At 43.4% G+C, this 144,179-nt stretch overlaps 1 protein-coding gene and 1 pseudogene across 1 annotated transcript; both read right to left on the bottom strand.

Annotated features, from left to right (window-relative positions):
* Nucleotides 1–33,537: 33,537 nt before the first annotated feature.
* On the bottom strand, nt 33,538–110,711 carry DMBT1 (deleted in malignant brain tumors 1). Its single transcript, XM_039914355.1, has 42 exons — nt 110,387–110,711; nt 109,930–109,959; nt 109,164–109,193; nt 108,296–108,328; nt 105,697–105,717; nt 104,792–105,103; nt 103,870–103,899; nt 101,577–101,609; nt 99,684–99,707; nt 97,034–97,054; nt 93,956–94,267; nt 93,491–93,520; nt 91,535–91,564; nt 90,913–90,942; nt 90,114–90,134; nt 85,467–85,778; nt 82,127–82,153; nt 81,331–81,384; nt 80,607–80,636; nt 77,646–77,957; nt 75,272–75,289; nt 74,677–74,715; nt 71,910–71,939; nt 71,177–71,197; nt 68,559–68,870; nt 64,874–64,900; nt 62,624–62,653; nt 61,052–61,072; nt 59,954–60,265; nt 56,843–56,872; nt 53,548–53,595; nt 51,178–51,331; nt 50,401–50,603; nt 48,810–49,121; nt 45,956–45,973; nt 45,222–45,266; nt 44,299–44,446; nt 43,143–43,351; nt 41,926–42,098; nt 39,238–39,623; nt 36,557–36,828; nt 33,538–34,094 (listed from the first exon to the last, which is right to left on the bottom strand). The coding sequence occupies exons 1-42, from the start codon at nt 110,709–110,711 to the stop codon at nt 33,928–33,930; spliced, it is 4,992 nt and encodes a 1,663-aa protein (XP_039770289.1). The 3' UTR covers nt 33,538–33,927.
* A 16,698-nt stretch (nt 110,712–127,409) lies between these two features.
* LOC100087764 lies at nt 127,410–128,054 on the bottom strand (annotated as a pseudogene).
* Between the last annotated feature and the right edge of the window lie 16,125 nt (nt 128,055–144,179).

Raw genomic sequence — 144,179 nt, 5'->3', positions numbered from 1 at the left:
TCAGACACAGTCCTTGTCCCTCACTGGGTTCACAGTCTTAAACAGGAGGGAGAAGAGGGAATGAATCTATCCACTATACCATGCTACTTCTGTATGACCACCCCCCTTCCAATATTTTGCAATGTTAAACTTCGCAGCTACAAGTTGCTATGCAACTTGAAGAGTTTTCATTCTGTATGCAGTTTAAGAAGACAAAATATTACATAGCTTGAGAGGAAGAGATGTTAAAATAAAATATACAGAACTCACTAGAGTCTGTGTCTCATCTGACTGGCCTCCTGCCCAACAAGAAAGAGTGGGTTAGAATTGACTATTGTTCAATTTATGGTTCCTCATTCCAATTTCAACCCTTGATAAAGCAAAACAAAAGCAATATATGCAGAGAATTACCAATTTTGAGTTAAACTGGGTTTCCTGAGTCAAAAAGGCAAAAGAAATTAGTCTAAAAGACAACGTCCTTGTCCCTCATGAGACTCACAGTCTTAACTTCCTATTTTACAGTGAGGGAACTGAGGCACAGAGAAGTTAAATGACTTGTCCAAGGTCACACAGTAGACAAGTGGTGGAGCTGGGTTTAGAAACCAGAACCTCTGATTCCCAGGCCTGTGCACTTTTCATTAGGCCATGCTGCTTGTCTTGGTTGATAAGTACACCAGGTTATATTGTGCTCCTGCAAAAGATCATGTTTTCTGTTCAGTACATTTCTGTTCAGTACACAGAGACCTTGAAAATACTGCAGAAAAGTTTCTGAAACTGGAGGAGAGCTGTAGACAGATTTCTAATCCATGAAAAATCAGAAGTGCATCCTGCATGTTTGCTACAGAATTCTTGTAGGAAGAAAGTTATCATTATGCTTTCTCAAGTATCTGCTGTTCATAGAAGACAATTGGAAAGAATACATATAAAGAAAATTAATCATGACCTCGGCATTTGTCATAATAAGATTTGGCTAAAAGGGACCATACTGATGTCTGCACATTTTATTGCACTTTTAACATTAGGATCAAAAACTGTCACAGAGAAAAAACCACAATTTTAAGTTGCTATCTAATAGTGTAACTCACAAACTACTCAACATGTTTTTTTAGCATTCTAAGAAAAATTGACCACAATCAAAATTTTGCTCTTTTATTAAATTAAATTAGTTGTACAGCTTGTACATTAAAGACTACTTCAGGGAATTTTCAAATAGTGCAAAGCAGCATGATGCCCTCTCTTCTGCTGTTTGGGGAGATTAAATTAACAAACTCATGTGACATGTTTTCATAAAAATGAATGTTTTCTGCCTAAACATTTCTCTAGCCATTTTTTCTGCTAACTTTAGACAAAAGGTGTTGGATTTATAGATTTTTCAATCTTCTTCTGAAACAAATCAAGCAGCATGTCTAACGGATAGAGAGCATGGGCCTCTCCACATTGAAAAGAAACTCCTTACCATGGGCTTTAAAGCACTCAATCCTCTTGCCCCCTCCTACCTCACCTCTCTACTCTCCTATTACAACCCAGCCCACACACTTCACTCCTCTGATGGTAACCTACTCAGTGTACCTCACTTTCTTCTATCTCGCCTCCAAACTCTCAACCACTTCTGCCTCTGGCCTGGAAAACTCTCCCTCTTCGTATCCGACAGAAAATTACTCTCCCCACCTTTGAAGCCTTATGGAAGGCACATCTCCTCCAAGAGGTCTTACCTGACTAAGCCCTCATTTCTTTATCTTCCAATCCCTTCTGCATCTCCCTGACTCACTCTGTTTATTCACACCCCCACCAGCCCCACAACACTTATGTAGATATACATAATTTACTTATTTATAATAACGTGTCTCCCTTTCTAGACTTTAGCTCATTCTGGACATTGAGTGTGTCTGTTTTATCATTATATGGTACTTTCCCAAGTGTGGAGTACAGTGCTCTGCATGCAATAAGCTTTCAATAAATAGGATTGATTGACTGACTGATTGATAGATTGATGGCCCCAGAAGTCAGAAGGTCCTGGGTTTTCATCCTGCCTTCACCAGTTGTCTTCTCTGTGACCTTGGGCAAGTCACTTATCTTCTCGGTATCTCAGTAACCTCATCTGTAAAATGGGGATTTAGATCGGGAGCCCCATGTGGGACATGGCCTATGTCCAACTTGGTTAGCTTGTATCCACTCCTGCCTGGCACATAGTAAGAGCTGAACAAATAACATAAAACAAACAAACAAAACCCTCTCAAAATCCTTAAGAGCCTTTCATCCTCGAAAGACCTATATTGCTAGCATTGTTTATAAGGAGGCCACACTCCAGAAATCACACAAAACTAGAAGCTACTTTTTCCGTTCACCCTCAAGCACCAATTGAAAGCAGGATTCTAATCCCGGTTTTGCCACTTGACTCCTGTGCGATGATGGGCAAGTCACAACTTCCCTGGGCCTCAATTTCCTCATCTGTAAAATGGGGATTAAATCCTATGCCCTCCTACTTAGACTGTGAGCCCCACGTGGGACAGAGACTGTATCCAACTTGATTATCTGTTTCTACCCCAGAGTCTGTTACAGTGTTTAACACACAGTGAGTACTTAACAAATACTACAATTAATCTTTTACATTTGGTTTTCTTCTAAAGACTAAGCAACATGCTCTGTACACAGTAGATGCTCAGGAAAGACTAAGGATCAATTCAGTGACTGCCACTCAATTTCAAGCCATATAAAAGTGATTAAAAAAACACATGGTCAGAAACTGTGTCTAGGAGCAGAAAAGTGGGAGACAGAAGAGTTTGATAGTTAGGGGGCTGTGGGTAAATGGAGGTAAATGAGACACTGCTTAACTAGAACCAAGATTGAAGAGAGCCACGTGCTCCAAAGAGCAAACCCAAGTGTGTGATAAGAGCAGTATTTGAGTACACACTGTACAGAGTTGATTGGCCATGAACAAATACAAGGATAAGATCTTATCACCGGTAGAGTGCTATAAAGTTATATTAGTGTGTGTTGAGGTGTTTTGAGTATGTGTACTCACACAAATGGACGTTAACCACAAGTTTGTACCCCAGGTCCTGCAATCAAACAAAAATAATTCAGTATATAGAGGATTGCAATTTGTTGAGTTCATTGGGAGAGTTGGTGTCCGTGAGAAAAAAAAAAGGTCAAAGAATAAAATTGGTCTTATCCAAGGAATACAAATTAACGTTTTTCATCTTGTGTAAAGGTTGCTGATGATGGGATTTCATCAGAGAAGCAGCATGGCTTAGTGGCAGGAGCATGGACTTGGGAGTCAGAGGTTGTGGGTTCTAATCTGGGCTCTGCCACTTATCATATGTGTGACCTTGGGCAAGTCAGTTAACTTCTCTATGCCTCAGTTGCCTCATCTGTAAAATGGGGATTAAGACTGTGAGCCCCACGTGGGACAACCTGATTACCTTGTATCTACCCTAGCGCTTAGAACAGTGCCTGGCACATAGTACATGCTTAGCAAATAACGTCATCATCATCATCATTTGCTGCAGTTGCCCAAGAGCAGGACTTTTGGCCCTGGGAGAAGACAGATGTGAGGAGAGAAAATTGAAGGTGGATACCTGGAGACTTCCATATGGGTGAAATTTTTTTGCATCTTATCAGAATGCTTCAATATCCGGGAACCTAGTCAGCATGGGATCAACATAAGCCCCAAACCGTGATGGGGCAGTTTTAAAGATATTTCCATGAGTTGATTCTATAGAGAGGACAGGAAATTGCAAGAATTCTCTAGTGGCCCTGGGAGGGAACATCTCAAGAAGAATCTTACTCCTAACACTACATGATTCTTCCCAGGCAATGCCATAACTCCTTCTCCAATATCACCAGCTGTTTAAACTAGGTTGTCCATGAAAGTTGGAAGCAGCATGGAGTGGTGGATAGAGCAAGAGCCTAGGTGTCAGTCTAATCCCAGCTCTGACACTAGCCTGCTGTGTGACTTCGGCTAAGTCATTTCACTTCTCTGTGCCTCAGTTACCTCATCTGTAAAATAGATATTGAGACTGTGAGCTCAGTGTGGGACATGGACTGTGCCCAACCCAATTTGCTTGTATCCACCCCGGTGCTTAGTACAGTGCCTGGCACTCAATAAGTGCTTAACAAATACCACAATTATTATTAGTATTATTATTACTCTGGAGAAAACAGTCCTGTTCCCATGCCATGAGTAGACTTCTTTTAGCCAAGATAACACCTGGGTTCAGAAAGAGGTGGGAGTTGCAATCAATGAATGGCATTTATTGTGTGTTCACTGTGTGCACATGAATTGCCCGTTGTTCACGTAGGAATCCAGAGGGACAAGGGACTCGTGATATTATTGCTCATGTTTATTAAATGATTGAAAGAGCAAGAGAATATCAAAAGGAACTCAGCATGTATTTTATTGATCATAGTAAGGATTTGACTGTATGGATCATGAGAAACTCTGGAGCACATTAAGGAAAATGGGCATGCCGGACCATTTAATTGCATTAATACGGAACACGCTGTATGCCAGTCAGGAGGCTACAGTAAGAACAGAATATGGAGAAAATAATTAGTTTCCCATTAGTAAGGGAATAAGACCAGGATGTGCCTTATCGCCTATCTGTTCATCCTTTATGCTGGATACGTAATGAGAGAAGCCAGATTAGAAGAAGACAAGCAGGTAGTTAAGATTGGAGGAAGGAATATAAGCAACCTATATTAGGCTGATGCTTACTAATCTGCTAGCAGAAAGTGAAGAAGATTTGAAGGGCTTATCATTAAAAGTTAAGGAGCAGAGCACAAAGATGGGCCTATATTTGAATGCCAAGAAAACAGAGATCATGAAGACTTGGAGGTTTTAACACATTATAGCTGATGGAGAGAAGATTGAAATGGTTGACAAATCTTCTGTTCTGGGTTCGATAACCAATAATAAAGGATCTAATAGACAAGAAATATGCCAAAAATTAATGTTAGGAAGATTGGCTATGAAGAGCCTGGAAAAAATCATGAAATGGGCTGATGTAACAATCACCACAAAAATACAAATTGTTCTCTCAGAGGTGTTTCCAGTGACAGTGTATGGATCCCAAAAGCTGGACAGTGAAAAAACAGGATAGAAAGAACACTGATTCTTTTGAAATGTGGTGTTAGAGGAGGCTTTTGCGAAGACCATGGACTGTCCGAAAAACAAATAAATGGGTTTTGGAACAAATTAAGCCAAATAGGTCTTTGGAAGGCCAAATGACTCAACTTAGGTTAGCATATTTTGGGCACATCATCAGGACCCCTAATTCTCTGGAGAAGACACTTATGCTAAGAAAAGTCCAGGGAAAATGTGGAAGTGGCAGACCAATAGCTAGATGGATAGAAACCATAGCAGTAATGATGGAAGAACTGTTCACAAGGATATGGATGATGGCAGAGGATAGGGCATTCTGGAGAAAATATATCAGAGTTGCCATGAATCAGAAACAACTGGACGACATCCGATAATGATAATAATCAACACTATGTATAGACCACTGTACTAAACGTCTGGGTGAGTACAAGTCAACAGAATTAGCCAACATATTCCCTCCCCACAACAAGCTTACAGTCAAGAGGGGGAGTCAGGCATTAATGTAAATAAATAATTTATAATATATAACAAAGATATGTACGTAAATGCTGTGGGATTGAGGGTTGGGTGAATATCAAATGCTCAAAGATCACAGATCCAAGTGTAAAGATGATGCAGAAAGGAGTGGGAACCAGGGGAAAGAGGGCTTAGTTGAGGAAGACCTTTTGGAGGACATTTAACTGTAACAATGTTTTGAAGGCAGGGAGAGTGGTGCTCTGGCATCTATGGACAGAGAGGGTGTTCTAGGCTAGGGGGAGGATGTAGGAAAGGGGTCAGTGGTGAGATACACTAGAACAGGGCATAGTGAGTAAGCTGGTGCTAGAGGAGTGAAGTGTGTGGGCTGGGCTGTGGTAGGAGATAACTAAGGTAAGATAGAATGGGGAGAGCTAATTGAGTGATTTAAAGCTGATGGAAAGGAGTTTCTGTTTGATGCAGTGGTGGATGGGCAGTAATTGGAGGTTCTTGAGGAGTGGGGAGACGTGGACGAAACATTTTTGCTGAAAAATGATCTGTGCAGCAGAGTGAAGGAAGGACTGCAGTGGGAAGAGAAGGGAGGCAGGGAGGTCAGCGAGGAGGCAGATAATAATAACAATTATTGTATTTGTTAAGGGCTTACTATGTACCAAGCACTGTTCTAAGCTCTGAGGTAGATAAAAGGTAATCAGGTTGTCCCACATAGGGCTCACAGTCTTCATCCCCATTTTACAGATGAGGTAACTGAGGCACAGAGAAGTTAAGTGCTTGCCTAAGGTCACACAGCTGACAAGGGGCAGAGCCAGAATTAGAACCCACGTTCTCTGACTGCCAAGCCTGTGCTCTTTCCACTAAGCCATGATGCAGTCATCAGGAGGGGATAGGATAAGTGCATGGATCATCATGGTAGCAGTTTGGATGGAGAGGAAATGGTGGATTTTAGCAACGTTCTGAAGCTAGAACCAATGTATTTTCCATGCCAGCATCCAGACCCTCGCCTACCGTGGGCTCTGAACTAAACTGCTCTCCCTGGTTGGGTGCCATGATCTGAGAATCACAGAGCGGATATGCAGACTTCCTCGGTGATTTGATTGAACCTTATCTCACTGTGAGGCAACTACTGTCCCACTGTAAGAAAGACTATATGAGCCTAAAACAGATGCCCTAAATATTGCCTGCCTCATCTAACTCAAACCTGGCTCATCAGCTGTCCATGTCTGGTGAGCCTTGAACTCACCATATGGAAAGGATCTGAAAGTCTGTGAATTCTTCAAAACTAAAGAAGACTACATACACAAGCATCCACGTATAGTATTTATTAAGCACCTGTAACATAACAAGCACTGTTCTAAGCCTGAATCATCAGAAGATATCAAGTGATTCTGCACAGCCTCCTGGATTTATATTTGCAGAGGGTTGAGAACATTTTGATACCAACAATTTCGTGTCTGACAGTCACATTATGACCAAATGTTTCTGGGGAACCCTTTGAAGGCCATCCTCCATTTCATGGTGACATCCTATGGGCTGTATTCTTGGTCTCCTACCTGTTTTGCTCCAGGGAGACTTCTTACAGAAGATTGCTTTGATTCAGCCAGTTTTTCTTGCTCCAATTGCCAACTTGGGGATTGGTTTCTGTGACACGGGCACTACTTCCTGGGAGTTAAGCTCACTTTCTGGCCCATGGCTCCGGCTGTGATATTCCTGCAGATAATTCCATCATAACATGATGTACCCAAAGGTAACCTACACCTAATTATTCCCAATACATGGAGTAATAAATCAAGAGTAATTTTCAGGGTGAATATCCATTATTCATTCCAAATCCACAGATTAAGACAGAGGTGATTATCAGGGAGCCTAGGCACAATCCAGGAAGGTAAGGTCTGGGCCTCAACAGGTGTTAAATTATGCAGGTGAGTTGTTGTTTCTGGAAAATAAAAAAAGGATGAAAGGTAGGATTAGTTTCACTGAGGGACATAGACTTGATTGATGTCTCTCATCTTGAGAGGACTCTTCTGACAGTCGATTTTTTTTTTGGCTGGACATTTGACCTGCAGCAGGACTTTGGGATAGAACAGAGGAGAAAGAAGTGCAAGTGGACACCTTGGACCCCTAACTCACCTCAGAGGAGGTGAGTGATCTCAGTTTTGATCAGAAATCTTAGTTTAGTCCAGTTTCAGGTTAGGAATGGAATGCCGTATCAGTGTAATCAGGTTTACTACTCTAAGTCTCTGGAAAAAATTGTCAGGATAATGTCCCATAAATAACATTTGAAATGAGCTCTGTTTCCCAAACGGAAATTCCAGACGTACAAGCTCTTCACTCAGAAGACATAAGATGCTGGTCAAAGAGGATTAGAGTAAAGATTATATTTCCTATCATATTCATTGCAAGGGAGTGACTAAGGGATAATCTGTAATTTATGTTGTCCAAACTCCCCTCCCCAATCACTGAAGCTACTATGCAACTAGTAAGAGTCCTCATGTAATAGGTAGTTCCAGAAGATAAAATAGGTAATGTGAGAAAAAGGTATGGTTGTTAAAAATATGTGACTCACCAAATATTGCCACCTTCCTAACCTGTAGCAAGACAAGAAAATTAACTTAGAGTTTATCATATTTTAATCATGCTACTGTTTTGATCAATATTGTACAAAATGCAGACATCCTAAAAGTTGAAAAAAAAAGCATGTTTCTTCATTTTTGTGGACCATTATGTACTGGGACAATTCAAAGCCTGATGCTCAGTTATTATGATAAGAACTTCCTCCACCCTTCCCTGGACAAGTAGGTACAAGTCTTGGGGTAGAACCCTCAGAATTTTCTCCAATTTTCTGGATTTTCTTCAACTATTCACTCTCTCTCTCCCTCTCATTCATTTAATCTTATTTAATGAGCGCTTACTGTGTGCAAAGCGCTATTCTAAGCACATGGGAGAGTACAATACAACAACAGACACATTCCCTGGCCACAACAAGCTCACAGTCTAGAGAGGGAAGCAGCCATTAATAAACATAAATAAATAATATAAATAAATAAATGAACTACAGAGATGTACATATGTTCTGTGTGGATGGGAGGTGGGATGAATGAAGGGATCAAGTCAGTATGATGCAGAAGGGAGTGCGAGAAGAGGAGAGGAGAGGAGGGCTTAGTCAGGGAAGGCTCCTTGGAAGAGATGTGCCTTCAATATGCCTTAATGCAGAAGCACTGTGCTCTAAGTGAAAGCACCCAGAGGTCAGATAAGCCTAGAGTTTGGTGGGAAAAGCCACAGAGAAGAAGAGACATGCAGAACCAATAGAGATGAAGGGAAAGAGGGGCTAGTGGACCAGATCTCCAACATAATCCCCACTTTCAGGATTTTCTCCAATTATTCACTATTTATGTTCAGCCAGCAGCTCTGCACTAGTTGGTAATTTAAGAGCAAAAGTGCTGGTGAAATCAATGAACAGTGGGACTCTAAGTTCCCTCGAAACTGCAAACCCTTCTCAGAAATGAGCTCCTTAAGACCATAAGCTACTTGAGACTGTAAGTCCTTCTCTACTGATAATTATGGTACTTTTTCAGTGCTTACTATGTACCAAACACTGTTCTAGTGCTGGGGTAGATACAAGTTAGTCGGGTTGGACACGGTCCCTGTCCCACATGGGGCTCAAGCTCCTATCCCCGTTTTTACAGATGAGGTAACTAAGACACAGAGAAGTTAAATGATTTGCCCGAGGTCACACAGCAGATGTGTGATGGAGCCAGGATTAGAATTAGAAGTCAGGTCTTTCTGACTCGAGACCCGTGATCTATCCACTAAGCTGTGCTGCTTCTCTAAGAAACACTGAGCTTGTCAAGTCCTTATGAGCAGGGGACGTATATACCAACTCTGAGGACTACATTCCCTCAAGTGCTTAGTACAGTTCTCTGCACTCAATAAGGGTTTAATAAATACTATTGATTGATTAATAGCTGAAACCTAGGGCCTAATAGCAGAATTACTAATGAGTAGTTCCCGAGGACGAACATACAAATGGAGATGATCAGAAAGGGAGGCTACCTGAGCAGATCGCTCCAGCATCTTCACCATGACCACAGTTATGGTGATTTAACCCTTGATGAGGGCAGCTCCACAGGGTATCCTCCTGTCCTGAACAACGTACATCATCCAAGAGGATGATGCCAGAGCCTTGACCAAACTGGGCACTTCCTGGAGCGGAAACGGCAGATCCACAGCCCAGCTGCCTGCACACGACTTTGGCATCATCGACGTCCCAGTAGTCATCACAAACCGTGCTCCAGGCCCCACGGTACAGGATTTCAACACGACCTTGGCATCTGTTCGGTCCATTCACCAGTCTCAGGACTGAACCTGCGAATGACATCAAGAAGGTAAATGGTGTCTGTGAAAGAACAGGATGATCTTGGACAGAACTGTGATGAATCCTGGCCAAATTGCATGGAGAAAAATAAGCAAAGTTTTAGTTTTTTGGGGGGGTGTCTAAATGGTGAGAGTTGGGGAAAGGAGATTTCATTTGAAAGAATAACAAATTGATGAAATATCAAAAAGACTGAATTTTGGGCAAAAGCACTGATCTAACAACATTATTTCAGGTTTTTCCTGGAAGCAGAAGCTTCTGCTGACACTGAAGCTATGATGGAAAAGTGGGAGGCTGATTTTTCCTGTATAGAATTTAACTACATGAGAAGTCCGCTTTTCCTAGTCCCTTTGCTAATATATTTGCCTTTAAGAAAACAAATTCAGTGTTGGTGAAGAAATCAGCTCAACATCAACAACAAAAATAAAAATAATAATAATGCTTTTTGCTAATTACTTACTATAATAATGTTGGCATTTAAGTGCTTACTATGTGCAGAGCACTGTTCTAAGCACTGGGGGAGATATGGGCTCACCAGGTTGTCCCACGTGAGGCTCATGCTTAATCCCCATTATACAGAGGAGGGAACTGAGGCACAGAGAAGTTAAGTGACTTGCCCACAGTCACACAGCTGACAAGTGGCAGAACAGGGATTCGAACCCATGACGGCTGACTCCCCAGCCCGGGCTCTTGCCACTGAGCCACGCTGCTTCTTTGAGCCACGCTGCTTTGTGCCAAACATGCTACTAAGTTAGATACAATAGATAATTGGGGTAGACATTGGAGTCAGATACACTCCTTGTTCCACCTGGGGCTCACAGTCTAAGGAGGAGGGAGAACAGGTATCAAATCCCGCTTTTATAAATGAGGGATATGAGACACAGTTTTGGAGATAAACCTTCACCTCATCTCTAAACTCTGCTCTTTCCTTCCATCAAAACTTCTACCATGCTGACCCAAGCATAACTACTGCAACATCCTCCTCACTGACTTCCTTCCCTGTCTTTTTATCTCTTAGTTAATCACTCATATTTATTGAGCGGTTACTTTGCACAGAACACTGTACTAAGCATTTGGGAGAGTAGACTATAACAGGATAACTGACACATTCTCTGCCCACAATGAGCCTACAGTCTCACCAGATTGTCTAGCTTGCAAAGAACAAAAATGAAGTTAGGATTCACCAGAATTGTTTTAACTAATATTGCAGGAACCCAGCTCCTTCAAGAGATGACAAAGGTATTTATGTGAACAGTCAAGATGTAGCAATTCTTTGGCCAACACAAGCTCTACAATATAGGCTGGCTCTCAGTTATAAACACAAGTCCCCCCGACGTGGAAAAGTATGGATTTTTTTTGGGGGGGGTGGTTTAAGAAGCAGGAAGAACTAATGATATTATTTTCATTTTCAGGGTTTTCCCTAGTCAATTACTCTTCCTGTTGAGCAAAGGGGAATGCCCTAGTGAGACCAAAAATGCTCATGAAAAGGCCAAAGTGCCAAATGAATCATTCTGGCAAGAAACACAAAAATGGGACCATGGAGATGATCAAAAAGGGAGATTACCTGAGCAGATCACTCCGGCATCTTCACCGTGACCACAGTTATGGCTGTTCCATCCTCGATGAGGGCAGCTCCACAGGGTATTCTCCTGTCCTGAACAACGAACATCATCCAAGCGGATGCTGCCAGAGCCTTGACCAAACTCGGCATTTCCTGGAGCGGAAACAGCAGATCCACAGCCCAGCTGCCTGCACACAACATTGGCATTATTGATGTCCCAGTCGTCATCACACACGGTGCCCCAGGTCCCACGGTACAGGACTTCAACACGACCTTGACACCTGTCTCGTCCGTTCACCAGTCGCAAGGATGAATCTGTGAGTAACACCAAAGTAAGTAAAAAAACCTTTCAATTTCCTTCATTGTCCTTTTCCGGTGAAACATAAATGGGACTGATCAAACTCTGGTTTGAATAATAATTATGGCATTTGTTAAGCGCTTATTATGTGCCAAGCACTGTTCTAAGTGCTGGGGTAGATACAGGGTAGGCGGGTTGTCCCATCTGGGGCTCACAGTCTTAATCCCTGTTTTACAGATAAGGTAACTGAGGCCCAGAGAAGAGAAATGACTTACCCAAGGTCACACAGCAGACAAGTAGCGGAGCTGGGATAAGATTCACAGAAACTGACAAACAGTTCCTTATCTGTTCCTTGACTGCGAGCCCCATGTGGACAGGGACTGTGTCCAACCTGATTATCTTGTATCCATCCCAGCACTTAAAAAAGTGTATGGCATTTAGTGTGTAACAAATACTACAATTGTTATTATTTTTATTATTATTAGTTCCTTTATGAGGTATGCCAATTGTTAGCAGTTGGATGGGAATGCCTGCCTCATATCTGGGTGATGTGAACAGATTGAAGTTATCAGAGGGTACAGAGAATACTTGAAATGTTTCTGCATACTGGAAAAGAATTTCAAAGACACGTGTAACTGAATGGAAGGTCTTGGGGGGCATCCTTTTTTATGATATTTGTTAAGTGCTTACTATGTGCCAGGCACTGTACTAAAAGCTGGGATAGATATGAGCTAATCAGGTTGGACACAGCTTCACCTCCATTTTACAGGTGAGGGAACTGAGGCACAGAGAAGTTTAGTGCTTGCCCAAGGTCACACAGCAGACAACTGGCAGAGCTGCGATTAGAACCCAGGTCTTTCTGGCTCCCAGGCCTGTGTTCTGTCTACTAGGCCATGCTGCTTCTCTGCTGGACAATCTCGCTCCTTTGACCCTTGTAAATACAAACTCCCCCATCTTCCGTCCCTTCACCAGGCAGGACCCACCCCTCACCTGGTCTTCAGACACATTCAGTAGAACAGAAATAAATATCTGGGTGATGTACACAAAATGCTGTGGGGAAAAGAAAAACGGGTCAATGTCTGGACTAATTACAGATAAAAGACAATAATGAATGATTATTAGGTAATAGACAATTAAGAGTCATATAATATCTGTGTCCCTTGATCAAAAGAAACCACTGGAATCTGTATGTAGCAGAAAGGAATGAGAATGTTGATTAAAGATTTAGGCATTTGTTTAGTTGGGATGGAAATTGAAACCTCATTTGACAGGAGGGATTATGTGTATGAGTGTTTGTAGAAAGAGTTACATTTAAATGAACTGGCCAGTGTGGTGAAATTGTGTATTGTGCACTGTGGGGAGAAATTCCTAACTGAATTTGGGGAGCTCCACAGGTTGAGAGACATCTTATGGGTCTGATGTTTCTAATCTGTTAACCATCTCTCAGCAATTCTAGAAATCGCCTGATTAGTTGCAGGAAATCTGCAACTGAGGAATGAGGACATAGAACCTAACCAACTGTTTTTTGGGGGCTTTACTGAATAAGAAAACCCCAAGGGACTAGTGTTATCAGTTTAGAAAATCAAAGAGAAAATTTATTTGAAGGGAAGGTTCTTCTCTCAAACAAATGGTTAACTAGCTTTATTGTGAGGTATGGATCTTATTGTTGGAGAAGGTAGTTCTCAACTGATTGAGTGTGAAAACACAAAGGAGGAGATAATTTGCACTTGCTCTTTCAGGCTAGGAATGCCTGGAGGGATGATGATTCAATTATTGTGTTTGAGATTCTAATGTGCTAATTGTAGACTTTACTAATTTTGTAAAAGGAGTTCATTCATTCATTCAATTGTATTTATTAAGTGCTTACTGAGTGCAATTGGGAGAGTAGAATATAACAATAAGCAGACATGTTCCCAGCCTATAATGAGCTTCCAGTCTAGGGGGACAGACAGACATTGATATAAATAAATATATTTAAGATATGTACACAAAGTCTGTGGGCCTGGGAGAGGGAAGAAATAAAGGGAGCAAGTCAGGGTGTTGCTGAAGGGATTGGGGGAAGAGGAAAGGAGGGCTTAGTCACCCACGTCCTACCTCTGTCCTGGAATGCCCTCCCTCCTAACATCTGAGAAACTAACTCTCTTCCCCTCTTCAAAGCCCTAACTGAGGGCTCACCTCCTCCAAGAGGCCTTCCCAGACTGAGCCCTCCCTTTCCCTCTGCTCTCCCTCCCCTCCTCTCCTGCTCCTCCCCCTCCCTTTTCCCCTCCCCTCAGCACTGTGTTCATTTGTATATATTATTTATTACCCTATTTATTTTGTTAATGAGGTGTACTTCCCCTTGATTTTGTTTATCTTGATGTTGTCTTGTTTTTGTTAGGTTCTGTTTTGCTTTGCTGTTTGACTCCCCCATTTAGACTGTGAGCCCGTCATTGGGCAGGGATTGTCTCTATTGCCGAATTGTACATTCCAAGTGCTTAGTACAATGCTCTGCACATAGTAAGCACTCAAAAAATACTATTGAATGAATGAATGAATGGAAGGCTTCTGGGAAGAGGTGTGCTTCAATAAGGCTTTGAAGGGGGAGAGAGTAATCATCTGTCTGATATGAGGAGGGAGGGCTTTCCAGTCCAGAGAAAAGATGCAGGTGAGAAGTTAATGGCAAGATAGACAAAATTGGGCTACAGGGAGAAGATTGGCATTAGAGGAGTGAAGTGTGAGGGCTGAGCTGAGGTACAAGAGTGGTGAGGTGAGGTAAGGGGGCCAAGGTGATTAAGTGCTGTAACTCCAACGGTGAGGAGTTGTTTTTTTATTTGATGTGGTGGTGGATGGGCAACCACTGGAGTTTCCTGAGGAGTGGGAAAACACGAACTGAATGTTTTTGTAGAAAAATGATCTGGTCAACAGAGTGAAGTATTGACTTGGGTGGGGAGAGACAGGATGCTGGAAGGTAAGCAAGGGGGCTGAGACAGTAATCAAGGTGAGATAGGATAAGTGATTGGATTAATGTGGTAGTGGTTTGAATGGAGAGGGAAGGGTGGATTTTAGTAAATTTGTGAAGGTGGAACTGACAGGATTTTTTAATGGATTGAACATGTGGGTTGAATGAGAGAGAGGAGTCAAGGATAAAACCAAGGCTATGGGCTTATGAGACAGGAAGGATGGTGGTGCCATCTTCGGTGATGGGAAAGTCAGTGGGAGGACAGGGTTTGGGTTGGAAGATGAGATGTTTTACACATATGTTTTACACATATGTTTTACACATATTAAGTTTGACAGGAAGGGAGGTCATTCAGGTGGAGATATCTTGAAGGCAGGAGGAAATGAGAGACTGCAGAGAGGAAGACAGACAAAGGCTGGAGATGTGGATTTGGGTAGAGAAGCAGCGTGGCTCAGTGGAAAGAGCCTGGGCTTGGGAGTCAGAGGTCATGGGTTTGAATCCCGCCTCCACCACTTGTCAGCTGTGTGATTTTGGGCAAGTCACCTAACTTCTCTGTGCCTCAGTTACCTCATCTGTAAAATAGGGATGAAAACTGTTGCCCCACGTGGGACAACCTGATCACCTTGTATCCCCCAAGTGCTTAGAACAGGGCTTTGCACATAGTAAGCGCTTAACAAATACCACCATTATTATTATTATTTTCATCTGCATTGAGGAAGTAGTTGAAGCCATGGAAGCAAATGAGTTCTCCAAAGGAGTGAGTGTAGATGGAGAATAGAAGGGGATGCAGAACTGAACCTTGAGGGACACCCACAGTTAGGAGGTGGGAGGCGGAGAAGGAGCCCGGAAAAGAAACTGAGAAACTGAGAATGAGTGGCCAGAGAGAGATGAGGAGAACCAGGAGAGGACAGTGTCAGTGAAGCCTAGGTTGAGTAACATTTCCAGGAGAAGGGGGTGGTCGACAGTGTTGACAGCAGCTGAGAGGTCAGGAGGATTAAGATGGAGAAGAGGCCATTGAATTTGGCAAGACAGAGATCATTGATGACTTTTGAGGGCAGTTTCTGTGGAGTGAAGGGGACAGAAACCAGATTTGAGGGTGTCAAGGAGAGAATTGGAGGAGAGGGTATAATAAATACCACTGGTGATGACCATGACTCTGAATTTAAAAGCAATAACCAGAATTATTGTTTTGATTTTAAGTTAACTGAAAAAATACAATAATAATAATTTGTCGTGGTGGTAGCCAAGATTTGAAATAGTTTCTGTGGAAAAATTCCTGACTCACTGAATCACACACCTGGTCTCTACTTTCCAAGTGAAGTGGAGACCTGAGGCAGCCTTATAAATAGGAAGTCAGGGCATGAGTTCAGACCCCATAGCTGATCCAGCCAAGTCACCTACATGCAGAAAATCAACAAGTTATCTGTACAAGCATCCACTTCCCCTGACAAGTGTAGACCAAGCCATGGACAAAATGTGCACAAAATAGAGAATAAATAATTGGTTCCAAGTCACAAAGCAAGAGCGATAAGCAGAGGCAAAATGGGAGCTCAGAATATTTAGTTCTAAACCTCTTATTACAGACGTTAAACTACATTTGAGGCACCTCATTCTGTGAAACCAACATTTTTGCAAGCTGAATTCAGGTAAACCTTTGAGGAGATGTTCAGTACCCAACTCCAGAATAATAAACTGTAGGTATCACCCAATGGTGGAATTAAGTTGGGAAGATCAGGAACAGGGCTCCGTCAAGAACATGAGAACCCAAACGGTTGTTCCTACTTCTACTTTCTATGTGGAGGCTGGACCACTGAGGGCATGGTGTGTTTTGTTTTGTTTTTTTCTATCATGGCACTTAAGTACTATGTGCCAAACACTATGCTAGGCACTAGAATAGATACGAGCAGGGAAGCAGCATGGTGGAGTGGCTAGAACATGGGCCTGGAAGTAAGAAGGTCGTGAGTTCTAATTCTGGCTCTGCCACATCTGCTATGTGACCTTGGGTAAGTCACTTCACTTCTCTGGGCTTCAGTTCCCTCTTCTGTAAAATGGGGATTGAGGCTGTGAGCCCCATGTGGGACAGGGACTGTATCTAATCTGATTTGCTTGCATCTACCCCAGTGCCTAGCACAGTACATGGCACATAGAAAGTGCTTAACAAATGCCATTACACCAGATAATCAGATTGGACAGAGCCATTGTTCCACATTGGGCTCACAGTCTAAATGGGAGGAAAGGGGATTTAACTCCTAATTTACAGATGAGGTGATTAAGGCACAGGGAATAATAATTGCAACAATAATAATAATAATAATTGTGGTATTTGTTAAGCACTTACTTTGGGCCAGGCACTGGACTGAGTCCTGGGGTGGAAACAAGCAAATCATGTTGGAAACTCTGTCCTTGTCCTATATGGTGCTCACAGTCTTCATCCCCATTTTTACAGATAACTGAGGCACAGAGAAGTTAAGTGATTTGTCCGTGGTCCCGTAGCAGACACGTGATGGAGTCAGGATTAGAACCCAGGTCCTTCTAACTCCCAGGCCCATGTTCTTCACACTAGGCCATGGAGGCAATTGGACAAGTTGGGGGAGGAGGAGAGAGAAGCTGGGTCAGCCCTACAGCTCTTGCAAGACTGAAATTGCAGGCTTCTGCACCCCCTGTGTTAGAGGAGAGTCACTCCAAGAAAGAGACATAGAGGAAAAGGAAGGGTGGGGACCCTGATTTGGGTGTTTCTCTTCCCCACCTAGTAGGCAGAGTCCAGGGAGTCACTAAGGGTCCAGCCTCCAGCCCAGCCTGCGATTTCATCGCGCTACACATTGTGATGCATAAAAAATGTGGCATCAGGGCAACGCAAGCTACAGTTTTTAAAATTTCCACCACCGACACTGTCTCAGTGAAACAACAGCCCATTCCTTCTTAATCCAAACGCAGATGGAAAAGGCATTACATCATTTATTTGCAAAGTCATCTTTTTAAATTGCAGCATATTTTATCCCATTCACAAATCATAATTTCAATCCTCCAATTATTTATTGAAAAGATTACGTGCACTCCAGTGGTATTATTTTCTAACCAAAAAAGCTGAAATCATGAAATAGTTATGAAATAATGATCATTCCTTATTCTTTATTCTCCTCAACTTTTCTGAAACATTCAACCTGAAATGAATGGTAACTCTCTGCAGAGAAATACGATACCAGAGCTAGAATTTGCCAGTACACATTTTTGAGAGAAAAACCCACATAATCACTTTAGACACAGTACCTGAGGCATGTATGTTTGGGAAATTTACCAGGAACATCCAAATGAGGAACATGGTAACTTCCATTTTCTTAGGTCCCAGTCAATCTGAATACTGGCAAGACAGCTCTGACATTTATATGCTCAGATTGGAGGAGGCGTGTTCTTTGATGTGGAATATCATCAGTTACTGCAATAAATCAATAGAAAAATAAATATTGAAAAGACTGTTTATAGTCAGGAACAATCCAGGTGTGTTTGATTACCACGCTAATTACTTGATTATTTCTCAAATGTGTAAGCTCTTTGAAATTCAAAGACAACTGCTCTCTTCCCTGCATGGGATCCCAAAGAGATTGTGTGAATTCTTGGGTTTATGAAGTTATCCCTGAAACGGTTCTCCAAGAAGCTTCTCATAGAACAGAATATGGGCTGTTTGGCAAATATTGGTCAATGAGTAACAGGAACAAAACTCTCTGGAGGATGGTTTTCCTTGGCAACTCCTTCTTCTAAGCTCCCACCTCCCTGGCATTATCTTCCAAGTCTGGACCCAGCACCAGGCATGAAAGCAAGAGTTCACGGGTCAATGTAGGTAACCCATGGAGTTGGCCACTTTGGGAAGCGAAAGCAGCTATCAGCAGCCGGTTGGTCTATATGGTTTCAAAGCCTCATTCTGAGCTGTGCAGCTGTGGAACATCAGGCCGGACGCGGGCTCTGTGGCTCCAGCCTGGTGGAGTTTGGCTGCTGCAATCACTGCCCCCGACCTCTTACCAGGTTCACCTCTAGTTTCAGCAGCTCTTCAACACATAAAAATAATCATGATTATGGTACTTGTTAAGCGCTTACTATGTGCCATGCACTGTTCTAAGCTTGGGAATGATGGTATCTGTTAAGCACTTACTACGTGCCAAGCACTATTCTAAGTGCTGGGATAGATACAAAGTAATCAGGTTGTCCCACGCGGGGCTCATAGTCTTCATACCCATTTTACAGATAAGTTAAGTGGCTTGCCCAAGGTCACACAGCAGACAAGTAGCAGAGGGGAATTAGAACCCACGTCCTCTGACTCTCAAGCCCGGGCTTTTGCCACTAAGCTACGCTACTTCTCACCAGCTTACCCTAAACAAACTTTCAGTTTACAGCCAAGCTTGTGTTTTGATGTTAACTCATTATGGCACTTACACTGAACCATACCATTCAGTGCTTTGCATTTTGATGCCATCCCTTCTCATTATCTGAGTTAACCAAAGAGATTCTATGAAGCAGAGGAAATTTTGGTTTTGATTAAAGTCAGGTGGATGTAGCTCCTTCCTTTGATATACACTTCCAGCTCCATGCTGGGGGTACAAGCTCAACCTGGCTTCACCTGAAGTGAAATTTGCCACGCTGTCACATACCCACCTGATGCCCTGGGATCTGCAGGCCAGCTCTGCTGCAGTAAGGCTTCATCCTAAGTTTGGAATAATTTTGCTTCAGAAATCCCTCTCTCTACTCCTACTCTCCAGACTTAAAGATGGCATTAATTAAGTACTTCCAGGTGCCAAGCATTGGGTTAAGAACTGGGGTTGTTACAAAATAATCAGATTGGACATAATCCATACACTCACAGGTAGGGCGAACAGGCATCTTATCTTTTTATAGATGGGGAAACTAAGACTCAGAAAGGCAAAGTGACTAGTCTAAGGTCACATGGCAGGCTGGTGACCAAACTGGCTTTAGGACCTGGGTCTCTTTGGCTCCCAGTCCAGTCCTCTTTTCACTAAGCCATGCAGACTTGTCTGTCAGCTGCAGTGGTCTCCCAGCTGCATACTGTTAAACCAGTAATGATAATTGAGGCTTTTGTTAAGTACTCAGTCTGTGTCAAGGATTAAGTGCTGAGGTGGAGACAAGATCATCAGGTCCCATATGGGGCTCACAGTCTAAATAAGAGGGAGAATGGGTAGTGTATCATCATTTTGCAGAGGAGAGGTGAGACAGAGAGAAGTTAAGTGACTTGCCCAAGTTCACCCAGCACGTGAGTGGCAGAGGTAGGTTTCAAACCCAGAACTTGTGACTCACAAGCCCATGCTCTTTCCACTAGGTTATGATGCTTCCTGTCATATTGATTGACACTCTGATTCAGCACATCATTTGAACATTTTTCTGCCCGAGGTGGCCCAGGCCCCTTTTCAGTTCACCATACTATGTGGCTCTCCTGCTGTTATCCATTTTCTTCTAATATCCGACCCAGTGGAGTCTACGCTGCTTTGGACCTTGCTTCTGACCGGGCTTTATTGTTGGTATCTGTGTCATGCTGATTATTTGCTACTGAATCTATTTTTTATCTGGTACTGATGAAGCAGCTGCAGGAGCTGGTCTTCCATGGTGGGTCCAGGTCTTGTATCTCCACCAAGAAGCCTCTCTGACTAAGCACTCTTCTCCTCTTCTCCCACTCCCTTTTGTGATGCCCAGATTTGCTCCCTTCATTCATTCCTCCCTTCCATCCCCCCAGCCCATATGTATATATGAATATATCTGTTATTTATTTATGTAAATTAATGTCTTTTCCCCTTCTAGATTTGAGCTCTTTGTGGGTAGGGAATGTGTCTGTTGTTCTATTGTACTCTCCCAAGAACACTGTCCAAAGTTTTGCACACAGTAAGAGCTCAATAAATAAGATTGAATATGAATATGAAACAAGTCTCACAGCTCTAATGAAGGCTAAACCCAAGAGTCTTGTAGACTAAATAGAACTTGATGCCCCATTGTTCCCACACTTGGTCTTAACAGTCTGCAAAAGGTCACATGGACCTTTTTTATTTGTTTTCCATGTCTTACCTTTTCTTCAGACTTGTTGTCAGACTGTTTCTGCTGAGCTGCATCTTCAAAGCTATTCCTAACTGTTCGTGTGAGTAGGACATGTAATTCTCGAGGTTTTATGAATGCACCCTCAAAACTGACAGCATAAAATAGTTTAAATGGGGCTGAATCAGTGAGCCCTGATACACTCTTATAGTGATGGAGGAAGGGGTAAGGTCCTTCAATTCTAGTTCGGCCAATTATTTTATCATGGAGTAGATTCAGCATTTCTCAAGATATCCTCATTTGCTCAGCAATTTCCTGAAGCCTGACCTGTTGATGGTATGAAATGCTTTTGAGAGATCAATTAATACAGTAGAACAATTTAGGCCTGAGTCTGATGGCCTTCATACAGTTGCTTTTCCATTTTTCTGGTTGTGTCTGTTCTCATCCTCTTGTATTTACCCCAACGATGTCAGTATTGTTTGGCATAGAGTATTGAACAAATTCTGTAACTAACTTTGAGGAGGTTACTGCCTCTAAAATAGGGGCTAAGATCATTTATCCACATTCTAGACAATTTGTCCACGTTCTGGGAAGCAGGATAGGCCTGGGAGTCAGAAGGACCTGGGTTCTAATCCCAGTTCCACCTCAGGTCTGCTACATAACGTTAGGCAAATCACTTCTTTGTTCCTCAGCTACCTCATCCGTATAGATGGGGATTAAGCCTGCGAGCCTTATGCAGGCCAGGGACTGTGTCCAACCTGACAACCTTGTATCTCCCGCAGAACTTAATACTGTGCCTGGCACATAGTAAGTGCCTAAAATACCATTAAAAAAATTCCATGGTTTGGTGGGTCTCCCCCTTGATGGTGAATGGTGTGTTCGGGAGTCCATTTAACACTGTTAGCATTTGTGTGGGATGCCCCTCTTTGGGGTTTGAGTAGTTCAACTGTCCTCATTAGGGCAAGTGAACTGTGTCAGAGGTTTGAGGGGGACGATGGTGAGAGTGCATTGCTAGATTGCTAAGTGTATTGTGAACATAATTGAAGTTGAAGACAAATTATTTACAAATTGTGAGAGCAAGAGGAAGGAAAAAGGTAAAATGATAATGAGAGTTTGGGAAAGTGCAAAGAGGAATAAATAAAGGGAGCATAATCAGTTCTCCTAAAATACAGCAGTTCTGTTTTTAAAGACCATATATTCAGGAGAAATAATGTGGGAATACACTGTCTTGTGCATGAGTGTAACTATTTCTTCCAATAATAGATTGTATTTTATCTGGTCAGATCTGTGTTGTGGAAAAAGAAAACATTCCCCAACTCTTCAATAGTGCTTTCTCTGAATTGTCCTGAAAATATGTATTGGGGCAGATTGCTTATCTAGACGTGTGCTGAGTGTGATTGTTGGGAACACATGAGTGTTGGAAATTAAACCAGAATCCCCTTCACGGAGGCTGAGGAAGGCTTTCATGGTAACTGCCACCTTCCCTGCAACTGGAAAGCCATCCTTGCCCTCCTCCTCCTCTTCCTCTGTGCTCCCGAGGAGAATCTATCCCTTCCTATCTTCCACTACCCTGGAGGTAGATAGAGAACACACAGCATGAGGCCTCCACAAAACCACTGGAAGACTGGTGGCTCTTCTAACAGTTGCTGTGATTACAAGGGTGTCTTAAACTCTGACTCCCAAGAAGCCTGAAATTCTGTCCTTTAGCCACACCACCCTACTGATTTTGGTTTTATAGTACATATTTGTGTGTGCTGTGTGTTTCAGCCTTTCCTCATTCCTCAGGTGTCTTGTCTCCAGTCCCTTCTCCCTACTTATACTCTTACTGAGTGTCAAGGAATGTTGTCTAATTCCCACCTGTGGATTCTCTCCTAGTACTTAGTTATATGTCCTGCATGCTGCAAGTAATAAATACTATTTATATATATATAAGTAATATAAATAAAGTAATAAATACTACAGCTATTAGAAGTCTTTTGCAGGAGACTAACTTTGGGAGCGCTTTGAAGCCGGGGAGAGCTGGGATCTGACTGATTTGATTTGGAGAAGTTTCCAGGCAAGAAAGGGAGTCAGTCAAGCTTTTTGATGTGCCTTATGGGACACCTAGAATTAGTCAAGCCTTTTGAGGTGTGATGTAAATATGTACAGGTAATTAAATATTGTGAAGCTAAACAATTAAATATTTACTTCAGGAGTGCATGCACTACTTTTTGTCTTTTCTATCCATTCCGATGGTGATGTCACCAACCACTATGTCACCGGGACTGACCTCATCCCCTGAATCAGGGTCCTCAGAAGCTCTTGCAGTTGAAGTTTTCGTAGTGATAAAATACATGGCAGATGCAGGTCTTGATGTACATTTTAGTAGAAACACGTCAAGCTTCATTTGCTACTTGGATATTTTCTATACAGTAGGTGGCTGTTGGAGCAGTAAACCGCACTGTGCAAAGCCCTGAAGACCATGGAGTCTGGGGTAGGCTTAGATCATTTTCTGCAGAAATGGAATACCCTTCCTCCAGAAGTTCAGATGAATGTCGAAGCTTCTCTGTTTTTGAGGTCCGGGATAGTAATCTTCTAAATTGGCCCCTGGCATGATCTTCCTCCAGGGTTCTCTGCTGATCCATGCTAATTGACTCTGGAGTTAACAGTTCTTCCTATTCTTCTAATCTCTGTGGGTGTTAATATGTCCATGCCAAGTTCTTTTCCAAGAGTGATGATTTTCTCTTTGATATCCCGCATAGACTTGGCAAAGTCTTCAAAGTCTGGTGTGATATCATTCTGCAACTTGGCTCAGATTAGAGACAAGAGTAAAGCCACCTGCAGAGAGATAGAGTGCTATGCATCTTACTGACAATGAAAAATAATTGCTTGATCATGAAAGAGCTCTAAATGAAGAGTCTTATAGTGAGGTGTTCTTTTAAATATTTAAACTAAGGAGCATTTCTAAGAAATTTGTTTTCATTCTTATCACCATCTTGAATATTAACTCAGAGCCTGCTATGTGGAGTGTGCTTTGCTGAGCTCTCTCGGGTGTGGAGGGTGCTATACTGAGACCCTCTATCCAGCGTGGCTCAGTGGAAAGAGCCCGGGCTTGGGAGTCAGAAGTCATGGGTTTGAATCCCGGTTCTGCCACTTAGCTGTGTGACTGTGGGCAAGTCACTTAACTTCTCTGTGCCTCAGTTACCTCATCTGTAAAATGGGAATGAAGACCATGAGCCTCACGTGGGACAACCTGATTACTCTGTATCTACTACCCCAGCGCTTAGAACAGTGCTTTGCACATAGTAAGCCCTTAACAAATACCAACATTATTATTATGTCAGAGTATTGCACTAGGCAGATAGGGACACAGAAGTAGAAAAGAGATCTTAGGACACTCTAATTCCACACTCTGGATGCCAGGGGAAACATGAGAGAAACAGCGTGGCTCAGTGGAAAGAGCATGGGCTTAGGAGTCAGAGGTCATGGGTTTTAATCCTAGCTCCACCACCTGTCAGCTGTGTGACTTTGGGCAAGTCACTTAACTTCTCGGTGCCTCAGTTACCTCACCTGTAAAATGGGGATTAAGACTGTGAGCCTCACGTGGGACAACCTGATTACCCTGTATCTACCCCAGTGCTTAGAACAGTGCTTGGCAAGTAGTAAGCGCTTAACAAATACCAACATTATTATTATTGGACAAACCATTAGTACAATAATCAATTCTAAGGACTGAAGCTCATCTATCATTCCCACTGTGTACCAGTTTTCACTGGGAAGTATTTTTCCATGACCATAAAATGAATATCAGATCACTGAAAGATAATAGTCTAGAAAGAAAAATATAAATGTTAAATGGAGTTTCCTTGCATGTGGAAAAGAAGGTAACGCTGAGGGTGTAGGGGTCAGGTAAAAAAAACTACCAGTCACTGAAAACTCCCTTGGGTCCAAAGGCCATTGCAACTCAATGGGAAGTCTCCATATAGGGAATTAATATTGACTCAGTGGCCAAACCTAGTGGAGAAACAGAGCTATGAATGCAAATATAGCCCCCTAAAGGCAAGAATGACCCTCAAGCAGAGCTTCCTGCTTCAAATACAACCAAGTTTGCTGAGGACGGAGTCCACTGGGGAGTTGTCCTATAATAAAGCTCATCTCCCATCCCCACAGCACATATGTATATAACTGTATATATATGTAATTTATTTATCTATTGATTTATACTAATGTCTGTCTCCCCTTCTGGACTGTGAGCTCATTGTGGGCAGGAATGTGTCTCTGTTATTATAGTGTACTCTCCCAAGTGCTTAGTACAGTGCTTTGTACACAATAAGTGCTCAATGAATGCAGCTGAATGAACGAATGAAACTGGAGTGTTCTGTCTTCCCTAGAATCCTCTTGTTGACATAACACATAAAATCCTGGGTCCCCATCACATCCCCACCGAATGTGAGGAGTCACTGACCTCTAGCTCTGCGAGAGGGGATAGACATGTGACAGTGTATATCCTGTGACTGGAACATCACTTGTCACCCATCTCTCCAACCCACAAAAACATTAAATGGCTTCTCATTGAAAAAGATTAAAAAAACACTGTATTCTGTCCACCATAATTCTCAGATTCACTCACACTGAATTAAGCTTTCTCCATTTACTTATGATCATTACAGCGATCTCCTCTGGGGTTGCTCTTCTCCAACTTCTCTCTCCTCTTTGTGCTATACTCTGAATAGAATATCTTTCAAAAATACAATTTGGAGCATGTCCCTCTCTATTCATTAAAAGCCTCCGGTGCCTATCCATTTCCATATAAATCAAGCAAAATCACTTCACCATTGGATTCAAAGCTTTCAGACAGCCTTCTGCCTCTGATATATTTGCTCTTTTTACCACCTCCTCCCCAGCCCACACTTTTCTTTCTTTCAGGTTAACCTATTCACAGTACATCATTCATGATGCTCCACCTTTCATCCCTTTTTTCACTCCTTTCCCCTACCTTAAATTCCCTCTGGCTTCAAATCTGCCAGATTATTTTCTCCTCCTTCATGGTCATCTTGAAATCCCACCTCCTCCCCCATTATATTTCAGCACTCCACCCAGGTCAAGTAATACCAACAGCCACCCTCAGTATATATGTATTTTTCCAGCGCTTATGTGTCTAGTTAAAATGTACATTTCCATTTTTTTTCAATTATTTATTACACTACTGTTTTTTAAAGACTTTAATTATTTTTCTGACTAGCTATGTGTCTTCTCCCTAATCCCATAATCCACAAATAACTTACATTTGCCTGTCTTCCCATTAGATTGTATGGAAAGGGATCGTATGAGGGCAGGGATCATTTATATTCCTTCTAATACACTCTTAAATGTGGTACAGTGCTCAACATATACTGGGGGATAAAATACCTACTTTCCCTAACTCTTAGAGAATGGTCCATATTAAAGGTAGTGACTGAGACTCATCTGATTATCTGTATCCAGGGTTTAGAACAGTTCTCAGTGTATATTAAGTATTTTAATAGGTACTATATTATAGTAGGTGTGCAATTATTATTATCGATTTCTAGACTTGTTTTTAATCAAAAATCGCAAGCTATTGATAAGGAATTCCAACTATGGTGTATCATGACAATTATTATGACCACCCTTTTCAAATGCTCACTTTCAAGTGGCTTTTTCTTACTGCTTTCAAACATGTTCATATGTCCCCTACCCCCAAAAACCCTCCCTTGACCATAGGCTCCCTCCAGCTTTTGCCGCTTACCCAACCTACCATTCCTCTCCAAGCTCACTGAATGAGTTGTCTACTCCTACTCCCTCCACTTCCTCTCCTAATTCTTTCTTTGTCCCCCTCCAATCTGGCTTCCACCCCCTTCACTCCACAGTAATTCCCCTGTCAAAGTTTGCCAATAACCTTCTTGCCAAATCCAGTGATCTCTATTCCATCCTAATCCTCCTCAATTTTTCAGCTGCCTTCAACACTATGAACCACCTGGAATCTTGGAAACATTATCCAACTTTAGCTTCACTGAAGCTGTCCTCTTTTGGTTTTCCTCCTATCTCTCAGGCTGCTCATTCTCAGCCTTTTTTGCAGGCTTCTCCTCTCCCTCCCACCCTCTAACTGCAGGAATCCCTCAGGGCTCAGTTTTGGGTCCCCTTCTATTCTTAATCTATATCCACTCCCTTGGATACCCAATTTGCTCTCACAGCTTCAACTACCATCTCTGCATAGATTATTCACAAATCTACATCTCCAAGTCTGATCTTTCTCCTTCTCTGAAGTCTTGTATTTCTTCCTGCTTTCAGGATTCCTCATTGATCCCTTTTGCACATTCCTTAACTCTTTCTCCATCCCAGTGACTGTCTCTCAACCTCTGTATCAAGCAAAAACTCCTCACTATTGGCTTCAAAGCTCTCCATCACCTTGTCCCTTCCTACCTCACCCCCCTTCTCTCCTCTACAGTCCAGGCCGTGCAATCTACTCCTCTGCCGCTAACCTTCTCACTGTGCCTCATTCTCACCTCTCCTGCCATTGACCCCTGGCCCACATCCTACTTCTGGCCTGGAATACCCTCCCTCCTCAAATCTACGAAACAATCACACTTCCCCCCTTCAAAGCCCTCCTGAAGGCTCTCCCCCTCCTCCCCCTCAGCCTTCCCAAACTAAGCCCCCCTTTTCCTCAGCTCCTCCTCCATCTCCCTCTCTCCCTTTTCTCTATCCCCTCCCAGCCCCTCAGCACAGGTGTATATATGTACATATCTATAATTCTCTTTCTTTTTATTAATGCCCGTTTACTTGTTTGGATGTGTATCTATAATCCTATTTATATTGATGATAATATAAGCCATAAGCCATTTTCACTCTTTATTGTTGAATTGTACTTTCGAATCACTTGGTACAGTGTTCTGCACACAGTAAGTGCTCAATAAATAAGATTGAATGAATGAATTATAGTACTGGTGTGTGCAGTTTGGGTAATAGTAGGCAATCAGCTAGACAGGGTAGGAGGGAGCAAGTTGATTGAGTGCCTTAAAGGAGCTTCTGTTTGATAATGAAGTGGTTGGGCAATGATTGGAGGTTTTTGAGGAATAGGGAGAAACAGACTGAATGGTTGTTCAGAAAAATTATTGGGCAGAAGCATGAAATGTGGACTGGAGATGGAAGAGACATGATGCAGAAGAGACTGATGCAGTATTCAAAGAGGGAAATGTTGAGTTCTTGGAATCGCCACAGTGTCAGTTTGGAAGAAGAGGAAAGGGTGGACTCTAGAGGTATTGTGGCAATAAGAACCCATAGGATTTCATAGACTGAATGTGTGGATTGAATGGGAAAGATGAGTTGAGGATCGATCAGTAGATCAATTGTATTTAGTATTTATGTGTGCAGAGCTCTGTACCAAGCAGTTGGGAGAGTACAGTATAACAGAGGCTAATGCCAAAGTTACAGGCTTGTGAGTCAGGGAGGATGGTGGTGGGGACCGTGGTGATAGGAAAGTCAAGGGATGGACAGGGTTTGGATGGGAAGATGAGGAGTTTCTGATTTAGACATGTTAAGTTCTAACTACTGTTAGTACTAACTAATGTGAGCATTAAAACATCTTCCGTGAAAGGGGCAGTAATTATGGGATCTTTTTAAAACAGCTTCTTGAGAAGCATCATGGCCTAGTGGAAAGTGTACAGGCCTTGAAGTCTGGGGTTGTGGATTCTAATCCTAGCTCCTTTGTTTACCTGCTGTGTGGCCTTGAGAAAGTCACTTAACTTCTCTGTTCTTCAGTTTCCTCATGGGTAACATCAATCAGTCAATGCTATTTATTGAGCACTTACTGAGTGCAGAGCACTGTACTAAGTGGTTGGGAGAGTACAATACAACAATAAATGGACACATTCCCTGCCCATAACGAGCTTACAGTTTAGAGGGGGAAAGGCAAATGGGGTCCCAGATACACACACGTTCCCTGACCAAGGGGAGCTTACAGTCTAGAGGGGGACACAGACATCAATATAAACAATTTACAGATGTGTTCATAAGTACCGTGAGCCTGATGGGTTGAATACCAAGTATTTGAATGTCTGCTCTCCCTACCTGTCAGTCAGTCAATCATACTTACTGAGCTCTGACTTTGACTGTACAAAGTGCTTGGACAAGTACACTATAACAGGCACAATTCCCTGCCTACAACAAGCTTACAGTCTACCTCTTAGATTATGGATCCCATGCTGGAGGGAAACTGTGTCCAGCCTATCTTATAACTTCCCCATCACTCGGTACAGAACTTGTCACAGAGTATGTGCTTAAAAATTTTAATTATTCTTTTTGCAGCCTAGGTGTTTCTTCCAAAGAGCAAACATTTTTAATAAACCCAGTACTGCTGTACCTACACCTTTCAGATTATAGCTTTGCTTCTAGTCTCTCTTCCTCAGGCCTTCTTTGACACTATGTTCACACTATCAGCCCCCACACCCCCCCCAACCCTCTGTGATGTCACAATCGCTTCACTGTCCTCACCGTTCTGGTCCCCTCTAATTCTGCATTCACGTCGTTGCCCCCAACCCCCGTGATGTTGTACTACAAATCCCCCCTCAGACCATCCATTCTTGCCGTGGCCTTTGCAATCTGGGCTGATGCTTCTTCTAGACACATGGTGACTAGAGAGGCAGCGTGGCTCAGTGGAAAGAGCACGGGCTTGGGAGTCAGAGGTCATGGGTTAGATTCCTGGCTCTGCCACTTGTCCGCTGTGTGACTGTGAGCAAGTCACTTAACTTCTCTGTGCCTCAGTTACCTCATCTGTAAAATGGGGAAGACTGTGAGCCTCACATGGGACAACCTGATTATCCTGTATCTCCCCCAGCACTTAGAACGGTGCTCTGCACATAGTAAGCGCTTAACAAATACCAACATTATTATTATTACTTCATCTTGTTCCCATGCCATCTGGAGCTGACCCTGCTACAGAGCCCTACAGCAGAATGGATAGGGAGCACGGGCCTGGGAGTCAGAGGGCCTTGGGTTCTGATCCCGGATCTGCCGCTGGTCTGCTGTGTGACCTTGAGCAAGTCACTTAACTTTCCTGGGCCTCAGCTATCTCGTCTGTAAAATGGGGATCAATTCTGTGAGCCCCACGTGGAACAGGGACTGTGTCAATCCGGTTTGCTTGTATCCATCCCAGCAGTAAGTGCTTAACAAATACCATTATTATAATTAGTATAGGTTTCCAATGCATTCAGTGAGGAGGCTAGGGTGTGAGAAGGAAAAAGTTTGACAGGCACTGGAAGAAAGATGGAAATGAACCAAGGAGCAAAACACGAAAAAGGAGACATGAGCAATGATAAAATCAAGAAGAGTGAATGTACATTATGAATAATGGAGCTGCTTTCAGATTTCTCAGCTCCGTGGCAGGTCAGTCCTTGCACCTGTCCTGTCCAGTAGCATCCATGTTGCTTCAATCCTGATGAGATCACTGTGTTCCAGGACCTCCTCCTTAGTAGTTGTGTCTTGCTTTTAGATGCTGAGGGTGGGTTGCTGGTGCATCTGCTCCTAGAGCTGGATGGGCCTTCCAGAATCTGTCTTGACACACCACCTCTCTCTTTATGTCCGTTATTCATTTTACTAGCCTTTGCCTTCCACTGCTCTGCCCAGGGAAGGGGATTTTTAGGGATGTTCCTCTGTCTCAGCCTCGAGGGTTTTCGGAGAAAAGCATGAAGTGTACCATTTCATATTATTATTATTTGTTAAATGTTTACTATATGCCAAGTACAGCACTAAGCACTGAGGTAGACACAAGATAATCAAGTCCTATATGAGGCTCGCAGTCTAAATAGGAGGGAGAGCAGGTATTGAATCTACAGATGAAGGAACTGAGGCACAGAAAAGTTGTGACTTGTCCAAGGTCATAAGTGGCAGAATCAGAATTAGAACCCAGGTCCTCTGACTGCCAGGTCGCTTTCCAATATGCTACATTGCTTCCCTAGAACTTCTCCCAATTCTGAACCACACCTAAATGCCATTTTTTTTCTACCTCAGTAGTGACTCAACAACAGTGTAGAAATTCAATCCAGGCACAGGAGGGCACTAAGCAGCGTGAGCCACTTCTCTTTTTGTGTGTGTGTTCTAATGGTCTGATCCAGAAAAGGAGACTTCCAGAGCTGTGTAGTTCCCCAGTCTTGGCTTCCAGGGTGGAGTGATGTAGGGGGTGGCCTTGTATCTTTTTCAGTTACCTTTTCCTCTCCCACTCTCTCATTATGGTACGACGGACAACTCTGCATGGTCCACTTTCCCATCAGAGTCCTGGGTGACAGTCATCACCTGGAAGTGATGGCAGCAGATGGGCCAGTGGGTTGGGAAATGGATGGCAGAACCCTGGCCCAGGACAATGGCTCGGGGATGGGTCCCAGAAGCTCAGTGGAAAGAGCCTGGGCTTGGGAGTCAGAGGTCATGGGTTCTAATCCTGGATCTGCCTCTTGTCAGCTGTGTGACTGTGGGCAAGTCACTTAACTTCTCTGTGCCTCAGTTACCTCATCTGTAAAATGGGGATTGTGAGCCTCATGGGGGACAACCTGATTACCCATATCTACCCCAGCACTTAGAACAGTGCTCTGCACATAGTAAGCACTTAACACCAACATTATTATTAGTATTATTATGACTGTCGGGGGCGATTTCCTCCTAATCAGACACTTGCTGGGCTCAGACCTTCCAAATTTGCCCAGACTTTACAACAAAATGAAAGAATTATTCTTGGCCTGCCCTGCTCTCCTGCCTTCCTTTGCTCTAACTGGTCTAGTTGTGCAAGGAACAACTGAATAGTATTTGTACTGATCTTTGTTTCATAGTTTATTTTTGATTTTCCCTTAGCTCTGGCAAGACAAGAGGCAGAACCCCCTCACCCTCTAAGTATCAGTCAGTCAATCAGTGGTATTCATTAAGTGCTTACTGTGTGCAGAGGACAGTACTAAACCCTTGGAACAGAGTCGGTAGAAGTGATCCCTACCCACAAGAAGCTTATGATCTAAAGACAGTAGCTTATGAAATGGTGTCTGCTGCTAACAAAATCTTGGATATAATAATAATAATAATAATGTTGGTATTTGTTAAGCGCTTACTTTGGTCTGAGCACTGTTCTAAGCGCTGGATATGGCTAACAAGATATATATACTAAGCTGACAAGATCTCTGAAATATATTCTGTTCCAGAGCCACAGACTATTCTCCGTCCCAGCTAACCTGCAATGTGTGCTGCAGACCGGGCTAGAAAAGGAGACTGGCTCAATAATGAGTGATAAATTTGGTATATGTAAAATACCACGTGCCAGGGACTGTACTAAGCACTGGGACATACAGGCCAGATGCAGTGCAAACCATTCCCACTACTGCAAAAACAACCAACCCATGGCCTGAAGATTGAGTGCCTAGTCCCTCTTAACGATGAAGAAATTATGATCCTGAATGGCAAAGATCTTTCTGATCTTTCAGGTGTACTAACTGAACTGTCCTGGAAAGTTTACAAATGTGGGTGAGATTCTCAGCATGACAGTGATCTCCGTGGGTATAACCTCACTGCCAGTACCGCTGTCTTTGACTCAAAAGACAACTCTGTATAAAAGTACACAGTGGAGCTAGTACCTGTGAGAGTGGTAGAGGGAAGATGGAAAGAACCTGATCTTTAATTTTACTTAACTCTTTTCATAAAATTTGAAAGGTCAAGTGCTGTGTCTAGATTTTTCACCCAAGAGCTTTTCTGATCAGATGATCGGCTTTATTCGAGCACCAGACCAATATTGAAATTTCTCCAGAAACTGGCATTTTCTCGCATATGATCCCATGCTCAAGGTTCTTAGGATGGATGACATGAGCTATCGAGAGGAATATAGTGATCTGAATGAAATAAAATTCTCAACTGAAACACTACTCCAAACTATACCTTTCTTTGGTTCATTTCTGTATTACTCTGCATTTGCTGAGTTGGGAGTAGAAGTTGGAAACGAAGAAGTTCTGAAGTTGCACTGGAAAGGACAATCCTCTTAGGACTGCTTCTGGGGCAGAGCTCTTCCCACTTTTCCAGACTCCCCAGAGACGGAGTCCTGGGACCTGCAATGGAAGCAGTGCGACTTAGCAGAAAGAGCCCAGGCTTGGGAGTGAGAGGATGTGGGTTCTAATCCTGGCTTTGCCTCTTCTCTGCTGTGTGATCCTGGGCAAGTCACTTAACTTCTCTGTACCTCAGTTACCTCATCTGTAAAATGCGGATTAAAACTGTGAGCCCCATGTGGGAAAACCCAATTACCTTGTACCTACTCCAGTGCTTAGAACAGTGCTTGGTTCATATTATTACACTTAGAGTGCCTCCTTCTCGCTCTTCCCCAAATTGGTCTCTTTTCTCACCCCAAGCCTTTCCCCTAATAATCCTGATGACACGAAACAGTCTCTCTTTGCCCTTCACCAACTCAATCCCTTTCTTTCCTCCCGTTAAAGCACAGTTCTCGGCTGTGTTTCCGGGAGATTTCCTGCTTATTCCCACCTATTCTCAATTTACCAACACTCTCCCCTAATAGTTGTGTTTATTGTACATGAAATGTGGATTTATCACATTTCCCCAGGATATAGTTGTATTTATCCTGTAATAGTTGCGTTTATTGTACATTCGATGTGGATTTGTCATGTTTGCAGATGTCTGCAGTTTGCCACACCCAATATATGCAACTTTATTGCCAATTTCTATCCTTTTTGACTGCACTTTTAAATTGCATTCAGACAACTGGAAAGCAAATCCTAATATTAACTTGCTACTTTAGGAAACAAACCCCCACAAGAAAAGATTTGCAATGACAAAAATAGTTTTATTTAGCCTTTAAAATGACTGACAGGGAGTTTCTTGATACACCTAGATAAAAATTCTGCATAATGAAAATTCACTTTTAATTTAATAGCTTAGATATAAAACAGTTTTTCTTTGTTTTGGGTTTTTGTTTTTTTTTAAAACCTGGAAAAGACATAGCAGAGATCTGGGGCCAAGATTTAAAGAAAGACGTAGACTCCTCCTCCACCCATACATTTATACCATTGTAAATTTAGTCAAGATGGAATTCTACAGTATATTTTGAGGCTATTTTCTTGAGTTTGAACTTTCTTTCCTAAGAATGAAAAAAACTTAAGCCTGTAGAGTTGGAGCTTGGAAAAGGCTGCTGCTTCCATCAAGATCTTGTATTTCACATCTTGTAGTAAATAGATCCCCCGTTGTTTGGCTGTTTGCGTTTTCTGAGCAGGAAAGCTGAAACAAGCAAGACTGTGATGACGAAAACCCCAGCAGATACAGCAAGGAGGTGAGATGCTCCCTGGGGTTTGTTTTCTTCCTTAACTTCAGCCGTATCCAGGTCTAGAGAGAAAGGAGAGGAAGATTGTTGGCTTTCTCTTACTCTGTTTCATTGATTGCAGGGAACATTAGGCTCCAGCTGAGCATTTGAAATTAGAAGGAAACCAAAATTTGCTTTACTCTGTTTACATTAAATTATTTATATTAATATCTGTCTCCTCTTCTAGGCTGTAAACTCAGTGGGGGCAGGAAACATGTCTACCAAGTCTGTTGCACTTTAATAACAATAATAATAATGATGGCATATATTAAGTGCTTACTATGTGCCAAGGACAGAAACAATGTGGTTCAGTGGAAAAGAGCCTGGGCTTCGGAGTCAGAGGTCATGAGTTCGACTCCCGGCTCTGCCACTTGTCAGCTGTGTGACTGTGGGCAAGTCACTTAACTTCTCTGTGCCTCAGTTACCTCATCTGTAAAATGGGGATTAACTGTGAGCCTCACGTGGGACAACCTGATTACCCTGTATCTCCCCCAGCGCTTAGAACAGTGCTCTGCACATAGTAAGCGCTTAACAAATACCAACATTATTATTATTAAGGACTGTTTTAAGTGCTGGGGTGGGGGGGGATACAAAGTAATCAGGTTGTTCCACATGGGGCTCACAGTCTTAATCCCCATTATACAGATGAGGTAACTGAGGAATGGAGAAGTAAAGTGACTTGCTCAGAGTCACAGAGCTGACAAGTGGCAGAACCAGGATTAGAACCCATGACCTCTGATTCCCAAGCCTGAGCTCTTTCCACTGAGCCACGCTGCTACTCTCTCAAGCGCTTAGTAGGGTGCTCTGCACACAGCACTAAATAAATACCAGTAACTGATTCTCTGGGCAGCACCCGGCTCCTTCAGAGTGAAAGCTATTGAAAGATGGTCTATTCCAAGGAATCAGATTGTGCTGTTCTTACTTGTAGTGTTTTCTATATGCAACCATCCATCATTCTACTTCCCCCTCCGCCCTGCCGCCTGCCATCATGGCTCTTGGCCCGAGCTGAAGAGACTCTAATCCACCAGCCCTTACATCTGTACTTCTTGGGGAAGGCCAGGAGAGTTGGGGCCAGGATGGCTCTTCCAGGATCAGGGAGGAGACCAAGGATTGTTTCCCCTCAGCATGGATGGACTGCTATCGTATTGCTCTTGTTGAATCATTAGTTATTTAGTGATTTATCCTGTTACACTCTCTCCCCACATGCCTGACCTTCCTTCTTTTCGGCCCTGGAAAATCTGGGTCTCTTGTGGAACAGGGAGTGCTTATAAGTTCATTGTCCTAGTTTTTCAAGGCACTCTAGGGAGTCCTCTGCACATTGTAAATGATAAGCCCAACCAGGAGAACTGCACTGACCTTAATAATAATAATAATAATAATAATGTTGGTATTTGTTAAGCGCTTACTATGTGCAGAGCACTGTTCTAAGCGCTGGGGTAGACACAGGGGAATCAGGTTGTCCCACGTGGGGCTCACAGTCTTCATCCCTATTTTACAGATGAGGTAACTGAGGCCCAGAGAAGTTAAGTGACTTGCCCACAGTCACACAGCTGACAAGTGGCAGAGCCGGGATTCGAACTCATGACCTCTGACTCCCAAGCCCATGCTCTTTCCACTGAGCCACACTGCTTCTCTGACCTTCACACTCTTCCAGTTGTCTGACAAGTGGAAAAAAAAAATCCTAATATTAACTTGCTACTTTAGGAAATAAATCTCCACAAGAAAATATTTGCAAGAACAAAAGTTGTTGTTTTTTTTTAAATTTAGCCTTTAAAATTCATGACTGATGGTGAGTTTCTTGATATATCTGGATAATAGTTCTGCATAATGAAAACTCAATTCTAATTGTTTTTAACAGCTCATATTTTTTTTAAAAAAAGTTTTTTGTTGGTTTTTTTTGTGGGTTTTTTTTTTAAACTGGAAAAGATGTAGCCAAGATCTGCATCCACATTCTGGCAATTGTCTGACAGAATGGACTAGTCAGAAGTCACATCAGGAATCTTTGTAGAGCAACATCAGAATCACCTTTCATTTTCCATAAATACAGGATGTTCATCAGCCTGTGGCTTTTCCTAGCCTTAGGGACATTTAGCGATACTGTTTATGCTCCCAGAAGTCTTTTGAGGCTGTCCCTGAAGGCACTAAAAAGAAAATTTATGGATAAACCAATGATTCCAATGGAAAACAGCTTGGCCTAGTAGATGAAATTCAGGCCTGGAGGCAGAAGACCCGAGTTCTATTCCTGGTTCCACCACTTGCCTGAGCAAGTCACTTAACCTCTCTGTGCCTCAGTTTCCTCAATTTCCAAATGGGAATTCAGCACGTGTTCTCCCTCCTACTTCGACCATGAGCTTCACGTGAGTCACAGATTGTGTCTGACTTAACTTGTATCCAGCACAGGTAACATTCCTTGACACGTAGTAAGTGCTTAACAGATCCCATAATATAAAACAACAAAAAAGAGCAGGAAGCTGTTTCAACTTACCCAGATTCCTCTTCTCCAGGTGGTGCTCCTGAAGTTGAATTGGCCCCAGTACCACATCTACATGTTCCTCAAATGGATCTGTTTCTCGTTTGGACCTCACTAGACAGCCTTTATAGCACCGAGAAGAATAATCATACGCCCTGCACACTGCAATTTTACACTTCAGGTAGACCAAAGGGTAACTATGATGGAAGTGGAAGGCACTGAATTTGAACCGTGCAGTATCTTGGGATGGTGGCCTGTAGGTTACGTAAGTACTGTCTTTCACACATCTAAAAGAAAGAAAAAGTGTCCAGTTAGTTTTAGCCAAAAAAAACCCTAACATACAGGTAAAAGAGGGGCCCGGTTGTATTTATCAATCAATTGTAGTTATTGAATGCTTACTGTGTGCAAAGCAGTGTTCTCAGAGCTTGGATAGTGAAATTAGTCAATCATATTTTTTGAATGCTTACTCTGTGATGGGCACTGTACTAAGTGCTTGAAAGAGTGTATTGTACTTTCCCAAGCATTTAGTACAGTGATCTACACAGAGTAAGAGCTCGATAAATACGACTGAATGAATCACAGTGAGCTTACAGTAAAACAGAGTTACTAGGCAGGTTCCTTGCCCATAAGGAGTTTATATTTAGAACCCCACCAATTATGTTCTTCAAAAAAGTGGACACATATGAGCTATCAGTGGCTTTTGGGCATTTAGGGTTCACCTAAGGTCAGAATTAATAATAATGATAGTATCTGTTAAGCACTTGCTAAGTGTCAAGCACTGTTCTAAGCACTGGGATAGATACAAGCTAATCAGGTTGGACACAATCCCTGTCCCACATGGGTCAGCTCACAGTCCTAATCCCCATTTTACAGAGGAGGTAACTGAGGCACAGAGAAGTTAATGGTTTGCCCAAAGTCACACAACAGACAAGCGGCAGAGCTGGGATTAGAACCCAGGTCCTTCTCATTCCCAAGCCAGTGTTCTGTCCACTAGGCCATGCTGCTTGCCCCTAGGTTGGGCTCCATTTGCAATCTTAATGCTTTTCAAATTCAAAGAGCACCTCGGAACAGAGCCTCTGGCCTGAGAGAACTCTGCCAACTCGCCTGTTCACAAGGCGAGCCTGGTGTGGAATTAGAGGCTGAACTGTCACAGTGATAATAAATAGTTCCAGCAGAGGGGCCGACTCCATGGAGGCCATAGCCTCATTGATCCCAGGTATTTGACAAGACCTGATACTTTCCAATCAAGGCTGAAACCAATCAATGAGTGCTTACTGTGTGCAGGGCACTTTACTAAACATTTGGGAGAATACAATAGACTCATTCTCCGCCTACAGCAAGCTATTGCAGTAGGTTGTGGAGTTTAGTCTCGGGGAGAAGCTTAAAATTCTTTCCATTATATTCCAGATCACTTCAACTTCCAGAGGTAAGGAAACAGTATTAAGGTGTCAGGGAAGTAACGTGGCCTAGCTGAAAAAGTACAGGTTTGGGAGTCAGAGGACGTGGGTTCTAATCTTAGCTCTGCTACTTACCTGCCATGAGACCTTGAGCTAGTCACTTAAATTCTCAGTGACCTCCTTCTCGGTGCCTCAGTGGCCTCATCTGGAAATTGGGGATTCAACATCTATTCTCCTTCCTTCCTTCCTTAGACCCGGAGCCCAGTGTGGGCCAGGGAGTGTCCCACCTGATTACTTTGTCCCTACCCCAGTGCTTAGCACAGTGCATGACACATAGTAAGTGCTTACAAAATATCTTTATTTGACATTTAGGTCATAGTTCCTACCCATGAGGGTTGTTTTTGAGCAGTTCCAAAGTATCTTGACCAAGCATGTCTCATTTTTCCGATAATGTCAAGGAAAATACTTGGCATTCATTCATTCATTTGTATTTACTGAGCACTTAGTATGTGCTTACTTACAACTATAAACAGGCACATTCCCTGCCCACAAAGAGCTTAGAGCCTTGAGGGGAAGATAGACAATATATACAATCTATAAATAAATTACAGATATGTACAGAAGTGATGTGAGGCTGGGGAGGGGGGATAAATAAAGGCAGCAAGACAAGGAGATGCAGAAGGGAGTGGGAGAAGAGGAAAGGAGGGCTTAATTGGGGAAGGCCTCTTGGAGGAGATATCCCTTCAAAAAGGCTTTGAATTGGTGGGGGAGTAATTGTCAGATATGAGGAGGGAGGGCATTAAAGGTCAGAGGCAGTACATGGACAAGCGGTCAAGATAAACGAGATCTAGGTACAATGAGTAGGTTGGCATTAGAGGAGCAAAGTGTGTGGGATGGGTGGATAGGATGCCAGCATGGTGAGTTAGGAGGGGGCAAAGCGACTCAGCGCTTTAAAGGTAATGATAGTTTCTGTTTGATGTAGAGGTGGTTGGGCAACCCCTGGAGGTTCTTGAAGAGGGGGGAAACGAGGACTGAAAGTTTTTGTAGAAAAGTGTTCCGGACAGCAGAGTGAAGTATGGACTGGAGTTGGGAGAGACAGGAGGCAGGGAGGTCAGCAAGGAGGCTGATATGGTAATCAAGGCGAGTTAGGATAGCTGTTTGGATGGAGAGGAAAGGGCAGACTTTGGCGTTGTTATGAATCTGCATACCTAGGTATACAAAGAAAGAGAGCCACAATCTTTCAAGCACAAAATAACCAGAGGATGTTAAATTTCAGTTAGAGTACAGAGAAGCTCTTACCCACTCTTGATTAATTCATACTTCAGGGATGCAAAATTAGAATCTGGTGATGTTACACAGGTGTCCACAAACAATGCCAAATTCCTATCTGTGTGGCGGATTTTAGCTTGAAGATATAAATCCTGGTTCAGCCTAGCATAGTAGGGTGAACTATGCACTGGTCGTGAGAATGATGATGATTCATAAAATGAAAAGTTCACAGCGTAACTGCTGTATTGGATTTCATTGACTTCAATGGAATCATTAGTAATGTACATGGTTTCTATCCAGGAATTCTTAAGCATTTTGCAGCTGACTTTCAAATGAAGATCCTTCTCCCTTCTGATTATGTCTCCAGAAGGGGATGCTCTGAGCAGGTTGCTATAGGTTATAGTATCATTGTTTATCTGTGGAAAATTTTAAGTAAAATGCAAAATTAGTCAGGTGCTATTTGCTAACTATTGCTCATCCATTCCCGCAAGGTTGTGAAGCAGACTGGGATGTCCTTGCTTTACCAGGTGGATGAAACTTTCTCAAATTCTACCCCTGTGTCATGGACCTAGCTGGCATGGTTATTATGGTTACTACAAGATTCAAGATTTAAGTTTGAAGAACAGAGTCCAAAGCACAGGATTTGGAGTCAGAGGTCATGGGTTCGAATCCCTGCTCTGCCACTTCTCAGCTGTGTAACTGTGGGCAAGTCACTTAACTTCTCTGTGCCTCAGTTACCTCATCTGTAAAATGGGGATTAAGACTGTGAGCCCCACATGGGACAACCTGATTCCCCTGTGTCTACCCCAGCACTTAGAACAGTGCTCTGCACATAGTAAGCACTTAACAAATACCAACATTATATATATCTAATTTCATGGACAGATCAACTAAGGCAATCTGTGCTAAGTTGTTTGTTTATATGAAGCAGTGTAGCCTAGTGGAAAGAGCACAGGCCTGGGAGTCAGACCACCTGGGTTCTAATCCTGGCTCCACCATCTGCCTGCTGTGTGACCCTAAACAAATCACTTCTCTGTATGTCAGTTCCCTCATCTGTAAAATGAGAAGTAAGACTGTGAGCCCCATGTGGGACATAGACTGTGTTCAACCTGATTATTTTGTTTCTACCCCAGCACTTAGTACAGTGTCTGGAACATAGTAAGCACTTAATGCATACCATTTAAGAAAAACCACATACACAAAAAAACTGGGCTACTGGGGGTTAAAGAGAAGGATAGGTGGACAGGAGTTAGATAGAATGCACAGAAATAAGTGGTTAATCAGAGCAACAAGAACCTTCTCATTCAGGCAGCCCAGACTGAAATGGGTAATATAAAAATTTTCATAAGCATAATTATTGTGAGATTTTTAAGCACTTACTAAATGTCAAGCATTGGGATAGATGCAAAATAACAGGGTCAGTCACGGTCCTTGTCCCATAAGCGGTTCACAGTGTAATTATGAGGAAAGGACGGTATTTTGGGTATTGGGTATACACCCATTTTACAACTGAGGAATCTGAAGCATAGAGAAGTGTGAAGTTTCTTGCCGCAGGTCATGCAGCAGGCAAGCGATAGAGTTGGCATTTGAACCCAGGTCCTCTGACTCCCAGGCCCATGCCCTTTCCATGCTCTGTTTCCCAAATTTCCAAATTATTCACAGGTTCTCAAAGGGAGAATTAGGAGACCCACAAGAAAAATTCAAGATAGGAGATAGTTTGGCTTGAAACTGGACTGTGTCTCCCCTTAAATAGTACCCCTCCTGCCCCTGCCCCACCCCACCCCACAACTTGGTACATTGCATACTTTTAAATGAAATGGGTTAACAAGCCATATCTCCTTCTGATTATGTTTGTGGAGGAGCATATTTTGTTCCATTTAAAAACCTCTCCCACCTTGAACATTTCTACTGAATTTCTTGACTGTTGAATTACTGCTGGTATTGATTTAATTTTAAATGTAATAATAATAATAATAATGATGGCATTTGTTAAGTGCTTACTTTGTGCCAGGCACTGTACTGGGGTGGACAGAAACAAACTGGGTTGGGTGCAGTCCCTGTCCCACACAGGACCCACAGTCTCAATCCCCACTTTACAGATGAGGTAACTGAGGCCCAGGAGACTGGAGTGGCTTGCCCAAGGTCACACAGGAGATGTGGTAGAGTTTGGGATTAGAACTCATTACCTTCTGACTCCCAGGCCCATGCTCTCTCCACTACACCATGCTATAATAATAATAGTGTTATTTGTTAAGTGCTTATTATGAGCCAGGGACTGTACTAAGCCTGGGGTAGATAAAAAACAATTGGGTTGGACACTGTTCCTGCCCCACATGAGGCTCACAGTCTCATTTTTTTTTTCAGATGAGGAAACTGAAGCCCAGAGAAGTGAAGTGACTTGCCCTAGGTCACACAGCAGGCAAGTGACAAACCCAGGATTAGGATCTAGTTCCTCTGACTCCCAGGTCCTCGCTTTGACCAGTAAGTCATGCTCCTTTTCATAATGTAAAGATTTTACATATGATTCATCTTGCAAAATCTCAATCGTGAATGAAAATAACATTTGGGATTATTACAAATTTTGCCAACTCTTTTTTTTATGATTAAGAGGTCAACATGCAACACATCCTAATTAATGGTAACCTCTCTCATCTTTATCTACACCATAAATGGGTAAAAAATGATAATCATTGTGGTATTTACCATAGTAGTACTTACCTCTTTTCTTGTGTCACATCTATCATATGGTATTGTGAATATCACATCACTGGGAGTAATCTCTGGTTTGCAGGATGAATTGGCCAAGAGAATGTCCCATGCAGAGAATCCCAATGACTTGAGGTAGCTTCTACTGATAGTGGCTTGCATGTATTCAGGCAAGCACAGAAGCCCTGGAGGGAAAGAGAAAAGATGAAATTGTTAGCCATTCAGACAAGTGGAAACACAACCATGGGCTCTATTTTTCCTCAAAGCCATTTGGGAATGAAGAACCCAGTAACTAAAACTGATTCTCTTTCCCTCTTCAAAACCTTACTTAAAAATCACCTCCTCCAAGAGGCATTCCCAGACTGAGCTCTTCTTCCCCCTCTACTCCCTCTGCCATCCCCCCTTTACCTCTCCGCAGCTAAAGCCTCATTTTCCCCTTTTCCCTCTGCTCCTCCACCTCTCCCTTCCCATCCCCACAGCACTGTACTCGTCCACTCAACTGTATATATTTTCGTTACCCTATTTATTTTGTTAATGAATTGTACATCGCCTTGATTCTATTTAGTTGCCATTGTTTTTACGAGATGTTCTTCCCCTTGACGCTGTTTAGTGCCATTGTTCTTGTCTGTCCGTCTCCCCCGATTAGACTGTAAGCCCGTCAAACGGCAGGGACTGTCTCTATCTGTTGCCGACTTGTTCATCCCAAGCGCTTAGTACAGTGCTCTGCACATAGTAAGCGCTCAATAAATACTATTGAATGAATAAAACGGTACTGGAATTGGATGGCTAGTTCAACTCACGGACTTTCCATCATCTAACAAAATGGTCCCCTCCACTGAACTCGCAGTGCTTTCTAAGAAATAGTTCTTCAATTCCCCCAGTATTATAAACCCTGTTTTACAGACGACACAACTAGAGTAATACATAGAGGGCAATGACAATTTATTATGAGGAAGATTTGCTGTTTTAATGAGATGTTCATCCCCTTGATTCTATTTATTGCAGTTGTTCTTGTCTGTCCGTCTCCCCCGATTAGACTGTAAGCCCATCAAAGGGCAGGGACTGTCTCTGTTACCGATTTGTACAGTCCAAGTTCTTAGTACAGTGCTCTGCACATAGTAAGCGCTCAATAAATACTATTGAATGAATGAATAAATATTTAGAAGAGACTGACGCAGTACTGAGAAACTGAAGAGTGAGAAACTAAACCATGATGTGACTAATCTTACTGGTGTTGTCATTCGCTGGGCTGGAGTAGTACTGAGCATGAAATCCCTGGTAGGCAATGCTTCCGTCGCTAATAAAACGAACGGTCATGAAGTTCGAAGTTGATGTGAAAGAACCGCCACCTCCATTGCAAAGTCGCGAAATTAAAGGAGACGTGTGCCAAGGCCCATCATAGATTTCAATGTAATCTGTGCCGCAGCCACCTTCAATCCTAGGGAGGAAAAAGAATGTTGGGCTATCTAAATGTGAAAACAATGTCATCCTTATGATTAGGAGCTGAATTCTAGTGTGTGAAGGAGAGAAATGTGTCTATACATTTTTTAATCAGCTAATCAAACATTGATATTTACTGAGTACTTGCTATATGTAGAGCTCTGTACTAAGTGCTTGGGAGGGTAAGATAGAGTAAATAGGCAAGATCCCAACCTTCAAAGAGTTTATAATCCAGCGATTGACAAATATGATCCCACTGGGCCTGGAGCTCCCAGAAGGGATGAGACATTTCATCGGAACAACTCTTAGAAGACCTCAAATATTTATTTGCCACCAAAATTGATCTCAATTGGACCCATTGAACCCACATAGGAAAATAGAGATGGCAGCATGACCTAATGGAAAGAGCATGGGCCCGGGAGTCAGAGGATGGGTGTTCTAATTCCAGGTCTGTCAGTTGCCTGCTGTGTGACCTGGGGCAAGTCACTTAACTTCTCTATGCCTCAGTTATCCTATCAGTAAAATGGGGTTTATATCCTCCTCCTTCCAACTTAGACTGTGAGCCCCTTATGGGACAGGGACTGCATCCAACCTGATAAACTTGAAACTACCCCAGCACTTAGACCAGTGCTTGACACACAGTGAGTGTTTAAAAGATATCATAAAAAGGGTTCAGTAAATGTGTTTATTAATTCCTCTGAATGAACAGGACATTGTAAAGGGAGGTAGAATCAATTAATCAATGGTATTTATTGGGCTTTAACTGTGTGGAGAGCTCAGCACTTGGGAGACCACAACAGAGTTGATAAATATGTTCCCTGCTGACAAGGAGCTTACGGTCTAGAATAATGAAGTTGGCTGATATTCCTTGCCAATCTAAACTCTTATTCATCCTCCCACAAAAAAAAAAAATGCTTAGAATTAGGTTCCTGAATCTTTACTCACGCCACATCTCTAAATACAATGGTCACACGGTAATTGTTGCGGACTTCAATTTCCCAGACGCAGTTTGCATGATGTGGATAGTTCCAGGGGTAGTTTGGACTGGAAATTTCCCCGGAGGAGTATGAAAGATAACTGCCACAAGAATCTGCTGCAGAAAATGAACATAAGTGAAGACAAAAAGCAACATGCAAGATGAGTGTCGCTTCTACAGCCGATCATGAGAGTTCAGGGTAATCTGTATCTAACACTGCTCTTGGAAGAAGCAGAAGCGTCTATTGAGCCTTTGGGTTCCTGATCACGTTCCAACAAGGGGAAGAAAACATCCCCTCTGCTCTGGTCTTTCCAGCCTGCCTTTGACACCACTGCCTCACTCCCACCCTCTGCCAACTTCCCAGAGGGGCCAGGAGGTTTGGGAGCAGCAGGTCAGGTCAGTGTTCTCAGGGCATTCCAGGATCCATAACCAAGGGCCAGTGGAGACCAAGGACCAGGTACTCTCGCCCCTGCCTGATTTCATGGAGGCAAAAAGGCCAGGCCCCAGAAGGACAGATTAATGGATAAGCCAGGCTAGGCAAAATCTTGACAGTCTCTGAACCAAGACATCATTAAACCAAAACACAGATTATCCAATTATCCTCAGACAATGCCAGGACTCTTCAAGGGGAATCACTCAGAATGGACTTTTCATTCATTCAATCATATTTGTTGAGCACTTACTGTGTGTAAAGCACTGTACTAAGCGCTTGGGAGAGTTCAATATAACAACAATTACATTCTAATTGCTTCTGTCATGACCAAGTATTTTTTATTATTTTCCCTGCTGTATCACAGTGACTCTCCCTTATCTGTAAAATTATGATTAAAAAAGAAGGTAACAACCTTCTCCTGAGCCCCTCCCAGTAAAATTCCAGAAAACCATCACTTACATGCTCCACTGGGCAAGAGTGTATTCTCAGAGGTGGTATAAGGATCTAGTGAAATAAATAACAGTATGCAAAATTACCCATCTTATGACAAGACACTCTGGAGTAATTCATTAAAGAAACAATTTTCAAGTAAACAGAAAGGAGCAGGGAGTGAGAGAGAACCAGTTGTTAAAAATAAAATAAAAAATAAAAAAATTGCATAGCACACTTTGGTTGCATCACAAGAAAAAGAAACAGAAAAATTTAACCTTTCTACTTGATGCTGATGAGAGATTCACTGCAGATTTTGGGGCCCCTCTGAGCACTGTACCTCACAAAAGCTGTGGATCTCTCAAGAGGGTATAAAAATTGGAAAATCTAAGGTGCATCCAGCCTAAGAAAGGCATATCTGAGAGTAGGCATAACCGACTGCAAGCAGGAGTTAAATTGAGCCACGAGAAGCACGGTGGCTCAGTGGAAAGAGCACGGGCTTTGGAGTCAGGGGTCATGAGTCGAATCCCAGCTCTGCCACATGTCAGCTGTGTGACTGTGGGCAAGTCACTTCACTTCTCTGTGCCTCAGTTACCTCATCTGTAAAATGGGGATTGACTGTGAGCCCCACATGGGACAACCTGATTCCCCTGTGTCTACCCCAGCACTTAGAACAGTGCTCTGCACATAGTAAGCACTTAACAAATACCAACATTATTATTATTATTAAATTAAGGATTCATATTTTAGACAGATATACATACCAGGAGTTGACTGGTAACCTAGGGAAAATGAAAGGGATTGATTAGTCTCTATTTGGATGAGTATTTATTCCTATGGAATATAAAGCATATTGTATGTGGTAATCTCTGTTACTCTACTTCCAGAGCTAGACTAATTAAATGGTCCCCATTTGTGGGCTATTGTATGGGGACACAAAGAACATCACTTTAAGTACTGCTGTTTCCTATATGGCATAAAGAAAGACCTCTTCCCCATTTCTCATGACACTTACATTCTACGGCTGACTATGGACAAAGACCATGTGGATTTCTCTCTGCCTTCAGGACTGTCTATTTGGATGTCCTCCTGACACCTCCAAGATTATATTTCCAAAACACACCTGCTCACCTTCAGAAACTCAATCATATTTACTGAGTGCTTACTGTTTGCAGAGCACTGTACAAAACACTTGGGAGAGCACGTTGATAGAGCGGTTCCCTGCTCCCAAAGAAGCCTGCAGTTCAGAGGGGGAGGCGGGCATTAATATGAGTAAAGAAGTAAGAAAATCTTCCCACCAAACCCTGTATTCTCTGTGACTTTCCCATCATTGTAGACAGCACCAACATCTTTCCTGTCTCACACACTCATGCCTCTGACATTCTCCTTGACACACCTCTTTCATTCGACCCACATATTTAATCTGTCACCAAATCCTGTGGGTTCTACCTTCAAAGCATCACTAAAATCTTCCCTTTTCTTTCCTCCCAAACTTCTATTACTCTGATCCAAGTACTGGTTTGACTACTCATCAGCCTCCTCGCTAACCTCCCTGCTATCTTTCCTCACTCCGGGCCATACTTCACTCTGCCGCTCCCTAACAGTCATCTTCAACTGTTTGCTCTCCCAATAGCTTCTTTCCCAGGGCTTTCCCCTTCCCTAAAAAAACCCACCCTGGACCTCATGGTTCCCTCCAGTTATCACCCCATCTCCCTCCTACCATTCCTCTCCAAGCTCCTGGAGCAAGTTGTCTACACCCACTGTTTCAAATTCCTCTCCTCCACTTCTCTCCTTGACCCCCTCCAATCTGGTTTCCAACCCCTTCACTCCACAGAAACCACCTCCTCATGGGTCACCAATGGCATCCTTCTTGCCAAATCCTAATCCTCCTCAACCTCTCAGCTGCTTTTGACACTGTCAACCAGCCCCTTCTCCTGGAAACGTTATCCAACCTTAGCTCCACTGACAATGTCCTCTCCTGGTTCTCTTATCTCTCTGGCTGCTCATTCTCAGTCTCTTTCGTGGGCTCCTCCTCTGCTATCCTCTAACAGTGGGTGTCCCTCAAGGTTCACTTCTGGGTCCTTATATTCCACATTTATACCCACTACCTTGAAGAATTCATTCACTCACATGGCTTCAACTATTACCTCTATGTGGATGATACCCAAATCTTCTAGCCCTGCTTTGTCTCCCTCTCTGCAGTTTCACATTTCCTTCTGCCTTCAAGACATCTCTACTTAGATGTCCTCCCATCACCTCAAGCTTAACATGTCCATAATAGGACTATTTATCTTCCCTTTCAAACCCTGTCCTCCAGTGACCTTCCCATCAGTGTAGATGGCTCCACCATCCTTCCTGTCTCACGAGCCTGTAACCTTGGCGTTATCCTTGACACATCTCTCTCATTCTGCCCACATATTCAATATATCACCAGATCCCATAAGGTCTACCTTCACAACATTACTACAGTCCTCTCTTTCCTCTCCCTCCAAACTGCTACCATATTGATTCAAGCACTTATCCTATCCTACCCTATCTTACTACAACTGTATCTACTGTAACTCTCTGCCTCCTGGCTGGCCTTCAAGCCTCCTGTCTCTGCCCACTCCAATCCATACTTCACTCTGCTGCATGGATGATTTTTCAACAGAGCCACTCCACCCATGTCTCCCTACTCCTCAAGAACCTCCAGTGGTGGCCCATCCACCTCTGCATTAAAGAGGAACTCCTTACCCTTGCTTTAAAGCATTCAATCAGTTCTCCCCGTCCTACCTCACTTCACTGATCTACTACAACCCAGCCTGCACACTCCGTTTCTCTAGCATCAGCTTACTTACTATGTCCTGATCTCATCTATCTCACCACTGACCTTTTCCCCATGTTCTCCCTTAACCTGGAACTCTCTCCCCCTCCATATATGCCAAGCCATCCACCTCTCCACCTTCAAAACATTGTTAAGGTCACATCTCCTATAAAAGGCTTTCCCTGATTAAACCCTTTTTCCCCCAGCTTGATCTCTTTTCTGCATCATCTTTGAACAGCATTTATGCCTTGTATTATGCCAGTGAGTCGTTTCTGAGCCATAGTGACACTGAGAACACATCTCTCCCAGAATGCCCCTCTCTCCATCTGCCATCGTTCTGGTAGTGTATCCATGGAGTTTTCTTGGTAAAAATAAGGAAGTGGTTTACCATGGCCACCTTCCACGCAGTAAGCTCAAGTCTCTGCCCTCAACTCTCTCCCATGCCGCTGCTGCCCAGCACGGGTAAGTTTTGACTTGTGCATATCTTTAAATCATATATTATAAATGTTCTCTTTATATTCATTGCTGAATCCCCCCTCTAAACTCTAAACTCTAAGATTTGACTGGAAATCTGTCCGCTAATTCTGTCACATTGTACTCTCCCAAGTACTTAGCAACAGTGCTCTGCACACAATATGAGCTGAGGAAATGCCACTGATTGATTGAAAATATGAAGAAATATAAGGCACATATCCAATATTCACATTTTGGTGGTTAAACATGAAAGAGTGAAAAAAGCCAACTTAGTCTTTTAAAATTTCACCACATGCCCAGGATCCTGAGGTTAAGTATTTATTTTGTACAATTATAAATACCTGAGCAGATGACTCCAGCGTCTTCTCTGTGATTACAGTTGTGGGAGAACCAGCCATTATTACGACACCACCAGAGATTCAACTCATTCCCTCTACAGTGAACATCATCCAGGGTGATGGGGCCCGAGCCCTGGCCGAAGTAGGCATTTCCCAGGGCAGAAAGAGCTGTCCCACATCCCAACTGCCGGCAGACCACCTGGGCTTCCTGCAGGCCCCAGTTATCGTCACACACTGTTCCCCAGGTGCCACGATGGTAGACTTCCACCCGGCCCCGGCAGCTGTCAGACGAATTGGCCAGTCTCAAAAAGGCATCTTAAAGAGCAACAAAATTAGTTAAGTCTGTATGGGAAGCTCCTAAAAGTTAGGAGGATGAGATACAAAAATCCAATAAATCTTTCATTTTATTCTACCTGAAACAGATTATTTTCTGAAACCCCTCATTTTCCCCCTAGCAATTAAACCTCTCAATTCTCATCTTTTGCAATATCAAATCAGAAATAACTTTCTCTCTCCTCCCCATGTGTGAGGAATTAATGCAAATTTGTCATTTCCCCAAACATTTTCTGTTTTTAAAAAACAAAAAAATGGAATTCAAGCAAGAATATTGCCCTGACCTGATCAAAATGGCCTTCCTGGCAGGGGCCGTGAAGAACAATGAAAATATGTATCCCACCAATAGGGAGCACTGGCTTCATGCCATGAACCCCAGATTTGAGTCTCACTATTTGGGTCTTCATGGCTCGTGCTGGGAAGAGTAATTACAAATATGGGTGCTGGCAAAAGGGGGTACTGACTCCATGCCATTAACCCCAGATTAGAGGTTATGGGCATCTGGAAGAATAATAATAAGATGGGTGCTGGCAAAAGGCGGGACTACCTCCATGCCATGAACCCCAATTTTGCCTGTACCCATTTGGGTCTTCATGGTCCTGGTGCCAGGAAGCACAATAATCATATTAGGGCCAACAAAAGGGGGCTGGCTTCAGTTCTCAGACCCATGTGCCTCTCTGACACCGAGAGCCACCCGAGGGCAGGGTTGCCATGAAGTTGGGCCTGTCTGACGCAGTGCCTGTAACTTCGCCTCTAGATGGTAAGCTCAAGGTGGGCAAGGGAATGCATCTGCCTCTTATATTGTACTTTCTCAAGCATTTAGTACAGTGCTCTGCACACAGTAAGTGCTCAATAAATACAAGTGAATGAATGAATAACAGTATTCTACTAACAGATAACTATAAAACAATATAAGAGGGAATTAATTGACTCATAGGCTATCAGTGAGTAGTTACTCCCTGGGCATTAAACCGGTTCCCATGGGGTTTCATGAACATTAAAGCACTCTTCAGGAATTTTTTTCCAGTACTAAGCCACTATTTGCAGAGCCGAAGAGTTTATACAGCAAATTGGCTGTCTAGTTTGCATCAAATTTCTGCTCAGTAAGACAATAAAGTTTCAACTCTTTCCAGATTTAATAATTTTTATGAAAGGTGAGCATGATTGTAAATCTGTCACTAAGGAAGCACCAAGCAAGAGAACTCTAAATCCATTCAGCATTGTGTTACAGTTTTGCTGAATTTGTCTAAATGGATCTTACCTTGAGGGAAAGAGTTATACCAAGCTGAAAAGCCTGTGTTTTGAAAGCTGATGTCACTGGTAAATCGAACTGTCATTCTGTTTGAGGATGATGTGAATGTTTTTTGGGACTCGTTGCAGATTCTCCCCAATAAGGAATTGTTGTTCATAGAGCCATCAAAGACTTCAACATAATCAAAATGGCAAGAGCTGTGAGGCTCCAATCTGGAAATGAATAATGGTGGTATTTGTTAAGGTCTTACTATGTGCCAAGCACTGTATTAAGTACTGGGGTAGATATACAAAAGTCTGGCTGGACCCAGTCTCTGTCCCACATGGGGCTCACAGTTTAAAATCATTAGAACATGTCATTTAGTAAGCCATTGATTACTGCCATTCAAGAGTACACACAACAATCATAACAGAACAATCTGGTGACAAACTCATGACGAATAAACCTATTTACTCTTACTAAAAACTCCCACAAGAAATGTGTCTTCTAAAGGAGTACTTGGAAAGACACACCCCAGGAGAAAGGACCAAATTATGATTGGCAAAGGGAACCAATTGCTGCATTTTATATGCAAAGTGAATGAAAGTAGCATCAAATCCAAGCACCCTGATGTCTGGGGAAAGCAAGAAAGGACATTTGCCTCCCCCCCCCCCCCCCCCCGAGAGTATTTTAAAGATCAGAACAAGCAGTTGGCTTGCTTCTGGGCACAGAGCTGGTGCAAATGTCAGTTTGCTCAGGGTCAACCCTCTCCCCAACTTTCCCTAGCCTAGTCTATCTGTTACTTACTGTAGATAACGGAATTCCAGATTGATCCGGTAGTTGTAATTCACTTCTATTTGCCAGACGCAATAAGCATTGTTTGGGTAATATCCAGGGTAGTGTGGGCTGGTGAACGACCCGGAAGAATTGAACAGGAAGCCACCGCATTGAAGATTACTGTCTAGAAAGCAAAGAAGGGACATGGGTGGTTGTTTTTGATGGGTTGTGCTCCACTCATTTTTGCTTTTGGTAATACAGTGGAACAGGAAAAATCAAACCAAAGGTGTAAGAACGGGAACAGCCAAGAAATGTTGGGGAGGATCAGCCAAAAGGGCTGATTGAGCTTAGCCACCCGAGATACTGTCATCAAGAAGAAGTGATGATTATCACAAGGAAATGAACTCTGAGGTAAAGGTTAGAAAGCAGAATCTCAGCCTGACCACGTGCTCATTTTGAGATATTAGACGAGTCATTTAACAACCTCCAATTGTCTCTAAAAATGGGGATTCAATACCTGTTCACCCTTTGGCACAGATTGTGAGCCCCCTGTGGAATAGAGACTCTGTCTGAGCAAATGATCTCAATTCTACCGCAGCCCTCAGAACAGAGCTTGGCATATAGTAAGTGTTTACACGAACCATATTGATTATTATGATAAGAAGCAGGGAAGCAGTGTGGTGTGGTGGCTAGCACACAGGTCTAGGAGTCAGAAGGTCATGGGTTCTAATCCCTGCTCTGCCACTCTGCTGTGTGACCTTGGGCAAGTCACTTCACTTCAGAGGTGCCTCTGTTCCCTCATTTGTAAAATGGGGATTGAGACTGTGAGTCCCATGTGGGTCAGGGACAGTGTTGCTTGTTTCCACTCCAGCACTTAGTACAGTGCCTGGCACAAAGGAAGCACTTAACAAATACCATAATTATTATTATTATTGTTATATGAAGCAGACCAGTGATTCCCTGAATCCTCAGAGGAATAGACAAGAAATAGTGGAAATATACTGAAATAAAACAATTGTATTCTCCCAAGCACTTGGTACAGTGTTCTGCACACAGGAAGCTCTCAACAAATAGAATTGATTGACTGATTGATTGTTTGGTTGGAAGAACTTGACTTGCAGGATCTCATCAAGGATGCCAAAGGTCTCTGAAGAGAGTAAAAATTATGGCTACTGGCATAACTGTAGGGTGGCTATTGACTCCAAATAATGGCATTTCTCATTCACCCATAGCTCTGATTTCAGCAAAAATCTCCCTCTAGACTCTAAACTCATTGTGGGCAGGAAACTTGACTAAGCTCTTTGTACAGTGTTATGCACACAACATTGCTCAATAAATATGATTGATTGCAGTTTTTGTTTATACTCACTGAAGAGAGTACTAGAGTTCTTGTCAGAATCAGAGTTGTGGGATCACAACTCAGGCTTCATCAGAAGACAACAATAATAATAATAATAATAATAATGGTATTTGTTAAGTGCTTACTATGTGCCAGGCACTGTCCTAAGCGCTGGGATAGATAAAAGATAATAGGGTTGGACACAGTACTGGTCCCACGTAGGGTTCACAATCTTAATCCCCATTTTACAGATAAGGAAACTGAGGCATGGAGAAGGAAGTGTCTTACCCAGGGTCACACAGCAGTGTGCCTGTTAGGTCTGTAAGCTCTTCGAGGACAGATATCACATCTTTTGCTTATTTTTTATGTCTACAGAACACTCAGTAGGTACCACTGATAGCAAGAAGCAGGGAAGTTTGGGATAGAATCAGGATTTAGCATACAAATTACATATGAGCTGGCAACTTGAAATTAGATCTAGAAATGAATAAAACCATGAAGGCAAGAATCTTCCTATTGTAGGAGGGCTGGGGCTCATCAGAAGCAAAGAGGCGGAGCCTCTGCCTTCCAGCACCTGAAGGATACCTCTAATATTAATAATTAATAATATCAATAATAATATTTCCCTGCATGTTTCCCATGCACATTATATCTCTACTAAGTGTCCCTATAAACTGTTCCTGCATGCTGACCTTACAGAGTGTTTCCATACATTGTCCCCGGTGCCTAAAGAGCTGAGCTGATGGTGTCCATCTTACTCCAGTGAAACGTTCATTTGCAAATTTAAAAATTCTTGCCCATTTTAGGATTGATGTGGAAAGTACATAGAAAAGATGCCAAACTAGACTGTGAGCCTGTTGTTGGGTAGGGATCGTCTCTATTTGTTGCCAAATTGAACTTTCCAAGCGCTTAATACAGTGCTCTGCACACAGTAAGCACTCAATACAATTGAATGAATAACCTGCCATGGCTGAGCTAAGAATCTCTCTTGAAAATGGATCATAGTACAGTGGTTTCTGCTACACAATATCTTTATTTCAATTAAACAAAATGCATCTTACCATTAGTCGTTGGTCTAGCTTCCGTGGTTGTATAATTTTCATACCAATCTAGGCAAGAAAATGGCACAGTTAGAGGGATGGAGGTGATCCACAGTAGTCTGTCTCACCAAATGCCCCAGTGTTCACAGCAAAAACAAGAAGTACAAATCTCCTTTTCCAATCAGCACACCAAACTTCATTTCCCACTTGTTACCTCATCTGTAAAATGGGGATTAAGACTGTGAGCCTCACTTGGGACAACCTGATTACCCTCTATCTACCCCAGCGCTTAGAACAGTGCTCTGCACATAGTAGGCACTTAGCAAATACCAACATTATCATTATTATTACTAATCCATTCAGCACTCTCTCCAAGAAGATACCTCATAATATAGTCTGACCAAACTCTGCATTACCATTCACCTGACTCTGTCAGAGAAATAGCAGCTCTCACAGCCTAGGCAGGTGGGAAAAGAAAATGATCTATTTTTGGTGTAAGAGGCAGATGTAGAGATACAAGCCATAAAACAATTTGAGCTTGTTGATTATAGACTGGTTTGAGAGGACAACTAGGGAAAATGAGACATCTGAAACATTTTACCCCTTTCATTCAACTTTCAACAACATCCAGTTTCAAAAGGGAGTGTTGACAACTGTCCTCATCTGACAGTAGGTAGCCGGGTTTGGACACAACTTAGTGTAGTTCTGACAGGGTTAGGTATATCAGTCGATCAATCAATCCTAGTTATTGGGTACTTATTTTAGCAGAGCACTGTACTAAGTGCTTGGGAGCATACAATATAACTGACATATCCCTGCCCTTGAGTTTACATAATGGGTGGTTTGTGTTATCATATATTCTCATATCTCATATCTCACCCAATCTCTTGGAAAACTCATTCATTCTTATGGGTTCAAATACCACCTTTAAAAGGAAGGTTCCCAAATTTTTCTCTCCAGTCCTGACCTCTCTCCTTCTCTACAACATTTCCTCCTGCTTTCAGGACATCTGTACTTGGATATCTCATCAATTCCATAAACTAAGCACTTCCAAAACAAAACTTCCCACCCAAACCCTATCCCCCCCAGACTTTCCCATCACTGTAGACAGCACTACCATTCTCCCTGTCTCACAAGTCCATAACCTTGGCATTCTCCTCAACTCATCTCTCTCAGTCAACTCACATCTCAATCAATCAGTCAATCAATTATATTTATGAGAAGTTACTGTGTGCAGAACAATGTACTACATACTTGGGAAAGTATAATATAATGGATTTGGAAGACATGTTCCCCTTCCACAAGGAGCTTATAGTCTAGAGAAGGTCTAGGCATATCCAGTCTGTTACTAAATCCTGTCTGTTTCATCTTCACAATATTGCTAAAATCCTCGCTTTCCTCTCCAAACCACTGCTATGCTTGTCCAAGCACTTATCCTATCCCACCTTGACACTGTATCAGTCTCCTTGCTTACCTCCCAGCTTTCTGTCTCTTCCCACTCCAGTCCACACCACACTCTGCTGTCCAGATCATTTTCTAAAAATCATTCACTCCATGTCTCCCCACTCTTAAAGAACCTCCAGTGGTTGCCCATTCACCTCTGCATCATGTAGAAACTCCTTACCATTAGCTTTAAAGCACTCAATCACATTATCCCTTCTTTCCTTCCTCACTGTTTTTTTTTACGATGTTTGTTAAGCACTTACTATGTGTCAGGCACTGTACTAAGCACCGGGGTAGATACAAACTAATCAGATCAGAAACAGTCCATGTCTCACGTGGAGTTCACAGTTTTCATCCCCATTTTAAGATGAGGTAACTGAGGTACAGAGAGGTTAAGTCACTCACCCAAGTTCACACGGTAGACAAATGGCAGAGCCAGGATTAGAACCCAAGTCCTTCTTAACTCCCAGGCCTGAGCTCTTACTGTTAGACCACGCTTCTCTTGCCCAAGGTCACACAGCAAAAAAGTGGAGGAGCCGAGATTCCTACAACTCAGTCTGCTCACTTTACTCCACTAGTGCCAACCTACTGTCCTTTGATATAGTTTGTTGTGCTACTGACCCCTTGCTCATGTCCTTTTCCTGACCTGGAATTCATTACCCCCCTGTATATATCATACCACCAGTCTCTCCACCTTCAAAGCCTTACTGAAATCCCATTTCCTCCAAGGGGTCTTCTCCTGATTAAGTCCTCATTTTCCCTACTCCCTGTCTCTCTTCCTCATTACCTATGCATTACCTATGCATTAAACATACTCTTTAAGCACTTGATATTCATACCACTCTCAGCTCCATAGCACTTATGTACATATCTTAATTTTATTCATATTAATGTTCATCTCCCACTCTCCCACTCTGTACTCCTTGTAGGCAGGGAACATATCCACCAACACTGTTTTATTATACTCTCACAAGTGCTTAGCATAGTGCTCTGTAGAGTAAGTGCTCCTTAAATACCACTGATTGATTTATTAATTGGCTGGCACATTTCGTTATGGAGAAAGAAATGAAAAATGTTAGGGAAAAGATGGCACAAGCATTACATTTGAAAACTCTATATAGATCAATTACTATTATTATTCATCATTAATGATAAAAATAATAATTATGATAATGATTGTATTTGTTAAGTACTTAGTCTTTATCAAGCCCTGTACTAAATACCAGGGTATGTAGAAAATAATCTGGATGGACACAGTCCCTGTCCCTCATTAGGAGGGAGAACAAGTATTTAGATCCTATTTTACAGATGAGTAAACTGAGGCAAAGAGAAGTTAAGTGACTTGTCCAAGGTCATATAGCAGGCAAGTGGTAGAACTGGGGTGAGAATCCAGTTCCTCTCACTCCCAGGATCATATTCTTTCCACTAGATCACAAGGCTTCCCAATTTCAGGTTACATTTTGTAAGCCACGTCAAGTATCCCCCCACACTCTCAGGACACTCAACACACAGCGATCTAACCTGAGCATGCCCTTCCTAACCCATCTTATGGTTGGTGGAATTTGGATTTCTTTCCCTTTGGAATAATGGTATAGAGAGTTCCTAGGAGAGACCTAATCATGGGAAACTGAATGTCATTCTCTCAGTGATGGAGCCATAATGCCTCGGTAAGGAGCATGCTCTGGGTCAGATCAATCAGTCAACAGTACTCCTTGAGTACCTACTATGTGCAGAACATTATACACTTGGAAGCACTTGGAACAGTACAACAGAATTTAAAAGACATGATCCCTGCCCTCAAAGAGTTTACAGTCCCCCAGCCTGCTGTCCAATGCACTGATACCAAAACCAGAGTTAACAAAGTGCAACTCACCTGGAATTGTTGTTGACTCGGTAGTTGCTTCTGAGAAAAACAATCAAGGGTAAACAGGAGAGTTAGGGGACAGAAATGCCTTCCTTGAATTCCTAGTTTCCCTGAACACACAGACAGTAATGACAACAAAAGTAAGAAATGGAGAAGGGCAAGCTATCAGCCCCAGCTGGTCTACAGGACTGATTTATCAATCATTCAATCAATGGCATTTGCTGAGTGTTTACTATGTGCAGAACACTGTACTAAGTGCTTCGGAGAGTACAATATAACAGTTATTTCCCAGTTTGTCTTCACAGATCATTTCAAAGAGGTCCCCTCCCCTCTCATCTTGCTCCTGTAAGATAAAAATGGCAGCCTTCTTAAAAGGATTATGTTGGATGCAACTGGTAGGATATATTTGTAGTTCAGTGGAACCTGGTTTTAAAGGCCCCTGATAACCTGGTTCTGCACACTATTTCTGCATGTGCAGATAGACAACCTTCAGGGCAAAGCTCACGCCGACCAATAGACTATCCCCACTCACCCCCTGACCTCCACAGATTTTTCCTTTTCTGTTATTCTCCATTCTGGCCCTCCCTGTGAATCCAGGACACAGACAGGATATTCCCATCCCAACTAACAGTGGGACTATTGAAAGAGGGAAGAAAGAGGTGGACAAATGCGGGGAATAATGCATACCTATTTTGTTAATTTCTACTAATATCTTTCTCTCCCTCTAGATTGTAAGCTGTGTGCCATGATCCAACCAGCAGGGTGAAGTAAATGGACTGGAGAATGGGGAGGCTGGAGGCAAGAATGTCAATTAGGTGCCTGATGCAGTAGTCAGTATGGGAGACGACAAGGGCCCATGGTGGCCACCATGGTAGAAGTTAGGATGGAGAGAGCGGGTTGGATTCTGGAGATGTTTTGAAGAAAGAACCAAGAGCATCTGGTGGCTGACTGACTGAATCTGACTGAATCTGACTGAATCTGAATCAGATTCAGAGACAGACTGAGTCAGTCTGGTGGCTGACTGACTGACTGAACTGTGGGCAGGGTACATGTCTAACCCACTCTGCACACAGTAAGCATTCAATAAATAACACTGATTGGATGGTTGATTGATTGAAGGATAGAGATGTGCTGCAGGCTTGTGAGACAGGGAGGATGGTGGAGTTGACAGCAGTGAGGGGAAAATCAGGGGGAGGAGGGTGTTTGGGTGGTAAGGTAAGGAGTTAATTTTGGACATGTTGAGTTTGAGGTGTCAATGAGTCATCTAACTAGAGATGTGCTAAAGGCAGGAGGAAATGCAAGACTGCAGAGAAGAAACAGAGGTCAGTCTAGAGAGGTAGATATGAGTATCATCTACATCAAGACTGGAAGTGGGTGAGCTCTCCAAGGGGGTGGGTGTAGATAGAGAATAGGAGATCCAAACTGAGTGCTAAAGGTAGCCCACGGTTAATGGGTGGGACACGTACATCACTTCTCTAATGTCAACCGCCTCACTGTACCTCAATCTCATCCATTATGCTGACCCCTCACTCACGTCCTGGCTCTTTCCTTCCTCTTCAATCGGATGATCATTTTCCCCACCTCCAAAACCTTAAGCACATCTCCTGCAAAAGGTCTTCCCCGACAAAGTCCTCATTTCTTCTTCTCCCACTCCCTTCTAGGTCACCCTTAGCATCTTATTCACCTGTCTCTCAGCCCCAAAACATGTATACACATACCCATAATTTAATCTATATTTTTTGTCTCCCCCTCTAGTCTGTAACCTGAGGTCAGAGAGGATGTCGACCAAATCTGTTACATTGTACTCTCCTAAGTGCTTAGTACAGTGCTCTGAACACTAGAAGTACTCAATAAATATGATTGATTGAGAAAAAGGAAGAGCCTGCCAGAGAGGTAAGAAGAGAACCCAGAGAGGGTAGTGTCAAGGAACTAACTAAACTAAGAATTTTCTAGTCCAAAGAAGCCAAGAATCCTAGAGCAAGCCCTTTTCCTGAGCACTGCCATAAAACAGAGTTGTCTGAGTGTTCCCATGGAATTCACAAAAAGAGCTGTTAAGAGTTACCAAGTGTCATCCATCGGGAATGATTACTTGCAAAATAATAAAAGCAAAATCAGATATATACAAATATATACATATATGGGGATGGGAGGGAGGATGAATGAAGGGAGCAAGTCAAGGTGATGCAGAAGGGAATGGGAGAAGAGGGGAGGAGGACCTAGTTAGGGAAGGCTTCTTGGCGATGCGCCTTCAGTAAGGCTTTGAGGTGGGGGAGAGCAATTATCTGTCTGATACGAAGAGGGAAGGTTTTCCACACCAGAGGTAGGATGTGGGCAAGAGGTTGGCAGAGAGATCAGAGTACAGTAAGAAGGTGAGCGGGCTGGGTTGTAGGAGAGTAGCAAGGTGAGGTAGGAGGGGGCAAGGTAATTTAGTGCTTTAATGCCAATGTTAAGGAGTTTTTGTTTGATGCAGAGAAGCAGCTGGGCCTAGTGGATTGAGCATGAGACTGGGAGCCAGAAGGACCTGGGTCTAATTCTGGCCCACTTCTAGTCTGCTGGGTAACCTTGGGTAAGTCACTTCGCTTCTCTATGCCTCAGTTACTTCATCAGTTAAAATGGGGTTAAGAGCCCCATGTGAGACAGGGACAGTATCAAACCCGATTTGCTTGTCCAACCCACCACTTAGAACAATGTCTGGTACACAATAAGTGCTTTAAAATTACCATATTATTAATCATATTAGGATATACAATCAAATGTGTATATATATATATGTGTATATAGATACATAATTCCTTCCCTTGAGGAATTTACACTATAGCAAGGGAGGCAGAAATGCCCTCCACTACCTTTATATAGATCCAAGTGGACTATCCCATAAGTTTCCAATGTGACCTTATGTATTAAGCTCCAACTATACAGGAAATTATTAGCGTGTAGTCAGAAGAAGAAATTTGCATGATTAGAGAAAGAGCAATGGGCACTGATTGAGGAAGACAAGAGGCATCTCTGAAAACCCATCAGACTTCAAAAGTCCTGGTCAGCTTAGTCAACCCTAAAGGGGAAAAGGTTCTTAGATTCAGACATAGATGAGAAGAGAGAGAGTCTTCAGAGAGAGGCTACCTGAGCAGATCACTCCAGCATCTTCATGGTGACCACAGTTATGGCTGTTCCATCCTCGATGAGGGCAGTTCCACAAGTAGTTTTCCCATCCTGCACAGCCCACGTCATCGAGGAGAATGTTGCCAGAGCCTTGACCAAAGTGGGCATTTCCTGGAGCGGAAACAGCGTATCCACAGCCCAGCTGCCTGCACACAACGTTGGCATCATTCATGTCCCAGTTATCATCACACACGGTGCCCCAGGAACCATGATATTGGACTTCAACACGACCATGGCATCTGTCCCCTCCATTTACTAGCCTCAGTGATAAATCTGGGAGAGAGTTGAGAGGAAGACAAAAGTCTTACAATCACTTTCAGTGTCTTTTTCCATCAACGTTTTCCTCAATTCCTGGTTGATGAAAGGATGTAATAAAGTCCGCGCATCATAACACTTCCAATTTTGCAATCTCTCCTCTTTTAAGGCATACAGAAGACTTGTTCCAGACAGGTGATAGCATTCTGCTTTTTAGCTCCTCAGACAAGAAATTCCACTAAGTTTCTAAAAAATTCACTTTCAGTGTTTAACTACCCACACTTCCACCTTGTGATGCAGGTAGAAACAGGCATCGCAGAGGAGGAAACTGATCTTCTGAGAAATCAGATGACTTGCCAAGGTCACCCAGGACCCTAGTCACAGCACTGGGACTGGATCTCAAATCTCTTGTCACTCAGATCTGTGCATCTTCCATTAGGCTATGCCGACTCTCATAATATTTAATATTTCTAAACAGAAAATCCAAATTGAAGGAAAAGCCCTCTTGCAGAGGAAATTCACTGAGGATAATACCAACTCTGTTGTGTTGTACTCTTCCCATAGCTTAAAGCAGTGCTCTGCACACATTAAACATTCAATAAATATTTAAGAGGGAACACTCAATGGAGCATTTCCAAAGTTCCCTTATAATCAACTCCCCTTTAGGAAATTCAGTAAACTTATAACATTCCAAGTTAGCTGGAAATACTGGTGAAAAGCCAAGGACATCAGCATAGTTCTAGAAAGATGGGACTATTCCAGTATGAGAATTGAGTATGTAGGGTCATAAGAAAAGGCTCTTACCAGAAGTAGTTCCAATCCAATCTAGGAAGAAAAACACAAATTAGAATGTGGCGAAAGAGAGTTAGGTGGCAAAAAGGAGAAGCTCGCCTCCTCCAAGAGGCCTTCCCAGACTGAGCTTCCCCTTTTCCTTCTGCTCCCTCTGCTGCCTCTCTTCCCCCCCCACACACACACTTCCTCTCAGCTAAGCACCCTTTTCCCCCCTTTCCCTCTGCTCCTCCCCCTCTCCTTTCCCCTTCCCTCAGCACTGTGCTCATCTGCTCATTTGTATATATTTTTATTACCCTATTTATTTTGTTAATGAGATGTACATCTCCTTGATTGTATTTATTGCTATTGTTTTTGTCTGCCTGTCTCCCCCGATTAGACTGTAAGCCCGTCAATGGGCAGGGACTGTATCTGTGGCCGATTTGTACATTCCAAACACTAAGTACAGTGCTCTGCACATAGTAAGTACTTAGTAAATACTATTGAATGAATGAAAAAATATCTCTGAAAAACCAAATTTCTCTCACTGGTTTTTGGATGTTTCAACTCTCCTGACCCATCACCATATAGGCACATTTCACCTCCCAGAATCAGCATTGGCTCCTCTTGCCATCAAGGAGACTCCATGCTGTCCTGCCTTCCACCACCCCAGTGCGAAAGAGAAAAGCAGACACAACACAATACTGCCACAAAACCCTGGGAACACCCGTGGCTGATGGAGCAGGCTCTGTGGTCATGGTGGGTCTTGGACTCTGAGACATGAAGAGCATGACATTCTGCCACAGTTATCTTACTGCTTTTTTGTCTTTCATGTTGCTTCTGTGTTTTATTATTTAATCACTCTTTATGGGTCTGTCTCTAATCTCTATCTCTCACATTTTAGAATTCAATCTCCTTGGGGACCAAGGACCATAACTAATTCTTACCTGTGTATTCTTTCCCAGCTCTTAACATAGTAGCTCTGAATACAGTAAATGCTTAATATTTCCTGCTAATGGATATAATATATCCTGTCAGTGGCCAGGGCAGTGGTGTGATAGTGTTCTGAAGGCATGTGAAACTGCGAGGAAATGCAGAAAGCAAAGTCGTGGTGGCTGCAGTGACAACTACGTGAAGAGTTGCCCTGTTTTTCTTTTCTACAAGTCACTATTTCCCCTAGCCATGTCAAGAGATCATCGTCTGTCTGGAGAGGACAAGTAGGAAAACATACCAAACTATATCAACCCTTTCTCAACCCCAAACAGTGAACCCTGCAAAAGGGTTTTGTACATTCTGCTCACATGTGCGATGCAAGTCTGATTGTATAGAGCCCCACATATATATTATTTTATACTGGCCTCTAATACGTATTGACCAAGTGGCCTTTTAGCCTGCTTACAATGATTGAAGAGCAAGGACTCATGAAGAGTTGAGCTGAATATTTCCCCCATGGTTCAGTGATCGCTGCATGTGCAGATTTGGGAATTTTCATGCTAGGACTGAACTCAGAGTTTCTGTCTGTGACAGACCAATGATGGAGCAAGCTTGCCTCAGTGACTGCTGCTCATTGCTCAAGTAGCCTAAACAGAGTGAACACATTTGACTTACCTGGGGTTGTTGTTGGGGCTGTGGTTGTTCCTATGGGAAAAAAAAATCAAAGAAAAGCACAGAAGAGTTAGTGGGATAAAAATGGTTCCCTGAAGCTACAGCCTCACTTAGTAAAACCTTGTCCATGGCAAAAAGGAAGTGGGAAGGTATGCAGTTCCTGAAACCTGCCAAGCAGATGACCGTTGGTGATCTCTGATGCCCCGGCAATCTTTCAGGTGAAGCCAGGACCCAAGGTGCCGTGTAACTCCAGCAGAGGTGGTGGGAGTAGTGGAGGGTAGAGTTTCCTGAGGATGTGTGATTTTACTGGCCAGAAGATAGAGAAGGAATTGTCAGATGAGGAAATCAAGGCAGCTACAGTAGCAGGACCAGCTTCAGACATTTGGCCATTTGAGTCAGAACAAAAAAGCCCATTCTCTAATGTTCTCCACTGAACCATCAGTTCATGCGCTACACGCACGCAATATAACATAATGATATAACCTTCTGTAAAATTTGTCAGAACATTTCTCTGCTGTCGCATCATGTTGCTGCTGGCCTGGATGTCCCTCTGGTTGAGCCACTGCACGGACCTTGACCTCAGCCAAGCAAGCATTAAGGAACCCCGGAACTGAGACCCAGATTTTTACCCTACTAACAGATAGATTCTGTCCCACAGTCGTTTTTTAGATGGGCAGTGATACTGCCATCGTTAAGATAAGTTTCGCAGCAACCATTTTTTAATAGGGCCTGTGCATCACCCCCATCTCACATGGTGTCATGAAGAGCCCAATTATTGCACTAGTTATCTGAAGTTGGTCATTTGCAGGATCACCTATGGAAGAGTTGCCTTGGCTCTCTCCTTTGGAAATCATACTTGAACTGACGTCAACCCCAGAGACAACTAATTCTCTAGAGAGGACAATCAGAAGAGATGAGACTTTCATCCATTCAATCATATTTATTGAGCACTTACTTTGTGCAGAGCACTGTACTAAGTGCTTGGAAGAGACTTCTATGCACATTTCTCAATGCCCAGTAAATAATAACAATGATAATAGTAATAATTGAGGTATTTGTAAAGCACTTACTATGTGGGGTGGATACAAACAAATCAGATTGGACACAGTCCCTGTCCATGTGAGGCTCACAGTCTCAATCCCCAATTTACAGATGAAGTAACTGAGGCTGAGAGAAGTTAAGAGATTTGCCCAAGGTCACATAGCAGATGAGTGACAGAGACGGAAATAGAACCCAGGTCCTCCTGATGCCCAGGACTGGGCTGTATTCACTACATCATGCCACTTCTCTAAGTAGTTATATATGCCCAGTAGTGTGCATATATGGCTGTAAAAGTCTGTAAGGAGAGCTGTTATATAGGGACTGTGCTTGTACATTATACATGTATAAATTTAGATTTTTCTTGGTCTCTATTGGACTTGGATATACATTGTTCAACGGTTGTTAAGCAAATCTCTGTTCCTCTATGCTGTCTTGGACATCACCCTTGTGAAGAGTTGAGCAGAGAAGTTGCACTGAATACCTCCACTGTGACTCGACGAACAATTGATTTGGAAATTCAAGGATGTTCATGTTGGGACTGAGTTAACAAGTCTGTCAGGGACTAAATAGTGATGGAACAAGTATGCCACAGTGACTGGTATCCACTGACCCAGAAACCTTAAACTGAGCCAAAAAAATGCAATTTATCTGGCATCAATGTTGGGTCTGAGGTTTCGGTAGAAAACCAACCTAGGGAAAACACAGGAAAGCTAAAGGGACATAAATAGCTTCCTGAAGTCATATTTTCCCTGTTTACACAGGCATAGGTGACCAAAAGTAAGAAAGCAGAAGTTCAAACCATCAGCCCCAGGTCATTTCCTAGTTTCTCTTTCCACGCCCTCTCCAAGACATGTCCTTGCTCTCATCTTGCTTGTGAAAGACAAAAATGGAAGGCTTCTTAAAAGGATCATATGGATCAATTGTTAAGATCTATTGAAGTACTGTGGAAAAGTGATTGGATGGTGATGCTACAAGGATTTGGCATTATGTATTATGTGGAATTGAATAAATGAATCATTATTGTAGTTCAAAATTGGAGAGTAAAAATCTTCTCATCGTTCAGAAATTATCCTCTCCCTACATGTCTATGTTCCCTATTCCAAAGAAAATGAGAGTCCTCTACAAGCCCCTTTTCAGTGCACCGCCCTGTCACGGAGTTGTCTCAAAGTCTTTCCTAAGGAATTCATCAAAGGAAGATGAAATAAGACTTACCAGGTGTCGTCCATCCTGAATGGCTACCTGCAATGTAATAAAAGCCAAATGAGGAAGCTCTCTTTTGCATGAAATGACTTCACCTTAAGCTCTGAGTAAAGTCACAAAAACTGCAGCTTAGGGTGGGAAATAGGTCAACCTGGAGATTTTCTCTGCACTTCCCACTCAGGATGTATTCCTGACCAATATCATTTAAGGAAACTTTAGGTCACTGGAACTAGTTTAAGTGACTGATCCTATGAAATAATGTTTTGTACATTAAATAACAATAATAATATAAATAATAATGATGTTTCCTACAGAAACGCCCTGGGCATGTCACTCCCCTCCTGAAATACCTCCAGTTGTTGCCTATCAACCTTCACACGAGACAAAAACTCCTCACTCAGCTTCAAAGCTCTCCATCATCTTGCCCCCTCCTATCTCACCTCCCTTCTTTCTATTGCCCACCCCGTACACTCCACTCCTCTGCCTCTCACCTCCTCACTGTCCCTGTTCACACCCATCCTGCCGTCCACCCCTGGCCCACATTCTGCCACTGTCCTGGAATGCCCTCCCTCCTCATCTCCACCAAACTCTCTTCCCCTCTTCAAAGCCCTACTGAGAGCTCACCTCCTCCAAGAGGCCTTTCCAGACTGAGCCCCCTTTCCCTCTGCTCCCCCTCCCCTCTCCGATCTGCTCCTCCCTCTTCCCCTCCCCTCAGCACTGTGCTCATTTGTATATATTATTTATTACCCTATTTATTTTGTTAATGAGGTGTACATCCTCTTGATTCTATTTATCTTGATGATGTCTTGTTTTTGTTTTGTTCTGTTTTACTTTGCTGTCTCCCCCTTTTAGACTGTGAGCCGTCACTGGGCAGGGATTGTCTCCATCTGTTGCCGAATTGTACATTCCAAGCGCTTAGTACAGTGTTCTGCATATAGTAAGCACTCAATAAATACTATTGAAATAAATATTTAAATTTTTTTAAATGATGACCTCAAACAAGATAGGCCTTCTTTGGGGTATATTTCCTTAGAGTTTTAGACTCATTATTCCGGTAAAAAAATCCACAACCTAATTCCTTTCATTCACTCAATTGTATTTATTGAGCGCTTATTGTGTGATGAGCACCTGTACTAAGCGCTTGGAAAGTGCACTTCAGCAACAGATAGAGACAATTCCTACCCAACAACAGGCTCTTGTTGTACCTCTTATTGAACCCCATACATGAACTCCTCACTCTTGTCATTCCTCCTGCCCAGAACTTCCTCCTGCTTCGAATCCACCCAAACATAATGCATCTCATCTGCAAAGCCATCCTTAAGTCTAATCCCCACTTCCTCCAGTCCTAACTATCCATAATCACCCATTACATTCCTTAAATATCTATTTGCATATACCATTCATTTATTCCTTCATTTTACCCTTCCATAGTCTTGCTATTTACCAATTGCATTTCTTTTTCCCATACTCCATCTGTCTGCTTGATTCCCCCATTAGAGTGTCACTTCCTCTAGGACAACGACAGTGTCTCCTATACTGTTAGAATCTAAGCACTAGATCAAGCCTATGAACATAGTAGGTGCTCAGTAGAGTACTTTGCACATAGTAGGCAACCATTATAGTAGGTACTTAGTATAGTCCTCTGCACCTAGAAGGCTCTAAGTAAGTTGGTTTGCAAGCAGCAGCTACTCAGTATAGTGTGTTCTGTATAGGTGCTTATATTGCAATTGCCCTATAGTTTCTATAGAGTGATCTCCACATAATAGTTGATCAAATAATACTATTCAATGAAAGAACTCATTTGCCTTGAATTGATAATATTAATGCAGTGGTAGTAAAGATGGCAGGGTGAGATAACCCTAAACCCAGCCCTATTTTCTCCCTCTCTCCAGGCTCTCATCCCCTCCTGCTTTCAAGATATCTCTACTTGGATATCCTCCCAACACCTCAAACTTAACATGTCCAAAACAGAGCTCCTTATCTTCCCACCCAAACCCAGTCCTCTCCCTGACTTTTGCATCAGTGTAGATGGCACCACCATCCTTCCCATATCACAAGCCCGTAACCTTGGTGTTATCCTTGATTCCTCTCTCTCATTCAACCCACATATTCAATCTGTCACCAAATCCTGTTGGTCCCACCTTCACAACATCATTAAAATCCACCCTTTCCTCTCCATCCAAACTACTACCATGTTAATACAATCATTCATCCTAACCCACCTGGATTAATGCATCAGCCTCCTTGCTGACCTACCAACCTCCCATCTCTCCCCAGTCCAGTCCATACTTCACTCCGCTGCCTGGATCATCCTTCTACAAAAACGTCTGGGACATGTCAACCCCACCCTCAAAAATCTCTAGTGGTTGCCTAACCACCTCCATATCAAACAAAAATTTCTCACCATTGACTTCAAAGCACTCCATCACCTTGCCCCCTCCTACCTCACCTTTCTTCTCTCCTTGTACAACCCAGCCCACATACTTTGCTCCTCTAGTGTTAACCTTTTCACTGTGCCTTAATCTCTCCTGTCCATGTCCTGCTTCTGGCCTGGAACACCCTTCTTACTCAAATCCGACAATTGATGCTCCACCCCCTTCAAAGGTTTATTGAAGGCACATCTCCTCCAAGAAGACTTCCCAGACTGAGTCCCACTTTTCTTCATCTCCCACTCCCTTCTGTGTCTCCCTGACTTGTTCCCTTTGCTCTCCCCAACACAGTCCCAAAGCACTTATGTATATATCTCTAATTTTATTTATTTGTATTGATGTCTGGCTCATCCCCTCTAGACTGTGAGTTTATTGTGGGCGGGCAATGTCACTGTTTACTGTTGCACTTTACTTTCCTAAGTGGTTAATACAGTGCTCGGCACACAGTAAGTGCTTAATAAATACAATTGAATGAATGAATGAGAGGAGCATCCATTGACCTCATTCAAGTAGTCCAACAATAGAGTAGGGGGGAAATGGCAGAAAACAAAAGCCAAGAGACATAACAAAGATGTAGAAGGGACAGGGACAAATCCATTCAGACTGTTGGACTGATGGGGAAAAAAAAAATCACATAAAAGTATGGATGCTGATCCTCATGCTGATTTATTTCTTTCCCTGTGGGCAGCTGTAGTGTCAAGGAAATTTCACCTTGATAAATAAGACTATAAGCTACTTGTGGGCAGGAAACAAATCTAGTGATTCTGTTATATTGTACTCTCCCACGTGCTTAGTACAGTGCTCTGCATATAGTACATGTCCAATAAATGCATTGGATTGATTGATTGAATCGATAACATGTTTCCAATTTCTACACTGTGCTGAACATTGTATTGAGGGATAAAGAGAGTAAGGTAAAATTGTATAAGTGATACATGCCCTCCAGGACCTTATAATCTAGCACGGTAGACAGATAGCCACTCCCCACTGCTTCCACCTGTGCCTCTGTCTAATTGACAGAGAACATTTCCAGAGTTCGTCCATGTAGCACTCAGTGTACAGGTCTCACTGGGTGGGAATTCTGCAGAGGGAAGCAGAGTGAAGAGATTTGGACACTGTTGGGCATTGACCTTGGCAAGGGAGAACCCATGCTGAATCCCCAACAATGTTCAGGCCTCATGGTAATCTTAGATAACCCCTAATGGAAAATGACTTTTTCATGTGGGACACAAATATTGAAAGAGAGACATACTTCAAAGGGAGGTTACCTGAGCAGACCACTGCAGCATCTTCACTGTGTTGGCAGTTATGGCTGTTCCATCCATTATGAGGGCAGCTCCACAGGTAATATTCCCATCCTGAGCAACGTACTTCATCCAGGAGGATGTTGCCAGAGCCTTGGCCAAATTGGGCATTTCCTAGAGCAGAAACAGCGTATCCACAGCCCAGTTGCCTGCATACGACGTTGGCATCATTAATGTCCCAGGAATCATCACACACCGTTCCCCAGGACCCGCGGTACAGGACTTCAACACGTCCTTGACATTGGTCCCCTCCATTCACCAGTCTCAGGGATAAATCTGTGAGTGAGATAAGGCGGAGAAGGAATATTTTCAATCCACTTCAGTGTATTTTCTCATCAACACCAGTCAGAGTTTGGATAACGTATGAATATAATAGATTCCCAGTATTATAACATTTCCACAGACTGCCCAAGATCATTCCATGATTTCTCCTCTTTTCAGGTACATGACACACCTGTTTCAGACAAGAGAGTGTCTCCTGGTTTAAAGATCCTTGGGGTATGGACTCTATTCTCTCTAGAGATTCAGTGTTTAAACTCCAATCTTACCAGAAAATTCTCACACACATTCTTTATCCTTTTGTGATGCCAATTTCCTCTTGCTCTGTCTTCAACTCATGCTAACTCACACTGCTCCCACGGGTTGAAAATCCCTCCCTTCAACTATCTGACAGAATTCAGCTCTCCCCACATTCCATCCCATCTTCTGGATGGAGTTAGCCTCCAGAGTAACTCCCAGCACATTATGGAGAATAAACCCCATCAGTCACCTCAAACTATTATGAGCTTTTTATACCTATCCTCAGCACTATTCTACATGAAATCATTCAATAGCACATTCAATTATTTATCTTGACTATTTGATTTGTGAATATTGAAATATCAGTCTTCCTAACTAGATTGTATGCTATTTCATTCTTTTGTACTTCCCAAGAACTTAATTCCTGCGAGAAGCAGCATGACTTAGTGGAAAGAGCACGGGCTTTCAAGTCAGAAGTCATGGGTTCTAATCCTGGCTCTGCCACTTATAAGCTGTGTGACTTTGGGCAAGTCACTTAACTTCTCTGTGCTTCAGTTACCTCATCTGTAAAATGGGGGTTAAGACTATTAGCCCCATGTGGGACAACCTGATTACCTTGTATCAACCCCAGCGCTTAGAACAGTGCTTTGCATCTAGTAAGTGTTTAACAAATACTATAATTATTATTATTATTATTATTAATTCAAGACAATACATCTAGTGAGCACTAAATAATTACTAATACTATTATGCCTACCACAATGCTACCTGTAAAGAATATTACTAAATTATCTTTGGCATTCTTGTGACCCTGTTGAAACTTCAAAATTCTTCGAACCTTTCACCGCATGCCCTATGTCCAATCTGCAATGATCTGGTGGCCTTTCAGGGAGTCCTTTTTAATTTTTCTTCCTTCCCTCTTTGACTGACAACCAGAATAAACATGATCTCAACAGAGGCGAGGAAATAGAAGACCGACATCACATTTTTTTTCAATTTATGAATCCCAGGATTCTGTTAGCTCTATCCAGTTACCCTGCTCCTGGTATTCTCCTCTGGACTCTCATTAGGCAAGTAAACTAATCAAAGGATATAATCAAGATGTCTGAAATACTTAGTGCTATTATTTTTAAAAAGCACTTTCACACCAATTATCAAGGATAGACATGGAAGATGAGGAAATTGAATTCTGAGAGAATAGATGACTTGGTCAAGGTTGCCCAACACCTTAGTCACAGAGACGGTTCAAGGCCTAGTGAGAAGCAGCATGACTCAGTGGAAAGAGCATGGGCTTGGGAGACAGAGGTCATGAGTTCTAATCCTGACTCCTCCACTTGTCTGCTGTGTGACCTTGGGCAGGTCACTTAAATTCTCTGAGCCTCAGTTACCTCATCTGTAAAATGGGGATTGACTGGGAGCCCCATGTGGGACAACCTGATGACCTTATATCTACCCCAGCACTTAGAAGAGTGCTTGGCACATAGTAAGCACTTAACAAATACCACCATTATTATACAGCATGAGCCTGGGAGTCAGAAGGACCTTGGTTCTAATCCTAACTATACCTCTTGTCTGTTGGGTGACCTTGGGCAAGTCACTTAACTTCTCTGTGCCTCAGTTACCTCATCTGTAAAATGGGGATTAAGACTGTGAGCCCCATGTGGGACAGGGACTGTATCCAACCTAATTAGCTTGTATCTATCCCAGTGCTTAGAACAGTACTTGAAACATAGGAAGTGCTTAACAAATACCATCATTATTATTATTGTTGTTTTTCCCGACTCTGAGGTACTGACTCTAAGAGCACTTAAAAAATAATATCAAAAGCCCTTGCTAATAATGCCGAAATACCACTTCCATAGCAAATACACATCAGACTACTAAAAGAATAGGAGTTAACCCTTACTGGCAGCATTGCCAAACTGACCTTCTAATTAATTCCTCTCCTCTAGGAACTTCCAAAGTAGAAAGTAGTAAAAGTGACAAGTCACAGACATCACATAGCTTTAGGAGATAGGCTTATTCCAGGGTGAGAATTATAAAAAAATAATAATAATCCTTACCAGAAGTTGGTCCAAGCCAGTCTAGGAAGAAAATCACAAATAAGAATTTGGGAAAAGAGAATTAGGGAGCAAAAATAGCTCTCAGAACCCAAATATTTCCTTTTTTTTTTTTTGACAAGTTTCAGCTTATCTCTACAAGGGAGCAGCCCAAGTTCGGCTGGAAAATTACTTCAAGCCCTATCTCAAATTCTAGGCTTTGGAAATCTCATCAATGGCCAGGGCAGGGGTGCACTATTGTCCTGAGGGAATGCATTCTGCCAGGAGGAAGAAAGGAAAGGTGATGTCATGGTAGCAAGCCATGGCAGCAGCTGCAGCATCTATGTGAAGATGTGGCTCTATATTCTGGAAGCTACTATTTCTCTTCCCCCTTTCCAGAGAACATGGTCTGTCTGGAGAGGATGAACAGGAAAGAGGAAGTTTTCCAAACTTCATCCCCTTAATTCCACACTGAATAGTGAAAAAATCAAGTGGCAAAAGGGATTTGTGAGTCCCGCTCACAAACACGTGTGTTTGTGTATATTCCTACATCTAACAACATTGTTTTTAAATTCATATTGGCCTTTCAAATTTATTAACCAACTGGCTTTTCAGAAAGCACAAGTGGTCTTCTAATCCAACTCAGAATCCTAGGCTAATGATGAGTTTTGCCAGGGCAGTGATGAAGCAGGACTGACATAGTTACCGAAGTCCACTATTCCATTAGTGCAAAACAGAATCAACACGTGCCGCTTACCTAGCGTTGTGGTTGGGACTGTAGTTGTTTCTGTGGGAAACAAATCAAGGAAAAACAGAGCAGAGTTAATGGGATAGAAATGACTCCCTGAAGCCACAGTCTTACTGATCACAACAGTAATTATGGGGAAAAGGCAGACACAGGGCACCATACTTGACTGTACAAACTGTAAGCTTATGGTGGACTGGAAATGTGTCTGTTTATTGTTGTACTGCACTCTCCCAAGTGCTTAGTACAGGGCTTTGCACATAGTAAGGGCTCATTAAAGCTGAAATGAACTGAATGAACCTGAGAAGAGAATATGCATTGGCACTAAAACTAATGGAAAGAATGGCAAGATAGTGCCCTGAAGCTATTCTGTTCATTCGTTCATTCAGTCATATTTACTGTGCCCTTAGTGTGCGCGGAGCTCTGTATGAAGCGATTGGGAAGTACAATTCAGCAACAAATAGAGACAATCCCTGCCCATGACTGGGCCACAGTATAGAAGGGGGGACTACTACTAGTAGGAGGAAGTGAAAGGGGTTGTAATGATAATCGTGTTGTTTTTTTCTCTCCATTTTCCAGATAAAGTAACTGAGACACTGCAAAGTTAACCAAGGCAATAAAACAGCACTTAGAACAGTGCTTAGCACATAATAAGCGCTTAACAAATACAATTATTATTTAATACAACAGATAAGTGACAGAGGAGGAATTAGAATCCAGGCCCTCAGACTCCCAGGACTGACCTCTTTCCACTAGGTCATGCTACATGCAGAGAAGGTTTATGTGACTGCATGCTGAGCCACAAGAAGCCCGATATTCTGCTCCTTTAGCCAAAGTATCCTACAGGTCTTTGTTTCTCTTCAACCATTCACTTTTCAATGTCTTATTTCCCACTGCTTTCACACCGAATTGGGCATCCCCTATCTTAAAAACACCCTCTTCAACCCCACAGCTCCCTACAATTATCATCCCATCACCCTGCCATCATTCCTCTCCAAATTCTTTGACCTAGTCGTCTAACCCTCCTTCCAGTTCCTCTCCTCCACTCTATGGTAACTTCTCACACTAAGAGCACTTATGTCCTCCTTCTTGCCAACTCCAGTGACCTCTATTCCACCTTAATCCTCTTGGATCTCTCAGCTACCTTTGACACTGACACCTCCCCCCATCTGCCCCCACCTTCCTGGAAACATTACCTAATTTTGGATTCATTGACACTGTCCTCTCCTGATTCACCTCTTATCTTGCTGGCTTCTCCTCAGTCTCTTTTGTAAGCTTCTCCTCTGCCTCCCACCCCCTAACTGTGGGAGTCCTTCAAGGCTCAGTTCTGAGCCCCGTTTACTCTCCACCTACACCCACTCCCTTGGAGGACACATTCACTGCCACGACTTCAGTGATCATCTCTATGCTGGTGATACCCAAGTCTACGTCTCCATCCCTGGCCTCTTTCCCGTGCAGTCTTGCCTCTTCAAAAACCTCTAATGGTTGCCCATCTACCTTCTTACTACTGGCTTTAAAACACTCGCTCAACTCGCCCCCTCCAAACTTAATCCCACTGATTTTCTACTACAAACCAGACCGTACAGTTTGCTCCTCCCAATGCCCACTTGCTCACTGTACTTCAATCCTTCCTATCTCGCTGCTGACCTCTTACCTTGTACTCCATCCCACTCCATATTTGACACACGACCACTCTCCTCACCTTCAAAGCCTTATCAAAATCACATTTCCTCCAAGAGGCCTTCCCCACTAGGTCTCCATTTCCCTGACTCCTTCTCAATTCCACATCACCTATGCACTCAGATCTGTACCATTCAAGCATTTGATATTCATTCCACCCTCAGCCCCACAGCATGTATGTACATATCCATAGTTTATTTTAATATTTCTCTCCCCTTCTGGACTGGGTGCTCCTGTGGTCGTGGAACATGTCTACCAACTCTGGTGTACTGTATTCTCCCAAGAACATATTACATAGTGAGCACTCAGCAAATATCATTGATTGATATATTTTTGTAGGGTTTTTATATCTCTCCTTATGTGCGGGTTGCCAATCCCCACTCTCCATTTTATTTTTATTCATTCATTCAATTGTATTTATTGAGTGCTTACTGTGTGTTCAGAGCATGTACTTAGCACTTGGGAGGGTACAATACAACAATAAACGGACACTACTTAAGGCTGGGTTGGGGGAGTTAGACATCAATACAAATACAAATACAGATATGTACATAAAATATCAGGGTGACTTAGAAGGGAGTGGGAGAAGAGGAGTGGGGGGCTTAATCTGGGAAGACATCTTGGAGAAGACGTGCCTTTAATAAGGCTTTGAAAGTAGGGAGAGTAACTGTCTGTCAGATATGAGGAGGGAGAGCATTCCAGGGAAGAGGCAGGATATTGACTAGTGTTCAGTGGTGAGATAGGTAAGATTGAAGCATTCCAGGGAAGAGGCAGGATATTGACTAGTGTTCAGTGGTGAGATAGGTAAGATTGAAGCACAGTGAGAAGGTTGGCATTAGAGGAGTGAAGTGCGAGGGCTGGGTTGTAGAAGAAGAGTAGAGAGGTGAGGTAGGATGGGGCAAGGTAGTGGAATGTTTTAAAGCCAATGGTGAAGAGTTTTAATTTGATGCAGAGGTAGATGGGCAACCACTGAGGTTTTTTGAGGAAGCTTTTCACTTACCCCCCTTCAGGTGGTGCCTTTTCTGTGGAACATTGCCCAGATAGAGTACCCAGGTTGATTGATTTATAGAGCTAAACACAGACAGCACATTTGGCTTACCTGACATCACTGGGGATGAGGTTTCTATGGGAAACCAATCTACAAAAAAACCCAGCAGATTTAGAAGCACAGAAATGGCTTTCAGAGGTCCTGCACTCCCAAAACACATTGGCATTAATAGCAAAAAGCAAAAAATGCAAAATGTCAAGCTACCTCATTTTTTTAGATGTTTGTTAAGCACTTACTATGTGTCAAACACTATTCTAAGTGCTGGAGTAGGTACAAGTTAATTAGGTGGACACAGTCCCTGTCCTGCATGGGGCTCACAATCTAAGTAGGAGGGAGAACAAGTATTTAATCCCCATTTTACAGATGAGGGAACTGAGGCACAGAGAAGTTGTGACTTGCCCAGAGGCATGTCTTTCTCTTCTCCTCCTCTTCCTACTCCTTTCTCTTCCTTCTCCTTCTCCTCTTCCTTCTCCTTCTCCCTTCTCCTCCTTTTTCTTCTCCTGCTCCTCCTCCTCTTCCTCCTCCTCCTGCTGCTTGGCAAGAGCTGGGATTAGAACCTAGGTCCTCTGACTCCCAGGCTAGTCTGTGGTAGTAACTAAATGCATCAGGATCCGTAATTAGAGTCAACAAAATGCATCCCACTCACCTGCAGTTGTCCTTGATTCTGCAGTGAGAAAATGAAGGGAAAATACAAAAATTAGACAGAAATAATTTTCTGAAGCCCTAGTGTCCCAGAATACAGATACTGTCAAAAAGCAAGAAATGCACATCATCCACTCTAGCAAGATCCACCAGCCCATCAAAGTCCTATAAGATCTCATTTATAATAACGATGGAACTTGTTAAGCACTTACTGTGTTCCAAGCACTGTATTTAGCGCTGATTATAAAAGACAATCAGGTTAGACACAGTCTGGCTGCTAACAGAGCTAACACTCTAAGTTTCCCAGTTTTTCTTCACTCACCCCCTCAAAGAGTTTCCCTCTCCTCTCATCTTGCTTTTTCAAGACAAAAGTGTTGGACTTGGAAAAGATCATGCTGGTTGAAATTGGTAGAATTTATTTGTAGTTTTTTGGATAAATGACTAAATGGTGTAGCTACCATTTGGGGTTTATATGTAGTGTAGGATTGATTAAACAAATCCATGTTACAGTTCAAAATTGGGACAGTAAAAATCTCAGCACAATGGGGAAATTCCCACCTCCTGCCCCAAAGCCCAAGTTCCTTTTTTCAAAGAAACAACACTGCCATTAAGGATGAGATAAAACTTACCAGGTGTAGGCCAGCCTGAATGGCTATCTGCAAAATAATAAAAGCCAGATCAGGGAGCTCATCCTTTTAAAAGGTGAAATCACTTCTAGCTAATTGTAATTGTTGTCTTTTGCCCAAGTTCTTCACACTCCCTGAAACTGTTTCTCCCTTTGAATCCACCAGGACACTGCTGTCCACATCTTCAAATCCTTCCGGAGATCCCACCTCCTCGAAGAAGAGATCTCCAATTTCCTTCTCTCATTGCTGTAAGAACTCAACATCCACACAGCACTCATTATACACCTATTTACAAATGTCGTTTATTCATTCATTTAATTTTCCCAAAATCTGCATCTATATTTTCACTTCTGTTCCCAGTGGGTGAAAAGAGTGCACTGATACTTGTTTCCTCAATTATTTTGATTGTTCCTCCATAGTTCTTACCTTTATTGTATTCTGATGTATTCACTATACACTCCCAAGAACTTAGTCAATGCTCTGCACCCAGTGAGCACCCACTACATTGTTCTGCACACAGTAGGTGCTTATTATCATGCTCTGCACCTAAAAGGTTCTCATACAGTGCTCTGCAAGCAGTAGGCACTCAGTACAATCTCTGTAAACAGAGGTGAACAAATTATACTATAGAATGTAGGCACTAATAGGCTCTGAGTTATTAGTTCAAGAGTAGAAGAGGCACTTTGATATAACCCTAAACCTGACCATATTTTCTGGAGGAGGAGGAGGAGGAGGAGGAGGAGGAGGAGAAAGAAGAACAAGAAGAAGGAAGAAGAAGAAGGAAGAAGAAGAAGGAAGAAGGAAGAAGAAAGAAGAAGGAAGAAGAAGGAAGAAGAAGAAGGAAGAAGAAGAAGGAAGAAGAAGGAGAAGGAGGAGGAAAGGGGAAGGGAAAAATTGAGGAGTAAGGGGAGGGGGAAAGGGAAGGGGAGGAAGGAGAAGGGAGGAGGAGAAGGGGAAGAAGAAGGAGAAGAGGAAGGAGAAGGGAAGGAGAAGAGGAAGAAGAAGGGAAGGAGAAGGAAAGTGAGGAGGGGAAGGAGGAGAGGAAGGAGAAGAGAGGGGAAGGGGAAGGAAGAGGAGGAGGAGGGAGGAGGAGAAAGAAAGAGGAGAAGGAAGGAATAAGGGGAAAGAGGAGGAGGAGGAAAAGGAGGAGGAGGAGAAGGAAAGAGGAGAAGGAAGGAGTAAGGGGAAAGAGGAGGAGGAGAAGAGGAAAGGCATGCCTCTGGGCCTATACAGGTACAGAAAAAAAACTACACACACACACACACACACACACACACACACACACACATACATGTATGCACACACACTCAGGCAGATTCACACGGGCTCCTTCCCTCTGTCGGCAGCTGAACTATCAGGGACCTGAATCCCAATCAGTCAATCAACCTACAGCATTTATTGAGTGCCTGCTATTTATACAGTACAAAGCTCTTGCTTATGAAAAAGACATGATGCCTTGCCTTTAAGAGTTTACAAACTAGCAGGAGAGGCAGAAATCAGCCCCACTGCTTCCTCCCCTGCCTCTACATCTGTCCCAGTGGTCAGTCCCAGAGTTTTCCAATGTTCAGTCCCAGTTACACAGGAAATCTGCAAAGTGCATGCCTAGAAACGGTGCCTGGGGAACAAAGACAACCCTGAAACCCATCCACAACTCCGAGTTCCTAGTGGACTTAGAAAAGGCAAAATGGTAAATGGCTTTCACTGAGAAACACGCACACACTAAATGAATGATAATCTTCGCAGGGAAACTACCTGAGCAGATCACTCCAGCATCTTCACTGTGTTGGCAGTTATGTCTGTTCCATCCATTATGCGGGCAGTTCCACAGGTAGTACTCCCGTCCTGAGCAACGTACATCATCCAGGAGGATGCTGCCGTAGCCCTGACCAAACCGGGCATTTCCTAGTGCAGAAACGGCGTATCCACAGCCCAGCTGTCTGCATACAACGTTGGCATCGTTGGCATCCCAGTCGTCATCACACACCGTGCCCCAAGTTCCATGGTACAGGACTTCAACACGGCCTTGACACCGGTCCCCTCCATTCACCAGTCTCAGAGATAAATCTGTGAGAGCGATGAGAGGAAGGAGGAATACTTACAATCTACTTCAACATCTTTTCCCGTAGTCACTTTACACAATGCTTGGATCCTTCTCCCTTCTGAATTGGTTGGTCTATGCACTTAGATCTGTTCCTTATGGGCATTTAGTAATTCACCCCATCCTCATCCCCATAACACTTATGTAATAATAATAATGATGGCATTTGTTAAGCACTTACTATGTGCGAAGCACTCTTCTAAATGCTGTGGGGTGGATACAAGGTGTTCAGGTTGTCCCACTTGGGGCTCACAGTCTTAATCCCCATTTTACAGATGAGGTAACTGAGGCACAGAGAAGTTAAGTGACTTGCCCAAAGTCACACAGACGACGAGTGGTAGAGCTGGGATTAGAACCCATGACCTCTGACTCCCAAGCCCAGGCTCCTTCCACTGAGCCACGCTGCTTCTCTACATATCTGTAAACTATTCATTTATATTATTGTCTGGCCCTGCCCAGCCCCTCAAGAGTAAAAGTTCCTTGTGGGTATGGGACGTATTTACCAACTCTATTGCATTGTATTCTCCCAAGCACTTAGTACAGTGGTCTGCACACAGTAAGCGCTCAGTAAATATCATAGATCCATTGATTGATAATCAATTCCCAGCATCTTAACATTTTCAGGGACAGCCCAAGATCAATCCATGATTTCACTTCTTTCCAGGCATGTAACTGGCTTCAGGCAAAAAATATGTCCTGGTTTTGAGGTACTCTAGAGGTTCATTGTTTAACTTCCAACATTACACTAAAATCTCACTGACTTTTTTTATGGCGTTTGTTAAGCACTTACTATTTGCCAGGCACTGTACTAAACACTGGAATAGCTACAAGATTCTCAAGTTGGACATAGTCTCTGTCTCACATGGGACTCACAGTCTTAACTCCTATTTTACAGATGAAGTAACTAAGTCACAGAAAAGTGACTTATCCAAGGATTCACAGCACATAAGTGGAAGAGCTGGAATTAGAAACCAGGCCTTTCTGACTCCCAGGACCATGCTCTATCCATTAAGCCATGCAGCTTCTCTTGTATGTCCCTTATTCTGCCAGGTTGACAATTTCCTCTTGCTCCATTGTCAGTAAAGATGGAGAAAAACTTAATTGCTAATTCACATAGTTCCCCTGCTTGGAAATTCTGCCTTTCATGATCTGCCAGACCTCAGCTTTCCCCACATTCAAAAAGCCCTCCAACAATCTCACCTCCTCTAACCTGCCATACACGATAATCCCCAGCACACTAAGGGAAATAGATCCATCAGTCATTCTTATCATTCTTATTAATTTAAACCCATCATCAGCACTTTATTCGAGAAGTTCATTCTCTAGCAGATTCAGTTACTCAACTTGACTGTAAATGTGTGTGTGTCTCTCCACCCCTGTAGATTCTGGCCTAGTGGATAGTGCATGGGCCTGGGAGCCAGAAGGACCTGGGTTCGAATCCCAGCTCTGACACTTGTCTGTAGTGTGACTTTGGGCAAGTCATTTAACTCCTTTGGGCCTCAGTTACCTCATCTGTAAAATGGGATTAAGATTTTGAGCTCCATGGGGGACAGGGATTGTGTCCAACCTGATTTGCTTATATCCACCCCAGCGCTTAGTACAGTGCCTGGGACACAGTAAGCCCTTAACAAATACCACCAGTAGTCAAAGGTTATAATCAAAGTATCTTAAATTTGTAGTGCTTTCATTTTTAAAGATCACTTTCACAGAAATTAAAATAATGTTGGTATTTGTTAAGCACTGACTATGTGCAGAGCACTGTTCTAAGCACTGGGGTAGACACAGGGGAATCAGGTTGACCCACATGGGGCTCACAGTCTTAATCCCCGTTTTACAGATGAGGTAACTGAGGCACAGAGAAGTTAAGTGACGCCCACAGTCACACATCTGACAAGTGGCGGAGCCGGGATTCGAACTCATGACCTCTGACTCCAAAGCCCATGCTTTTTCCACTGAGCCACGCTGCTTCTCTAATCAGATGTCCACTATGAGGTAGGGACAAGCAGGTATTTCGCATGAGGAAACTGAGGTTTGAAAGATCAAGTGACTTGGCCAGGGTCATCCAGCACTTTCCCAAACAAGACTACAATGTGCCACCCACCCCACTGTCCAGACTGGCCCCATGCAGGGGAGGGCATCAGGTCAATGTCAGATTGCATCCTAATACTGACAGGGGAAGATTGCAAGATGTTGGATCATAGCTCAACCCCTTTGACTAAGGATTGGTAGTACTGATAGGATGCCGAGATAAATTTCTCAGCCAAACAAACGACTGTCATGAAAACCATCTCCCACCCGCCATGCCCGGTTGCAGACACAGTTGAACTTGAACTGGATTTTAATTAACATTGGACTTTAATTTTTACTGACCAACTGATCTTTTGGCCTGCCCAGGTGCTCTCCTACATTATTTCAGGGCCCAAGATTCATGAAGAATTGAACTGAATATTCCACTATGATCCGTTTATCAGTTCATTTGTAGATTCAAAAATCTTCATGCCATGACTGAGCTCACAGGCTCAGTCTGTGACAGAGCAACGATGGAGCAAGGATGCCATAGTGACTGTTGTACACTGTCCCAGAAGGGCTAAAAAGAGTGAACACACGTGACTTACCTGTTGTCGCTGTTGAGTCTGTGCTTGTTTCTATGGAGGACCAATCAAGAGAGAATAGGAAAGAGTTAGTGGGAAGGAAATGGCTCCCCAAAACCTGGTCTCACTGATCACAACAATGTTTGTGGGAAAAAATCAGACCAAGGGCCCTGCGTTTGTAAGGAGACCCTGCACCAGAGGCGGTGGGAAGAATGGCAGTCTAGGGCTCTGAGGGCATGCTGATCTGCTAGGAGGAAGAGGTGGAAAGTTTTGTCCAATGATGAAACTATATCTGCTGCAGTAGGATGCCTATCTCAGACATTCCACCGCCCAAGACAGAAGATAGGGACCCCCTTATGTTTTGTATATTGCCATCATGTTATGAGGCACCCATTCACAACATAACTTAAAGATATCATTGAATGCACAATTGGGAGAAATAAATTTCTCTGTCACTTCATCACATCACTCTGACATGACATGATCACACCACCTTGAGCGATCTGTTTATCTCAGGTCTGGGATACAGCTTACAACCCAGGAATGGATTGATTCTGACCCACTACCATTATGAGATAGGCAGCCGCATCGCATGTGGCATCTATTCTTGAGTAGGACCTATGCGTTTCCTCCACATTGCAAGGTGCCCCAAGGAGCCCGATTACCTCACTGACTATCCAAAGTCAGCCATGGGCAGCAGCATCTCTGTGGAAAGCTGCCTCAGTAATGCTAAACAGAGTCAACACACCTGGTTTACCTGATGTCATAGTTGAGTCCGTGATTGTTTCTGTGGGAAACCAATCTAGGAAAAGCACAGCAGAGTTAGTTGGGCAAAAATGGTTTCCTGAAGACTTAGTGTCCCTGAACAAAGAATTAAGAAGATATGATCCCTGCTCTTAAGGGGTTCAAAAATTCAGCAGAGTGTTATCCTCTTAAGCAAGATCTAAAACCAAAGTCAACCAATGCATCTCACTTAGAATTGTTGTTCACTCTGAAAGTGAAAACAATCAAGGGAAAACAGTGGAGTTAGAAGAACAGAAATAGCTTCCTGCAGTCCTAGTTTCACTGAGCCCAGAGGAATCATTGGGAAATCTCAAAAAGGTAAAAATGCAGATTACTGCCCACAGCTCTTTTGCAAGACCTCATTTCCCAATTTTTCTTTCCACACCTACACATAGAGGTTCCTTTTTCTACCATCCTGTTTCTGCAAGGTAAAAATGGCACCCGTCTTGAAAAGTCATTCTCAGTGCAAGTAGTAGGATATTTAGTGTTATGTGGATGTGACATAAATGGAGATGTTACAAGGATTTGGGGTTAATGTGGAATGTGGGATTGAATAAATAAATTCCTGTTTTATTTCAAAATTGGATAGTAGAAATCTTAGCATGACATGGGAATTCCCTTATCCTGCTCCTTAGGCTACGTCCCTAAGGCACTGCCGTGGGGAATCCTAGAACAAGCTCTTTTCCAGACCACTGCCACATAACAGAGGTGTCTTAAAGTGTCCCCATGGTATTCACAAATAAGGATGAGTTTAGACTTACCAGGTGTTGTCCATGTTGAATGGCTATCTGCAAAGTATAAAAACCAGATCAGTGAGCTCTCCTTTTTAAGAAGTGAAACAACCTCTAGCAATGACTAAACTTTCGAAGACTGCAGGCTGAGAGAGAAAAGGAAAATAGGTCCATATGGATATATGCTCTTCACTTCCCATTCAGGAGGTACTCCTGAGTCATATATTTTGAGGGAATTTTTGTTCATTGGAGCTATTGTGAATATCTGATCTTCCAAAAACCAAAGTTGGTTGTTTCTGTCTTCCTAGGGAGATGAAAATCCCATTCCTATGGATGACTTTTTATATACAGCTTGTAAATGGGTGGAACTTATTAATATATTCTTCATAAAAGTAATGGTGACACATTCTACTTTTTGTTTTTGCCAAACGTGCACTTCTATCAATAATTTATTTTAATGCTTCTCTCCCCTTCTAGATTGTGAGCTGCTAATGGGCAGGGAAATTGTCTACCAACTCTACTGTACTGTACTAACTCAAATAACTCTACCGTACTCTACTGAGAAGCAGCGTGGCTCAGTGGACCGAGCCCGGGCTTAAGAGTCAAAGGTCAAGGGTTCTAATCCTGGCTCCGCCACCTGTCAGCTGTGTGCCTTTGGGCAAGTCTCTTCATTTCTCAGTGCCTCAGTTACCTCATCTGGAAAATGGGGATTAAGACTCTGAGCCTCACATGGGACAATCTGATTATCCGGTATCTACCCCAGCACTTAGAACTGAGCTCGGCACATAATAAGCGCTTAACAAATATCAACATTATTATTATTATTACTATTCTCTCCCAAATACCTAATACAATCCTCAGTCCACAATAAGTTGTCAGCATGTTCCACTGATTGATTATTATCTTTGCCCAAGTTCTTCCCTGCTTCCTGGAATAGCCTCTCCCTTCAAATCTGCTAGGACATGGCAGGATGCATTTTCCAAGCCTTCCTGAGAACCCCAACTAATTTCCACCTCTCTTCATCATGAAAACCCAGCATCTACCTTTTGCACTCTTTATATATCTATTTACATATGCCTTTTATGGATTTATTCATTTTCTTCCTCCAAAATCCATATCTCCATTTTTCCTCCTTTTTCCAATGTGTATATAGACCATTTTGACTTCTTTTATCCCCCATTAGTTGATAGCTCTTCCAGGGCAGAAATCAGAGTTCCTTCCCTTATCGTGTCCTCCCAATTCTCTGCACCCAGTAAATGCTTATTACAGTGTCCTCCAACCAAGAGTACATTGCTGTGCAAACAGAAGGCAAACAAATAATACCCCTGAATAATAAGCCCTGAACTATTAAGTGCAAGAAAAGCAAAGAAGCCAAAGTGAGACAATGTTAAACCTGACCATATTTTGGGGAGCTCAAAATACAAGGGGATGTGGGCTTTCACTGAGGGTAAATTGGTGGCTCAAGATTAGGGGAATTGCACCAAGGATTTCTCATCTTCCTACCCAAACCCTGTCTTCCCCCCCGACCTTCCCTTCACTGTAGATGGCACCACCATCCTTCCTGTCTCATAAGCCCGTAACCTTGGTGTTATCCTTGACTCCTCTCTCTCATTCAACCAACATATTCAATCCTTCACTAAATCCTATCGGTCCCACCTTTACAACATCGCTAAAATCTGCCCTTTCCACTTCATCCAAACTGCTACCACATTAATAAAATCACTCATCCTATCCCACCTGGATTACTGTATCTACCTCCCTGCTGACCTCTCAACCTCCTGACTCTCCCCACTCCAGCCCATTCTTCACTCTGCTGCCCGGGTCATTTTTCTATAAAAAATCTTTGGGACATGTTTCCCCACTCCTCAAGAGACTCCAGTAGTTGCCCATCCACCTCTGCATCAAACACCTCATCACTGCCTTCAAATAACTCAATCACTTCCTTATCTTGTTATTCTCCTACTACCACCCAGCCCGCACATTTCACATTTCACTCTTCTAATGCTAACCTTATTAATGTACCCTCATCTCATCTATCTTGCCGCTGGCCCCTCGTCCATGTCCTGCCTCTGGCTCAGAATGCCTTCTCTCTTCAATCTGACAGACAATTATTCTCCCCCACTTCAAAGGCTTATTGAAGGCACATTTCCTCCAAGAGTTCTTACCTGACAAGGCCCTCCCTTACCTCTTCTCCCACTCCCTTCTGCGTCACCCTGACTTACTCCCTTTTTTTCTGCTCCCCTCCCAGCCCCACAGCACCTATATATAAATCTATAATTTGTTTATATATATATTGATGCCTGTTTCCCCCCCTCTTTAGACTGTAAGCTCATTTTGGGGAGAGAATGTATGAGTTTATTGTTGTATTGTACTCTCCCATGTTCTTACTACAGTGCTCTGCACACAGTAAGTGCTCAGTAAATATGACTGGTTGAATGAAGGGGAGGGAGGAAGGGGCAGAAAGTAGCAAGTAAAGTGCCAAAAGACAGAAGATGCTCAAGAAGAAGATGTGAACAGAGAGAGAGGCAGAGACCTATGCTTCCAGCCTTGTACAGGCACAGAAAAATGGCAAAAGCCAAGTCTCTCTCTCTCTTCCTGTCTTTCCCTCTCTCTCTCTCTCTCACATATACACATAGACAGACACACACATAAGCACAAGCACATACATGAAAGGCACAGTCTCCATCAGATCAAGCCAGACACCTTCCCTTCTGAGCATCCCAAACTTGAATCAATCAATATAGAGCATTTATTGAGTACCTACTGTATGCACAATTCTAAGCCCTTGAATGAGAAATGTGCATAACCCCTTGCCTTCAGGAGTTTACAGTCTCCAAGGGAGGCAGAAATCTGCTCCACCACTTCCTTCTACATTGCTCTGAGAAATTATTCCCAGATTTTTAAAATAGTATTTATTAAACGCCTACTCAGTATGGCTTAGTGGAAAGAGCACAGGCTTGGGAGACAGAGGTCATGGGTTCTAATTCCGGCTCTGCTACTTGTCAGCTGTGTGACTTTGGGCAAGTCACATAACTTCTCTGTGTCTCAGTTAGCACACATCTGTAAAATAGGGATTAATAATAATAATAATAATGTAGGTATTTGTTAAGTGCTTACTATGTGCCAAGCACTGTTCTAAGCGCTGGGGTAGATACAAGGTAATCAGGTTGACCCACGTAAACTCACATAAGGGATTGGGGATCCTAAAGAGATTTTCAGGGCATTAACTGTGGCAGGGGGAGAGATAGCCCTGAAACACCCAAACTATTCAGCATTCCTATTCAACTTAGAAAACGCAAAACAAGTAATGGCTCTTTCATTGTGGCACACACATGCATTCTAAATAAAACATAATCTTCAAAAAGGCTACCTGAACAGACCACTCCAGCATCTTCACTGTGTTGGCAGTTATGTCTGTTCCATCCATTATGAGGGCAGTTCCACAGGTAGTATTCCTGTCCTGAACAACCCACATCATCCAGGAGAATGTTGCCATAGCCCTGACCAAACTGGGCACGTCCCGGAGCGGAAACAGCGTAACCACAGCCCAGCTGCCTGCACACGACATTGGCATCACTGATATCCCAGGCATCATCACACACTGTGCCCCAGGACCCACGGTACAGGACTTCAACACGGCCTTGACATCGGTCCCCTCCATTCACCAGTCTCAGGGATAAATCTGTGAGCAAGATGAGGAGGAATGTCATGAATCAATCAATAAATCACATTTATTAAGCATGTACTGGATGCATAATATTGTAATAAGCACTTAGGAGAGTACAGTATACCAGAGTTGGTAGAAATGTTACCTGCCGACAATGAACTTACTGTCTAGAGGGGGACACAGTCTTTAACACAAATGAATAAATTCTGAAATTGTACTTGAGTGTTAGGGGTGGGGGTGAATAAAGGGAAAAAATCAGGGTGGTGCAGAAGGGAGAGGGAGAAGATGAAGCGAAGGCTTGGTCAGGGAAGGCAACTTGGAGGAGACGTGTCTTCAATAAGACTTTGAAAAGTGGAGAGAGTAATTGTTGAAAATGAAGAGGGAAAGCTTTCCAGGGTTGAAGCAAGACATGAGCGAGAGGTTGGGGGTGAGACAGAAAAGACGGAGGTAGAGTGAGTATGTTGGCATTAGAAGAGTGAAGTGTGAAGGCTGCGTAGTAGTAGGAGAGCAGCGAGGTGAGGCAGGAGCAAGCAAGGTGAGTGAGGGCTTTAAAGCCAATGCTAAGGAGTTTCCATTTGATTCACAGGTGGATGAGAAACTATTGGAGGTTCTTGAGGAGTGGGAAAATGTGGGCTGAACATTTTTGTCGAAAAATGATCCAGGAGGAGGGATACTTACAATCTACTTCAATTCATTTTCCCATCAACACTTTGGTGCTTGGATGACGTACTGGGGTAGTTTCCCATCTCCATAACATTTACAAGGACAGCCCAAGATCACTCCATGATTTTGCTCTTTCCAGGCATGTGTCCTGATTCCAGGCACTTCAGTTAAGGGATCTGAGATTTCACTTTCGTTCTAAAGAATCATTTTTATGTTTAACCTCTAGCATTGCCTGAAAATTCTCCCCCTCATTCCTGCAAAGTGGTGATGACCACTTTCTCCTCTGCTGACCTCAGTAATCAATCAATCACTTGCATTTATTGAGCACTTAATGTGTGTTCAGCACTGTACAAAGTGCTTGGGAGAGTACAATATAAGAGTTGGTAGACGTTCTCTGAACGTAACAAGTTTACAGGCTAGAATGGGATACAGACATTAATATAAATAAGTGAATTATGGATAATGCACATAAATGCTGTGGGGCTGAGAGAGGGGTGAATAAAGGGTGGAAATTCAAGTGCAAGCCTGATGCAAAAGTGGTTGGGAGAGGAGGAAAGGAGGGTTTAGTTGAGGATGGCCTCTTGAAAGAGATATGCTTTTAGTAAGGTTTTGAAGAAGGGGAGAGTGATGGTCTGATATGAAGAGGGAGGGTGTTCTTGGTCAGAGGATGAACAAGGGTGAGAGGTTGGTGGTGAGGTAGGTGACATCGAAGTATAGTGAGTAGGATGGCATTAGAAGAGTGAAGTGTTTAAGCCGGATTGTAGTAGGAGAGCAATGAGGTGAGGTAGGAGGGGGAAAGACTATTGAATGCTTCAAAGCCAATGGAAAGAAGTTTGTGTTTAATGCAGAGATGAACTGGCAATCACAGGAGACTTTTGACGAGTGGTGAAACATGGATTGAACCGCTTTGGAGAAAAATGATCTAGAGGGAAATGTGAACTAGAGTTGGAAAAGACAGAAGCAGAAGGCAGGGAGGTCGGCGAGGAGGTGGTAATCAAGGCAGGATAGAATAAGGGCTTGGATTAACATGGTAGTGGTTTGGATGAAGAGGAAAAGGGTGGATTTTAGTGATGTTGTGAAGGTCGAATTAATAGGATTTGGTAACAGATTAATGAGTGAGATGAGTCAAGGATAATACCAAGGTTCCAGAGCTGTGAGACAGCGTGGATGGGTGTTGTTGTCTACAGTGATAGGTATGTCAGGGGAGGACAGGGATTGGGTGGGAAGATAAATTTGAGACATGATAACTTTGCGGTGTTGGTGGGACATTAATGATAATGACGGTATTTTTTAAGCACTTATTATGTGCCTGGCACTGAGTTGGACACAGTCCCTGCCAAATCCAAGTAGAGATGTTCTGAATGCAGGAGAAAATGTGAGATTGCAGAGAAGGAAAGAGATTCGGGATGGAGATGTAAATTTGGGAATAATTTGCAAAGAGATGGCAGTTGAAGCCATAGGAATGATGGAGTTCTCCAAGGGAGTGGATGTCGATAGAGAAATGAGCCTTGTGTGACTCCCACAGTTAGGGGGTGGGAAACAGAGGAGAGACTCTTTCACCAAAGAGACTGAAAATTAGCAGCCAGAGAGATAGGAGGTGAACCAGGAGAGGACAGTGACAGTGAAGCCAAGGTTGGACAGTGTTACCAGAAGAAAGGAATAGTTGATAGTGCCGAAGGCAGCTGAGCGTCCAGGCGTAGGATTTATAGGGGCTAGTGGATTTGGTGAAAATGAGATCACTGGCAACTTTTGAGAGGGCAGTTCCTATGGAGTGAAGAGGATGGAAGCCAGATTGGAGGGAACCAGGGGGAGAATTGAGGATATGAAGTGGAGGCAGCTGTGCTGACAACTCACTCAAGTATTTTGAAGAGGAATGGTAGGAGGGAGATGGGGAAAAACGGAGAGATGAAGACGAAACATCTCAGATGTCTCCAGCTCAGTAGAGACAGAGACAATTTAATCTCCTCATTTGTGAGGTTCCTTCGGCTTGGAATTTCCTTCCTTTAATTATCCGACAGAACTCAGCTCTCCCTACATTCAAAGCCCTCCTAAAAACCTTCCTCTCCAATGAGCTTCACATGCTAATTCCCAGCACACTGTTAGGTATAAACCCATCAGTCTTCTTTAGGCTTTACAAATTTATTTATTCCTTAGCCCTTTTCTAGATAAGTTTAATTCAGTAGTACATTCATTTATTTTTCTCTACAATCTGATTTGTAAATATTTTAATGCTTATCTCTCCCTGTGTTTTTTTCTGGTGATTCTTAGTTATAAATCCCAGCAGAAATGGCCTGGGGAATCACTGTAGGAGCAACTGTTGGCTTCTGCTGGGTTCTGAAGCCTTCCAGTCTTCCCTTCCTGGACAGTCCCACACATCTCAAGTGTCATCCTTGACTCTGCTCTCTCATTCACTCCACATATCCAATCCATCACCAAAACCTGCTGGTCTCACCTTTACAACCTTGCCAAAATCCACCTTTTCCTCTCCACCTAAACTGCTACCTTGTTAATACAGTCACTCATAATATCCCGACTGGATTCCTGCATCCTTTCTGATTTCCCAACTTCCTGTCTCTCCCCACTTCAGTCTATATTTCACACTGCTGCCCAGATTATCTATCTTCAGAAAAGCTCTGGGCATGTCATCCCCTCTTCAAAAATCTCCAGTGTATCAAGCAAAAACGCCTCACTATTGGCTTCAAAGCTGTCCATCCCCTTGCCCCCTCTTACCTCAACTCCCTTCTCTCCTACAGCCCAGACCACACACTCTGCTCCTTTGCCACAAACCTCCTCACTGTGCCTCGTTCTGGCCTGTCCCACCGTCAACCACTGGCCCAAGTCCTACCTCTGGCCTGGAATATCCTCCGCCATCGCATCCGCCATACTAGCACACTTTCCCCCTTCCAAGCCTTACTGAAAGCTCACCTCCTCCAGGAGACCTTCCCAAACTGAGCCTCCCTTTTCCTCTGCTCCTCCTCCCCTCCTCATCTCCCCTACTCCCTCCCTCTGCTCTACCCCCCTCCCCACCCCACAGCTCTATATATATGTCTCTGTACATATTTATTATTCTATTTGTTTTATTAGTGATGTGTATGTATCTATAATTCTAACTTATTTATATTGATGCTATTGATGCGTGTCTACTTGTTTTGTTTTGTTGTCTGTCTCCCCCCTTCTAGACTGCAAGTCCATTGTTGGGTAGGGATTGCCACTATCTGTTGCCAAATAGTACTTTCCAAGAGCTTAGTACAGTGCTCTGCACACAGTAAGCACTCAGTAGATACAACTGAATGAATGAATCTCCATGACATCTGGAGTGTCTCCTCAAGCCCATACCACAGGTAAACAGAGATCTCAGTATGTTTTAGTAGGTATAATGCAAGAATTCTTAGACCAATAATCAGGTAAATATGTAGAACTCTGACCCAAACCTCCTTTCCCTATATCTAATACCCTTTCCTCCAGGGCCCTCTGTACTGTTCTGTAGACATCCCAGGTCCAAAGTTATCTTCTAATCAACTCTTCTCCTTAAGGAAAAATAGGAAGCTAAAAGCCGCAGAAACAATCAAGTCACCAACAAAGCTGGAAATACTGGTAAAAAGGTAGAGACATTGGCATAACAGTAGGAGGATAGACCTATTCCTGGTTAAGAATCTTGTATTAGGTTCATAAGAAAATGGTTCTTACCAGAACCTGTTCCAAGCCAATCTAGGAAGAAAATTACAAAGCACTTTTTAGGAAAAATAATCCCTTGGCAAAAATATCTCCCCAAAAATGAACTTTTCATTTGGTCTTTTGACACATTTCATCATAGTGCTACAAGGGAGTAGTCTGAGTCTGAGCTGGAGGAATGATAGAGATGAATGGGTCAAACAGCTTCAGGCCTTATGTCAGGTTTAGGCTGTGGCCAGGACAGTCCAGGACAACCTGATTACCCTGTATCTACCTCAGCACTTAGAACAGTGCTCTGCACGCAGTAAGCGCTTAACAAATACCAACATTATTATTATCATGACCTGAGGCAATGAGGAAGAAGTGGAAGGGATCTTCTAGAAGATGAAGCCAAAGCACCTGGAACAGCATCTATGTAAGCAGTTGCCTTGGCTCAGTCTTCTGAAAGCCACCCCTTCCCTTCCCACAATCTAAAGAACACTGGCATCCCAGAAAGGGCAAGCAGAAAAGAGGAGGCAACCCAAGCTATATCCCCTTCATTTAACCCAAAACAGTGAGCCTGTGCTTGTGTAGAGTCCCACATCTTAGCATAGCACTGCTCAGTTCACACTGAGCTCTCCTTCTTATTGTTCATCACACCTCTGTGTTCCCTACACTGTGTCTGGACTCAACGCTCATGAAGAGCTGAGTAGAGGAGGTGAGATGAATACATAGCCTGAGTCACAATTTCTGGCAGTGGCTGAGCAGCAGATGCCAATGTCACTGCTATCCACTGCTCCAATAGCACTAAAAAGAATCAACACACAGAGCTTACCTGGTGTCTCTGTCAGGTCTGTTGTTGCTTCTGTGGCAATCAAAGGAAAATACAACAAATTTAGAGGGACGGAAACGACACTCTGAAGCCACAGTCTTACTGATTGCAACATTGTTCATGGAAATAATAAAGAGACAGACCTTGTTGAAGTGCGGACTCTCGTAATGTATTCTCCCAAACACTTAATACAATATCTCTGCACACAGCACGTGCTCAATAAATACCATTCCTTGATTGCAGAACTTGTCCCCACCTTCAGGGTTTGTAACAATTGTTCGATCAAAGAATTCATTCCTTCAATCATATTTATTGAGCGCTTACTGTGTGCAGAGCACTGTACTAAGTGCTGGGATTTACTGTTTACTGTGTCCCAGAGCACCATAATAAGCCCTTGGGAGTATACAGTATTGAAAAGTTGGAATAAATGATCCCTGCCTTCAGGGAACTTACAATCTAGTGGGGAAGATCACTATTGGATCATAAGTTGTTCTGTTAATGCCCACAGCCATAGGGGAAGGAAGAGGAGAACAGATCAGGCTGAGATTAGAAAATGGTGGCCTACTAGTGATGTCATAACTAAAACTGATGTCTGGGGGCAAGTTATTAGGAAAATAGTACCTACCAGACTCTGTTGTCTGGGGAATCCACCAGTCTAGAAAATAGGAAATCAGAATTAGGAAAGTGATGGTCAGAAATGGCACCTTGGGCCCATACTCGAACTAGGCATGGATGAATTTTCAAACTTTTTTTTAACTACCAAGCACTGTACTTTCCAAGCACTATTCTAAGCACAGGAGAAGATACAAGATAATTAGGTAGAACACAGTGTTTTTTTTCCCACAAGGAACTCACATTCTAAGTAGAAGGGAGAAAAGATATTGAATCCCATTTAATAGATGAGGAAACTGAAGCACAGGGAAGGTGAGTGACTTGCCCAAGATTACTCAAGCAAATGGTGAAGCAAGGATTAGAACTCAGACCCGTGCTCTTTCCACTAGGCCAAGCTGCTTCCTGGGCTTTGAATCAGGACTGGGGATAGCAAGTCAAAAAGAGAATAGTCTCACAGCTTCCCCTGTCTCCCTGCTCCTTTGATCCTCCAAATCCCTAAAGCAACTTCAGCTCTTCCATCTCTGGCTTTCCAGGAGCCAATCCAAGACCACAGTCTAACAGGAGAATGACACTTGTCTTCACTCCTATATGGTGGGAGGAGGGTGGGAACATCTACAGAACCAGAACTGGGGAAGCAAAGTAATATGTTTCCTTTGTAATGGTTATGGTATGTGCTAAGCATTTGCTATGTGCCAAGCACTGTGCTAGATTCAATAAAATCATATCAGACAAAGAGAAGCAGTGTGGCCTCTCAGAGCAAGAGTCCAGGAATCAGAAGGACCTGAGTTCTAATTCTGGCACTGCCACTGGCTTGCTGTTTGATCTTGGGCAAATCACTTAACTTCCTGTGCCTCAGTTTCCTCATCTGCAAAATGAGGATTAAGACCTCACATGGTGAGCACCATGTGGGACATGGATTGTGTCCAATCTGATTTGCTTGTATTGACCCCAGAGCTTAGCCCAGTGCCTGACACATAGTAAATGCTTAAGAAATACCATAAAAAGAACAAAGTCCCCATATCGCATGGGGATCACAGTCTGGGGATCACAGATATTTTACCCCCATTTTACAGATGAGGAAATTGAAACAATGATAAGTCATGATACTTGACAAGGTCACACAACAGGTAAGAGGCAGAGCCAGGATTGGAACCTAGGTTTTCTGGGCACCCAGTTCAGGCTCCTTCCAATAGTCCACAAAGAAGACACAAAGAAATTCACCTTTGATGGTGACTGTGCCTGAAATGAGCAATGGGGAAGCCACACTCCAGGGAACATTATGTGCAGAAAAAGGCTTTCAGATTGGAGCTCATATCCTTTTACTTCCTTGAAAGCTCCGGGAATGGACGGATTAGCGTACAATTACTCTTCTGAGCTCCTAGTACTACACACAGAATAGTGTTCAGTAAGTACTAAGGATTGATTGATCTGTAAAGCATTTGCTTGAAATGCTCAGATCCTATGTTTTTATCAGTACGCCATGTTAGTATAACCTTGGCAATTAACTTCTGGTCTTCAGCTAGGACACAACATTGAATAAGGTTTTGTTTTACCAAGAATTTAGAACACTTCCTCTGCCTTTTTTGCCTTTGGTTTCCTAATTTCAGCTCTATATGAAATAGTAGTTTCGGCCAGATACTGGGAATAGAAATAGTCTGCCAGTGTTCCCTTCAGATGAGGTGTATTTCTCTAGCTAAAGCCCAAAGGTTATATCCTGTTTACCCAGAATGACCAAAGAGCAAAGAGCTTCCCTATTAGACTCACATCTCCTGCCACAGCCATCGTAAAAAAAGTGATATATGATAAGGGAAGATTTGCATGATGGAAATTGACAAGCTAAACTGTCTGGACATGAGTCGCTGCAGAGTTGTGATGAGTTCTCAGTCAATACCCAATTTCTGCAGTTAAAATGTTATGTAATTCAGGATGAAGGAACAGCTATTTTCAAGATGGCAGAGATGGGACTTACCAGGGGTTGTGCTCTCACTCGACTGGCCATCTGTAAGACAAGAAAGATGTGCCTGAATTCCCCATGTTTCCAAACCAGTTTTCAGGCCAGCACTGCAAGGAACACAGATCAGTAGGAGCTGGCAGGAGTGTACGTAGAAACAGATAGGGTATATATTATCTCATGGAGCAATAATAGGCCTTCCTTGGACCTCCCATTTTTTCTTGGTTAATATGAAAATTCTTACCAGCATTAATCTTTGGCTGAAGTCATCAATATTGTCTCCAGATTTCTGTTTTTATTCTATTCAATCACCAACTCTGGCTCCACCCCAGCTCCTGTGCTGTACACTTATGTGATAAAGTGAGTGGAATAGGACTGACCCTAGTGAAGTCCAGGGTACATCATCACAGTGCTCGATGGCTAATTACCTCGGGGGGAAATACCCACATGAACAATTGGAAACCATCCAGAAAGGGATGCTACCTGAGCAGATCACTCCGGCATCTTCTCCATGACCACAGTTATGGTTGTACCATCCTCGATGAGGGCAATCCCACAAGTAATATTCCCATCCTGTACAGTGCACGTCATCCAGGAGGATGCTGCCAGATCCTGGACCAAACCGGGCACTTCCTGGAGCTGAAACAGCGCTTCCACAGCCCAGCTGCCTGCACACGACGTTAGCATCATTCATGTCCCAGTCATCGTCACACACGGTGCCCCAGGAGCCTTGATATTCGACTTCAACCCGACCTTGGCATCTGTTTCCTCCATTCACTAGTCTCAGGGATGAACCTATGAGTGACACCAGAGCAAGTCAAAATCTTTTCAGTTTCTTTCAATGTCCTCCCCTGGGAAAATAATCTCCATTTTTGTCACTTTTTCGCTTATGGTAAAGGAAGAAGTGAATGTAAGTGGGGAGTATATTCCTGAACTTCTAAAGTTAAGTGTTGGAAACTCAAATTAAAAATCAAACTTCTTTTCCAGACAAAGAGGATGAGACAGAGAAAATGTCAGGTTGGAAGTTCTTAAGGGTTTCCCCCTGCACTATGCCCATTCACTAGAGAAGCAGTATGGCATAGTGGACAGAGCATGGTTCTGGGAATCAGAAGGACCTGGCTTCATTCATTCATTCATTCAATCATATTTATTGAGTGCTTACTGTGTGCAAAGCACTGTACTAAGCACTTGGGATTCACTGCAACAATAAGCAGATTCATTCCTTGCCCACAACAAGCTCACAGTCTAGATAGTGGGCGACAGACATTAATATAAAAAAATTATAGATATGAACATAAGAGCTGTAGAGCTGGGAGAGAGGAAGAAGAGAGGAAGCAAGTCAGGACAATGCAGAAGGGAGTGGGAGAAGAGGAAAGGGGGGGTTAGTCAGAGAAGGCTTCCTGGAAGAGATATGTCTTCAATAAGGCTTTGAAGAGGGGAAGAGTAACTGTTTATTAGATTTGAGGAAGGAGGGGGTTCCAGGCCAGAGGCAGGAGGTGGACGAGGGGTCAGTGGCGAGATAGGGGAGATCAAGGTACAGTGAGAAGAGAGGTAGGAAGGGACAAGGTGATGACGTGTTTTAAAGCCAATGGTAAGAAGTTTTTGTTGATGTGGAGGTGGATGGGCAACTGCTGGAATTTCTTGAGGAGTGGGGTGACGTCCTGAATGTTTTTGTAGAAAAATGATCTGGGCAGCAGAGTGAAGTATGGATTGGAGTGGGGAGAGACAGCAGGCTGGGCGGTCAGCAAGGAGGCTCATGCAGGTGGGATAGGATGAGTGATTGTAGTAACGTGACAGCAGTTTGGATGGAGGGGAAAGGATGGATTTTAGTGATGTTATGAAGGTGGGTCTGACAGTATTTAGTGATGGACTGAGTATGTGGGTTGAATGAGAGAGAGGAGTCAAGAATAACTTCAAAGTTATCAAGAATAACTCCAAAGTTACAGGCTTGTAAAATAGGAAGAATGGTGGTGCCATATACTGTGTTGGGAAATTCGTGGGGGTTGGGGGGGATGGGGTTTGGGTGGGAAGATAAGGAATTCTGTTTTGGACATGGTAATCTTGAGGTAACAGGAGGACACCTCAATAGAGACGTCTTCAAGGCAAGAGGAAATGTGACATTGCAGAGAGGGAGAGAGATCAGATCTAGAGATGTAGATTTGGGTGGTCACCTGCATAGAGGTGGTAGTTGAAGCCATGGGAGTGAATTTGGTCTCCAAGGGAATGGGTGTCAATGGAGTACAGAAGGGGACCCAGAACTTAAGGGCCACCACAGTTAGGGGGTGGGAAGTAGAAGAGGAGCCTGCAGAGGAGACTGAGAATGAACTTTCAGAGAGATAGGAAGGATCTAGGAGAGGACAGAGTCAGTGAAGCCAAGGTTGGATAACATTTCCAGGAGAAGGGGGTGGTCCACAGTGTCAAAGCCATCTTAGAGGTAAAGGAGGATTAGGATGGAGTAGAGGCTGCTGGATTTGGTGAGAAGGAGGTCATTGGCTACCTTTGAGAGGTTGGTTTCTGTGGAGTGAAGGGGCTGGAAGCGAGATTGGAAGGAGTTAGGGAGAGAACTGGAGGAGAGGAATTTGAGAAGGGAGGTGTAGACAACTTATTCCAGGAGTTTGGGAGGAGGAAGGAGATGGTTGAAGGAGATTGGGTGATAACTGGAAGGAACCATGTGGTCAAGGAAGGGTTTTTTTAGGATAGAGGAGACATGGGCATGTTTGAAACCAGTGGGGAAGAAATCATTGGAGAGCAAACAGTTGAAAATGACTGTTAGGGAGGGGGCAAGAGTTTTGATAAGGTGCAAAGGAATGAGGTTGGATGCACAGGTGGAGGGGGTGGCTTTTGAGGGGAGGGAGGATATCTCTTCTAGAGACAGTGCTGGGAAGAATGGGATAGTGTTGGGGGTCCCTGGGAACCCAAGTGGGGTTTGGGGACCCCCAGGGGTTCTAATCTCCCACTTGTGTGCTGTGTGACCTTGGGCAAATCACTTCACTTCTCTGTGCCTCAGTTCCCTCATCCGTAAAATGGGGATTAAGACTGTGACCTCCAGGTGGGACAGGGGCTGTGTCTAACCCGATTTGCTTTTATCCACCCAAGTGCTCAGTACAGTTCTTGGCACATAGTACACACATAATGAATGCCACTATTATTATTAGCCAATTTTCCAAGATCTCTCTACTCCTCTCTACATGATGAAACTGATTTTATCCTGAGGCTCAGGGCACAGCTTAATAGTGGAATGTTTCTGCCCATTTACTGACATTTCCAGTAAATTCATTCTGACGCAATGGAATTGTCTTTTCACCAACCCAATCCTCTTTGGTCACTTAGCTGCATTTGATGCAGTTAACGAGCCTCTTTTTGGATCCCTCTTTCCTATCTGTTCTCTACTCTTATGAATACCCTCCCAAGACAGAGGTCATCATAGTGGCTCTTCTGGGAATGTTCTCTGGACAGTCCCATCCCTTGGCCCAAGGGTATACAATTTCCCAACCCTCACATCTAGCCTGGTTTCAGTGCTCCCTCCTAAATCCATGCATTCCCTGGAGCAGAAACACATACCTGGTTTTTGGCTCACCCAAGCTGTTGAAAAAAAAGGAAAAGGAAATCTGTGTCAATCAGGCCAAGAGATTAATTCAGATTCAAATATTAAACTGTGACTCTGAATTGAAATAATGTAGTGGTTTCTTTTTAGTTTTTTGAAGGACTATTTTCATTTCCCATGCAACACGACATACACTAACATGACACGTCTCTTGGGGAAATAATCAGGGAATGCCTCCAACAGGAAATGATACTAAATCAGGGCTTAGGGGAAGAACAGGGCAGCAGTGTACCTAAACCAAGTGAGGGCTGAGGGTGAGCACAAATGAATCCAAGCAGTGGATGTGCAGGTGAGGGAACAAAGAGGGAGGGACAGTTAGGAGGTTGCTTGGGAGGACAAGAGAGGATGAATGGGTATTCATCCATCAGTCGATCAATCAGTCATATTGATTAAGCACTTACTGTGTGCAGAGCACTGTATTTAGTGCTTGGGAGAGTATTCATGAGAGTAGAGAACAGATAGGAAAGAGGGAGCCAGATAGAGAGGCTTGTTAACTGCAACAAATGCAACTTAGTGACCAAAGAGGATTGGGTTAATGAAAAGACAATTCCATTGCATCATTTTCTGAACTAACTGCTTCTCCGGTATCTGAATCAAAAAAGGAGAAAGGAGCTGGAGTGGGACTCGGAGGGACACACACAGTGAGCAGTCAGGGGCCATAGAAGCCAAGGCTTAATGGACTGGAGCAAGATTGGTGGAAATCACTTGTCACAGCAGGTTGGAGTTTGGTAGAGTTCTGTGCAGAAATGTATCCATTTGGAAGAAGTGAGTCCATTTCTAATCTCTCAGAATCATATCATGGGGTTTCTCTAGGTGGGCTTATCCTCAATTTAGTAAGCTCATCATCAGTGCAAATGAGAGTTGGAATAATCTATTCATGGGAAGCAGTGTGCCTAATGGAAAGAGCATAGGCCTGGGAGTCAGAGGACCTGAGTTCTAAACCTAAATCTGTCACTTGCCTGCTGTGTGACCTTGGGCAACTCACTTAACCTTTCTGGGCCTCAGTTAAGGCATCTGTAAAACGGCGACTAAATCCTTCTCTCTCCAATTTAGACTCTAGATCCCCTGTGCGACAGGGACTGTGTCCAACCCTATTAAACTTATATCTACCCCAAAGTTTAGAACAAGCAGGGCTTGGCATATAGTAAATGCTTAACAAATACCATAAAAATAAAAAAATAATCATGTTTGTGATTCACTGTCTTTTGCGACTGAAGATATTACTGCTGTTGATATTCCTTCCACTTTTTGAGTTTAGGTGAAAAGAGCATTACTAGATTGACCTTTACTTCTATATGAGTCCATGAACAGGTTGTCCTCTTCTGTGCTTTGGACACTCCCATATCAGCTCATCCTGGGGCATCTCTTCTGCTGACATCTATTCCTCTGAAAGGTCCCACTGACCAGCCCTGCAACACCCTGACTTGCTCCTTTTCTTCAACCCCCATCCCAGACCCACAGCACTTACGTATTTAGCTCTAATTTTATTTATTGATATTAATGTGTGTCTTCCCCTCTAGACAGGGGCAGGGAATGTGTCTGTTATATTGTTGTATTGTACTCTCCTAAGTGCTTAGAACACTGCTCTGCACACAGTAAGCACTCAATAAATATGATTGACTGACTGACTGACTCATATGTGGTTCAAATGTCATCCAGGGATTCTTTGCACCATTCGGTTTTAGATGAGGCCCACAGGCAATGTTGATGGGATTGCTCACAGTGTTGGATTTAGTGTCTGTGGAACTTCTGAATGGGGAACCGCACCCTTTGAATACTGCATGCAGCATAATGCATCATTGTCCACATGTGTCTGTGGCTGCCATGACTGAATTTCTCTCTTAAGATGGGAGTCATGACCAACTACGTAAGGTCCTTCTGACTGCTCATGTCATTCCATCAGAATTGCCCACGAGCCAGCCTTCCTGTCAAATGGCAGGATGCTGACCTCTTGAAACCCCATCAGTAACCAGGATAAAGACCACACTGTCTTATAAGAAGTAGATGAGAGGAATAAAGACAATAGCTGTGTACTGAGAAACTAATGAATACACAACGGGTGGTGCAGGGGCCAGTATACAGGGCAGTACAAACAGGATAATGTCAGAGTGAAACAGAGTCTCCATCTGTTGGTAGGGTAAACTGACAGACAGTAGGGAGACACACTCCTGCCTCTGGGCTTTGTCTATTAACTCTATTGTATCGTACTCTCCCAAGCCCTCAGTACAGTGTTCTGCACAGAACAAGTGCTTAGTAAATACCACTGATTGATTGAAAAGAACAGTGTGCTTCACTCAGGAAGGGAGCTTTTTTTCTTGAATAGGAGTCTGCAGGAGTCTGCTTTTGTGATGTCAAAAGCTGGATTCAAGACAGCAGCTGGTGCTGCACAGGGCAAACCCAACTGTGCATAAAAGAACAATCTCTGAATGCACACTGTGGGGCATCCATTCCGTTACCCTGAAACAGGTCATAGATACACAAATAGTAGAAGAATGAACTTGAGGTGGAAAATATAAGTGCATATGCTTGCTTTTGGAGTACCTGAGCGTGGTCAGGCCTGAATCACCTTAGCATAAGGCAAAATGAATATTCAGCAAACAAAATTACCTGTTGCCGAGTCATACGAGGTTTCTGAAAAAGAGAGGGCAAAAAATGAAACAGGTGTATCATCCAGGGACGCGGATATAATCTCTGAAGCCTCTGCTGATGGTGTGGCTTCCTTAGTTGAGCACTTACTGCATAGTGATTCAAAAAGACTACAGATTGACGATTGATTGATTGACCATTGGCAGGAGTTTTTGCACGTGTATAGGATAGGGCTGGGAAGGTGAGGCCAGGAGAATGTACTCATGGATATCTGGGAATTCTGACTCATTTATGTTGGGATGGAGTTTCCTTATTCCCATGGAGCTTAGTCTGCATGTAACGACCTTACTGCCCCTATCCACGATGAGATGGTTTTAAAGACTTAAAGCCTTAAAAGACTTTTAAAGGCTTCTAAAGGTTTTTCAGTGCTCAGTACAGTGTTTTGCACATCAATAAGCGCTCAGTAAATACGATTGAAAGACTGAAAAGACTTGTACCACCTACTGTGGCAGTAAACAGAATGATTGCGGCAAAATTGAAATGAATTCTTGCCAAACTGTTGGGGTAAACTGATTAAAATGCCAATGTTTTATACTTTCAAAACATAAGTGGAAACTGTGGAAAGGATATCCATTGGCAATAACCAGGAACCATCACCTTGCCCCTTCTTAACTCACTTCCCTTTTCTTCTTCTACATCCCAGCCCGCACATTCCACTCCTCTGCCGCTAACCTCCTCACTGTGCCTTGTTCTTGCCTGTCCCGCTGTCGTCCCCTGGCCCATGTCCTACCTCAGGCCTGGAATGCCCTCCCTCCTCAAATCCACCAAACTACACACTTCCCCTTTTCAAAGTCCTCCTGAAAGCTCACCTCCTCCAGGAGGCCTTCCTAGACTTAGCCCCGCTTTTCCTCTCCTCCCCCTCACCATCTCCCTGACTCACTCCCTTTGCTCTATCCCCCTCCCCACAGCACTTGTGTACATATTTATAATTAGAATTCTATTTATTTATATTAATGATGCATATATAACACTTTAAATGATGCTACTGATAAAAGCTACTGATATATAAAAACCCTGGAACTTTTGGGTAAAGTGCATGGTCTAATGGCATTCATTCAATGATTTCTGAACCACAGAGTCTCCCCCTAGAGCTCAGCCCTGTGGTAAAGTGGAGAAATATTATATTTCTCAATGAATAACTCCTTGAAATCTGCTTTCCTGCTTCCATTTCTACCACTGCTACCTTTCAGGGGGAAATACAGAGTTGGGGAAAATCAGTTCAGCCTGAGGTCAGAATTTCTAACAGGAAAAGAGTAACTTTCTGGTATGAGGGGTATAAAAATGGATCTTTGGGGTAGGTTGTCAGGATAATACCTCCTACTGGACTCTGATGATGCCTTCTGCCCCTGCTCAAACTAGACACTGATGGATTTTCAAACTTTGAACCACAGACTCAGGACTCAGGTTATCAGTTGGAAAGAGAACAGTCTCTCAATCTTCCCTGCCTCCCTGCTCCCTCAGCCTTCCAAACTCCCAAAGCAGCTTCAGCTCTTCCTCTCTGATTTTCCAGGAGCTGATGGACAGGAGAACCTGACAGGAAAATGACCCTTGCCTGCAATATTCTATAATGGGATAAGGGGGAAAAAATTGAAAGAGTCAAAACTGGGGAATCAAAATGGGAATATATATATTGCTCTGTGGTCTTTCCCTACCAAGCCTCACAAATGGCTAGGCTTTCACCAAGGGAAGCATCATCTTCAGATAGAAATGGCAGGTCCACATGTTTCTGGTTGTACACCATAAGCACTCAATATATATGATTGATTGATTGAATACATGAGAGTGCACCCAAAACCCATAGTCTGGCACAAATGGCCTTGTAGCAAATCAAAATTAGAGAGTAAAAATAATTACCTGTTGTTGAGTCATACAAAGTAGGTGTTGGTTCTGAAAGAGAAAAGAGACACAGTGAAATCTGTGTCATGTTCATATCTTCATTTAATCCATGATGTACCTAATGAGAATATATATATGTATACATATCAGCTACAGGCACATCAGGTATATCAGGGACTATATACACATATATTCCCATTTTGGTTACCCAGTTCTGGATCTATAAATATTTTTACCCTTCTCTGACCATATAATATTGAGGACGTGTTAATCTCCAGATTGTGGGCTGTCACAGCTCCTGGAAAGCCAGAGATAGAAAAGGTAAAGCTGCTTTGGAGGTTTGGAGGGCTGAGGAAGTAGGGAGACAGGGGAGACCGTGAGACTCTATTTTCTTTCTGACGCGATATTCCAAGTCCTGAAGCTTCCGATTCAAAGCTTGAAAATCTATCCATGTCCAGTTTGCATAGGGGCACAAGCCATGTAAATCATTTTCTAATTCTGATTTCCTCTAATTTCCTGTATACACACAAATACACACACACACACACACCGTGTAATAAATGATAATAATAAAAAAGAATTGTGGTAGTTATTAAAACTACATGCCAACCACTGTGCTAAGCACTGTGGCAGATATAATGTAATCAGATAAGGCATCATCTCCTTCCCACACAATGTTCACAGTTTAACAGGGAGGTAAAACAAGTATTTAATCTCCAATTTACAGGTAAGGAACTGAGGCACAGAGAATTCAAGTGATTGCCCAAAAATCCATAGCAAGCGAGGGGCTGAGGTGGGATTTGAGCATGATTCTCCTGAACCCTGGGAGCTTGTGTTCTTTCCATTAGACCACACAGTAGGCACTCTAGAATGAGTCACTGCACAAATGCAGTGAGTCCTCAGTCAGTATGCAGCATCTATAGATAAAATATTATTTAATTCAGGATGAAGGGCCAGCCATATTCAAGATGGTGGAGAGGGGCTCACTATGGGTTATGCTCCCACTCGACTGGCTGTCTGTGAGAAAAGAAAAATAAATCTAGATTTCACCACCTTTTCACCCTACTCTTTGGGCCATTATTGCAAGAAAAACAGCATGATGGTAGCTGGGGGAAGTGTGCATGGGAAGTGATCCTGTATATTATCCAATGGAGTGTGACTGGTTGGACCTTGGCCAGACCAATTTCATTTTGTAACAAGCCACCATTTGATATGAACAAACACACAACTTATCTCCCTGCCCCAACCCTAGAACTGTAGGTCCCTCGATTCTGTAAACCCACAAGGTACCTGAAGCCAGAAGGCAGGTGGTGAGCGATAAGGTGGAAAACACTCTAGGTTATTGGATTGGAGAATTCTGATGGGTCTTGCCATATGATCCTCCCCAAAATGACCATGGATGGGGGAGGATCAGGAAGTAGTAGGGTATATCTGGGGAGGGGTCTCCAAAAACTCTCACAGTAGGTTGGAACTCTGTCATACCAAAACGGTGAATTACCTCTACCCAGAGTCAGGGATGCCCACTCTGTAGGATCCTGAGTGGTGCTGAATATCTGATCATACCTCCTCACTGGAGCAAGGATAAATGAGTTTTTCCTCTGGGAACTTGACTGCTTGGTGATTTGAAAGGTAGCCCAGGTCGGGGTGATTTGAAATGTCACCCAGGGTGATTGGAAAGGTGAACCCTGGGTGATTTGAAAGGTAGTACTGAAGTCAATCAGTGTCTCCTTCCCTGTTCTGCCAGCTGTTAGAAGTTGGGAACTATGCTAACCAGTGTATTTGCTGCTTATCAATCTAGAATTAGTTTTACTTGCAAGAACACATAAGTACATTCCTCCCAAGTGGGAAGCATTTGAAGGACAGGACTTAGGTGCTTTGCCACATGTGAGTAACTAAAAAAATGTATTTCTCCTGAGAGGGAAGTTCAATCTGACTAATGGAATAAGTCTTGCATGACTCACCCTTTCTGACTCTGGTCTCTCACTGTGCCAATCCTTGAACCCATGCCCATGCGACAGGTGGGTAGAGAACATGACTACTAACTCTGGTGTATTGTACTCTCCCAAGCACTTAATACAGTGCTGTGCACAAAGTGAGTGCTCAAAAAATACCACTGATTGATTGTATGAGAGTTATGAGTGATAAGGGAAGATTTGCACTTCTGACGGGGATAAACACACACTAAACTGTCTGGACATGAGTCGCTGCACAGTCACGTGTCCTCGGTCAATACACAGTTTCTCTAAATAAAATATTATGTAATTCGGGATGAAGGAACAGCCATTTTCAAGATGGCGGAGATGGGACTCACCAGGGGTTGTGCTCTCACTGGACTGGCCATCTGTTGGATGAGAAAGATAAATCCAGGTTTCAACACATATCCACCCCGCTCTTCAGATCAGTATTGCAAGGAAAGCATCTCGATGGTAGCTAGTGGAAGCATGTGTGGGAACTGATCCTGCATATTACCTCAGGGAGCTGTGGCAGCCCTCAGGCTATCACTGGTTCTCAGGTTTTATGAAGATCTTTTCTCACCTGTTTTCTGCCAGTGTGGAATCTCTGCTCAAAATCTTCAACATTTTCTTCATATTTCTAGGTTGTCTTGTTGGAATCTCCCTCCACCGAATAGTAAAGCAAATCCACCAGGAACCATACTTCCTCCCCCTTGAGCCACCTAGGCCCCCTTTTTATGATTATGATTCTTGTTATACACTTACTATGTGTCAAGCAGTGTTCTAAGTACTGTTCTTTACGTGCCCCAGGGATCCCAGATTCCGTGGTATGAAAGCCATGACAACCTCCAGGAACTTAAAAAGGCCCCTTCGATTCTATCCCCTTACCACCAGTCTTGTTGGACTATTCTCTTTCATGCTGTCTCTTTAGTTTTTATTCATATTTTTTTTCATCTTTTCTACTGGGTCATCAAATCCTTCCCCAGCTTAATTTTATATTGTAAGCCCTTGGAGGGGCAGGGTCCGTTTCTCATTCTATTATTTTTCCTTAACACTTAGCACAGTGCTCTGCACATTGTAAGGGCTTAGTAAAAACATTATTACCACTTCTCTGGGCCTACCCTTTCCCCAAGGACTACATATGAACTATGTACTAAAGTGGGAGCAATAGGAGGACACTGATGAGGCCCAAGGCCAAGTAGGCACTATGCTCTATGGGAAATATCCTAGGGGAAAACCCACAGCATGAACCAATAAAAGGAATCCAGAATGGGAAACTACCTGAGCAGACCACCCCGGCATCTTCTCCATGACCACAGTTATGGTTGTACCATCCTCGGTGTGGGCAATCCCACAAGTAGTATTCCCATCCTCCACAGTGCATGTCATCCAGGAGGATGCTGCCAGATCCTTGGCCAAACCGGTCACTTCCTAGAGCAGAAATGGCATATCCACAGCCCAGCTGCCTGCATACAACCTTGGCATCATTGATGTCCCAATCGTCATCACACACGGTGCCCCAGGTCCCGTGGTAGAGGACTTCTACCCGACCTTGACATCTGTTTCCGCCATTCACTAGTCTCAGGGATGAGCCTGTGAGTGAAATCAGAGCAAGTGAAAATCCTTTCAGTTTCCTTCAATGTCCAGTGCAAGGGATGATTCTCACAGTTTTGGTATACAGTTCTGAATTATGCCAGAAGAATGAATGCAAGAAAGAAGTGCATAAATGGGAGGAGGAACTTGTAAGGGCACATGTTGAAAATCAAATTGAAAATCAAAGTCCTTTCCCAAATAAAGAGGATGGGACCAAAAAAAAAAAAAAAGAACAAACAAAACTGAGTATGAAAGGTTCTTAGCAAATCCTCTGAAGAATGTCTCATTGACTAGCTTGACTTTACAAGACTTTCCCAGTCTTTACTGCATGATAAAGCCAACTGCATCTCAATATAGAGGGCATAGCATGCTCTTGGAATGTTTTGGCCCATTGAAAAACAGCCTTCAGGCTTCAAAGGCAGAGGGGGCATCATTTCTGGGAATACCCTCTGGACAGTCCCACAGCTTCAACCAAGGTTAGAAAATCTCCCACCCTCCAACCTCCCACCCTCCTCCCTTACATCTAGCCTGGTTCAGTATCGGTTAGCCCAGGTCCACTGTCCAGACACAGTCACTGGGGCAGAAACACATACCTGGTTCCTGGCTCACCCAAGCTGTTGGGAAAAAAAAACAACAACAGAAAATCTGTGATTGATGTCCAAAAGATAAATTATTAAGAGTCAAAAGTGAAACTCTGCCTCTGAATTGAAAGTAGTTTCTCCTCTTTCTGAGGAAACTTTTCCATTTCCCATACAGTAATACAATATACAATCTATCCTTGCTGGAGGAATGCCTCCATGTGTGACCTGATACTGTAGCAGGGCTTGAACAGAGGGCAAGGAGATCACATGGGTAAACTGAGGGAGGGATGAGGGTGAGGATGGATAGGTTCAAACAGTGGGTTTCATGGTGAGAGAGCGAAAAGCAAGGAACTGCTTAGAGATATGTTTAGTGAAACAAGAGTATGACGTGGCTACGCATGGCAACAGAGAAAGGACAAGAAAGGAGCCAGCTGGAAAAGCTGATGAACTGTGTCCAAAGCAGCCAAATGGTCAGGGTGCACTGGGATGGAGAAGAGACATTCCTGGAAATGTTGGGAGGGTAGAAACTCAAATCCAAGTCTCCTTTCCTGTCTGAACTCCTTTTGAAGAATCTGAATAGAAAAAGGCAAACGGGTAGAGTGTGATCTAGTGGGTCTTCATGGGAATGAGAGGGTTAAGGGCTGATGCAAAGAGACTCCTCCCCACTTCACCCAAGCACCGACTGGGACACACACTTGACCTCATCATCTTGGGCTTAAGAGACTGTGAAAGAACAGATGGAGAGATAAGAGGAGAACCAGGAGGACAGTCAGTGAAGCCAAGCTTGGATTGTCTGTCCAGGAAAAGGGGGAGGTTGACAGTGTCAAAGGCAGCTGAGAGATCAAGGAGGATTAGGATGGAGTAGAGGCTGTTAGGTTTAGCAAGAAGGAGGTCATCGGTGACCTTTGAGAGGGCAGTTTTGGTGGATTAAAGGGGGTGGAAGCCAGATTGGAGAGGATCAAGGAGATAATTGGAGGAAAGGATGTCGAGACAGCAGGTGGTGACTACTTACTCAGGGAGTTTTGAAAGGAAGGTTCATTTCACACCTAGTTTACTGCAACAGCCTCCTCAGTGACCTCCCTGCCTCCTGTCTCTCCCCTCTCCAGTCCACATTTCACTCTGCTGCCCAGATCATTTTTCGACAAAACGTTCAGTCCATATCTCTCCACTCCCCCCAAACCTCCAATGGTTGCCCATCCACCTCTGCATCAAACAGAAGCTCTACACCATTGGTTTAAAGGCACTCAATTAGTTTGCTCCCTCCTACCTTACTGCATCGATCACCCTCTACAATCCTACCTACCCACTTCACTACTCTAATGTCAACTTACTCTCTGTACCTCATTTTCTTCTATCCTGCTGCTGACACCTTTCCCACATCCACCCTTGGTGCTGGAACTAACTCCTCCCTCACATCTGACAGTCTGCCACTATCCCCCTCATTTCAAAAATCTTCAAAAATGTCCTAAAATCACATCTCCTCCAAGAACCTTTCCCTAACTTTCCCCTGATTTCCTCTACCTACCTTCCCTTCTACACTGGAGACACTCTTGGCTGCATACCTCTTGAGCACTTTGATACTCACCACAGACCAAAAGTGCCTATGTATATGTCCCTACCGCACCCCCCATCTGTAATTTACTTTAATGACTGTCTTCCCTTGTAGACTAAGTTCCTGGTGGGCAGGGATCATATCTACCAACTCTGGTATGGTATACCACCCCCTCTCCTGGAAACATTATCCAACCTCAACTTCATCTGACACTGTCCTCTCCTGACTACTCATTCTCGGCTCCTCCTCGGCCTCCCACCCCTAACTGTGGGAGTCCCTCAAGGTTTAGTTCTGGGTCCCCTTTCTATTCTCCAACTACCCACTCCTTTGCTTTTCTACTACCACCCAACCTATACACTTCACTCTTCTAATGCCAGTCTACTTACTGTACCTGAATCTTGTCTATCTCACCTCCTCCCCCTCCCCCTCATCCTACCTCTGGCCTGGAACCCCCTCCCTCTTTATATCTGACAGATGATCACTCTTGCCCCCTTCAAATCTTTATTAAAAGCACATCTCCTCAAAGAGGCCTTCCTCAACTAATCCCCAATTTTGTCTTCTTGCGTTCCCTTCTGTGTTGCCCTGGATTTACATACTTTATTCACCCCTTCCTCAGGCCTACAACATTTATGTACATACCCATAATGCACTAACCTGTCTCCCCCTCTAGACTGTAAGTTCACTGTGGGCAGGGAATGTGTCTACCAACTCTGTTATATTGTGCTCTCCCACATCTTAGTACAGTGCTCTGCACACAGTAAGTGCTCAATAAATTTGATTGGTTGATATTGTATTGCATTTTCCCAAACGATTAGTACAGTGTTCTGCACACAATAATAGCTCATTAAATACCACTGGCGGATAGATTTTAAGTTATCTGAGAGCAGGACTTGAGTTTACTCACCCTATCAAATTCTCTGAAAATTTTAGTACAGTGCTCTGCACACAGTGCTCAGTAAATGATACTGATGGATACATTGGTTGATTGCATCTAAACACAAGGTCAGGCCCAAATGGCCTTCACATAAAACAATATGAACATAGAACAAAAAGATTTACCAGTTGTCAAGTCAAACGAGGAAGTTGTCTTTTCTGAAAAAGGAAGAGGAAAAGTTTCAATAATCCAGTAATCTCTATTGATTCCTCCATGCACCTGAAGACTGCTGGTGGTGTGGTTTCCTTGGAAGAGCACTTTAGAACAGTGGTCTTCCTTCATAGATTATGAAGAAATACTGTCTATGGATCAATTGGTTGTTTGACTCTTGGCAGCATGATCTAGTGGATAGAGCTTGGGACAGGGAGACAGAAGACCTGGATTCTAATGCCCCCTCTGTTATTTTCTTGCTATGTGACCTTGGGCAAGCCATTTAACTTCTCTGTGCCTCCGATTCCTCAACTGCAAAATGGGGATTCAATACCTGTTCTTCCTCCTACTTGGACTGTAAGACCCCTGTGGGACAGGGACTGTATTCAATCTGATTAACTTGTATCTACCCTCACTCCTGGAAGAGTACTTGACACAGAGTAAGCACTTAGTAAATACCAATTTTAAAAGTGGGACTTCCTGCACATGCATAGGTTAGGACTGTGGGGAAAAGAGCCTGTAGACTTCTGGAACTCTTCACTCAGTTTTTTTAGCGTGGATTTTCCTTACTTCTAAAACAGATATCTGGGGCCCTTAATATTGCCCTTAATAATAATAATAATAATAATAATAATTAATGAAATCAGTTAACGAATTAAACCAACCAATTAAAATGGGATGGTTTTAAAGGCATTTACTACCTCTGTCTCAGGGAAAACACAGAGGCTGGGGCAGACCAGGTCATCCTGAGATCAGAATTTCTACCAGGAAATGAGTGACCTGTGGGTACGATACATACAAAAATGGGTCTTCGGGGTTAGTTCCTAGGAAAATAGCACCTACCTGGCTCTGTTGTCCATGGATACCACCAATCTAGAGAACAAGATATCAGAATTAGGAAAGTGATTTATATATGGTTGGAAATAGTATCTTATGCCCCTACTCAAACTAAGTTTGGATAGATTTTCAAGCTTAGAAGCATTTCAAGATTTTCAAGATTTGAATCAGAAAACTAAGAGCTGGGGATATTGGTTTAAAAAAGAACAGAGTTTCACAGTCTCCTCTGACTCTCCGGTCCCTCAGTCCTACAAATCCCTAAGGTAGTCTCAGCTTTTCCATCTCTGGCTTTCCAGGAGCCCCTCCAACACCATGGTCTGACAGGAGAATAACCCTCATCCTCATTCTTATAAGATGGGAGAAGGGTGAAAACACTGAAAGATCCAGAAGTGGGGATTCAGGATAATAATAACTTGAATTTAGTTACTTTTTTTTTTTTTAAAAAAAAAGCCCTGCCAGTGTTCCCTTCAGAGGAGCTCCTTTTCTCAAGTTAAATTCCAGGGACTGGATCCCTTCTCAGAGATCTGAGATCTATAGAAGAACTCTTCCCTGCTAAGCCCATTTCTCCTGCCCTAGATTCACGTTATGAGAGTTGAGTGGGATAAGAGAAGACTTGCATTTCAGGCAGAGATTGACACATGGTAAACTGTCTGGAAATGAATCATTGCACTACTGGAATGGGTCCTCATTCACTATGCAGTTTCTGCAGAATGAATATTGTGTATTCTGGAATGAAGGAACAGCCATCCAATATGGTGGAGTTGGGACTCACCGGGGGTTGTGCTCCCACTCGACTGGCCATCTGTAAGACAAGAAAGGTGAGTCTGGATTTCGGCACATTTCCAAATTGTTCCTGGGTCAGTACTGCAAGAAACTCGGTTCAGTGGGAGCTTGCAAAAGTATATGTGGGAGCTGATCCTGTATATTATCTCAAGGTGCAATAACAGGCCTTGAGCTACCCACTGGTTCTCTGTTATTATGAAGGTCCTTGTCAATTATTGCCAGGGTGAATCCTTGGCTAAAGCCATTATCATTTTCTCCACATTTCTGGTTTCTTTCTAGCCAATAACCATATCTGCCCCACCTTTTCCCCAATTGTATGGTAGAGGTAGAGCAATAGCCAGTCACTGATGAAGCCCAGGACTAAATAAAGACAATGTTCGATGGGTAATTTCCTGGGGAGAAATTCACATGGTGACCCAATAGACAGATTCAAAAAGGGAGGCTACCTGAGCAGAAGACTCCGGCATCTTCATTGTGACTACAGTCATGGCTGTACCACCCACGGTGAGGGCAGTTCCACAGATAATATTCCCATCCTGAACATTGCACATGGTCCAGGAGGATGTTGCCAGATCCCTGACCAAACCGGGCATTCCCTGGAGCAGAAACAGCATATCCACAGCCCAGCTGACTGCACACAACGTTGGCATCGTTCAGGTCCCAGTCGTCATCACAAACTGTGCCCCAGGATCCATGATACAGGACTTCAACGCGACCTTGACACCTGTTCCCTCCATTGGCCAGTCTCAGCGCAGAACCTGTGAGTGACATTGGAGCCAGGCAAACCCCTTTCAGTTACCTTCAGTGCCACCTCCTGGGACAATCATCTCAGATTTTGCACATATTTTTGAATGATGATGATGGCATTTAAGCACTTACTATGTGCCAAGCACTGCTCTAAGCACTGGGATAGATACAAGGTTAACAGGTTGTCCCACTTGGGGCTCACAGTCTTGATCCCCATTTTACAGATGAGGTAACTGAGGCACAGACAAGTTGAGTGACTTGCCCAAAGTCACACAGCTGACAAGTGGCGGATTCGGGACTAGAATTTATGACCTCTGATTCCCAAGCCCAGGCTCTTTCCACTAAGCCACGCTGCTTCAGAGAATGCAAGATGAAATATTAAGCTCTAAGAGTAAATGTTGGAAACCAAATTGAAAGGCATAGTCCTCTTCCACAGGAAGCAGAAGCAACATAGCAAATTGAGGTAGAAAGGGTGAGTATTTTAAGGTGGTCTTTAGAGATTTTCCTGTAGGATGCATCATCAATCTCTGTAGCTGTATAACAGAACCCCCTCACTCCTGTGTGTGTGATGAAGCATTTTGGGCCCTGATGCTAGCAGTGGGTACAGTCTGCTTCTGATATATTTCTTCTTATTGCAAAAGGGTGACTGAGGCTTCAAGACGAAGGATATGGTAGAGGCAGTTCTAGGCGAGCCCTCTGGATAGTCTAACTTCTTGATCGAAGGGTGTACAGTATTCTACCCCTCCAATCCCCCTCCCCTGTCCCTCATGACTGGTACAGTGCAATGACAGTGCCCGCTCACAGGTCTACTTTTCAGACATATTAACTGGCTGAAACACATACCTGGTTCCTGGCTCCCCCAGGCTGTTGGAAAAAACAACAACAAAGGAAATAAGTGACATGTACATAAGATAAATAATAGAAGTAGGTACTTAACCTTCAACTCTGAACTGAAAAAATTAAGTGATTTCTTTTTTAAGGGTCCATTTCAATTTCCCACACAATATCTGAACATAAATCCATATCTCTTGTGGAATAATCAGAGAATGCCTCCTGCAGGATATACACTTGATTAGGGCTTCACTAATAATAATAATAATGGTAATTGTTAAGTGCTTACTCTGTACCAAGCACTATCTAAGCACTAGGGTAGCTATAAATTAATCAGGTTGGAAACAGTCCCTGTCCCACTTGGGGCTCACTCTCTTAATCCCCATTTTATAGGTGACATAACAGAGGCAAAGAGAAGTTAAGTGACTTGCCCACGGTCACACAGCAGACATGTGATGGAGCCGGGAACATGTGGCAATACTGGGATGGTAAGGGCAGCAGGATGACTAAACCAAGGAAGGGATGTGTGAGAGTGTTGAGTATCCACATGTAAGGATAACCTGGAGGCAGGAGGGGATGTGATGTGCAGTAAAGGAAAGAGGTCAGGGCTAGAAAAGTAGATTTGGGAATAATCAGCATAAAGGTTGTTGTGTGGAAGTCATGGGAGCAGATAAACTCTCAAGGGCATGAGTGTAAATGGAGAAGAGAAGGGGAAGCAGATCAGAATCTTGAGGGATGCCTACAGTTAGTAAGTAGAAGATAGAGAGAGACCAGATAAAAGAGATTGAGAGAGGCCAGAGAGGTAAAAGGAGCACTAGGAGAGATCCCGGTCTGAATATATCTTCATCATCCTATTTATTTTGTTTATTTTGTTTAATGAGATGTACATCACCCTGATTCTATTTATTTGCCATTGTTTTTATGAGATGTTCTTCCCCTTGACTCTATTTATTGCCATTGTTCTTGTCTGCCTGTCTCCCCCGATTAGACTGTAAGCCCATCAAAGGGCAGGGACTGTATCTATTGCAGATTTGTACATTCCAAGTGCTTAGTACAGTGCTCTGCACATAGTAAGCGCTCAATAAATACTATTGAATGAATGAATAAAACCAAAGTTAAATAAGGAGTGGAAGTGACCAAAAGATTGAGGAGAAATACAAGACAGTAAAATCTATTCAATTTAGTGAGAAGGTAGTCACTGGATACCTTGGAGAAAATGGTTTCAATGGATTGAAGGTGGGAAAACCAAACTGTAAAGGGCCAGGTTGATAGTTGGAGGAGAAGAGGCAGCAGGTGAATATATTCATTCATTCATTCATTCAATAGTATTTATTGAGCGCTTACTATGTGCAGAGCACTGTACTAAGCGCTTGGGATGAACAAGTCGGCAACAGATAGAGACAGTCCCTGCCGTTTGACAGGCTTACAGTCTAATCGGGGATATAAGTTGCTTGAGTTTTTTGGAAGGGGAAGGTAGAAGGAAAATGGTGAGCTAGTTGAATGAATGGTGAAGTGACATCTTTTAGGATAAGGGATAGGTGAGCATGCATGGAGGCAAAGGGAAAGAAGCCTTCAGACAGTGAGTGGCAGTACAAGAGGAAAGAAGAGTGGGAATAAGGGTTTTAGATGGTGAACGTCAAAAGCACAGTTGGAGGAGGTAGATTTTAATATCCTGTCTGAAGGACAATTCTAGAGGAATGTACTTCTCAACCGGTTGAAAACTAATCTTTCCCCTAGAATCCTCTCCTCCACCTAACTTCTCCATCACATTTGACCTCAACACCATCCTCCATTTCTAAAGTCCCTAACCTTATCTTTGACTCCTCCCCTTCTTTCAACTACCCTATTCAGTCTATTGCCAAGAGCAGATACAAAACACCTCCTCAGGCCTTCACAGCACTATCATAAAATAAAATGAATAGGAAACCACAATAATTACCAAATGTCGAGTCATACGGGACGGTTGTTTCTGAAAAGGAAAGAATAAGAGACGTCTCTGGTCAATATGGTACACACAATATGATGCAAGCAAATAAGAGCAATACTGTACATTGTCTAGCTGGTTGTCCATTGGAGACTTTTCCATTTCCCACATCAGGCACAAGGAGCTTTACCTTACGGAAAATGCCTAGGGGGGAAATTGGAATTGCTTCCTAGAGGAAATGACCCTTTAGCCAGACTTTCAGGAAGGGGAAGTAAATGGTTTGCTTAACTGAGTGGAGAGTTCAGAACTGGGCGATGCTGATGGAATAGCTCAAGATGTCCTCTGGTCTGTAGAACTTCCACCCCCTAATAGACTGTAAGCTTCCCATTAGAGTAAGTTCTTTGAAGTCCAGGAATATATATATTATTTCTTTTGAGCTATTCCAAGTACTTAGTACATTGTCTTGTACTCAATAGATGCTCAATAAATGCCACTGATTAATTGACAGAAAAGTAGCCTGGCCTAGCGGATAGAGTATGGGTCTGGGAAACAGAAGGACTTGGGTTCTAATCCTGGATCAGCCACTTGTCTGCTGTGTGACCTTGGGCAAGTCACTTCACTTCTCTGGGCCTTGGTTCCCTCATCTGTAAAATGGGGATTAAGAATGTGAGCACCATGTATGACAGGGACTGTGACCATCCTGATTACCTTCTATCTACTCCAGTGCTTAGCACAGGGCCTGGCACATAGTAAGCACTTAACAAATGCCATTACAAGGAATTGTGTTTTAAAAGAGTTTAGTGCTACCCAGAGATCTCATCCTGTTTGTGTCCCAAAGGACCAGATGCGCTCTTGTTAGTTTTCTGTATCTTTGGGTAGGTAACAGGGTTGACTTTGTAGGGCCCACCTGCTTTGGGGTGCAACTAAATCACTTACAAGCCAACCTCCATGTGAAAGGGCTGATCAGGATCCCCCATTCCTGGCTTCTGAAACCCCATCAGTTCAGTAGCACTGGACTTTGCTTGGCTAGAAGGTGTGAGGAGAAGAAGTGATGACAGGATACCAAGTGGCTGCTGCTTGCCCACTAAAGTATTCATTCATTCAATAGTATTTATTGAGCGCTTACTATGTGCAGAGCACTGTACTAAGCGCTTGGGATGAACAAGTCGGCAACAGATAGAGACAGTCCCTGCCGTTTGACGGGCTTACAGTCTAATCGGGGGAGACGGACAGACAAGAACAATGGCAATAAATAAAGTAGACCACCATCCAGCTGGTGGGGGCAGAACAATGTGAGAAGCAGCATGGCCTAGTCGATACAGTACAGGTCTGGGAGTCAGAAGGACCTAAGTCCTAATCCCAACTCTACCACTTGTCTGCTGTGTGACCTTGGGCCAATTCATTCATTCATTCACTCATATTTACTGAGTGCTTACTGTGTGCAGAGCACTGAACTTGGGCCAATTCATTCATTCATTCAACTGTATTCATTGAGCACTTACTGTATGCAGAGCACTGTACTTGGGAATGCACAATACAACAATAAACAGTGACATTCCCTGCCCAAAACGGACTTCCACTCTAGAGTGGGGGAGACAGACATCAGTACAAATAAATAAAATTATAGATATATACTTAAGTGCTGGGGGGCTGGGAGGGGTGAAGAGCAAAGGGAGCAAGTCAGGGCGACGCAGAAGGGAGTGGGAGATGAGGAAAAGTGGGGCTTAGTGTGGGAAGGCTTCTTGGAGGAGATGTGCCTGCAATACGGCTTTGAAAGGGGGAGAGTAATTGTCTGTAGGATTTTAGGATTGGAGGACGTTCCAGGCCAGAGTCACGATGTGGGTGAGGGGTCAGCGGTGAGACAGGCCATACTGAGGCACAGCGAGAAGGTTAGCACTAGAGAAGAGAAGTGTGTGGGGTGGGTTGTAGAAAGAGAGAATTGAGGTGAGGTAGGATGGGGCAAGGTGATGGAGTGCTTTAAAGCCATGGTGAGGAGTTTTTGTTTGATACAGAGTTGGATGGACAACCACTGGAGTTTTTTGAGGAACGGGGTTACATGTTCTGAACAATTTTGTAGAAAAATGATCCAGGGAGCAGAGTGAAATATGGACTAGAGTGGGGAGAGACAGGAGGCTGGGAGGTCAGCAAGGAGGTTGATGCAGTAATCCAGGCAGGGATTACTTGACTTCTCTGTTCCTCAACAACCTTGCCTGTAAAATTGGGATTAAGACTGTGAATCCCACATGGGACTTGGACTGGGTCTAACCTGATTAGCCTGTAACAACTCCAGGGCTTAGTACAGTGCCTGGAACATAGTATGTGCTTAACAAATACCATAAAAGAAAACACACCAAAGAATCACACAGTCTCAGACCATACGGTAGAGTTTTGGAGAGTCAGGAATAGGAGTTGTCTCATAAAAGGCACTCAGAACCAAGACTGCTCTTTTTAAATAGAGTCTGAAAGATGGTTGGGTTGGACTGAGTTGGGATCAAGACAGCGACAAATATGTCCCAAAAAACAACTATGCCACAAAGAACAATCTTTGGATTCTCACTGTGTGGAGTCGATTGTCATCACACTGGGGTGTTTTCAGCCCAGTCGCATGCAACATTGGCCTCTTGCCAGTGGAACGGACATCTTCAGATCCAAAAGCAGAGACATAGGCTTTGTGTTTGTGGATGTGAGGGAGTCTGCACACACAAGTGTTTTTGCAGCTAGGTCCTCGGAGGACAGTCATAAAAGAAAATGAATGTGGAACCACAATAATTACCTGGCGTTGAATCATACGAGAAAGTTGTTGCTGGAAAAAAGGAAAGAAGAAGAGATGTCTCAGGTAAACGTAACAGTCACAATACAAGGTAAACAATTAAAGAGCAGTATTGTACATTGTGACTCTGAATTGAAAGACCTAGCTGGTTTCTTTAGTCAATCAGTTGTATTTATTGAGTGCTTACTGTGTGCAAAGCACTCTACTAAACACTTGGGAGAGTACAATAAAACAACAAAGAGACACATTTCTGCCCACAACGAACTCACAATCTAATAATAATAATAATTATGGTTTTTGTTAAGTGCTTACTATGTGCCAAGCACTGTTCTAAGTGCAGGGGTAGATACAAGGTAAGCAGGATGTCCCACGTGGGACTCAGTCTTAATCCCCATTTTACAGATGAGGTAACTGAGGCACAGAGAAGCTAAGTCATTTGCCCAAAGCACAAATCCCAAGCGATTAGAACAGTGCTCTGCACTCAGTAAATGCTCCATAGATAGGACTGACTGAATGAATGAATCCCCTGAATTTCATATTCACATGGACCATTTCACTTCCCAGGTTGGTGGTCTACTCCCTAGTTGCACTCTCCCCTCCTTCAAGGTTATAAAACACTCATTTTGAGCACCACTTTCCCAATCAACACTCTACAATCTACAAGAGAAGCAGCATGGCTCAGTGGAAAGAGCACGTACTTGGGAGTCAGAGGTCATGGGTTCAAATGACTCCTCTGCCGCTTGTCAGCTGTGTGACTTTGGGCAAGTCACTTAGCTTCTCTGTGCCTCAGTTACCTCATCTGTAAAATGGGAATTAAGACTGTGAGCCCCACGTGGGACAACCTGATTACCTTATATCTACCCCAGCCCTTACAACAGTGCTCAGCACATAGTAAGCACTTAACAAATACCATCATTATTATTATTATTGTTATTACTAAGGCAGGGATCGTGACATATCTGGTTCTTTTCCAAGCACTTACTGCAGGACTCTTCACACAGCTACAAGTCTATAAATATGATTGATTGATTCCATGTGAGCAGAGACAAAGAAGATGGTACGATGAAGGAACTATAATTGAAGAAATGACATAATCTAATAAGCCAGCATTAGGATCATCTGTCAAATCAGACGCTTAATAGGAAGCTCAGTTTGAGGGGTTCCCTTTTTCTAGCCGTGAAATCAGGTGAGGTCCCGAATGAATGCAATACATATATAGTGGTGAGCCAGGCATACTATACAAGTAAAAAGACTGGAGAGGATTAGCACTTTGGACAAATCCACCACCCAGATTAACAAGTAAGAAGCATGGCCTAGTGGACAGAGCACAGACATGGGAGTCAGAAGAACCTAGCTTTGTTTTTTTATTTGTTTGTCCGATGATATTTGTTAAGCACTTTCTAGATGCCAGACACTATACTAAGCACTGGGTTCGAATCCTAGCTCTGGAACTTGTCTGCTGTATGATCTTGGGCAAGTCACTTAACTTATCTGTGCCTCAATAACTTTATCTTTAAAATGGGGATTGAGACTGTGACCCTCATTTGGGATGCGGACTATGTCTAACCCTATCAGTCTGTGCCTATCGCAGTGCTTAGTACAGTGCCTGGAACATAGTGAGTGCTTAACAAATACCTTAAAAAAAGAAAAGAAAAATGTCCTTGATCATTTCTATTAAGGAACAACTTCCCAGATCAGCTTTCAGAGGCAGTGTGCTCCAGTTGTGAATGGGTATGGTAGTCAAAAGAACTGGTTTCTAGTCTGTTTTCTGCACAGTTGTCTCCTGGCCTCATGTACAATCTTAGGCACATCAATAAACCTCTCTGTACCTCAGTTTCCTCCTCTGTAAAATTATTAAAATATCTATCTCCCCCGATTAGACTGTAAGCCCGTCAAAGGGCGGGGACTGTCTCTATCTGTTGCCGACTTGTTCATTTCAAGCGCTTAGTACAGTACTCTGCACATAGTAAGCACTCAATAAATACTATTGAATGAATGAATGAGGCTGTAAAAGTGTTTTGGACTAATAAAATAAAGTATTCAAAAACCTGTGCCCAATGCAATTTCCTTGTTATTGTACAAGAGCAAACATAACATTGAATGACAGAACCACAGTACAGCACTCATGTCCCCTCTTCTTCCCCATTTTCCATCTGGCATTTACAATGTGGGATACAGGTCAAAGTCTGCCTTTAGAGGAAAAGGTTTGCTGCATTATAAAAAAATGTAATAACACACCTCACATTCAATAGCTCCTTGGCATGAACCACTTCAGGAACAAAGCAAGAAATCCCAATTGCTAAATCCATCAAAAAAGGGTTAGTAAAACTCTGAGGAGAGGGAATGTACAGTCTGTGTGAAGACATTGACCCTTGTTAATTGTGCTTGGAGAATAATAATGATGGCATTTGTTAAGTGCTTACTATGTGCCAGGCACTGTACTAAGCGCTGGGGTGGATAAAAGCAAACCCAGTTGGACACAGTTCCTATTCCATGTCTGGGCTCACAGAGTTAGAGAAATTAACTTCCAGCCCTTTCATAATTGACAAGATTCCTATTAAAAAAAATCAAGATTCAGTAAATCTCCAAAGTCAATTTACTTTGGGCATATAAGATCCCCAAAGCGAGGATTACTCTTGAGTTTTGCTCCTCTGGATGTGTTGGTGTCATTGAGAAAGCTATGAAGTAGACATTTCACTTTGGGTCATATTTACTACACTCTGTAAAGTCCAAGTCATTAGCCTTTAGAAGAGATGTAAAAGAGACTGAGAGAGATTGGGGTGTGGTGGGGTAGAGATAAAAAGAGAAAAGTGGGAGGAAAAGAGGGAGAAAGAGCAACAAAGTAGGAGAGAAGTGGGGAGGAATGACGGTGAGAAAGATAGAGGAACAGATACAAAAAAAGAGATAGAAAAAAAGAGTATTATTATTATTATTGTATTTGTTAAGCACTCACTATGTGCCAAGCAATGTTCTAAGCACTGGGGTAGACAGGTAATCATATTGTCCCATGTGGGGCTCACACTTTTAATCCCCATTTTACAGATAAGGTAACAGAGGCCCAGAGAAGTTAAATGACTTGCCCAAGGTTACACAGCAGACAAGTGGCGGATGCGGGATTAGAACCCATGACCTCTGACTTCCAAGACCGTGTTCTTTCCACTAAGCCACGCTGCTTCTCTTCTGCACCTTCTGACCACAGGCAACAATTTTCCTGGGACTAGAGGCCACAAAGCAGAACGGAGCAGCTTTACTATCCCTGAATTCTATAACTGAGCCATCTCCAGGATGAAGCAGTTAAGGGAAGATTCTCCAGTACATTTCTGGAACCACCTTGATTCTATGTCTTGTCCATCTCCACTGACGATGGAATTAATGGACAACATGACCCTAATACAAAGAAGGACCTGCTGAGGAGTTTGGCTTTTATTTCTTATTCAGAGGGTCACTGAGGGCAAGTATTTTTTCAGCTATGTTGCAGAAGAAAGTAGAAAGTCCACAGCTGCAGAGGCCACATTTACAAGGTTTTCCTACTTAAATCATTTACATATCAATTGAGGCAGCACCTGTTGGTAGATGCAAATTCTGTTCCCTGAAGGTAGAAATTGAGAATATTAAAATAATTGCTCTGGTCTTAGTGTTGTTTGGGAAACTCTGAAACTAAGTCTAGTAAGTAGATATATAAGGAAACAGGATGGCCTGGAGGATAGAGCACTGGCCTAGGAGTCAGAAGGACCTGGGTTCTAATCCTGTCTCCATCACCTGTCTCCTATGTCACCCTTGGACAAATCAATTCACTTCTCTGTGCTTCAATTTCCTCATCTGTAAAATGGGGATGACAACTCTGATCTCATGTGGGACATGGACTGTGCCCAACCTGACTAGCTTGTGTATACCCCAGAGCTTAGACCGGTGCCTGGCACTTATTAAGCACTTAACAAATACCATTAAATATACAATAATAGTGCTCACAATATTAATATATGATCATTATTAGCATTAATATTATCCTGTGCATTATTATTATCCTATTCTCCTCTCTTTAAAACCTTCCATTCGTTCCTTGGATCTCTTCATACATAACAAAAACTCCTCACAATTAGCTTCAGGACTTTCCACCATCTGGCTCCACCTCATCTCCCTGTTCTCTTCACCCACTATTTCCCAACCCACTGCCTTGGCTTCTCCCAAGCCAACCTGCTAACTTTACCTCTCTCTCAACCCTCCTGCCTCTTCCCCTCACTCATGTTGTCCCCCTGCCCTGGAACTCCTTCTCTCCTCACATTCTTAACTCTCCTAAAATCCCAACTCTTCAAATAAACTTTTTCTGAATAATTTCCCAGGACTCTAAGTGAGTCATATCATCTCTTCAGCCAACTCTAGTACTTGTGGACTTATTTTCATCCTCCTCAGCATTCAACTATTTGGCCACTCAGTGTAGTTTGACAATGTCAAAGATATGTTTATACGTTCCCTCTAGACTGTAGAATGTGGGTAGGGAACATGTCTACCTACTCCATTCCATTGTACTCTCCCAAGCATTTAGTATCATGCTCTGATTACAGAAAGCACTCAAAAAATAGCATTGATTGATTGTTTGATAATATTTAGGTTTGTTTCCCTTGTTAGAACGTTCAAGTGTAAGCTCTTTGTGGGCAGAGAATGTGTCACTTCATTATTCTATACTTCACAAGGGTCTAAAACAGTGTACCACACCAAATGGGTGTTCAATCAGTACTGCTATACTACTGCTCCTATTACTACTACTATTTATTCAATCGTATTTATTAAGCATTTACTGAGGGCAGAACATAGTCCTAAGTGGTTGGGAGAATATGATATAACTATAAACAGACACATCCCCTGCCCACAACGAGTTTATAGTCAAGAGCGGGGGAGACAGACAATATAAATAAATAAATTACAGATATGTACATAAATGTTGTGCGGCTGGGAGGGGGGATGAATAAAGGGAGCAAATCAGGGTGACGCAGAAGGGAATGGGAGAAGAGGAAAGGAGAGCTTAGTCAGGGAAGGCCTCTTGGAGGAGATGTGCCATCAGTAAGGCTTTGACGGAGGGGGAGTAGTTGTGTGTCAGACATGAGGAGGGAGGGCTTTCCAGGCCAGAGGGAAGGTGTGGGCGAGAGGGTGGTAGTGATATAGACGAGTTCGAGGTACAGTGAGAAGGTTAGCATTAGAGAAGCCAAGTGTGCAGGCTGAGTTATAGTAGTAAGGTGAGGAAGGAAGGTACAAGGTGATTGCTGTTTGATGCAGAGGTGGATGGGCAACCACTAGAGTTTCTTGAGGAGAAGGGAAACATCCTGAAAGTTTCTGTAGAAAAATGATCTGGGCAGTAGAGCAAAGAATGGACTGGAAGTGGGGAGAGACAGGGGACATGGAGGTCAGCAAGGAGGCTGACACAGTAATCAAGGCGGGAGAGGATACGGTAGCTGTTTGGATAGCGTGGAAAGGGAGGACTTTAGCAATGTTGTGAAGGTGGAACTGACAGGATTTAATAATAATAATAATAATAATGTTGGTATTTGTTAAGCGCTTACTATGTGCCGAGCACTGTTCTAAGCGCTGGGGTAGACACAGGGGAATCAGGATGTCCCACGTGGGGCTCACACTCTTAATCCCCATTTTACAGATGAGGTAACTGAGGCACAGAGAAGTTAAGTGACTTGCCCACAGTCACACAGCTGACAAGTGGCAGAGCTGGGATTCGAACTCATGACCTCTGACTCCAAAGCCCGGGCTCTTTCCACTGAGCCACGCTGATTTAGTGAAGGGTTGAATATGTAAGCTCACTGTGGGCAGGGAATGTGTCTGTTTATTATTGTATTGTACTTTCCCAAGCTCTTAGTACAGTCTCTGCACACAGTAAGCGCATAGTAAGGGAGGCCCACACTGCGGGGATGGGAGGCAGAGGAGGAGCCCACGAAAGAGACTGAGAATGAGTGGTCAGAGAGATAGGAGGACAACTAGGAGAGAACAGTGTCAGGGAAGCCAAGGTTGGATAAGGCTAGAAGGCAATGTTGAAGGCAGCTGAGAGGTCAAGGAAGAGTAGGATAGAGTACAGACTGTTGTATTTAGAACAGTGCTTGGCCCATAGTAAGTGCTTAACAAATGCCAACGTTATTATTATTTGGCAAGAAGAAGATCATTAGTTACCTTGAGAGGGTGGTTTCTGTGGAGTGAAGGGGACGGAAGCCAGATTGTAGGGGTTCAGGGAGAGAATCGGAGGAGTGGAATTTGAGACAGCGGGTGAAGACAACTCACTCAAGGATTTTGGAGAGGAACGGTAGGAGGGAGATGGGATGATAACTGAAGGGAGCCGGGGGTCAAGGGAGGGTTTTTTTTGGGTAGGGGAAACATGGGCATGTTTGAAAGCAGTGGGGAAAAAGTCATCGGGCAGCAAATCACTGAAGATTGCTGTTAGGGAGGGAAGAAGGGACAGGGCAGTTGTTTTGATAAGATGTGAAGGAATGGAGTCAGATGTGCATTATTATTATTATAATGATTATAATTAACTTTCTACTATTACTACTTGTAGAACCTTGTGTTTTGGGAATATCATACTGTAACAACCACTGATTCAAAAAGTATTAATAAGTTAAAGGGTAGATGGTTAAAAAAATCACCATGAGGGACATTTTTGGAAACAGATTCTTGGATTATTGTTATGTCCACCACTAGTAAAGTATTTTTCACTTTTGCCACTCAATGCTACTTTCCTGTATTAAATACTGTAAAGCTTTGAAAGCAGAAACAATCACACCACATTATATGGGGACATTCAGTAAAGCTGAAGCAGATCCTGGGAAGTGCAATAATAACAATAATAATAATGGTGGCATTTGTTGAGTGCTTACTATGTTCCAGGCACTGTTCTAAGCAGTAAGGTGGAAAAGAGCGAAACAGGTTGGATACAGTCCCTGTCCCACATGGGGCTCACAGTCTTCATCCCCATTTTACAGATAAGTGAACGAGGCCCAGAGAAGTTAAGTGACTTGCTCAAGGTCACAGAGTATACATGTGGCAGAGTTGGGATTAGAACCCAGGTCCTTCTAAATCCCAGACCCATGCTCTTATCCACTAGGCCACGCTATTTCTCCAGTGTAGCCGGTTTGCACCATGATCAACTCCACACATATGAGCACAACCATTTCTAACTAGATAAATCTACTTGCAACAATTTGTGGATCAGGTTACACCAGAACAGATTATTTTGGGAAGAACACTCTTTAATTCTTCATTAACATTCCATTCAAACTGCCTAAAGAAAACATGTGTTTTAACAGAAATGGTGATAATGATAAAGGGAACAGTAGCCAGAATTTAAACCAAATATTTGATAATTATATTCATTTTCAAACACCTGAAATTATTTTTCTGAAGCCATTCCAGAATCACTGTCCAAGGGGAGTGATCAGTTGAGTAGCATGTACACGATAAAGCCAAGAATTTAGACCTCAAAGGGCAATGCATCTGGTTTGTCTACTTAGAATCAATCCAGGTAATTACTCCAGTGTCCACTTCCCCTGGGCAGTGCAGACCAAGCCATCGACAAGCACTCACAAATGAAACTAAGTAACAGCTCCCAAGAATCCCAATAAAGCCAAGACTGGAGCTCATAATCCCCAGTTCACTATGTTGTGCTGAAAACATTAAACTATACATTAAACTACTAAAAATTAAATGTAGAGAGGCAGAGAAGCCTAGTAGAGAACAGGCACCTGAGAGTCAGAGAACCTGGTTCTAATCCACTGCCACTTGCCTGTGGCCTCACTTCCCTTCTCTGTACCTCAGTTCCCTCATTTGTAAAATGAGGATTCAATAACTGTTCTCTCCCCTACTTAGACTGTGAGCCCCATATGAGACTTAACAAATTTCTATCTACCCGGACACTTAGTACAGTGCTTGGTACATACTGAGTGCTTAACGAAAACCACAATCTTAGACACCTTCCCAGACTGAGCTCCCCTTCTCCCTCTACTCCCTCTACCGCCCCCCCTTCACCTCTCCGCAGCTAAACCCTCTTTTCTCCCCATTTCCCTCTGCTCCTACCCCTCTCCCTTCCCACCCCCTCAGCACCGTACTCGTCTGCTCAACTGTATTTATTTTCATTACCCTATTTATTTTGTTAATGAAATGTACATCGTCTTGATTCTATTTAGTTGCCATTGTTTTTGCGAGATGTTCTTCCCCCGACTCTATTTATTGCCATTGTTCTTGTCTGTCCGTCTCCCCCGATTAGACCGTAAGCCCGTCAAACGGCAGGGACTGTCTCTTTCTGTTGCCGACTTGTTCATTCTGAGTGCTTAGTACAGTGCTCTGCAAATAGTAAGCGCTCAATAAATACTATTGAATGGATGAATGAATGAACAATCATTATGATTAGTATAAGACAAACACTTCTGCAGCTGAAATCCAATCAGCTTTAAAGAGGGAAATCTTGAGTGCTCATTTTTATAGTAATGCCCTTTAGGTATTATCCTCATTTACCACTAGACCCCAACCTTCCTATTCCAAACAGAAATGGAAAATAATAATAATAATAATAACTGTGGTATTTGTTAAGTGCTTACTATGTGCCAGTGACTGTACTAAGAGCTAGGGTGGAAACAAGCAAATCGGGTTGGACACAGTCCCTGTCCCACATGGGGATCACAGTTTTCATCCCCATTTTACGAGTGTTTAGTACAGTGCTCTGCCCATAGTAAGCGCTCAGTAAATACGACTGAATGAATTTGACAGATGAGGTAACTGAGGCACAGAGAAGTTAAATGACTTGCCCAAAATCACACAGCAGACAAATGGAGGAGCCAGGTTTAGAACCCATGACCTTGACTCCCAGGTCCATGCTCTATCCACTTCATCTTGCTGCTCTCTAAGATATTACATCATAATATCATATGCATAAACTCCAAAACAGTCTTCTTAAATCTAAGCACAATTTAGAGCACAAGCTACCTTTTCATTAGTCTACGGATTTATTTAAATCACTGATCTAATGTTGCCATATATGCATTACAAGGTTTACATTTCTTAACAGACAAAAGCTCTGATGACAAAACAGTTAGGAAATGATTATGCTTATGTATCAGTCAGCCTCCTCAAACTTTCTGCAGAGCTCTCCTTGAATTGCATAAGAACGCCCTGGCTGAGAAAAGGATTCCAGAGTTAGTATATGTCACCAGCCTATTCATGGGGAAAACCCCCCATATCACTTTAGACACGGTACCTGCTGCAAGTAGATTCTGGGAATTTATCAGAAGCATCCAAATGAGGATCACGGCAATCCCCATTTTGCTTGGTCCCTGTCACTCTGGGCGAAGATGCTTTGACATTTATATGCTCAGAGCTTTGGGGGCGTGTTTCTGTGATGTATGTTATCTACCGCTGCAATGAATCAATGCAAAAGGAAGTACTTAAATGACTCTGCTTATTGCTCTTTCACAGAACGACTTAGGTGTGTTTGATTGATTACCGTATAAATTACTTGGCCATTTCTCAAGTGCACGAACCCTTTGAAATTAATAAGAAAAGTTCCTACTTCCTTGTGTGTGACTCTCTAAGAGACTTGGAAGTGCATTCGGGCATATTCTCTATCTCAAGAAGTTACCCCTGAAAACTGTGTTTTACGTCTCCTGGTGCAACAGGATGTGGTGTTCTCAGCAAATATTAGGGAGAGAGTAAAAGGAACAGAACTTTCTGCAGGATGGCTTTCCTTGGCACTTCCTTTCCTTAATCTCCCCAGAGCCGAAGATGGCACCGCGAATGACAGCGAGGATTCATGGATGAACGGTCACCCTGGGTTGAGCGGAAAGAGGACGATAGGGTGGTGAAAGCAGCTGCTGCGGGCTGCAGGTCAAAGCCTCCTTCCTTCTTAAACCCTCCACTGCAGAATTGTCTCTTGTTCCTTGCTTGACCCAGAATGGCTGCTCTTATTGCTACCTATTAACAAAAACCATGACAGTGAGGTGATTTTTGCTTTAGAGACCAGAAAAACTCATTTCCATGTACTAACACACTCTTATCAGAGCCATTATCATCTTGATAAGACTTACTCTGTGTGCTCAAAGTAATCAGCTTTGTTCAAAAACAGGTGTGGAAGAAATTCTGAGAAACTGTAATAATGACTAGAGTTAGTTTAAAACTGGTGTGCAGCTGCAGAGTGTCAAATAGTTTTGAGTTTAAATTTGAAGGGAAAACTCCGTGCTTATTACACAGACTGAGGGTTAAAAATTAAAAAGGTTGAGGTATAAAATAAAATCGAATTCATAAAAAGCACACAGTAAACGCTCAATAAGTACGATCGAATGAATCTCCCCTTCTAGACGGTAAACTCTTTATGAGCTGGGAACATGTTGGGTGTGGCCTAGTGGCAAGAGCCCGGGCTTGGGAGTCAGAGGTCATGGGTTCTAATCCCGGCTCTGTCTGCTATGTGACCCTGGGCAAGTCATTTAACTTCTCTCTGCCTCAGTTACTTCATCCATACAAGGGGGATTAAGACTGTGAGCCCCATGTGGGACAGGGACTGTGTCCAATCTGATTACTTTGTATCTATCACGGTGCTTAGAACAGTGCGTGGAACATAGTAAGCACTTAATAAATACCATAATTATCATTATCATTTATTGATCCATTACTCTGTGCAAACCAATCAACCAGTGGCATTCATTGAGTGCTTACTGTGTGCTGAGCACTGTACTAAGCATTTGGGAGAGTGCAGTACAGTGGAGCTGACAGACACATTCCCTGCTCAAAAGGAGCTTTCAATCTAAAGGGGGAGACAGACATTAAAATTAATTATAGATATATACATAATTGCTGTGGGGTGGAGGATGGGGTGAATATCAAGTGCTTGAAAGGTACAGATCTAAGTGCATGAATGACAAAGAAGGGAGAGGGTTAGGGAGAAACTAGGGCTTAATTGGGAAACGCCTCTTGGAGGAGATGAGATTTTAATAAGACTTTGCAGGTGGGGAGAGTAGAAGTCTGTCGTATATTAAAGGAGAAGGAGTTCCAGGCCAGAGGGAGGACATGGGCAAGGGGTCATCATTATCATCATCGATAGTATTTATTGAGTGCATACTGTGGGCAGAGCCCTGTTCCAAGAACTTGGGACAGTACAATTCAAGCAAACTTGAAATTTAATTCTGGGCTCAAGAGCTACAAGTAAATATAATAGTGGTTATGTGATTCCATTTTTGCCAGCTGGATGCTGTGAAGGGTCCAATCCCACCATCTTCATCTGTACTGCAATATTAAACAAGTAGTCATAACACTCATTCATGGTTTTGGCCCTTCCCCAGGTCTCCAAAATGCCTAATACAGCACAGGAATCTGGGTATTTATTGCATGGGTCATTCGTTCTTTAAGAACCGTCTCTACAGGCATATTCTCAACATTATGTACCACTAACCTATCATCGTACCACCTATAACAACCTCCCGAGGTACATTTTCTGATTCTTTTATCATCTCCTGATGGGTAATTTTAAACTCATGTTCTGGAAAGAGAAGGGCAGCCATGACAGCAGGCTTAGAATGACTGGGTTACTGCTCCAGCTCTTCTTATGGTATAAACATTCCTCATGAGAGGAGTACATTGGCTCGTCCTTAGATTCTTGTATGGTGGAGGTCCACTGATCTCCTGCTCGTTTTTGTTGCAAACAAAAGTATCTTCAGTCTGAATTCATTCTTTTTGCACTCGGGATGGAGTAATGTAGATTTCACCGCCAAGCTTCAGGCTAATTGTTCCTTCAGTCCCAGTGACCCAGATCAAATGATAAAACTTGTTTCTTAGTTGAGATCAGATTTCTTGGATGCTCAAGCATCCGTGGGGGAAGTGGTTGCCCTCTGAGCCTTAACCCTGAGACATGGTGCAAGGGACCGACATGCCGGGCGGACATCTTCCCGCCTCCCGGGCTTCCTTCTCAGTTGTCACACCTCTAGGTTCCGACGGGAAGCATGCGAGTTGCCATGATTACGATCAGGTGGCGAGATCGACAAGATCTAGGTTCAGGGAGTAGGTTGGTGTTCGAGGGGCGAAGTGTGCAGGCTGGATTGAAGTAGGAAATCAGCGAAGTGCATTCTTTGTTCTTCTCACACTAACTTACTCATTGTGCCTCATGCAGTCTCTACTTCCTGACCCCTTGTCAGTAATTTAGCCATTTTTCCCCCTAGCAACTCCCTCTCCCTTCGAACCTGCCAGACCAAAGCTCTTCTCATCTTCTAAGAGAAGCAGAGTGGCTTAATGGAAAGAGCATGGGCTTGGGAGTCAGAGGTCTCGAGTTCTAAATCCAGCTCTACTTGTCAGCTGTGTGACTTTGGACAAATCACTTAACTTCTCTGTGCCTCAGTTACCTCATCTGAAAAATGGGGATTACGACTATGAGCCCCATGTGGGACAACCTGATAACCTTGTACCTATCCCAGGGCTTAGAACAGTGCTTGACACATAGTAAACACTTAACAAATACCATCATTATTATATTAAGCCCTTCTGAAATCCCATCTCCTCTGGGAAGCTTTCCCTGATTCACTTTTCTTCCTCCCAAATACCACCTCAAACTTTTGACCCTCTGGCAACAAATGGAGACAATCCCTACCCAGTAATGGACTCACAGTCTAGAGGGGAATAATAGTGGTATTTGTTAAGCTCTTACTATGTGTCAAACACTGTTTGAAGTGCAAAGGTAGATACAAGGTAATCAGGTTGTCCCACGTGGGGCTCACAGGGTTAATCTCCATTTTACAGATGAAGTAACTGAGGCCTAGAGAAGTGAATTAACTTGCCTAAAGTCTCACAGCTGACAAGTAGATTAGAACCCACAAGAACTCACGTCCTCTGACTCCCAAGCCCGTGCTCTTGCCACCTAAGCCATGGTTGGGAGAATGCAGTACAATAGAGTTGATAGACATGGTCCCTGGTCTCAAGAATTTTAGAATCTAGTAGAGGAGACAGACATGTGAATGAATTACAAGTGGGAGAAGCAACTGTGAATAAAGATATGTGCATAAGTACCGTGAACCCACAAGGTGATGTGAGACCCAAGTGTTTATAGGGTAAAGACTCAAGGATAGAGGTGACTCCCTAAGGAGAGAAAACAGAGTGGCAAGATGAGAGATTAGTCAGGGAAGGCTTCCTGGAAGAGATGTTATTTAGGTAGGGATTTGATAATGGGGAGATTAATGGTCTTCTGGATTTAAAAGGGGCTGCCAGGGTTGGGGGTGGGAAGGGAAGTGTTTCAGGTAGAGGGGAGAGTGTGAAGAAGGGGATAGTGGAGATGAGAGGGAGGCGCAGTACATAAATTGGTAAGTAGTGTTGAGTAAGTTCTCTGAGGAACCCCCTCAGGCAAATGGAGCAGAAGCCGACAGAAAGTCTCCATCACTAGAGCTAACATTAGATCGATAGTCAACCCCAAGGGAGGGCCGGAGCACAACTGGCCCAAGCTGGGAATGACCTTGAAACTGCAACCTTCTGTTTCAAACCCCACCTGGTGTCTGAAGAGATTGGCTTAGTCAATAGAAAGTTGCTCTTCAATAAGGCTTATCTGGAGAATTCTTTTGTTCCTCACCAACCACCCAGCAAATCCAGGGGTTCCACTCCCCCAGGAAGCTGTGGAAAGTCTCCAACCCCCAGCCCTGATATGCTGGCTTCCATCCAGCTTCCTTGTTGGCTTTAGGGCCAAAATTCCAATCATTCACTGATCTTTAATGTCACCCTTGTGGAATTGCTCGGCTGACCAAACAATAACAAATCACTGTTGCTTACAGACTTCTTTGTTTATACCCTGTTACAGAAAGTAACAGTGCTAAGTACTTAGTACAGTGCTTTACACACAGTAAGCGCTCAATAAATACGATTGAATGAAAATGCTTTTGTAAGGTTCACTTTCTCTCTTGCTAAGCCCTGACTGAACCTCCTCTGTAGTCAGGAATATTCTGGGATTGCTGGCAATCTGCTGCCAAACCAACCTACTTGCTTTCTCCCAATCACAGGGAAATTGAAGAGCATGTACAGTCTGAAAGGGCTCCTACAGGCCAACAAATATCCTGGGGATTCCACTGAAGTCAAGTTCCACAATGGAACCCGCCATGTTGATGTAAGCCACATAGAGATAGGGACCACGTCTAATAATAATGTTGGTATTTGTTAAGCGCTTACTATGTGCCAAACACTGTTCTAAATGCTGGGGTAGACACAGGGGAATCAGGTTGTCCCACATGGGGCTCACAGTCTTAATTCCCATTTTACAGATGAGGGAACTGAGGCACAGAGAAGTTAAGTGACTTGCCCACAGTCACACAGCTGACAAGTGGCAGAGCTGGGATTCGAACCCATGACCTCTGACTCCAAAGCCCGGGCTCTTTCCACTGAGCCACGCTGCTTCTCTAGAAGTAGAGAAGCCCTACTTCTCTAGAAGGAGGGTAGAAAGGAAGGGGCGCATCCTGGAGACATGGTGAGTCTACCAACTCTATTGTATTGAACTCCTCCAGGCACTTAATACAGCGCTCTGGATGCAGTAACCTCTCAATAAATACCACTGACTGGCTGACTGATGGGCTTACTTTGGGCCAGTGGTATTGTTTTGGGTTCCATTCCTGGATTAGCATATAGTTACTATGTCCAACCTGATCTAAACCTCGTTCTCTCTCCCAGCTATATGCTTGGAGTTTTGCCTTAGGGTTCACTGGGTAGTCAATCAAGCTACAACATTTTTTCATTTGTGAAAAAATATCTGAATTACCAATTGCATTAACTAGGATTCTTTACTGTTCAAGTCCTCTCTCTTTTCCACCTGCTACACCAATCTCTTATTTTTAGCTCCCCGTTCCCTTTCTCTTACTTTTCTCAGTCTTCCTTTCCTTATCTCAGGTTAACGCAGACCCAGAGTTCATGAACTGGCACTTTCATCCAGGACCTCAGACCCCATGACACGGCCACAGCACAGGTGCCAAGAGACAGATATGTTCTCAAAGGGAAACACAGCAGAACACACTGAGGTTTTCACGTGGGGAAGCAGGGCCAGATAATAATAATAATATTAATCATAATAATGGTGTTTGTTAAGTGCTTACTATGTGTCAGGCACTATAGTAAACACTGGGGTGGGTACAAGCAAATCGGGTTGGACACAATCCCTGTCTCACATGGGGCTCACAGACTCATTCCCAATTTTACAGAAGCGGTAACTGAGGCACAGAGAAGTTATAAGTGACTTGCCCAAGGTCATACAGAAGACAAGTGGCAGAGCCTGGATTAGAACCCATTACCTTCTGACTCTCAGACCTGTGCTCTATCCACTATGCCATTCTGCTTCTCAGATCAACCAAAACCTGGATCCAGGATTGGAAGATCTCGGGAAGCGCCTCATGTAACATGGAAAGCAGAATGAATCATAAGTAGCACGATAAAATGACATCATCATTTTCTGATCCATTTTGATGCCTCTCTCACGGTCCTTCTCTCCTTCTCCATCCCTACTCTGATCCTCGGAGACTTCAATATCCACCTGAACGTTCCTGGTGATCTCACAGCTGCCAGCTTCTTCTCAACTCTGCTCATGTCCTACTCCACCCTACCTCACCCACTCACCGACTTGGACAGATCTAGTTATGGTAAAATCTCTCAGCTCACCAACTATAGCATTCCATGACCACAACCTCCTCACCTGCCTTCTCCCCCACAAATGTTTTCACTGTAAAAATCTATCCTGCCCCTCCAGAGACCATCTCCTGATTTGCTCCACTTAGCCCAGCCCACCCTGCTTCCTGACCCAGTTTCCTCTTCTGACACACAAATCCAGGCTCTCAACTCTGCCCTTTCCACTGAACTTATCTCCCTTGCACCCCTGTCCTACTATCAATCTCCACCAACCTGCAGCCCTGGATCACCTCCATAGTACTCTTCTACCTCCTGTCTCTCCCCACTCCAGTCCATACTTCACTCTGCTGCCCAGATCAACTTTCTACAAAAACATTCAGGACATGTCACCCAACTCCTCAAAAATCTCCAGTGGTTGCCTATCCACCCCCATATCAAAAAAAAAACAACCCTCCTGCCCACTGGCTTTAAAACAGTCCATCACCATGCCCTCTCCTACCTCACCTCATTTGTCCTCCTACAACCCAGCCCGTACATTCCGCCCCCCTAGTACTAATCTTTGCACTGTGCCTCGATCTTCCCTGTCTCGCCTCCAACTCCCAGCCCACATCCTGCCTCTGGCCTGGAACTCCTTCCCTCCTCAAATCCAACAGACAATTACTCTTCCCTGCTTCAGAGCCTTATTGAAGGCACATCTCCTCCAGGAGGCCTTCCCAGACTAAGTCCCACTTTTCCTCATCTCCCACTTCCTTCTGCGTTTCCCAAACTTGCTCCTTTTGCTCTTCCCTCTCCCAGCCCCACAGCACTCATGTATATATCTGTAATTTTATTTATTTGTATTGATGTCTGTCTCCTCCACTCTAGACTGTAAACTCATTGTGGGCAAGGGAATGTGACTGTTTATTGTTTTATTGTACTTTCTCAAGTGCTTAGTACAAAGCTCTGCACACATTAAGCACTTAATTAATATGATTGAATGAATGAATGTTTGTGTGTTCATACTGTGGAGCAATGCGGGCAGAAATCCAGACAACAGTCAGAAGTTTATCTATCAAACATTTATGGCCGACTGCAATAATTTTACCCACTTTTCTGCCCAGAAATAATACTTCGCTCCCTTTATTGATTATCATGTCTATTGCCCATGTCAACTCCTCCTGCCTCTTGCTCAACTCTCCCATCTTTCCCAGAAGTCTCTCAAGATCTCCCTCCTCTCAAAATCCACCTGTGCCTCTAACCCATCCCTTTGAACCTATTTGAAACACTAGCCCCCTCTCTTCTCCCTTCCCTAGCTGCCACCTTCAACTGTTCACTCTCCAATGGCTTTTTCCCCACTGCATTCAAATATTCCCTCATCCTAAAAAAAAACTCTTTCAATCTCACAACTCCCTCTAGTTTTCACTCCATCTCCCTCCTACCCTTCCTCTCTAAAAACTTCTTGAGCAAATTGTCTACACCTGCTGTCTCCATCACCTCTCTTCCAATTCTTTCGTTGACCTCCTCCAATCTGGCTTCCACCCACTTCACTCCACTGAAACCACCCTCAGGTCACCAATGACCTCCTTCTTGCTAAATTCAACAGCAAATATGCCATTTTTATCCTCCTTGAACCCTCAACTGCCTTTGACACCGTTGACCACCCACACCTTGGAAATGTTATCCAATCTTGGCGTCACTGACACTGTCCAATCCTGGTTTTCCTCCTCTCTCTCTGGTCACTCCTTCTCAATCTCTTTCACGGGCACCTCTTCTGTCTCCCACTCCCTAACTGTGGGAGTCCCTCAAGGCTCAGATTTAGGTCCCCTTCTGTTTTCTAGTATCCTCCCTGTCTCAAAAACCCATAAACTCGGTGCTCTCCTCAACTCATCTCTTTCATTCAAACCATGTATTCAAGCTGTCACCAAAGCCTGTCAGGACAATTTTCACCCCATAGCTAAAGTCTGCCCTTTCCTCTCCATTCAAGCTGCTAATATTAACACAGCCTACACACTTCGTTCCTCTAATGCCAGCCTACTCACTGTACCTCAATCTCATCTATCTCGCTGCCAACCTCTCACCCACTACCTGTCTCTGGCCTGGAATGCCCTCCCTCTTCACATCTGACAATCACTCTCCCTAACCTTCAAAACCTGATTAAAAACATATCTCCTCCAAAAGAACTACCCCAATTGAGCCCTCATTTCCTCTTGTCCCTCTCCTTTCCATGTTATCCCTGCTTTTGGATTTGAACCCTTATTTACCCCTCCCTCAGCCCCTTGGCACTTATGTACATATCAGTAATTTATTTATTTTAATGCGAACTCCCCCACTAGACTGCAAGCTCACTGTGGGCAGGGAACCTGTCTACCAATTCTGTTATATTGTGCTCACCCAATTACTGAGTACAGTTCTCTGCACACAGAAAGTATTTAATAAATATTATTGATTGACTTAACTCCCTTCTTACACCCGTAGTGTTCACACCTTCCCACCTCATCCCCCTAATGACCTTGTTACCAATTTCATTGAAAAAAATGAAAACATCAGGTGAGAAGTCCTTAAAATCTTCCCCCTCATCTCCCTGATTCCCTCCCTCACTGGGTCTTCCATCCCCTCTCATCCTTCCCAGGTATCTCTCAAAAGATCTCTTGCCTCCTTTCAAAATTTGGCCCCTCTACGAGTCCCTCTGAACCAATCCCTCTACTTATTAAAACACTGGCTTTCACCCTTGTTCCCTGTCTGAACACTATCTTCAACTGTTCACTCTCTAATAGCTCCACACCCTGTGCTTTCAAACGTTCCTACGGAAATCTCAGTCCTAAAACAAAACCCTCCCTTGACCCCGTGCACCCTACACCTCCTATCAATCATTTACAGATGCCTCAAACTAGTTGTTTACACCAGCTGCCTCCACTTCATTTTCTCCATTCTCTCTTGCACCACCTGCAACATGTCTTCTACCCTCTCCTCCACCCACTAAAACAATGCTCTCTCTAATGACCATCGATCTCCTCCTTGCTAAATTCAATAGACTCTACCCCATTCTAATCCAATTAGTTCAGTCATCAGCCTTTGTCACTAAGGAATGTCCTTTTCTCCTGGAATTATGGTATAATGGCATTTGTTAAGTATTTTCTATGTGGCAGGCCCTATACTAAGCTCTGGAGTTGACATGAGCAAATAGTGTTGGACACAATCCCCATCCCACAGGGGGCTCATAGTGTCAATCCCCATTTTCCAGATGAGGTAAATGAGGTCCAGAAAAGGTAAGTTACTTGCCCAAGGTCACACAGCAGACAAGTAGAGGAGGCAAGATTAGAACCCAGGACCTTCTGACTCCTGGGCCTGTGATCTAGCCAATAAACCACCATCCAAGCCCTTCCCCCCACCCACCTATGCAAAACTCTGCCCTTACAGAGTTACAGGAACTAGGGTTGTGGGGTGGAGGCACAGGGGACCCCAAAATCACACCTCATCTGCTGGGTCCAGAACATGCAGATTCCTCTCTTGGGTTGCACATCCCTTTGCCGGCCCTGAGACGCCTCTGAGCAACTTACAGAGCAGCATCTCCCTTAACAGGCAGCCATGCCAGGACACAAGCAGTGACAGTAGGCAGTTGGAGGCTGACTCATCCCTACGCCTCTGCTCAGGTGGAGGATTCAGGGCAATAACAGAGTCTCAACAGTACCCGGGCCTGGAGTTGAGCTATGGCACACCACCCTACACAGCACCTGCCACCTGCTTTTGCTTGCCCTCTGCCCACCATTCGTCATTCTTCCATTAGCCACCTCTCCTTTACAGAGCGGAGAAACTTTTAAAGACCATCGTTCATGTACAGTACCTGGAAAGAGGAGAACCTGGGGTTCCCGCCACCCAACTGGCACTACTCATTTTGAACCTCTCTATGCGCAGCAACCATTTTGAGACCATCTAATTTAGACACCACCTCCATGATGACTGAAGCGGTAGCCATATTGGTAGGGTCACAGGGGCACAATTGCCTCTTGCAGGCTGAATGGGCCCCCCTTGGTCCAAGAAGAAGCAATATGGATAGCGGACAGGCTCAGGAGTCCGAGGACCTAGGTTCTAATCCATCCTCTGCCACTTTCCTACTTGGGCAAGTCACTTCACTTCTCTGGGCTTTAGTTCCCTTATCTGCAAAATGGGGATTCGATTCCTATTTTCCCTGCTACTTACAATGTGAGCCCCACATGGGACCTGGTAATAATAATAATTATTATTATTATTATTAGCACATAGTACAGTGCCCTGCACACAGTAAGCACTCAATAAATAAGATTGAATGAATAATTGTAGTATATAAGTGCTTAGTCTGTTCTAGGCATCTACCCCAACATTTAGTACAATGCTTGCACATAATAATAACAAAAATAATAATAATGGCATTTGCTAAGTGCTTACTATGTGCCAAGCACTATTCTAAGCAGTTGGGGGATACAAGATAATCAGGTTGTCCCACGTGGGGCTCACAGTCTTAATCCCCATTTCACAGATGAGGTAACTGAGGTTACCTGAGGTAACTGAGACAAGTGAAGTGACTTGCCCAAAGTCACACAGCTGACAAGTGGTGGAGTCGGAATTAGAGCCCATGACCTCTGACTTCCAAGCCCGGGCTCTTTCCACTGAGCCAAGCTGCTTTTCTAAGTAGTAAGCACTTAAGTCATTATTATTATTATCATTATTATTAACATTATTATTGTTATTAAGGCCCAGGGGCTGCTGTTCCTTAATGCATTCAGTTATCTAGCCCTATTGTGAAGCCAGGTTTGCCCTTTAGAATGGCACCTTTCACAGCCAAGCCTTCTCCTGTTAGCCCCACACCTTACTTACCCAAAGGATAGCCTTTTGGCCTTCATCTTACTTAAACAAACTTTAAACATTTTGTCAAGATATCTTGCTTAACCAAATGTACTGAGAGGCAAACTTTACCCTTTTGCGCAGTAATCAACACCTTGATCTCCAAGAGGAAACTGGAAAAGTGCGTCTTAAGGGGGCCTTTTAAAGCAGGGCAAAGAATAGAGAAAGGAGAATAGGGCGGGGTGGGCCGTGGGAGTAGAATGCCTACTGAAACCAACTAAGAAGGCAGAGATCAGAGCCAGGGTCTGTAGGAAAAGGTGTAACTAAGGAGAAGAAGGGAATTTAGAGGCCTCAGCAGGGCCAGATTAAGACCCTTGTGGGTTTTGGGACTCTAATTATAGGGAGCTTGGAACATGATGTATTAAATCACACTACAAGTGATGAGCTCCTTCTCCCTCACCTAACCTGCAGCTGGAATCTTTCCCTCTCCACTATCCCCTCTCAATCAATCAATCATTCGATGGTATTTACTGAGCAGAGGTAAGATCTAAGCGAACCTTCCTTGCATTCACTCCCTCTGTCATCATTCGACAGACCTACCTTACTGGCTTAACAGTAAGAAGCAGCAGAAGCAGAGAAGCAGCATGGCTCAGTGCAAAGAGCATGGGTTTAGGAGTCAGAGGTCATGGGTTCTAATCCCGGCTTTGCCACCTGTCAGCTTTGTGACTTTGGGCAAGTCGCTTAACTTCTCGGTGCCTCAGTAACCTCATCTGTAAAATGGGGATGAAGACTGTGAGCCCCACATGTGACAACCCAATTACTTTGTCTCTACCCCAGCACTTAGAACAGTGCTCGGCACATAGTAAACTCTTAACGGATACCAACGTTATTGTCATTATCCGCCAACAAATCCTGTCGGTTCTACCTTCACAATAATGCCCAAATCCACTCTTCCTTCTCCATCCAAACTGCTACTATGTTAATTCAGGACTCTGCCTATTCCTCCTTAATTACTGCATCAACTTTGCTAAACTTCCTGCTTTCTGCCTCTCCCCATTCCAGTTCAAATGTCACTAGATTATAAACTTTCTGTGGGCAGGGAACACGTCCATCAACACTCAACACCCTCAGCACACTTGGCACATAGTAAGCATTCAATAAATGCAACTGATTGATGGATTGATTTTTTTTAAAAAGTTCAGTCCATGTTTTTCCACTCCTCAAGAAACTCCAGTAGTTGCCCAATCCGACTCCGCATCAAACAGAAACTAGGCTTAAAAGAATTCATTCAGTTCACCGCCTCCTACCTTAGCTCACTAATCTGCTTAAAGTCCAGGCTGCATGCTCTGCTCTTCTAGTGCCTGCTTGCCCACTGTGCCCTGATCTTGTCTATTTCAGTCAGTCAATTGTATTTATTGAGCACTGTACTAAGCTCTTGGGAGAGTCCAACAATAAACAGGCACATTCTCTGCCCACGACAAGCTTACAGTTTAGAGGACAAGCTTACTCCACAGACCACTGGCCCATATCCTCCCTTACCCCACGGACCTCTGGCCCATATCCTCCCTCTCACTTGGAAGTCCCATCTTCAAAGCCTTATTAAAATCACATCTCCTCCAAGAGGCCTTCCCCTATTCAACCGTCTTTTCCCAACTTCCTCACCAAAGCACTTGAATCTTGAATCTGTATCTGTTCTTCACCCCCACCCTTGAGTCCACAACACAATAAACACATGTACATGTCCAAAATGTATATATTTACTTTAATGTCCGCCTCCACCTGTAGACTATAAGCATCTTGTGGGCAGGGAATGTGGCTACCAACTCTGTTGTACTCTCCCAAGCGTTTAGTACAGTGCACTTCACACAATAAGCACTAAATGAATACCAGTGTTTGATACCATAGTCCTCAGCATCTCACACTTGAATTCTTATCTCACAATTGGATTCCTCCCAAATCTCCAGGCTTCCATCTCTCCCATCTCCAGTCCATTGCACATTCTGTAGAATGGATCATCTTGCTTAGTCAGCTGAAATTCATTAATTCATTCATTCGATCGTAGTTATTGAGCGCTTACTGTGTGCAGAGCACTGTACTAAGTGCTTGGGAAAGTACAATACAACAATAAACAGTGACATTCCCTGCCTACAATGGGCTAACAGTCTGGAGGGGAACAGACAGACATCAGTACACATAAATAAAATAAATAGCTCTTAATCCCTACTTGCAGAAAGCCTAGTTTTCCATGAAGCTTCACTCCTCTAGTGAAAACCTTCTCACCGTGCCTCAATCTCTCCTGTTTCGCCGCCGAGCCGTAGCTGACGTCCTGCCTCTGGCCTGGAATCACTTCCCTCTTCAAATCCAAAAGACAATTGCTACCCACCCCTTTGAAGCCTTATTGAAGGCACAACTCCTCCAAAAGGCATTCCCAGACTAAGCCCCACATTTCCTCAGCTCCCACTTCTTTTTGCATTGTCCTAGCTTGTTCCCTTTGCTCTTCCACCTTTCCAGCCTCCCAGCACTTATGTTCATAGCTGTAATTTTATTTGTATTGATGTTTGTCTCCCCCACTCTAGACTGTAAGGTCACTGTGGGGAGGGAATGTGGCCGTTTATTGTTGTATTGTACTCTCCCAAGCGATTAGAACAGTGCTCTGCACTCAGTAAACACTCCATAGATAGGACCGACTGAATGAATGAATCTCCTGAATTTTATATTCACATGGACCATTTCCCTCCCCAGATTGGTGGTCTTCTCCCTAGTGGCACTCTCCCCTCCTTCATGGCTTAGAAAACACTCATTTTGAGCACCACTTTCCCAATCAACACTCTACGATCTACAAGAGAAGCAGTGTGGCTCAGTGGAAAGAGCACGAACTTGGGAGTCAGAGGTCATGGGTTCTAATCCCGGCTCCGACGCTTGTCAGCCGTGTGACTTTAGGCAAGTCACTTCACTTCTCTGTGCCTCAGTTACCTCATCTGTAAAATGGGGATTAAGACTGTGAGCCCCACGTGAGTCAACCTGATTACCTTGTAACCATGCCCCCCAGTGCTTAGAACAGTGCTTTACACAGAGTAAATGCTTCACAAATGCCATTATTATTATTATTATTACATTCCCAATCACCAAAGGTCTCCAAGCTACTCCTGAATTGTGGCCTCCTGTATAGCACACATCACTGCACTTTGCTATATATCTGCACTGTACATAACACCTTGGGTATATGATCATTCTCTTGTATGATCTGTGTTTGATGTTTGCTCATGTCCACAATCTAGACTACATATTCCACCAGGATGGGGAGCTCATCTTGCCCTCTTCTGCTATTTCTCCTAGGCCCCAGAACAGTGAGTGGTAACCTGTGCCCTCAGTAAACACCATATTGGTAATATGAGATGACTGATTTTCAAACTTCAGGAAGTCACTGGTTTCACCTGCACAAGCCAAAACCATTACCACTTTGCTTCTCACAGAGCAAATATTTCTATGATTGTTTTCAGTCAGCTAGCAAGCTACTGGCAGCTAATGATTCCAGTTATCATGTTTACAGCTCAACAGACATACCTTTTTTCAATCTCATACAAATTCTGAGTTTTGGTCACATGCTTGCTATCTGACAGGCAATATCTCTCTACCTGCAAGAACAGTAACTCTGGGTAAATCCGGTCCCCTGCTGCCAACCTGAGTGGGCTCAGAACTCTGCCCTAAAGTTCTACAAGATGGCAGCTGGGTGAGGGGCACCGTGGGTGGTTGGAGAGATGGAAAAAGGCCAAGGAGCAAGTGAAATTAAAATATATTCTTGATGATATTACTCTCCCAAGCATTTGGTAGAGTGTTCAGCACACAGTAATCACTCAATAAATACCACTGATGATGATTGACGATGGCATGCCCCTCACAGTGACTGTAACACTGACAGGGGTGGCAGTGAATTGCAACAGTGGCTGTGAGTGGAAGCAGCAAGTGGGCATTGGATGGGGGAGGGGAAGTGGAGATGAGGGGGCAGCCCACCTCCAGGGTAAAGGCCCAGCTCACCCCCTTAATCCCTGGAACAGGAAGCAAAGTGACTCCTGCTCACCCTTCAGCCATTGGGAATGATGGCATTCCCCCACTTCACAGGGGTCACAGGCTGCCAGGAAAGGGCAAAGAAGAGAGCCACCATCTTGGGACACTTGACTTCTGTGGACCAGGAAGTCGCCCATTGGCAGGACTGTCTGCCTTGTGTTTTGTTTCTAAACTAGTACTCCTTCCTTGTTTACTGTGGGAAAATGGAGAGTACATGACAAATCTCTGATAGATTATTTAGCAGGTTCCCAGTGTGTCATAGACAGGCCCTTTAAGTCATTATTATTTGGTATGATTTGTCCAAATTCAAATGTGAGCAATTCATTTCTAAGAATAACTGGTATTTGTTAGGTGCTTACTATGTGCCAGGCACTGTACTAAGTGCTGGTACGTATACAAGTAAATTGCATTGGACCCACTGGACCCAATCTTAATCCCCATTTTACCGATGAGGGAACTGAGGCACAGAGGAGTCAAGTAACTTGCCCAAAGGCCAAACAGCAGACAAGTGGCTGAGCCGGGATTAGAACCCATGATCTTCTGACTCCCAGGGCTGTGCTCTATCCACTACACCATGGTTCTCTGTGCTATAATTCCCTCATCCTTAAAAGGGAGGGTGAAATGCCTGTTTTCCCTTCCCCTAGACTGTGAGCACCATGTGGGATGGGAACCATGTCTGATTTGATCATATTGTATCTGCCCAGTCAATCAATAGGCTGCATATATTTGTCTGTGCAGTCAGCCTGTGAATGTTCTGGGCATGCCCCAAACCCAGAACATATCCTTGCTGCTCACAGATGGAACACTGGTGTAAAATTGTGAGAGTGCTGAAAGGAGTATCAGCATTAAAATCCACTTGTGAAATCGCAGAAGAACATTTTACTTCAGGATTATTGTAATCTCTTTTCCATTTGTCTCTCTCCCCCTACCATATGAAGAACCCCTCATGGCACAGGGAGTAGGTCTGAAATATTTATTTTATATACACCCTAGGATTTAGGGCATTGCCAGGTACATAGCAAACGCTCAATAAATACCCAAATCAACTAATGTGCTTCCATCAACACTGCTCATGCCATCTCAGCCCCAGAAATTTTGGTTTGAAGCCAAATTTGGAGTTCCCCCAAAGATCTGAGTCATAATTTAAATACTTTGGATACTTCAAGGGAAAAAAAGCCTCTTAACACAATTCTCCTGGAAGGGCTTAGCATTGAACATACTTCTCTAGTCTGGCTCCCAGATCAGTTTTCATGTGGCAAGTAGCAGCCCTGGACTGAAATTGCTAGATAGGACTCAGTGATCTAAATAACAAATGGAATCTAAATTCCTCAGAATATACAGCTTTCTGAATGGTGTACAGTGCTCCAAAAATCCCCTCTGCTGACTTAAGGTGGAAATCTAATCATCCTGAGGGGCTGTGTCTCTCCACATCAAACAAAAAGAAAAACTCCAACCACTTTTGTGTTTATGAATTTGTACTTCCTCTGGTTTGGGAGGCCTGGGGTCCCAGGAGAGGCAGAGGGAAGAGGATGAGCAATTTGGGGGGTGCATAGGATTGTGTGAAACTGAAAAGAGCATTACTTTGCTTGGGTTCCTGTATTTACCAGACCTTGTCTCCTGGAGTCCAGTAAAGCTGGATCTATTGGATCTTTATGAGGGAGGTCACTGCTGAGTGTCGTCCCCACCTGGGCATGTAGTTTTGGAAGTAGAGCAGGCATAGCTTCTGGGTAATTCTGGCAGAATCACCCCATCGTTTTGTCCAAAAACGATGCACACATACTGTCAATCAATCAATCAAAATCACTGAGAGCCCTTTTGTGCAGAGCACTGCTATAGGTACAGGTGGAAAATTTTGAAGAAAGAACAGCAAGGTGCTGTCTTAACTATAAGCTTCCTCTAACCAGTAAGTTACCTGTGGACAGGGAATATGTTTACCAACTCTGCTTCACTGTCCTCTCCCAAGTGTGGTATGGTGCTCTGCATTCAGTAAGCACTCAATAAATCCCACTAATACCTCAAGGCTCTCTGGCCCCATTTTAGCAATCAATTCAGGGACTGTCTCTATCTGTTGCCGACTTGTTCATTCCAAGCGCTTAGTACAGTGCTCTGCACATAGTAAGCCCTCAATAAATACTATTGAATTGAATGAATTCTTTTTACCTGTCAACCTCCAACTTGTCTTCTTTCCTCCCAAGTCAATCTTCTAGCTCTACTTTGTTTTCAACTTTTCCACCTCCATCCTCTTACTCACACTATTCCCTGAGCTTGAAACTCCCTATATTCATTCAAACCTTCATTCATTCATTCATTCATTCACATTTTTTGAGTGCTTACTGTGTGCAGAGCACTGTACTAAGCTCTTGGAAAAGCACAATTCAACAGTAAACAGACACATTCTCTGCCCACAGCAAACACAGTCTAGAGGGGGGAGACAGATATCAATATAAATAAATTACACTTATGTACATAAGTGCTGTGGGGCTGAGAGGTGGGATGAATGAAGGGAGCTCGTCAGGGTGATGCAGAAGGGAGTGGGAGAAGAGGAAAGCAGGGGGCCTAGTATGGGAAGGCCTTTTGGAGGGGATGTACCTTCCATAAGGCTTTGAAGGTAGAGGCAAGGGGGGTAATTGTCGTCGGATTTGAAGAGGGTGGGTGTTCTAGGTCAGAGGCAGGACATGGGTCAAGGATCGGTGGTGAGACAGGCAAAACTGAGGCACAGTGAGATGGATAGCTTTAGAGGAGAGAAGTGTGTGGGCTGGGTCATAAAAGAGTAGTGAGGTGAGGTAGGAGAGTGCAAAAAGCAAGGTAGGAGGGTTGTAGAAGGAGGTGAGGTAGGAGTTCTTTAAAGCCATTAGTGAGGAGTTTTTGTTCAATTCGGAGGTGGATGGGAAATCTGGAGTTTTTTTGAGGAGCAGGATGATGTCCTGAGGGCTTCTGTAGAAAAATGGTCTGGGCAGTAGAGTGAAGTATGGACTGGAGTGGGGAGAGACAGGAGGCTGGGAGGTCAGCAAGGAATCTGTTAAAATAATCCAGGTGGGATAGGATACGTGATTGTATTAACGAGGTAGCAGTTTCGATGGAGAGGAAAGGGTGGATTTTTAGCGACGTTGGTGATGATGTTGGTGGAACTGACGGGATTTACTGATGGATTGAATTTGTGGGTTGAATGAGAGAGAGGAGTCAAGGATGATGCCAAGCTTACGGGCTTGTGAGACAGGAAGCCTGGGATCTCCCTACATTCAACACTCTCCTCAAATCCCACTTCCCCCCAGAAACTTTCCCAAATAAACTTCCCAGCATCCTGAACAATGCATCCCTTCAACATACGCTTGCACTTATGAAATTATTTATACTTGCCTTAGTATACTATAGTTTGTAAATATTTTGACCTCTATAGTCTGTAAATATTTCTCCATCTCCTCCTTTAGAGTGTGGGCTGGAAACCTGTCACTTTCATCTATATTTCCTAAATATCTAAAATGTACAATGC

Source organism: Ornithorhynchus anatinus, chromosome 16, assembly GCF_004115215.2.
Source record: "Ornithorhynchus anatinus isolate Pmale09 chromosome 16, mOrnAna1.pri.v4, whole genome shotgun sequence".
NCBI classification, from domain to species: Eukaryota; Metazoa; Chordata; class Mammalia; order Monotremata; family Ornithorhynchidae; genus Ornithorhynchus; species Ornithorhynchus anatinus.
The sequence above is the reverse complement of the archived record's forward strand: the minus strand, read 5'-3'. Positions and strand labels throughout refer to the sequence as shown.

Excerpts from the sequence above, each read along its gene's own strand:
- DMBT1 (XM_039914355.1), bottom strand. The coding sequence starts at position 110,711 with ATGTCACTCACAGGTTCTGCGCTGAGACTGGCCAATGGAGGGAACAGG. Across the intron at positions 85,779-90,113 it reads TTGGCTTGGAACAGGTTCTG|ATTTATCCCTGAGACTGGTG; the intron begins GTAAGAACCATT and ends TCTTGCTCACAG. Across the intron at positions 34,095-36,556 it reads CCTGGAGAAGAGGAATCTGG|ACCTGGATACGGCTGAAGTT; the intron begins GTAAGTTGAAAC and ends CTTTCTCTCTAG.